The 119,907-nt window shown below is 41.0% G+C and overlaps 10 protein-coding genes across 12 annotated transcripts; 7 read left to right on the top strand and 3 right to left on the bottom strand.

Moving 5' to 3' along the window:
* Positions 1-2,577: 2,577 nt before the first annotated feature.
* Positions 2,578-7,246, top strand: tnfrsf1b (tumor necrosis factor receptor superfamily, member 1B). The gene is made up of 9 exons (XM_070903100.1): positions 2,578-2,628; positions 4,003-4,105; positions 4,682-4,807; positions 4,898-5,056; positions 5,476-5,569; positions 5,648-5,946; positions 6,068-6,154; positions 6,366-6,424; positions 6,512-7,246. The coding sequence occupies exons 1-9, from the start codon at positions 2,578-2,580 to the stop codon at positions 7,031-7,033; spliced, it is 1,500 nt and encodes a 499-aa protein (XP_070759201.1). The 3' UTR covers positions 7,034-7,246.
* A 2,979-nt stretch (positions 7,247-10,225) lies between these two features.
* On the top strand, positions 10,226-38,987 carry trim62.1 (tripartite motif containing 62, tandem duplicate 1). The gene is made up of 5 exons (XM_070903240.1): positions 10,226-10,633; positions 29,748-29,843; positions 33,129-33,385; positions 35,229-35,344; positions 38,437-38,987. The coding sequence occupies exons 1-5, from the start codon at positions 10,226-10,228 to the stop codon at positions 38,985-38,987; spliced, it is 1,428 nt and encodes a 475-aa protein (XP_070759341.1).
* Positions 38,988-45,387: 6,400 nt separating this feature from the next.
* Positions 45,388-48,249, bottom strand: LOC139283228 (uncharacterized). Its single transcript, XM_070903206.1, has 2 exons — positions 48,102-48,249; positions 45,388-46,925 (listed from the first exon to the last, which is right to left on the bottom strand). Exons 1-2 carry the CDS (start codon positions 48,247-48,249, stop codon positions 45,829-45,831), a joined length of 1,245 nt encoding a protein of 414 aa, XP_070759307.1. The 3' UTR covers positions 45,388-45,828.
* Positions 48,250-55,702: 7,453 nt separating this feature from the next.
* znf362a (zinc finger protein 362a) lies at positions 55,703-64,027 on the top strand. Its single transcript, XM_070903172.1, has 8 exons — positions 55,703-55,765; positions 56,755-56,995; positions 58,128-58,253; positions 59,415-59,742; positions 61,787-62,011; positions 63,420-63,498; positions 63,651-63,809; positions 63,908-64,027. Exons 1-8 carry the CDS (start codon positions 55,703-55,705, stop codon positions 64,025-64,027), a joined length of 1,341 nt encoding a protein of 446 aa, XP_070759273.1.
* A 7,893-nt stretch (positions 64,028-71,920) lies between these two features.
* LOC139283431 (alpha-1,3-galactosyltransferase 2-like) lies at positions 71,921-73,669 on the top strand. Its single transcript, XM_070903439.1, is given in 5 exon segments — positions 71,921-71,967; positions 72,317-72,412; positions 72,730-72,867; positions 72,987-73,514; positions 73,516-73,669. Coding segments are annotated over 4 exon segments (894 nt in total). The 5' UTR covers positions 71,921-71,967; positions 72,317-72,338.
* Positions 73,670-75,745: 2,076 nt separating this feature from the next.
* LOC139283152 (coiled-coil domain-containing protein 30) lies at positions 75,746-85,558 on the bottom strand. The gene is made up of 22 exons (XM_070903111.1): positions 85,544-85,558; positions 84,431-84,607; positions 84,195-84,315; positions 82,944-83,155; positions 82,621-82,716; positions 82,005-82,170; positions 81,569-81,640; positions 81,080-81,195; positions 80,721-80,846; positions 80,117-80,200; positions 79,707-79,805; positions 78,819-78,941; positions 78,472-78,570; positions 78,258-78,355; positions 78,096-78,136; positions 77,998-78,062; positions 77,646-77,758; positions 77,294-77,435; positions 76,909-77,045; positions 76,633-76,750; positions 76,096-76,157; positions 75,746-76,009 (listed from the first exon to the last, which is right to left on the bottom strand). The coding sequence occupies exons 1-22, from the start codon at positions 85,556-85,558 to the stop codon at positions 75,805-75,807; spliced, it is 2,487 nt and encodes an 828-aa protein (XP_070759212.1). The 3' UTR covers positions 75,746-75,804.
* A 1,660-nt stretch (positions 85,559-87,218) lies between these two features.
* On the top strand, positions 87,219-90,625 carry emp3a (epithelial membrane protein 3a (MAM blood group)). Its single transcript, XM_070902589.1, has 5 exons — positions 87,219-87,289; positions 88,739-88,843; positions 89,027-89,129; positions 89,297-89,437; positions 90,014-90,625. Exons 2-5 carry the CDS (start codon positions 88,766-88,768, stop codon positions 90,187-90,189), a joined length of 498 nt encoding a protein of 165 aa, XP_070758690.1. The 5' UTR covers positions 87,219-87,289; positions 88,739-88,765; the 3' UTR covers positions 90,190-90,625.
* A 773-nt stretch (positions 90,626-91,398) lies between these two features.
* fam83e (family with sequence similarity 83 member E) lies at positions 91,399-96,605 on the top strand. Of its 2 annotated transcripts, XM_070902828.1 has the most exons (9): positions 91,399-92,237; positions 92,600-92,746; positions 93,909-94,033; positions 94,122-94,556; positions 94,740-94,799; positions 94,896-94,946; positions 95,034-95,265; positions 95,344-95,565; positions 95,777-96,605. In XM_070902828.1, the coding sequence occupies exons 1-9, from the start codon at positions 91,770-91,772 to the stop codon at positions 95,954-95,956; spliced, it is 1,920 nt and encodes a 639-aa protein (XP_070758929.1). In that variant the 5' UTR covers positions 91,399-91,769; the 3' UTR covers positions 95,957-96,605. The 2 variants fall into 2 exon arrangements, with proteins under 2 accessions (XP_070758929.1, XP_070758930.1); XM_070902829.1 differs by lacking the exon at positions 94,740-94,799.
* A 1,099-nt stretch (positions 96,606-97,704) lies between these two features.
* On the top strand, positions 97,705-103,561 carry utp3 (UTP3 small subunit processome component). The gene is made up of 16 exons (XM_070902355.1): positions 97,705-97,867; positions 98,134-98,221; positions 99,914-99,970; positions 100,060-100,116; positions 100,193-100,307; positions 100,396-100,464; positions 100,556-100,677; positions 100,782-100,937; positions 101,039-101,110; positions 101,437-101,477; positions 101,566-101,662; positions 101,883-102,020; positions 102,158-102,294; positions 102,374-102,440; positions 103,012-103,119; positions 103,268-103,561. Exons 1-16 carry the CDS (start codon positions 97,851-97,853, stop codon positions 103,355-103,357), a joined length of 1,431 nt encoding a protein of 476 aa, XP_070758456.1. The 5' UTR covers positions 97,705-97,850; the 3' UTR covers positions 103,358-103,561.
* ppcs (phosphopantothenoylcysteine synthetase) lies at positions 103,122-106,973 on the bottom strand. Of its 2 annotated transcripts, none has more exons than XM_070902356.1 (4): positions 106,931-106,973; positions 104,869-105,406; positions 104,692-104,795; positions 103,122-104,157 (listed from the first exon to the last, which is right to left on the bottom strand). In XM_070902356.1, the coding sequence occupies exons 2-4, from the start codon at positions 105,401-105,403 to the stop codon at positions 103,831-103,833; spliced, it is 966 nt and encodes a 321-aa protein (XP_070758457.1). In that variant the 5' UTR covers positions 105,404-105,406; positions 106,931-106,973; the 3' UTR covers positions 103,122-103,830. The 2 variants fall into 2 exon arrangements, with proteins under 2 accessions (XP_070758457.1, XP_070758458.1); XM_070902357.1 differs by lacking the exon at positions 106,931-106,973 and adding an exon at positions 106,740-106,782.
* Between the last annotated feature and the right edge of the window lie 12,934 nt (positions 106,974-119,907).

Raw genomic sequence — 119,907 nt, 5'->3', positions numbered from 1 at the left:
AAATGTAATTTTATTGTTTTTTTTTGCTTTGATTCAAGTTCAACAGGACTATATCTATGATTTTTTTTTAAAGTTCCTGTTGTGTGTGAAGCTGCAATACTTTGATGTTTTGTAGAACAAACGGCTTGTTCAAAGAAAAGCGTGAGGCGTGTGCTGTTATCTGGAAGGCAGACTGTTGATCTTTTTCTTTGTCTGTGACATGAGTGAAACTTTGTGTAAGATGAGGCTTTGTGATACAGTACATTAGATTTTTTTTTTTTTTTTTTTTTTTACAACAGGGAAATTATGCGTCTGAAGCTCATTACATCATCATCATGTCTTCAAATCCTCAAATGGGTGTTTTCATGCTCTGCTCATTTCCATAGGACAGATATTATGCAAAGTTGCAGCGATGCAAGTTGACTTGAGACTATAACATCCTACTGAGAGATCTTTGTCAATAAACTGATGCAACACTCAGCAGTGATCAGATGTGGAAGTCAGATATTTTTCAGAAACATACCAGGTGACAGGACATTTATCCAAGGGAGATATCAGGTGATTTACTTCACTGGTAAATACTAGAGTCTGCAGATAATGACCATACCAGTGTCTTCTCCATGTTTTAGCCCACTTCCTTCAAATCATGAATACTACTAACCATTTTTCAAAGCATGCTGTACTGATGTAGATTAAAAGTGTATGTATTGTTCTACCTTCAGGCTGCCATTTGTTTCCGTTTCACACAGTATGGGAATAAAAACAGGATTTGAAACTTGCTTGAGACATCACTGTCAAACCTGCTCCTACTGTTTTAATTGTGCACTGTCATTGGTAGTAGTGGTATAAGCACAGACCGATTTGAAAAGAGTTTAAGAATGTGACTTCTGCAAAAAAAAAACACAGTATGTATTATGTTCACACCTGCCTAAAGCAAGTTTCAAGTCTGTCACTTTTTGAAATTACTCAGCAGTAAAGTACAATATACAAGATCAGTGCAGCAAAACATGGGAAAAAACACCAGGCTTCACTTCTACTGGTCACGTTTTATGTTTTACCAACAAAACCCAGTTAAACTCTGAATGTGTGACGTTAAACATTGCTTCAGAATTACATGTTGAAAGTAATTTACTACAATAGACAAAACATAACAAAACCACAATGGACAGCAGGGCTGCTACTGATGTATTTGGGCACCAGAGAAATGTTTAGGATGTGGGAGGGGAAACTTTACTGTGAAATGTCAACGTCTCATACAGGAACAAACAACGCGAAGCATAGGGGCATTCATCTGGGCACGACATCAGCATGTACAGTACTGCAGCTGAATTATGAGAAGACGTGACTACAGTGAGGTAGTCAGTCGAGGGTAGATTACACTAAAGTAAACCTTTGACTTTATTGCCATGTCTCCACAGGGAGGCCAAAGTGTAAAGTTGGAGATGATGTTGTATGGCTTCAGTGCCTTGCTCATTCACAGAGAGCTTAACCTGGGCCTCCGGTTCGAAAGGCAGGTTTCTGTAATCACGAATGTGGAACAACACATTTATTGCTTAACAATCAGCTACAATATCCTGCCACGACAGAAACCCAGCAGCACAGATCAGTTCTTCTTAAAAACAATTTCTATATCCGGATTCAGATTCTGCGATAACTAAATCGAAAGTTGACGCTGAATACCAAGCAGGGCTTTGTGGGACTGCACTGTATCTGGACTTGCCTGTGTATAAATACACATGAAGAGAATATCTTTTTCCACTTCCTGTTCTCGTAGTTACTTTTTTTGGGGGGTAAAAAGTCAGTGCTGCATATTTTTCACACCAGTTCATACCAATGACAGGGAGCTACACAGAAAATAAACTCATTTTCACATTTTGTCTTTCTGCACGCTTCATACTATTCAAATTAATGAACTAATGTAGGGGATTAATATTTTGACTTCCAGTTGTGGGATCAGGTGGGACCAGGTCATTGGTCTTGATGATGTATACTGTAGATTTTGCAACGATACTGACTCACCAAAAGTTGGACTTTCCAGATTGAAACCCATTGATTACACACAGGTGATCTCCATTCAATTAACTAACTATGTGACCACTTACACCAACTGGCTGCATCAGTAATGACTTACATGTTTCCTGTTAATGGGGGTAATCTGTTGTCAATGTCAAAAAAAGTCACATCAAACCTACTTTGATTAAATGTTGTAAAACAGGAAAACTTCCAAGTGGGTGTGAATACTTTTTACAGGCACCGTGTCCTTCTGCTTATGAGCTGCAGGTCAAACAAAGATGAATTCATTGCATTTCGATGCTGAATATATAGGCCAACAGATATCAACTGTCTAACCTGTGGAAGTACAGCATCAGTTTTTAACCTCATCTAAACTCTGTCTAACTTCACGATGATTATTCACATCAGATCAGTGAATGTAGGTTAGAGCCTGCCTGCTCGCTTCCTTCCTTCAAACACTTGACTCAGTTCAAGGAAATTGCTCCTGTTTGCACAGACTGCTGGCCCGCCTTTATAAAATGATCAGCACAGTGTGCACGCTGGTAGCTGTATCCTCCACAGTCTGTAATTTGCTTTTAAGAAGCAATGACGGACTTATTTTTACTGCTGCTTCTGCTGACTGCCCAAACTATCAAGGTAGGCTTTGTGTCCGTCTGTAAGTCTGACATGCATGTTTTTGCGGTGTTTATCAGGGACAGGCTGGATATCAGCCAGTGGGAATCATCCGATGACCAACATGCTGCTTAAACACAATGTGAATTGTTTAAGTTTTACTTACTTGGATTGCTTGAAGTTAAACAGGCAGTATTTTCAAAATCAGAAAAAACATGTAAAATCATTTTTGTGTCATAATTCTGAATATATATATTTTTCATCTTTTATGTTTCTAGTCCGGCTAACTTTGTCACCTGCCATGGAGCCAACTTCTAATTTCTTTTAAAGCATTTATTTTCTGTATCAATATCAGCTCTGTCCCGAGCGTGACAATGTTACATTACAGCAGAAAGTCTGACTGAGGCATAGTTGCTGTGTGCTGAGCCTGTATGAATATTTGGCTGCTTGGCATCTGATGCAGTTTCAGACTGAATGTCTCATTGTTAAGACACCCGGTTATGAAATGATACAGCAACACTCTCTATTGTTTTCCAGTATCACTGTGCACATTTCGATTGAAGAGGATGTGTTAGTTTAGGCCAGCAGCCAGGAGAAAAAGGAAAAAACAGAATGTTCTCTTCGATAAAATGTCAGTAAATGATAACGCGAAGCTTCACAGAGGTTTATCTTTGTCGTCACATCTCGTGCTTACAGTGGTTACACCACAAAAGAAGTCTGTGCTTCTGAACCAAGGGCTTCTAGGTTGCCGCCTCTGTTTCCTGTAATACGAGAAATGCACTGCTACTGTCAGCATATTCTAACTTTTGCTTGTCATTGGAGGGCACTGTGGTGAGAAGCTTTGAACTCTTAAGCACAGGACAGGTGTGTCAGCAGCTGTACAGTGTGTCATGACTTTTCAGTGCACCAATTCTGCAGTTCTAGTTGCTGTATTTATGATATTTTGGTATGTGTGAGAGAGAGGTTGTACCTGAGTTACATGTGTGATTTTGGAGGACAGTAGAGACACCGTAGAGGTGAAATGCACCTTCTACAAACAATGGCTGTCTGTTTGGCCAATGTCTGCAGCTCAGCAGCATTACCAGAAGGGAAAAGATGGGAGCAGGTGTGGGTGGTCTGGCACTACTGAAAAACTAGCCAGCCATTGGTCAATTTGTCCGTTGAAGTGTTGATTTTAAAATGACTATCTTTACTGAGTTCTTGACTAATGTTTAGGCTTACGATTTACCTCAGCGCAAGTGCATTTCAAGGAAGAATGTCTGGCTGATACAAAAGTGGATTGCAAATGTTTTCCACACATGTAATTTCAAAACTACTAAAGTTACTTTGAAGCTTGAGGCCCCCAGCAGTCGATGATTGCAATGAGTTGCTCTTAAGTTTCGTCTCTCTGTCCATTAGGTCTGCTCTCAGCCCTATAAGCCAGACTCACATGGAACCTGTCTCAAGCCAACAGAGTACCTGCCAGATGGATTAAACCTGTGCTGCAAGAAATGTCCCCCTGGTAAGTGCTGTCCTATAAACACAGCAAGACACTCTACAATCTGTAGATTGTAGTTTCTTAAACAATACACAGACTCATACCAATACTCAGGTACATACTGTACTGACAGACCAAGCTGTCTCAGTATAGAATAAAGAATAAAAGTTATTTACAGTCACAGATTGTGAAATATGTTGGTTGCAATTTGGGCGAGGAGGTGTGAAAGAAGATGAACAGCACCTACTGTAGCGAAAGACATTCATCAGTTTCCTTGTTTCATCCTGAGAGACAAGGAAGCTTATTTCATACAGTATTTGTATTTGTGTATACACGGGTAAGTAATTGCAATACAGAAATGCCAAAACAGATTTGAGGTAGTTTAGAAACAGTGTCGCCTATACATACGTTGCCAACCTAAGAGTACTCGGCGGTGGAAGAAGTAATCTTTTACTTAAGTAAAAGTGGAATGAGTATGGGGAGGAATAATGTGTAATCTTTTAATCTTTTCATCTGTTCGTGGATGTTTTGGAGTTACAATGCTCATGTGCTGCTCAAAGTGACTAACATGTGGATTAATTCATGTTTATTTTATAACAGGACGGCGAAAGAAACAAGAATGCTCTGAAACTGCTGAGACTGAGTGTGAACAATGTCCGACAGGCCAGTACTTGGAGAGCTGGAACTACTCTCCAAACTGCTTCTCCTGTGACAAATGCAAATCAAGTCAGTAGCTGTGCTGTAGATGACAATATATTTATTGATTTGTTTTATTCTTAACACAAGCAAAACTTTTTTTTTTCTACACACAACCAGATAAAGGTCTTCAGTATGGCCAGAACTGCTCCTATACACAACGGTCCAGGTGTGAGTGCCAGCCTGGGATGTATTGCATCTTGGGATTTGATGACCCGTACTGCTCAGCATGTAGAAAGTACACGCTATGCAGAGGTGGTTATGGAGTGTCTGTGCCAGGTACAGCACCTGCTATTTTTCAATCATCACTGTCAACCATACAAGTAATTCTTATACATTTTATTTTTAAATCTCTGTGTGAGATGAGCCACCTCGTTTCCATGAGGCTCCCTTATAATTATTGCTAATTGCACATGTCAAGAGGAGAATTGCAGTTTGAAGAGTATGAATGTCACAAAGGTCAATTCACAATAAGCTCTTCCCATTGAATCCACCAATGTTTTTATACATATTGTAATAAGTATAAATAATATAATGTAATATATGTAATAAAACTAATTCCATATCAACCACATATACTGCCAAACTTAATCATCAGTCTAATTCAAAGTATGACATGTTACATACTGTATGTATCATAAAGTTAAAATGAAATGTGATGTCTGACAGTTAAATGTTTGGGTGGGTGTTGTTCTCAGGGACGGCAAACTCAGATGTGAAGTGTGAACAGTGCCCCGATGGGACGTTCTCTGATACAGTCTCCCACACGGTCCCCTGTCGGCTGCACACAAAGTGAGTCAAAGATAGTCACATCTGTATGCAGCTGTTTGGAGCTCAGATCTTTGACTTCTCTCTCTGTTTCTCCTCCAGCTGTCACGGAAGGGTTGCTATTAGAAAAGGCAACGCTACCTCAGACACCGTGTGTGCACCTGAGGCTCTTATATCCAACACACAGCCTCAAACCTCAACAAAAGAGCCTCACACTGAGATTGTGTTCACAACTGCAAGTACAATGACGAGCACAGTCTCAGCAACCTCGGACTCAAAGGCTCCACGTGGACTGACAGGCCCAACGCCGTCTATCAGCCATCTGACATCTGTTTTAAAGGCCGTATTCAACCATTCAACAAAAAGCCCGCCACCAAGACTGGTATCTGACAGCAAACTGGGTACGGGAACTGATCTGGTGGTTCTAAGAAGTAATTATGAGAAAACTGTGAGGTCTAGTAAGTGTTTCAACATGTCTCTCTTTCTGCCTCTTCCTTGTGTCTGTCTTTACCTCTCTGTTAGCTGCAGTTATTGGCGGTGTCACTGGAGTAATATTTCTTATCATCGTCATCTTTCTGCTGTTCCTTTGTAAAGCAATGTGGAAGAAAGGTAACTGTATCCTGCAAAATATAAAAAGCATCAATCATGTTCTTGTTTTGTGGAAAAGCTATGATTGTATCTACATTATATTTATCTTCAGCTTGAAATACAGAATGATAATGATGTTGACAAATAAGGGTCATTATCAGGAACTGTTTGTCTCACATTTTCACAATGTTACTCACCGTTTGCTGCACGTTCACCCTTCTTTTTTGACCAGACGCTGCAAGACTTCATCCTAAAATAGATGCAAATGGAAATTGCGAGAGTGGTGTTAAAGTGAGTCTTCCTTGGCTTTTCTTCTTGAATATAGTTGTGGCCATACAGAACACTAAGAATTAACATTTCCCTGTCTTTCTACTGCAGATCAATCAGGGTTATTTGGGTGAAACCCAGTTGACATCCTTCATAGGTTCGCCAGCAGAACAACAGAATCTGCTGGAGAAAGGGGAAGCCTACAGAGACCAGTCTCAGTGTAGTAACAATACTGAAACTTTAACCAGAACACACGGCTGCAGCAACCACGAGTCCATCGGCCCTTTGCAATCCACCACAGCTCTCCACAATCCACACTCTGCTCTGCCAGAGCCCCTGACTTTACTTTCCAACACAGAGCCTGTCACCCCCCAGCCCAGCATCCCCACACAGTCCTCCTCTCAGCCCACCAGCCCACAGATCATCAGCACCGTCACCAACAGCCCCAGCGTCAACTTCAACATCACTTTCCAGATAAGTAACGGGTCTATCGGGACACCGGCCACAGACTTCATGCAGGCGGACTCCAAACTCCCCTTTGGAGAGGAAGAGGAGTCCGTCAGCATCCCACAGCAAGAAGCTGGCAAACAATCCCAGATGTCAGTGCAGGAGAGTGAAAGTTACAGTGCATGAAGAGTCCCCTGCATGTAAGACTGATAAAGCCATTTGTTTTTGCTTTTTTTTACACTGAAAGCAATCTGGCTGGCTTCAAGATGTTCTTGTAGGTAAGCTGGGTTTTCATGATCGACAACAAGACAAGCTTAAATCTTTATTTTATTTCCATATCAAAGTCATCAACTGCCACGTTTCTGTATTTATATGTATATACAATAAGCTGTAAATAAAGATGGGAATGTTGTCTTTCCTTCAGTGATGTAGTGCAAGTACAAGTAGTTGCAAATTAAAAAGGGTAAGATATAAATTATGACCTGTAGTCAAAACAAGTCAAAACTTTCATATCTTAACAAGAGTAACAGCGTCACCTCCAACTTATCCCATATGAAAATATATCCCACTCCTGTTGTAAAATGTACAATCTGTGTACTTGATTTAGAACTTACAAACATGTATACAATTAACATACAAACATGTGGATTTTGTGTGAAAGGATTATGCTTTCATTCCTTAAGATGTAATACAACATTCATACTTGTATGTGTTATATATGTTAGCATTAGTATTTAAGTTTGAGTATATATGATTGCATTAGATTACGTCAACTGATGCATGACTGTGTAAGCAGCATTTTAATGTAGTCACTGTGGAGTTAATTTAACTGCTTTAAGTATACTTTTGGGTGGTTTTATTTGTTAAAATGCATCATATTTATATAGCTCATAATTTATTTTGTACACAATATCATAATGTGCACAGTAACTACAGCTTTACAAAATTGTAGTGGCGTAAAACGTTCAATATTTCCATTTGAGACGTAATAGAGTCATAGTTTAAAGTAGCATAGTCACATTTGTACTTGGTACATGTACATGTTCCAACGCTGGTGGTAGTTTAATAATATACAAAACCTGCAGCATATGTGATACTAAACTGGTGTCATGGGCTATATGTAGACAACATGCACAAAAACAGTATTCCTACATATTTCAGAGATTTAGTACAGCACTTCCATAAAGTTGGAGGACTCAAAAGAGGCAGAACAAAAAAAAAAAGCCAAGCCAATATTGCAGATGTTACAACACATACTACCTGTGATTCTCCCATAATTGTTATAAGGGAGCCTCCCTCAGTTGGATGTGTGAGTGATGAGTTTAATGGATGGATGGATGCTCCTGACACCTGCTGGTTGAAGGCGGACACTGCAGCCCGTGGAAGCCGCTCTCGTTCGGCTCTTAAAAGCGTTTCAGAGAACAGTGGGGGGCCATTTTAATGGCAAGTCCCACACTCACTTTGTTATAAGTCACGCTGTTTCTTAAACGGATCCAGTTGCAGTTCGCGTATTTTAGTGTTTGTTTGCTAGAATCAAGGTAGCTAAGCAGCGATGCTAACCGGGGGAACGGGGAGAGAGGAAATCTGGGCCACTCCATTATTAGAGGGAGATAAAAACTTTATATTGTTATTTTTAAAGCCTCGTATCCACTCACCAAATCATTTAAATTCCTAACTTGAACATAAATGAACTCCCATTCTTTCTCGTAACGTATTTATCGACGAACTGCAGTTATCTTGTAAATATTACGTTTGATAACCCCCCCCCCCATCGTTCAGTACAGTTGGTTGCGTCTGTTGCCGCTGTGTGCTGCTCTCCTTCCTGAAAGACACTTGCACTGAGCCGCTGAAGTCGCTGCTGAGAAGCTGGTGAGTTGAGGCTGTTTTTCTCTATTCCTATCCATCCTGTCGTTTGTGAATTGTCATATCCAGATACCCTTATGTTTCATATGCTTCATCCGAATCCAACTTTTTTTAATATGTAGCTTATTAAATTAGTGTTTAGTCCCTTTTTAGTGCCTCTGCCCCCTCTCATCCTCCTGCTGTGGTTGGTGGTGTCGTGGTCCTGGTCGGTTATGTTTACAAATCCAGCTTACAAGCAAGGTGGAGCAAGCCAATTAAATAGCATGTATGCTAAGCAACAGCACAGATGTTGGCTCGACAGTTTGTGCTTGATGGTAAGAGTTAAAAAAGCTCAGTCCGGGCTGTTGAACCCCTCTTCATTAGGGAATTTAAAAGGACGCTTCTTCACACCGGGGTGGGAGGAAGACAACAGCGGAGATAATACCGCTGCAGGTGTTTCCGTGTTGGCTGGTGCAGACAGTTAGCTGTGGAAATCAACAAATCCTCCACAATGAGAGGGGGAAAGGGATGTAGCAAGGTGGAGAAGTATTTTTATAAAAACATCATCATGTTCAGGTGTATCCTCAGGTAAAGACGAAGCTAGCAGTGAGTGAAACTAGACTGCTCTCTTGTGAAAATTAAATGAAATGGAGTTTAATGTCATCGTTAAGAAAGAGGCTACAAGAGCAGCCCAGAACTTGTTGCAGGTTCTGTTCGATATCATTATTAGATTGTGCTGTTTTTTTTAAGGTGATTTAATCAACAACATTTAAGTACTCTTTGGGTATAGGTGCTTGCAAATACGGCTAAAACTAGTATTTTCATTATCCATTAATCTGCTGAATGTTCTCTCAACCAATGAAGCATTTCATCTATAAAATGTTAGAAAGTTGTGAAAAATACCCATCAAATTCTCTCAAATCCCAAGGTGACATGTTCATATTAGTTGTTTTGTACGACAACAATCAAAAACCCCAAAGTATTCAATATACTATTAGAAAGACTAAGTAAACTAGCAAATGTTAGATTTGAGAAGCTGGAACCTGTGAATTGTTGGCATTTTTGCTTAAAATGACTTACGAAATAGACAAAATTAGACTTTTAGAATTTCTGCTAACTGATTTTCTATAGATCGACGAATTGATTTAACAACTTAGCTAATTGTTAAAACTCTACTTTCAAACCCAAGTTTAGCTAATGTTAGTGGTGTGACAGCCCACTGAAATCTCTGTGCGTGAGGTTTTATGTTAAATGGTCTCTCATTGAAGTCAGTTTTGTTAATGTGTAACTAAAAGAATCTGCTCCTGTTAATGATTTATTTATTAGAAATGTCTCAGACCATGCACTAGGTGTGTAGTGTCATCTTATTGTCGTTGTTTGTCATATTTCAACAGAGGCAAAAAAGGTGAAAGATTCCTGAAGATCTTGCCAGTCAACTCCCACATGGCAGTGAACCACTCACTTGAACATTAAACCAAGTATACTCAGCTCCAGAGAAGTGCCCTCTTAGATGCCGCTCAGTCTCCGTGTTTGCAAATGGCTTGCTGTCTGAAGGACGAGCTCCTCTGTTCCATCTGCCTCAGCATCTACCAGGACCCTGTCAGCTTTGGCTGTGAGCACTACTTCTGCAGAAAGTGTATCACCGAGCACTGGAGCAGGCAGGAGCCTCACGGAACGCGGGACTGTCCTGAGTGCCGGAGGACCTTCGCTGATCCCCTCCTTTCGCCGAGTCTCAAGTTGTCCAACATTGTGGAGCGCTACTCCGCCTTCCCACTGGACGCCATCCTCAACGCCCAGAGGAGCTCCTACCCCTGCAAGGATCACGAGAAGGTCAAGCTCTTCTGCCTCACAGACAAAAGCCTGGTGTGCTTCTTCTGCGACGAGCCGGCGCTACACGAGCAGCACCAAGTAACCACTATTGACGAGGCTTACGAGGAGATACAGGTCAGTTAGAGCACACACACTCTGACAGCTCATTAGCAAAGGGTGAAGCTGACATTTCCTTAAAACCCATCAGCACTCTGCGCCACATTCAGACAGTTGCACTCATTCACCCCCTGAGAGCTGCCCAGACAGTTCAGCCTCAGTCCTCTACTGCCACAGAGCAGCTCCACTGGAGCAGTTTGGGGATTTTGTGCTTTGCTCTTGAGTACTTTGGGATGCTGAGGAATGAAACATATCTAATTAACTTTTCTCTCCGTGATGCCCACGTTACCTGGCTCATCTGTGAGTTCAGTTTTTTTTTTTTTTTTTACATAGAAATACAAATCAAACCTGCCTTTTTTTTATTGCAACGCTTATTTGAAATTACAAATTTACAAGAAGTGTTTTAGGTGCCTTTTAGATGAATTAGAAGAGGTATTTTAGGATTTTGACTCAATTGATGATGTAAAGTGTTTGTTGAAATGAAAATGAAAAAAGTTTAGATCAAGAATATTTTTCATGACAGTGACTTTGAAGATAGGAGCTTCCTTAAGCAGCTTGTGTTAATGTGTCATAAGTGTTTACACTGACTCATATTTTCCACATTAGCAGGAATGGATTGGTGTTTGCTTTCCTCCCGGTGTTTGGATAATTCCATTCCCACAGAGCCAAAATCCAATAACTGTGAAACAAATCTCCTAATCCTGTTTCTTCTTTGCTCCAGTATGCAAAGAAACACATTGCAGTCTGATTTCATATAGTGTGTCTCATTTCTTAAGTCTGCTTTTAGCGATGAAGATGTTCAGATCTGCTCTCTGTAACAGAAAAACATTTGGTTTCCAATTTTCTTGGCAGACAGCAAAGTGAACTCTCTGATAAGAAACAGACCAAAGTGTTGAAGGGTTTACACTCTCCCATTGCAGCTCAGACCAACACTCAGGCCACATTGGATGTTACACTAACATAATCTGTGCTTTTGGTTTTCAGTTTTGGTGATTCATAACTTTGAGTTTAATGTTATACTATCATCTATGTCCGCACTTTAAAAATGCCACCGACTCTGTAAGGTTGAGTTGTACTCTATTATCCAGAGTCCTTCTTTGCTGCCATATCATCAAGATTGACTATTCATTACACTGCCCCCTTACACTCCTCTGAAAGTGTATCTTTGACACTGGCAAGCTCATTTTGCCCTCACTGCTCTACATATAAACCTGCTCTCTGATTCAGACTGCAGCTGAATTATACTCTCCATCTGATGGAGAAATAGAGAGATAAAATTGATGGATGATATTTACGAATGGCTAAAATGCACTCGTATTTTATTATCAATAAATTGCCTATATCCCACATATTTAAATATCTACAACATTTATGTTGCATCTATATCTATTGTTCTAGATTTAGGGTCATATCACGTCTACTAGCCTGGTTACAGACCTCCGTAGATGACGGCATCTCAGATTTTTCTGAGATTGCAGTAGGTCTGGTGTTGTGCTGATTGACAGTTGTTGGAAAAGCAGCAGAGCCAATCAGAGCTTTGTAAACTGGATTAAGAGTTTGGACATCATACTATAGCAGAGCCAGAAGAATGGCTCTCGAAAATGGCAACAAGTGTGAATGAGATTGCGCAGCTATACAGGTTGTTGTAAGTTGACAATTTTAAGAATTTGCATATTATCGTTTGAAGCATTTTTTGCTATCTAATCTTATTTTTCTATTTTAAGGCTGTCTTATTTCTGTACTTTGCTGTTCTGACAGCTGCACCAAAACAGATTCCTTGTAAACATACTTGGTTAATAAATTAATTATCAGGCTTAGTGTCAATTGCTTTTAAATATGATTAGTTTTTAGGGAAATAAATGTTTTAATTGTATAACCAATTAACTCCTTTTTTGGTGGTTGTGAGGAGATAATTAAAAATTAAAACATGAAAGTACAATGAATTCAATTACTGAGGTGGTTAGTGAGTAGTATAGAGCTACAGTTGTCATTAAATATAATTAACAGCACTGTGAACATCAATGCTGTCCTCCTTAATTTCCAATCAGGCTCTGCGCTGGAAGCCTGAGAAAGGTCAAAACTGTGTAATCTTGGAGCAGAAGTAATTAGGCCCAGCACAAGATGTTTCTCTTTTCTTGGATACCAGCTTGTCCCTCTGCTTGGAGCTCTTTTCAAGGCGGCGATCTGGCATTTTGTATTCTGGCAGGAGCTTTGGAGGCTTCCCAGATCTACAATGCTGAAAGAGAGTATGAGTACACAGAGGCCCCATCGGAAACAACCATGTCCCATGACAAGCTGGGCATACTCTCCTTTTTAGATCTATAAGTGGGATGGTTTGTTACTTGACGTCCCATCCTTACCATACAAACACAAACATCAGAATGAGGCAGCAGATGGTGTTACAATTATTTTCTGTCATGTTCGTTGGAGATCACAAAGTACGACGTGTCTACTGTTTGGCTGTGAACTTTATTCTCTAAATTGATTTTGTTGTAGGACAGGAGCCCATGTAAGTAACACTCTGTGATATTAGTCAACTTACAAGTGTACTTTCAATTTATTTTTTCTTTCCAGTGAGCAGGCAGGAGCTGTGTGTCAGATAGAAACAAATGTGTGAGAGCTGTGCCTGCGGGCACAAACTTCACTTTTAGCATGAGGCTCAACAATGCTTAACTAAAGTGCCAAAACTACATGGTGAGGATGTGTTAAAGTGCAGCAGCAATCAACTCCGGTGTTTTGACTGTCTGGGCCAGACGGGGCACATGCCATGCCAGCTCGGTGGCCTCTTTAAAATGAACCTTAGAGTTTTTTCGCAGGGTGGGAAAGTTTGTAGGGGAGGGGAAATGGATTTGGTAGGTTGAGAGCCAAAGCTTGGCCTTTTTGTGTTGAATTGTTTGACATTTTGGCACATGGGATTCAGGATTGGCTTAAACTGTTTCTGCTGCTGTGTCTCTATATGTTGCTCTCTCCTCTGCCTCTGTTGAGTGTGATGTAACTCATCATTTGTGTGAGGAGGAGGAGGAGAACGTGTGCGGCCTGCTTAAAATTGCCAAATATTCTGTGAAGAGTTATGATTTTGTTCTGATGATGAGTAATAATGGTTCACTATTACTGTCCATTTTCCCAGCAGTGTTTGCTTTTAGGTTACGTCATCCTCTCACTTCATCACCCGCTAGAGGAGCAGGATGGCACAGACATGTCCTCCATCACATTGTGGTTGTTAACCCACCTTCTATCTTCATACAGCAGAACACTAACAATTAGTGCGTTTCACAATCAGAGCTACAGGGATGACAAAATCAAATTTCAACATCTACAGTAGACATTTGAAGCAACCCCGCCTCCTACAATGGGCCACCATGATGAAATACAGAAACATAAAGACATAGTCTGTCGTGACCCAGAACTGCTGAGCGAGATCTTTCTCAGGTATTTCTTGCCAAATATATCTGGATCTCAATGAGACTTTCTGAATAAATAAGCCCTCATTTTGGTGACGCATGTAATGATGAGCACTTGAACTGTAAATACACAATTTCACAAGATATGAATACATTCGTGGCTTATATTTTACATAAGCTTTAATCCACTGTTACAACACATTTCAGGATTCAAAGACTTTGATTTGATATTCTCAAAGAGAGTCTATTCCAAAGGGTTCAGATCTAAACAACACACTTGTGTTATGTCATGGCACCAAGGCCTTAACTCTGTGTTGACGGTGTGTTTTTGTGGGCCAGTTTCTACTGACGAGGGCAGCCTTTGGTTGGTCTGCAGCAGGCTGTAATCTCCTTAGCCTGGCATGTCACTCTGCTGACCTCAGGCCCTGAGTCTTGTTGCTGTGTTGAGAGCTTTACCTCCTGCTGATTTGCATCCTTTACCCCCTAAACGCGGCCAAATCTGTAATCCACAAACACATCCAGCACTCGACCGTTGCAGGGTGACATGCACACACACACACATCTGGCAAACGTTCACCGAACACACATAATTGCTTGCTTGCTCATATTTCTCAACATAAATGACATTGAGGTAGGATCGAGGAGGATTTGTCTGCAGCCCTGCCATTTGCTTCAGGGAGCGGAGATTTCACAGAGAACTAATGCATTCTGATTAGGGGGGTTTTATTCCACCAATCATGTTGGATGGCATTAAACACCATTTAAACGTAATGCACAAGAGCAGAAAGCACTCTTAATGCAAAATTATTGCAACTTCTCGAACTAAAACATTAAACTGATACCCAACCAGCGCTAGAAATCTCCAGATTCTTATTACACACCAAGCAGTCTCATCATTTTTAATCCTCTGTTATTTTGTTGTGAAATGTTTTGGCCTGTCAGTTTTACTTATTAAAAGAGGTTATAACGAGAAAGCCAGACATTCTTATGTACTGAGCCACATCCTTCATCATGTAAAGTGTGCGCTTTATGTTCTGGTAAAATAATGCCTCTTTTATTTTAGGCTACATGGTTAATGGTGATGAGATTATAGTTCCCTCCCTCAGTCATGCTACACTTGGAGCGCTGGCGCCATCTTAAATCGAGGTTGGCTGGATCGTTGTAACCCTGATTGGAGTTGGACGAAGCGGTGCACTTATTATCACACCGCTGTGGCCTTAAGTTGGCACTCAACTCCTGCGGAGGACAATGTGGAAGCCACAGCAGCCACTGTGCCTTAAGTGTGATGATCGAGACTGTCTGTGCAACCACAGTATTGCAGGTCTAGGGGACACTCTTCCTGCTGTCTACTTGCCCTAGGGACGTGTTTTCGCTCTAGTTGGACGCAATGTGAGACCAGATAAGAAGGGACATAAGACTGCAGCCCCTTGTTAGCCATGCATATTTGGGGACCAGACACTACTGATACTATAGATGGTATAGCAGCAGGCAGCTGTGCAGTGATGCTGGTCTGAGTTCAGCCCCCACAGCTGAAGAATTAAATGGTTACTATCGTGTTGAGTCACCCACACAGACCTGTCACTCAAAGTGTCCAGATGCACCTGTATGCTGTCCTTGATTTAATATTTTGTTATACCTAGTTATTCAGACCACAAACGCAAGGATTAATCATGAAAACGTATTAGCACGTCTGCCTCGCTGTTAACGCAGGGAAAAAAAGGGCAGAATGAGCATGCCAGCCTTTGAAGTGTTCCTCTGGTGGTTTAAAAACAGGGCTGTCTTTCACTCTCCGACTGTCAGAGCCCAGCCGAGAGCTCTCTCTGAGCCTGCCATCACCACGCATGGCCGTGCTGCTGCAGTAATGAGTCAGGCAATTTCAAGGGCACCCACGGCTGCCATCTCCCCTGTGGCTCGCCTCAGTCTGCTCTCCTTTTCTCTAGCATCTCCGTCTCTCTCTCTCTCTCTGTTTTCTCTCCTGTGTTGCCTTCTCTCTCAGTAATCTCCTCGTTTCTAAGGCATGTGCTTTATTAAATGCCACAGATCTTGGTTGGTAACCAATTCTTTAGAGGAAGCTAGTCCCCAGTCCCTGCTAATTTCCCACCACCCACCCGCCCCAAACAAATGAGTTTGTCCAGCTTGGCGGTCAATCAGGGTGGTGTGGCAGAGAGGCTGCATTCATGCAGAAATGGAGCCATGGGGAAAGACAGAACAGTCATGTTCCATTAGAGGAGTGCTGGCATAATATCCTCATCCAGAGAGAGGCAGTAGCTTGTACCGCACTTATTACTGATACCACTGATGATGCTTGAGGCAGGATAGAGCCCCTCTGCATGTTTACTTCAGCCCATGCTGTCGGTAGATTAGTAGATGAACAGCTGCGTTGATAGGAGAAAGCAGAGCCGGTGTTACGTCCATCACAAAGAACATTTTGTCTTGTTTAGATGATTACTTTGGCTCGCGCTTAAGTTAAGTGAGTCAGATGTCGGTACATCTGTTGTACATTAGAAATGTTCATGTAGGCCTTTTGCACAGAGCAGTCTGTTTTGCAATTTGCCATATGTTTTGTGTTAATTATAGAACATGGCTCACTTTAATAGAGGGCAGGAAACATGCAGGTGAAAGATGTTTTACAGCTGTATACTTTAGGTACAAAGAGACCAGAGCCCCGTTTCCCAAAAGTATCTTCAGGCTAAGATGATCGGAAAATCCATTTTACGAACCTTCTTAAGCTTAACAGGAGTTTCCCAAAAGCATAGTAACTTAATGTACTCTTAAAATGGAGTAAACTATAGCTAAAGGCATCTTAAGAAACGCCTGAACCTGCAGGAGAAACCTCAAACTACATGTTTCACTGAAGCTTTTTTGTCTATACTTTATCATGACTACTTATTCTCTTCATTAAGTTTGAAGTCAAATGAGTGAACTAAACTAATGCAAAAACATTAACAACATTTGATTTGTGCATTTCTTTCCTTCTTCTCATCTAATATATGAATCTCTTCTGGCTGAAATTCCACTTTCCAGATTTTATGTTTTCAGTTTCCTCTTTCCTTTATTCATGTTGTGTATGTTGGGGGAGAAAAGCCGTATAAAACATAGAGTCATAAAGATGTCACAGAAAGTGGACCCTCATCAACACTGACTGAAAGATTGCCAGTTTACGACACACTCTCAGCTAAAACTGACTCAGTTTAATACAGCAGTCATGCACTAAATGATGTGCGAAATGCTGAATATGTTCGGTTTCTGTTTAGTTTTAGAGAGGTGTTGATCCAACTTTATAATCATTTTGGAGGATGTAGTTTGCGGTGCTGGTGCCCTGTGTTGCATTATACTAATATCTAGTTTACCCCGAGTAGATGGGATGGACAAAATATTAGAAACACCCCTCAGTATAATACAACCTTCAAACTGCAGCTTCTGAAATGGCCATGAAGTTGAATCAACACTTCTCGAAAAGGGTTATTGCTCACTCTTATGAAGGTAGGATTTATTGGAGTGCTGTTGTATTAGACCTCATTGGTTTGACTGAAATAGTAAACTAGACATTTACAGAGTAAACTGGAAACTGAGTGTAAATTTGCTTAGAAACATTATGAATTATACACATAGCCACTTCTGAAGAGGTGTGTTCTGCTGAAGTGTAATTCGGTTTCTGTAGAAATACACAAACTCCAACACTTGACTCTATCCCGATGATTCATTACAGATGAATGCGTTATACCTGTTATATGCATGACATCAGTAGTTGGACATGTATGTGTCTGCCAGTTAAACCGGGAGGTCACACGAGTGCCGTGCATGCTTTAACTGGTCTGACGGGCCAGAGAGGGAGAGAAAGGATCACTGGAGAGGATAGATTTACTGGTCATCTTACAGTGAATGAAAGGGGAAGTGCTGTCCTTTTAAAGTTTTGCAGCTTAAAGTGAGGCTTAATGCTGAGCCCGGGCCTCCCTAATGTGAGGCAGATCAGCAGGGAGAGCAGCCCGCACACCAGTGACACCGCTATAAAGACGTCATTAAATGAAAAGGGCCAGGCGGTGGAAGGTGTTGTATAAAGGGTTACTTTTTCTCTAACTCCCTTAGAGGTAGAATAGCCTTTAAAAAGTGGTGAATAAGAAATGAGGGTTTTGGGGTAGAGACAATTTCAGATCTCGGTAAATGTTAAAAATCCATGAGTGGCGAGTGATCGCACAGCAGCTATTATTCAGGCTTCTCTGCTTTTTTTAGTTTAGTTTGTGTCAGTTTGATATTTGGGTGGATGTGAACTGCTGTACCGCTGCTGCCATGAGACTCTGAGCCCTGCGCTGCTTGATTAGCTGGGGAATTAAGGCAGATTATAGGCCATTGTTCTCAGGGGTCGGGGCAGGGCCGGACCGGACTGTAATCTCTTGTAATGCCCTGTCTCCGTGATTTGCTGCAGATGATTTAATTAGATGTGCTGCTGATAGGAGTCCTCTTGTGCAGCTTCCAATCAGCCAGACCTCCTCCCTGAGCTAAGCAGTCGCTGGGGGGGAGGGAGAGGGAGCCTGAAGATGTTTACCTATTAAATGCCTCTTTTGTCTAAATGAGGGAGTCAAGCTGTATTTCTGTTTGCCTGAGAACCTGTGGTTCTCGCCCACAGTCCAGGTGCCGAGGGACAGGAGATGATTGATAGGCAGGCAGGTGCTGGGAAACCTCTCACATGCTCAGTCTCAGTCTAGTTTTAGCTGCAGGATTTGAGGAAATGGTTCTTTGCAGTAATTATCAAAGTCGAGAGGGGAAAAAAGCTTGTTAAATAATCAGTTTTAGTGATTATGTGTGGAATGTGGAAAACACCAAATACAAGTGACCAAAAGTTTTGTATGGCTGCCCTGGTTTGGCCTGTATAATAATTGATATCCCCATTAGCTATTTTAAACACCATAACTCCTACAGTTCTTGTTATTGTGATGTAGGGCCCTTTTTCGAGTTCCTCTGGCCAGGCTTTCTCAGAGCTTGTTTATTTCCCATAATGCATTTAGCGTGCATCTGGGGTCAGGCTAATCAGTGGGGAGCAGCCAGCTGTATTGTCTGTCCTCACCCTGGTTCCTCGACTCATCATCGCTCTCTCGGTCTGCACGTTAACACAAGGTTTCCTGCTCCAGCAGCTGTTTTACAGTTTAGGCATTCAGCAGAAGCTCTCATCCACTGCGACTTACAATAACTGCAGCTGTAGAACAAGTGAGCATTCGTCAAGCTTTAAAAGTGTAAGCTGTCAGATAGTTTAGAGGGCTGTGAAAAGTGTTGCAGCTTTAATCGGGAAAAGTCGAGCAAGAGCATCCGTCTTATCGGCACTCTCATATATTGAAGTGTCGGAGAAAACTCCTCTTATACACTCATTACCTCTTTTTTTTTTTTTTTTTTTTTACCAGTCAAAAGCTCATTTCACCTCTTCTAACTTATGTCTGGTTTTAAAAAAAATGCACCTTTTCAAAGACAGGCAGTTGCGTTTGGGAATGTTTGTTTGATTGACTCAGATAAAAGCATCTTTTTCTCTTCATTTTGGCCTTTCGTTCACTGCGTTGCCGTTTTTTGACACCCGAAAACAGAGCTGTTTGAAAACAGTCTCCAGAGTGATTTTAAATCTGAATGCGTGCTTTTTAATATGAATGAGGAAAACGGAGCTTTTAAAATTACGTGAGCCTGATTGGAGGTTCTGTGGCGCTAAAGTTAAGAAGACAGCCGTCTGCTGCTTCTAAGCCACTTTTTATTTTAAATGTCAGCCAAGATGATCGCACAATACAGGTGTTCGTATTGATTTTCTCCAAATCACTGTACAGCAGCACAGGAACTAGTAGCATTTATGGCCCACTACAAAATTATAATCTTGTTCAGTTCTTTCTGACAAATGCAAAACATGTAAATGAAAACAACTAAATTGTGAATTCAGCTGCATTACAACACCGTTGGGACGATCAGAGTGCGGGAGGAGACTGAACAGAGGAGCAACTTGGCTGTCTGTTCCACCAATTTACCAAATGTTTGAAGCACAGTTTTGTTTGTTGGTTTATATGGTTTCAGCCGTGATATGTGGAAATGTGCTAAAACATAAGCGTTTTCTCAAGAGCTCGTACGGATTATGGTTAGCTTCTGTTCCACTTGCTTTTGGTTCTTCATGTGTGTCGATTTCAGTTTTGCTTATCTAACATTGTGATTTTTGGTAACTACAGCTCCCATGTGTCATCTTGGTTGAAGTGACTTTTTCTATCCTGTACAGCAGTAGATTTACATTCAGCTCAGAATATGAACAGAAACTCCTTATTCAGCTTCCTTGAGAGTCCAGTGAAAGCTATCTACAATGGAAAATTGCATTGTCTGGCTGAAGCCAGTGAAACAGACACTAGCTTTAAAAATGGTGAATTACTTTGGCTCTCTATACTGTGGTAGTTACTTAAGTGTAATTATTAATAATTTACTCTGTATTCTTTATTTTCTGTATTTTGTTTGCACAGCACACAATACTTGTATCTGGCCTCGACTTCCCTATAATTAGGAGTAAAACAGAGACGTGTGTTTTTGAGGACTGATCTTAATCATATTCAGTATATAAAGTTTTGGGAGCCTGATCAAAACCTGTGTGGGTTGAAACTGATCAAACAGAGATATATTTTTTTCCTGCTCTGTGCTCGAGCAGTGCCTGAAATTTGTTTTTTATATATATATATATATATATTTTTATGATCCAGGCTACAATATGTAGATTATTGGAAATCATCAGGGGATTTAATAACATTCAGACCTGACTGAAGGCTATACTTAAAATTCATGGAGCTGTACTGCCACACTGTTATTTTACAGTGTGACTTGACAAAAGAGGCGTACGTCCCAAATGTTTATTTGATGTCGGGGGACTGAGCGAAAGAGAGGCAGACGCATACTTTATTTGGTCAGATAGAGCTGCTGGCAAGCTGTAGCTATCACGCCTGCGTAGTGCGCACACAACAGCTCCAACAGAATAGCTTCCAGCTGCACTCATACCACAAGGCGAAGTAGAGGCAAACAAATCTGTTTGTTATCCCTGTCGTGTCGTGCTGCCTGGCATGCAACCACATTATGTCTTTTTTTTGTTGTTTGTTTTTTTTCACAAGTGATTTATGCGCCTGACACATACTACATGGTTTTATGTTCACAACATGGTGACTATTAGAGGTTTCACTAATCCTAAGAAGCTTTTTCTAAAAGATGATACAAGGTTGTATTTGGTTGTGGTGAAAATCTGCTGGCACTCAAACGTATCCAAGGGGTCAATTTCTGGGTGTGTTTACTCGGAAAAAACGATGATGGTGTTTGCAGGAAATGCAGTTATTGAGAGGCGTATTGTTATGCCTGCATTTGAGTTTGCTTTCTGTGTGTTTTGGTTTGTGCATAGCCAGGTGGAGCTTCCAAAAATAGCTGTTTGAACCAGTCTGGCTGATGACCCTTTTTTCTTTGGAGGCATGAGTCGCCAATTAACCTAACCTGCACGTCTGTCCTGCTGTTATTACTGACATGTCTAAACGCCCCTTCTGTCGAGCCATGACCTTTAACCCGTGATGGTCTTGGGTATATGGGAAATGCTGTTCCTTAAAGGCCGCTAAAAAACAGAAATATTTAATAATTAACAATGTTAGTGTCTTTTTTTTGTTGTTGTGAGAGGCTCTGTTCCAAGGTTGGGTTTTTAGTTATTTACATTATTACAATTGTCAATGGAGGTTTTCTTACTTCTTGAACAGAACCAGGAAGTTTCAGTGTCGCTTCAGCTCTCCTATACACAAAAATGTACAAATCTGAAAAGGTTTGAGTTTGACTGCTGCAACCAGGTGAATCTTCCATATATAGATGCTTAAACCAGTTTTACTAATGATGTATGTATAGCCCTCTCCAAGATTAGCTTCTTGCTCTTGACAGGGTTGATTGATAGCTCTTCAGAGATGGGTTCAAACTTGCTGCTGTAGTGAGAATATTCTGAAATTTCATATTAGGACCGAAAGCATTTAAACTGGCTGGCTGTCAAATACATTTCTTGAAAAAAACTTGAAAATGGTGTATATATATTGGACTCTTTATTTAGATGGCTATTTAGAAGCTAGTTCTAGTAACAGTCTCAGGACTGACAGTGAAGGACTGAGTGGCTTCTGTCGAGCCAGTGACTCTTTACAAACAGCAGACTCGCTCTTATCACCCGACACTTCTCAGATTTCCACTCTAGTGCCAAAGACAAACCCCCTGTTCCTCTTAAATGGCTTGTCCTGCGTTGTGTAGATTATTAAACTTAACATTGATTGCTTTGAGTCTTTCTTAAAACCCTCAGACGTCCAGCTGCGATGCCGCCCTGCTAATGCCACACATTCGGTTCTCACTGCTCCCTCATCTTAGCGTGTAGACTCTGCAGACCTTTTTCAGCAAATTCCAACATCATGAATCTTTTTCATTGTAAGGAGAAAAACATTAAAACCGACATGCAGTGTTGTGCTTTTTGTCTTTTTCTTCCTTAGCTATTCATGTTTGGGGTGATACATTTGCATACCCTGTGCCCTTCCTCGCTCCAGGAAGTGGAGCAGCAGCCTCTGAGCATTCATCATTTACATGACATGCCCTATATTCAGAGGACTGGAGGAGGCCGCCAGCATCAGCGCTTCCACTCATCCCCACTGCTTTCACCAAACATTTCCTGTAAAATTTGTGATCTGATGCTCAGACCCTGGATCAGTTGCAGCAGACCTGTTTCATCTATGAAAGAATGATTCTTATGTAGATGTTTCGGTCAAATATTGGACAGTTGTGCTGAAATTGTAGCAGTAGTAGTAGATTAGAGTCCTCAGTAATGAGGCTAGATGATGAATTTACCTTTTGTGTTAACATTGAGTTAAGTTAAGTTGTCAGTGAATGGGAATTGAACAATTTAGTAATCAAACTAATTGTGCATAAAGATTATTGCTGAAACATTTAGAAAATCAACAAAAATGTTGCCAGATAATTGACATCAATTTTGATTAGTTTTATCAAGCAAAAATGCATTTCAACATGAGGATCTGCTGCTTTTTTTGCTTTGTTTTATTATTGGAAATTGAAAATGGTTGGTTTGGTTTTGGACTTTTTGTCAGTCAAATAAAACAAACAATCTCGTCTTGGGGTCTGAGAAATTGTGATTGTGTAGCTTTTTTTTTTTTTTTTTTTTACTATTTTCTATTTTTTTGACTTAACAATTGATTCACTTAGGGCTGAAACTGATTCTTATTTTCATTATCTGCTAATTTGTTTGATATTTTGTCAATTAATGATTCATTGTTCAGTCTACTGTATAAAATGCCAGAAAATATGCCGATCACAAGTTTCCAGAGCCCAAGGAGACGTCCTCAAATCAAATTGCTTGTTTTGTCTGATCAACAATCGCAAACCCAAACTCATTCAATTTACATTCAGACTATTTATATTTTCTATGTTTGAGAAGGTGGAGTTTGACATTTTTGCTTGACATTAAACTTGAGTATTGTCTCTGAACGAGACCTCCATTGTAACTGAGGAGTGAGTGGACGTGGACTTTGCAGGAGGTCCAGCACACAGTAGAAAACTCATAAAAAAAACATATCTTCCATCAGTGCAGAACTGAAGGTTTAGCAGCACCACAGCCTGTCCAGTGTAGTAGATGCACACATACCCACGCACTGTACAGGCTGCCTCTGTCTCACCAGGACAGATGTTGGAGGTGAATAGTGTGTCTCTGTCCTGCAGCTCTCTGAGCCAGTCCTGCGCAGTCAGCTCAGCTGGCCTCTGCCTGCTCTGCTGGCTGAGCTCAGGCTGCAGGGACGCACTCGTCCCCCTGGAGAGGCTGCAGGCTCTGCTGATGCTAGAGGAAAGGCTCCGGGATGTAAGGCGCAGCTTGAGCTCAGTTTGATGTCTTGGAACAAATACACCGGAGTTTGCAGCCTGAGACAGCATATTTGTTGTTCTGCTTTTTGTTTCTTTTCACAAGTTTTTGTTTTGGTTGGGGGGGGGGGGTCGTCACACCAGACAGACAGGTGAAACATTTTTAGGATTTCCCTCAAATCCTTTGGACCACAATTTATCATGACTTTGCACACAGCTCAAATCAGCCTCAGCCTCAATCAGCCGGTTGGCTTATCCATGAAAATGATGACTTGTGTAACGTATAAAGAAACATTTTGAAAGGCTGTGTGCTTACACAATGTGTTGTATTCCCAGAGGCTGTTGGTCTGCATTTTGATATTTCACTGAATGGCACTTCCTGTAAGAACAATGTGTCAGAGATGAGGGGAAAAAAGGGAAAATATTTAGCAAATCTTGCACCTCAGAACACAAAGCTCATATCACGGCGAGTGTTTCTGCGGCTGTGACATCAGTAGTTTCTGTTTGCTTGTCGAGGTCTGCTGTTAGCTCTTTCACTGCCGCTGACAGTGTCAGTGTCTTCAGGCTTGGCATTGAGTGCTGTGAGGACGGGACCACGCGCAGGCTAGCTTGCCATCTTGTTTCATCGGGACAACCTGCTGATGAGATGGCCGGCACAGTGCACCGTGTGTATTTTCGCCCCGAGCTTCTGTATCCCAATTAGAAAACACAGCACTTTGTAGAGTTCCACTTGCTTTTGGTCCACTAGCACACTATTTATCTTGGCTCTCTCTCCTCTGTTTGCTGTTTTTGTTTCTTTGCATTTCTATGTTTGTGTGTATGTTTACTTCCAGCTGAATCTAGTAATGACATGTGTGTTGACGTTTCAAATTTCTTCTTGCAGTTTTACTAATTTATTGTTTTCTTCCTGCAGGCAAGAATCACACAATGGGGCTGAGCAGGATTGAATATTAGAAAATTATACACTCAAGCCGCTTTGGCACTTGTAGTTCAAGCCATTTAGTTCATGTTCACACTCACTTATTACAAACAAAACAGGTGCTGTAAGCACAAAGTCACATGGACTGACAGGTAACTCACTGATTGGACTGTTTTGGTGATGTCATCCTGCATCATCAGCACATCGACCAATGTGGGGAAATCAAATTTCTCTGCAGCACTTAACTGAACCAAACATGTTTGTTTATGTTCTCTGGTGTCAAAAAGAGCTCATGAAGACACGAGTATGAGCATTATATCTTCTGTACATAGATATTGATGAACAGGTAGAAACAGGCATTGTTACAATGGTTACCAAATGCTCTTGCATACATAAAGGCTAGGCACCGTTTATCGCCTACACATAGTGAGAACTATATCTGAAAAGTTTCAATTAGCAGACGGATTTAATAGTCGTTTAGCTTTGAATTCATGCTAGAATAATATCTGCTGTGGTTGGTCTGTTTTCAACTGGCCTGAGACCCTCCTTTTCAGGCGGTCTCGGCATGGTTTTTAAGACCTCATCAGAGTTGGCCTGAGGCTTTAACACGAGCCCAAACGAACCAAATCCAAAGTTTAAATGCACCAGAGTTTGATTTAGCTGAACTGAAAGCATCCTCAGTGTGCCCTGTCTACAGATACTTAATGGTAAGGTAAACTAGTGGAGTTAATGTGTGTGGGTGGATAATGTGTGTTGCTTCCCTTGACATATCCAAGCCGATAGCCTTGAACTCGCAGTATGTTGCCCCTGTGACTCTGTACGTGGGTGTGGACGACATATTTCAGACCCGGTCGGTGTTGAATTAGAACAAACTCATAAAGCTTTACTCCCTGACTGTCACTCCTGCAGCTTGTTCACTGCTTTGTTATTGGCTGGGGTCCTATTTACCCACTCTGTCTGCTACCTGACAGAATTACACCCTCAGCTCGATGAAGGTTATGCCCAACTGTCCTTGTGAAAATCACTTGCAGGACATTGAGTTCTTGTGGTCTCCGCTGGGGTTTGCCTTCTCTGTCCAATGATAAACAGATGACAGAGATCCCACTGTAATATTATAAGTCTAAGTAGCACATAGGCTCTGTGTTCTGTATGTCTTCCAGTAAGGAGATGAGTTGCAAGTTTTTTCCCTGTTTTTTTTCCTGTGATCCACGCATGTGAATGAAATCACTGGAAGCTGGTCTTGTCTGTGTGTGTGTATGAGAGGAAGTTCTCCATCCTGTAGGCTTTTTATTATTCATGCTGGGACACTGCATGTTGTTTTGTTCGCCTCTTCATCGGGGCTGGCAGTTTGAAGCCAATAACGGTCTTTGAATCCCGTACAAGCTGAAGAATAAAGAATCAAGCTCGCAGCTGTACAGTAAAGAAAGTAATTTTAAGCCCCACGCGTCTGTTATTTTATTCATTTATTTACTGGTAAATATCCACCAGAGCTGCTAACGTGACAGGAGAGGAAGAGGAAGAAGAAGAAGGGAATGACAGCAGGATGAAATGAGTTTTAGATTTATAATCCCCCAGCCATGACCCCCATTTCCTGCATCTTGACGTCCTGGGGAAATGTCATGTCAGACTTGTGTTGGCCAGATGAGATGGACAGGAGAGAGACGCCTCCACACAAAAACACACACACTTGCACATCGCGTGCACACACAAACTTCCCTGTCAGAGTCTCTGCTGATACCAGCGTTCATTCACCTGCATTTGTTTTGCTCTCATTTGGTCACATAATAAATGGTTTGCTTGCCGTCATGCACACTTTTCCTCTAGATAGCAGTGAATCGCATCCATTTCAGATCTAATTCCTTGTCCATGTGTAGTGATGGACACAACTGTAGCTTTTTCTCTGTTTCTGCTAGAAATGTCATCACAGAAAATGTCTGTCTGTAGGATACTCAAAGGACGGTTTTTGCTTCCAGGAAGATTAAAGAGGATTATTTATTTGCACGTTATGGAGGAGGTTTTAAGGCCTTGGAAGTGTGTGAAGATGATTTCACCAAGGTTGATTTCTAAAATGCGGCTTTGGCTGCTTAAATTCAGCTTTGGTACTGTACTCTATTCTCCAGTGCATTTTAATTTTAGCAACAAGTTCTATTCAGTCACGGGAACAGAGTGCATATATCAATATTTTTTTTTTTGCACACTGTTGTGCAGAGGATAATGCAAAACTTTTGTTCATTTTTTTTATTTTCAGAGATGTGTGGGTTCTTGTTGAGGCATCCATCTATTAGCGTGATGGCAGTTTAAGTTGCCCTTCCCTGACCAGTCAGTCGGAGGATGTGCAGCAGGAGACTGAAGGACCATGTTTTCTCTGCCAGTCTGTCAGTGTTGGTCTATCTCAGTGTGTGGGAGCGGCCTTTGACCCGCTGCAGACAAGCGCGTAGCAATGAGGCGGAAAGCCTGCTGAGCCTGCCGCACTCCTATCATTAGCATGGAGAGTCACGCTCCCCCTCTGCACCAACCATTGTTTTCCACCGTTTCCGTCCTTGAGAAGAAACATGCTTCATCTTCAACAGCCCACATTTGCGCCTTTTGTAATTTAGTAGCTAATGATTGAGGTCAAGGATTTCCTAATACATCACAAATTGATGTGTGGGTTATTTTTGTTCCTCTCTGCTGGTACCTTTTTAACCTTTTTTTTCCTTGTAGACTAGATTGTTGAATTATTATTATGTATTTTTCGGTAGCTGAGTGATGGTTGTTTTCTTAGCCCCGCTAAGCTGACAGTTCCATTTGGTGGATTTTTGCAGCAGTTGGTGTTCAGGGGAGGCGACAGTCGTCTGTGGATCACAGAGAAAGTGACACACAGGTTACAGTAGCAAACAGACCAGCAGGCTTAATGGGGGGCTTTGAAATAAATATGTGCCAGGTTGTTTCCTTTTTTGATTCAGTTTTTCGTTTCCCCTTGAATCAGAGCAAATGAAATGATGCCATTTTTACAGCCACACATTTTATGTCATTCTATGTATGAGGCTTTTGTCCAAAGTGCACAGTTTCTGTTTAATTTGTAGCTGTGTTGTCTATAATTGTTTTGTACTTTAGGCCCATTTGTTTGTTTACATTTGAATGTAATGGCATACTTCTCTCCTCTTTTGTTTTTTGTTTCATAAAATTGAGTTTGTCAACTCTCTGGATACCAGAATGATGTTTTACCGCCAAAAAGACTTTCAGGTTTTAATATTCTGCCAACTCATTAAATGCTGCAGTGGTTCAGGCTCGGAGCGGGTTGATCCAGAATCCACGTCACGTAGACAAGGGCCAGGTCCAATTTTTTGAGGTCAGGTCCACGATGCAACGTATCTTTGAATCCTTTTGATTTAAAATGTCTTTTGTATGTGTAATGTTGTCGCAGGTTAGTCCCCAACAAAACAAGTCCCCCAACTAATGCGAACGCCCGGATTTGGTTTCTCAGCAGGCGTAGTTTATTCATATCACAACCTAAAATGCATGCATTGTTCATTGTAGTAACAGAAGTTAGTACTCTATAAAAGGAGGGGGATACCACTCATGCAGTGCTCTGTTGAAGGCTTGTTTACCATTTTGTTTCTTATGCTGACCCGTTTTGGCAAAGTGAGGCCATAGTATTGACATTTTTGTGTATGTTCGGGGTGCTGCTATTTTGGTTCATAAGTCAGGTCAGAGTTTCTGTTGTATCGAGGAAAACGTCAATACACCATGCTTTAAGTTTTTTCATTTGGTCTGCTGTGATCCGTTTGTCTCCAGTGTTGTTATCCTGCAATCAGTTAAAATTAGAATATTCAACCATGTCCAACAATATCGGCTTCAAATATCTGTCAAATACTTGCAGAACTAATGACTCAACTGTGCTGTACTGTTTTGTGCTAATTAATAAAGTTAGCATGCTAAAATGCTAAACTAAGATGGTGAACATGATAAACGTACCTGCTAAATATCACCATGGTAGGATTGCATGTTAGAATGTGACGTTAGCATTTAGCTCAAAGCTCAAGTACAGCCTCACAGAGCTGCCAGTGTGGCTGTAGACTCTCATTATAGTTTCAGTAAAAAATGTCAGATTCCGTCCTCTTTCAACCTCATTTTATACCACTTTATGTACCTCAATGAAAACTCAAGCAAGACTGTCGTGTAACCCAAAAAGTCATTTCATTTTCACAAGAGCTTGCAAGAGATTTCAAACTCTCTACCATGTCATTCCTCGTTATTTACTCCATCTGAAAACACCAGCCAAGTACTTAACAAAGTGCAGCGCTGTACCTTGAGCCTTTCAGTTCTTTGCACATTTATATAAACAAGTCTCTACTTAAGGAGGGCGTCTTCTAAACCACTTCTGTCCTAATACCTAAATCTGAGTGCACCGGTGTTGTTTGCACATGGGACCTGCATAAAAACTCTGCACCATTCGTGACAGCAGCCGTCCCAGCCAGCTCCCGCAGAGCCTCTTTCCTGCCGTGGGGAGACTTGGAGGTGGCTGAGCGGTGCAGGTTCTGCCAGCGTGTGCCTGACTAGAGATGAGACCCAGTTTTCTCTGACACAGCCCAACATCTCCAGAGATTTCAGTTTATCTCTTTCATATCTCGCTCTCCATCTGCCTTGCTTGTTTTGTAGCTGAGGCTTAAATCTTTGCTGCCTCGTACCCGAGCAAAGAGAGCTGTTACACAAATAATACAATTTAAATAAATAGAATAGAATTTGGACCTGCAAAAATATCTGTCTGCCAAATATATTGGCATTATTTTTTATGTAACCGACACTGTTTCTGAGACATTGAGAAAAGAAGAAGTGGAGCTTCATCATCAACATTTAATGAAATCCTCCAAATACACTGAATGTATTCTGCTGTTCTGCTATGTTGAGTTCCAATCACATCAGCTATTGACCTGTTGTTTGTTGTTGTTTTGTTGTGTTGCAGAGGGAGATGAAGGAGCAGCTGGCCACCCTGCAGGACAGTGAGAAGGGACACACTGAGGCCCTGCAGCTCTTGCAAAGACAACTTACTGAGACCAAGGTACTGAAACATTTCTCCTTTTTAAAACGGAACTATTCTCATATATAAAGCTGCACCAGCAGCAATCATTCAGCTGCATACAGCTGCAACTAAAAAAAACTATATTTCATTATCTATGTAGTTTATGAAAATATCACAAAACAGAAAAAAAAAATGGTCATCACAATTTCCCAGAGCCTAAGCCAGAGTACAGCCGTGCTTTATCCCACTAGTAGAACAAAAATAATTAGTTTACAATGATATAAAACAGAAAAGCAGCAAATCTTTTCATCTGAGGAGCTGGAACCAGGAATTATTTGGCATTTTTGCTGGAAAAACCGTCAATCAATCAACATGAAGACTATGAACATTTGCTGCTTTTTTGTCTTATTGGATAGTAAACTGAGTATCTTTGGTAGGGCTGCATCTAACGATTATTTTCACTATTCATCAACCTTTTTTTTTTCTCAATTAATAATTTAGTCTATACAAAGTCAGGAAATAAAAAATAAATAAAGCCCGAAGTGACGTCTTCAAATTTCTTGTTTTGTCTGATGAACAGTTTGAAATCCAAATATTCTCTTTTTAATATCATAGAATATTCATCAGCAAACGTTCACGTTTGAAGAGGCCAGAACCTTTTCGCTTCAAAAAGCTTTTAATTTCATTTTCCTTCAGTAAACTAATCACTATATCATCTAATTGTTTTCAGCTCTAATCTGTTAGACAAAACAAACAAGATGTTTTACGACGTCATCTTGGGCAAAAGGAAACTGTGACGACCATTATTCATTATTTTCTGACATTTTACCGACAGAACGATCAACCGAGAAACAAGAAAACACTTGTTAGAATTTTGATTTTGATTTAAGTAATTAATTATCCACCAACTAATGGCATTGGAAGTCAGTGTGGAGAAACAAGACATCCTTGTTTGCATCTTAGACATCCAAATGGAGACAGTAATACTCACTAAGTAAAACGAGTTCCTATGAAAAACGTCAGGAAATAAAGGACGGTCTGTTTAACATGTGCAGTCAGTCAGTCACTGATTATCGGTCTTTTCTTCCAAAGTGATTTGGACTGACAGTTAAATTCCGACACGTAAATTGGTTTATTGAGCGACTGTTTAATCTTGACACCTTGTTTTAATCAGCGAACCATGAGCATCCGCTCAATATGTCAGTCCCTCAGCCCCCCCACAAACACGCACGTCTCCTCTCTCTGCTGTAGTGACATTGAAGCTATTGACCAGGGAAGGGTCTCTGGCAGAGACGATGTCGCAGCCATCAGCGTTATTTGTCATTTAGGGAGCGCCTTCCTCTTTCTCTTGTTTTTGTACCTGCTGTCCGATTGTTACGGCATCGCTCATCTTTCTTTCCGAGTTCTGCACTGCAGGAGCGTCCGCTGCCAGAGAGAGCGAGGCCCCTGTCCCTTTCAGCCCCTCCATCGAATCGCTCTGACTGCTGGATGTAGGCCTTTCAGCCGCCCCCACTCCTCATTGGAACTGAGCTGATCTCATTAGATTTACATCCATTTGCACAGAGTGCTCGGCCTGGAAGAGAGCCACACTGTGATTTCATTGATCTCTGATGCATTTAGGTAGCTGACAATGAAATGTCTCCCTGCGTTTCATCATCTTGCTAAATTTGAGGTTGCTGAAGTTATATTTCTTCTTCGTTTCTACTTTTTTGTTGTTAAAAGAATAACATTGTCGGCCACCAACCGACACTGACTCAAGTGACATCACTTGAGGCAATCACGTAGATGCCTCTGGAGCCCCAAACTGCTTTATATGTCTTTTTTCACATAGGCACTCACTCCCCAAGACCAAGTTCCGCTTTAATGTTACATGAGTTGCATCTCAGTTCTTGTACTAAGATTGTGAAGGAATCACTGCAGCAGCCCGGCTCTCATTTTCACTGAATGTGCCTGCCGTGCACTCCAGTCCTCGTGTGTGTGTCTCCGTCTGAAGGATAGACATTCTGTCCTATTCACATGCCCACCAGGGATTCGCTTGATTATCACATGCTTCCCTGAAAGGTAGCCAGCCTCCTGTCTCCAAGGGCTGCAGACTCCCTCTCAGTGCCATCACATCAGAGAGACCGATGGGTGGGCTTCTGCAGTCCTCCACCTCCTCCATACCATCAGTTTTCAATTCTTAACTAAGTAGGAGGGCTGGGATACAGCCCACCTTAATGTCATAGCTCTCATGCTTGCTTGAAATAGTCTTCTGAATAGGTTCCCACCGGCAGAGTGAGAATACCTCCCTCTGGTCTCTGAAAGAACAAGAGGAAAAGTCCTGCTGTGTAATTAAAAACTCAGATCACAGTTCCTAAATCTAGCTCCTCCTGCAAAGATCAGAGGAGTGGTTGAATTCCCGACAGATAAGATAAACAGGTTTCATCTGAAATTCTTGTTTAGATCAATTTCACTGTGAATCAGTAGTCATTAATTTCCTCTTGTTCTGAGCTGCTTTTTGATGAACAAACGCTTGGATTCATTTTGAAACTGTGTACAAAAAGTTAAACTTTTTGAGTAAAATGATGACAGTTAAGGACACACTGGGAAACTTGTCTGAATGAAGTCCAGTTGCTTTACTCGGAAGCTTCAAATTGAAAGGCTCCCGCTCCTCTCTGTGCGATTTCTTTTTTCAGGGTTTCCACGTCACACACCCTTTGTTCTGTCTCTCTGACGCTCTGCTAACACTCGGATGATTAATTCTCTTTGATGTCCAGCTTCCCCATTTTTTTCTCTTCAGCTACAAATCAGTGTCTTCAACTCTTGAGCTCCCAGTCTGCGGTCCCCTGCAAACTGCTCAGCTCTGTCTGTAAAGGCTTCAGCTTCTCTGCCTGTCTCGTAATCAGCCATCTTCACACAGGGTGTCCTTTGCGACCTCCTCTTCGTCCTCTTTTATTTTATTTTTTGGGGGGGGGGTGCTATTTCTGTCACAGTGTATTCTCATTTGTTTCTCAAAACTGGAACAATATAAAAGCTACTGGAAGATTGTGCACACACGTTGTTCTCAGAGAGCCATTTAAAATCAATACATTTACAAGTTGAATCAATGAATGAATGTTAATGTAATATTAACACAATTTAGAGCACTTTGTAAGCTCTTGAATTGCTGACCCGTGTCTAATTAAGAGTCGGGCTATTGTGACTGAAACACTCTACAAACCCAGATAACTACAGTACAAAGTCTATTTCACAGTCCTGTAATAGCAGTTATAAATAAACCAGCTGAGGGTGGTTTTGCTTTTTTAAGTAAATCACCTTTTGCCTCTTTTTTTTTTTTCTCCTCAGTCCTCAGCCAAGAGTCTGCGCGCAACCATCGGTGACGCATTCGAGCGCCTTCACCGCTTCCTGCGCGAGCGTCAGAAGAGCATGCTGGAGGAGCTGGAAATGGACACAGCCCGCAAGCTGTCCGACATTGAGCACAAGATCCAGCGCTACAGCCAGCAGCTGCGCGACGTCAAGGAGGGCATCCAGATCCTGCAGGAGCGCCTCAACGAGTCAGGACGGCACGACTTCCTGGAGGGAGTAGCCGTCACGTCTGAGAGGTGCTTCACCTGCCCTGAGTTTGATGAAACAGTCCCTGTATCATCACTGCCGTCCAATAAGAAAAATGATGTGGTTCTAAACACATTTGCTGCAAGGAGGATCAGGTTTCAACACTTTATCTAACCGTAAAATATTTGCAGTTGTAATTGTTATGTACCTATAATGATACCTCACAACATGCCAAATGTGTGTTCTGCGCGTGCTTAAACGTAAGGTTGCTTACATTTTGGAGAATGTACAGATTTGAGCAACAGCATCAACTAATCCCTGAACAGATGGTGTATTAGGCCTGAAATAAAGCAGCTGTAATGTTTAATCTGGGAGGGGTACTTGAGGACGATTTTAATTGAACAGTTTAATACTTTGGAGCAGATTAATGAGGTTGAAATGAAGAGCTAGCAAGAGTGACAGAATCCAACATGTTATCTTTTACAAAACACCACAATATCTATTTAAAGTCACAATATTAAATTTGTTTTTGGGTACAAGTATTATTTAATCGAAACTGGAGGTGGATGATATCTTGTCTGAGAAGCAGGTCTGAAATCTCACTCAGCTAGAGGCTGTAAGAGAGAAGTAGGGCTCCGTTAAAAACCCCAAATACTTTCTGAATACTAAAATGTTGCGTCTGTAGCATGAGATATCGGAAAACTGTCAACTATCAAATGCTTGGTCAGATTGTTAGTCTTGTTTACTTCTACTTCTTTCATCAGGGAATCAGCTAATTTTGCTTTTTTTTTTTTTTTTTTTTAATTAAATTAACACAAAGTTGTATGGCAGCTTCGGTTGAGATTTACATTAAACCGGTGCGCCCTGGTAGCTCACCGGTCTTTACCGCTGGTTCGATTCGGCCCGGGCCCTTTGCTGCATGTCAACTCCCCTCTCTCTCTCCCATATTTCCTATCACTCTCCAAGCTATCACTATCCAAAAAAATATTTAATAAAAAGTTTACTTTAAATTAACATTGAATACTAGTAGATTTTTTTTAATATTCCTTAAACCTGAAATAAATTTTATTTGGCCACTTGCCACTGTATCACTCTGCCAGCTATTATAACCCACAAGCTAATGATCAAGTTTTATATGATGGGAGGGGTTAGCGAGTTAATCCTAAATCTCCTTTTGATTGGATACATTTATGTTTATGCCTTTTGAGTTCAAGATGAGTCATCAAAAATATGTTTTACAGAAAGAGAAAATAGAGGTATTTTGATGTAAGTGTACTCAAAAAAATTATTTTTATTTGATATCCAACAAGATATTAACTGAAGAATTTACACAGGGACACAGGAAGTTGGAAAATGTCTTTGTATTTCACTGTGTCCTTAATTCAAACTTTGGCAAAAGAAAACCTCAAATAATTGCTACACAAGAACTCTGTCATCCAGAAACATTGTAATAGGCATTTACTTTCATTCCTTCTTGTCAGACAATAAACCACAAACAACATTTTCTGCGCAAATGTAAAAAGTCTCTTACAGCATACTGTGCTGTTATTATCAAGACCTCAGTGTGGTAAGCAACCCACGCAATGTCTTGCCTGACCTCTGGACTACATGTAGGAGTTCACTGAGTGATTCATGTGGAGGTTTTATATTGAATCATATTGTAATGGTGTTAGAGCTGAACGCCCCCCCCTCTCACTGATACATTCATCTCTGCTGCAGGAGATTCATGAAGCAGTTTGTCAGCTGTTGAATGTCAATAATGGCACATTTCAGAGACACAAACCAGAGTAATTACTTGAAGCATCGACATTGTGGGTTGAACAAGAGGCAGTATTATTTGGGAAAAGCAGCAAATTGGATTTAGACCTTTATTGATCTGTTTTTCTGTCTCAGGATTAAAGGGAAGATACATGAGACCAATCTGACGTATGAAGACTTCCCCACATCCAAGTACATGGGGCCCTTGCAGTACACAATATGGAAGTTGCTCTTCCAGGATGTCTCACCAGGTATGTGAACATGGCTGCAACATGAGATGTATGTAACTCAAACAGGCTGGTTAGTAAATATACAGCGTTTAATCGAGCGTAAAGCACTCTAGGTGTTAAAGGAATGGTTGAACAAATAGGCTTATCTGCTTCGTTTGCAGAGAGTTAGATGAAGAGATCAATACCACTCTCATGTCTGTCTGTTAAATGTAGGACTACAGCCCGCAACTGGTTAGCTTAGCTTATCATGAAGGCTGGAAACAGGGGGAAACGGCTAGCCTAGCTCCGTCCAAAGGTAACTAAATTGAATTAGTTTTTGTGTGGTTTCACCTGATGCGATTGTTCCCTCTGGGAATGTAAGCTGTTTTCCCCTGTTTCCAGTCTTTATGCTAAGCTAAGCTAACTGTCCTCTGGCTGTAGAATTATATTTACTGGACAGACAGGAGAGAGATATCAATCTTCTCATCTAACTGTCAGCAAGAGAGCAAGTAACCATATTTTCCAAAATGTGTCACTGCTCCTTTAAAAACAGGTTGATGATCTAATTTTTCTTCAGTAGCTGAATGTATGACTCAGAAACACGCCATCAGGAACTAGTCCTGCCCTGTATTAGGATTTTTTGGATACTTTCAGCTTTTTTTTTTTTCCCTCCTCGGATGAGAAAATGGTGGTCGGACCTGGAGGCCGGCGATGCCCTTCTTTGTTTGACAGTGCCAAGAGGGCCTCTACTCCCTCTGCCCTACAGCCATCACTCACCCACAGGAGATTATTTAAAATAATGTGGTGAGGAATTTTTTACTCCTTCAATCAATTCTCCCATTTCAGCCCGCTGCCGGCTGAGGGGAGGCCAGGCAGTTTTTCTGGCCTCCCTTGACTGGTTGCCAAATGGAACAATTGGTTATGATCCATCACCAGCGGTTGCCAGAGATGAAATAAAGACATTCCTCCCATCATCCCTCGCTGCCATCGATGGGTTAGCGGGAATAACCACCAGACACTGTGCACCGCGTCTGGTGGAAGGGGGGGGGGCCTTCTTATCTTCTGTAGGAAAAATGGTTTCTCTGCTGATGTGCGTATGCTTGCAGGTTCCTCTGTATGACACAAAGAGGCACTCACGTCATGAAATTTTAATGACTTGATTGTAACAAACACTGGAGATGTCTTTGACTGGAGAAGGCATTGTCCTGTCCGGTGGCCGGGCGCCAGGCATTTCACCTCCATTTATCCCAGCAGATATAAATACAGAGGAACTGGAAAAATGCCTTTCCCACTCTTTCCTGAGTCTGCTTTATGTGAAAGAGAGCAAAGAGAACAAGCTGCTATTGTTCTGCCTGATATGGCTCCCTAATAAGCAGACATGGGTGCAGATTCTCCCTCCCTAAAACCACATAACAGCACAGAGAAACTGCCTCCTACCGGCCTGGAGCCTGTGGAGCGAGCTGGAGCGACTCCTCCCGTCGCTGTAATTACTGCTTCACTGTATTGTTTGCACTCTTCGCGTGGCCTGATACTGCTAAAATTGAGCTTCCCTATCAGGCTCTGGAGAGCACTTGACTTTGGAGACTCTGGTTTATGCATGAAGGTAAAAACAGATTATAAAAAATGCATCGTGGTGTAGTCACAGTCACACTCGTCGCACGACTCCATGTTTGATTTTCCTGAAATAAGAGTCGAGCAGCAGTTGGGTGCGCCGTATAATAACAAGCCATCAGTCATCTTTTACCACAGGGCATGGCTTTGATCACCTCCTGTAACGCTGGCTGTAGTGGTTTATGTCCTATAATATCTCCAGCAGGTTATTGTTCTTAAAGGGTCAGTTCACCCAAATTACAAAGAAACATATTTTCTCACTTACTTCTGGTGGCATCTTGGCATTGAGATGATTTGGGGGGGGGTTTGTCCAGGTTTAGAGATATTTGTCTTTTCTCTTTTAAACTCCAAAGTAATGGAGGTAAATGGAATTCATGAACATTTCTTTTCATTAACAATGTCTTTACTCTGGATAATACAGTCTTTACTCTGGATAATACACACAAGGATTATTTCCTTGATTTTTTCCAATGAAAGCTGTCCTCAGTGAGACGGATCATCCGGAGTAACCTGGACATTGTTTCTGAAAAGATGGGTATAGTTTTTTAAAATGTAATAGCGTCCTGTGGCCGACTGGTCTAAGGTGCATATCATGTAATCCTAACGTCCCTGGTTCAATTCTTGCCTCTTCTCTCTCTCCTGGCTGTCTGTAATGTCAAAACTATCGATAAAGGCAAAATTTCAACACAAAAAATGTTTGTTTTTTTTCTCAATGCTTTGACACCACAAATAAACGTTTATTCACCTCCAGTGATTTACTGGGATTCCAGCTTTCAAGAGCTGGACTTGAGCTAAGTGTTGCTGACGCGGACAGGACAGCTGACTGACGGCACAATTTACTAGTCTGCAGGTAGGCTCCATGAGGAGTAAACAGGAAGAAAGCAGCGTTATTTTTATTCATTTGATTCTTATTTCCCACTGTAGTCGGTGTGGATTGATGTGTTTGATAAAATGGAAGGGTATCTGTTTCGTGAGTCAAACAAATGATGGACGTCAAAGGCTTTCTGTGTGGTTTGCCCTTTGAGTGGAGGCAGAAACCTCAGAGACATGAAGTATATATCAAAACCTGGGAAAATAAAACCAAAACCATTTTCAGTGACCTCTTGGTCAAAACATCAAATCTTCAGTATATATTTTCCAACCAGACGGTGTCCTTTGGCCTGAGATGAAATCCTCTCACTGGGTGCATTTCAGAGATCAGTTCATAACCTTGACCTAACCTTTTCTGTAAAGTGCCCGAGCAGCCTGGATGTATTTACTCACTGCCTCAGCATAACAATGTTCACACAGCATTTCTGCAACAATAAAGAAAAATGAGGTCGCTGAGAGTGACACTGCAGTCCTCGCTTTTCTGTTTGTCTAAGCTGAGTCATAACATATTGATGTTTGTTTTTCTACTTACTTATATCCATGACTGGCCTGTTTATCTAGAGTGTTTTCTCTACACAGTGTTGAATTTAAATGTGAAATATATGCTGACTCTTTATGCTCCTCCTTCATCTCCCTTTTCTTGTCTTCCTCAGTGCCAGCAGCGTTGACCCTCGACCCCATCACAGCCCACCAAAGACTGATCCTCTCAGACGACTGCACCATAGTGGCCTACGGGAATCTCCATCCGCAGCCCCTGCAGGACTCCCCGCGCCGCTTTGACGTAGAGGTGTCCGTTCTGGGCGCAGAGGGCTTTGCGTCAGGCGTCCATTACTGGGAGGTGATGGTGTCGGAGAAGACCCAGTGGATGATCGGCGTGGCCAATGAGACAGTCAGCCGCAAGGGCAGCATCCAGATCCAGCCCAGCCGCGGCTTCTACTGCATAGTCATGCACGACGGGAACCAGTACAGCGCCTGCACCGAGCCCTGGACCCGCCTCAACGTAAAGAGCAAGCTGGAGAAGGTGGGGGTGTACCTGGACTACCCCAAAGGCCTGCTCATCTTCTACAACGCAGACGACATGTCCTGGCTCTACACCTACCGGGAGAAATTCCCAGCCAAGGTCTTCCCTTACTTCAGCCCGGGGCAGAGCCACGCCAACGGCAAGAACGTGCAGCCGCTGCGCATCAACACTGTACGCCTTTAAGAGCTACACGCATCTATGGTCGCGATTGTCCTGACAGATGAATCCATTATAGGTGAATTCACAGGACGTGTGTAGGTTTCAAAAGATGTTCAAGAAATCAGTTAAAAAATGTTTAATAGGGTGTTTGAAATGTTTTATTTCCTTCAGTTCAGTTAAGAATTGTGCTTGATGTTGCTCTTAAAAACCGCCGTCTTTTGTGACTTGAAACAACCATACGGTAATGGCCTGCACTTGAGCCTCATTCCACATCTTTAATTGATAAGATGACACTAAATGGAGACAGAGGGACCCCTGGGCTCCTCTGAGGTCTGTGGCAGTGATGTGAAAAAAAAAAAAAGTGATTTCCCCTCTTAAAGTGACTGTCCCAGGCCCAACTTGCACACTCCCAGGGGGCACCGCTCTCCTCATCAAGCCCCAGGCTTGTCAGACTTGACACCCCCTCTCTGTCCAGGCAAGCGGACACTGAAGACTGGTCACTTGTCTTCTCTGTGCTGTACAGTTGGCTTAGCTTTGTGTGTGGAATGTGATTGACAGCACTCGGCTCCTTTTTTTTTTTGTTTGGGCAGCAATCCACCCTGAACTTGTCAAGTCTGTTTTACTTCTGTGTGAGACCATGATCTTGGTCCCTCCTGCGGGCCACATGCACATGTGTCTGTTCAGTCTTTGTCACTGCATCGAATGCTCTTGTTCTATGTGCACCAGCGATTATCCATGTCACTTAAAACAGAGTAAATGAGTCAAAAAGTAGTTCATCGGCTGCCCAGTCCTACCCACATGAGGTGGGAAAGTCTGTTTGGAGGTGGAGGTTGTCCAGAAATATGCTGCTATTGATGGAGTAAGAACTTGCATGTATTGTATATAGAGTATCAAGGGTTAAAAGGAATAAGTCTCTCACCATGCTGGCTCATGTTTAAGTTTCCACTCTTTCCCCTTCAGCATACGCTATACCTGTGGGGTTTTCTGTCCACTACAGTGTTGAACTCAATTGCATTTCTGCTTCCAGTCATGATGTTTGATCGTTTTGTCTTAAAATCAAAAGCATATTAAATCATGCTGTCTGAGTAGATGTCGAGTTACAAATGCTACTCGGATGTAAAAATCTGACAGGTTTAAGATGAATTATTGCTCAAAATTGCTACAGAGACCAACTGTTCTCTCTTATTATAAATCATATCATTTATGAAATTGGAGCTGTATGTTTTGGGAAATGGCCACTGTCAAGAGAAAATGATGATGGATGGAAGGACTTCAGCACTAATATACTATTCCTGTGTGACTGGCATTTCCAAGGCTGCTGCTGTGTTACACAATGACAAAATCACTGATAATTCCATGGAGGCTCATGTTTATTTCTTCGCCCCACGTGCCTCAACCCGTTTATCAGTCATTGTACACAAGTCCTGCAGAATCTGCTCGAAGAGGCTCCGGTCCCTCAGCCGAGTCCAGCATACTGTGTGAGTGAGTGTGTGTGTGTGTGTGTGAGTGTGAGAGAGGGCGGACGGACGGGCGGGCGGGCGGGCATGTTCACGGGTGCAGCGGCCAAAAATGTTATTATTACAAAACACTTTCAGGTAGAACCTAACAGATTTTTCTTTGCCACTGTACATCTTTGCATTTGTGTGTGTTGTCTGTGTTGTCCACTTTAAAAGAAAATTGGGGCAGCGCCCTTGTTTTTGTAGGATGTGAGTCCGGTATTTGCAGTATGAAGCGAACAAGGGTCAACTTGTGAGCATCTGCACCTTTTGTTTTAACTTGCGCAGATCTGCAGGGGCCTGTTTCAAGGAGCGGATCTACAGAGTTGTCTGAATAACGTTGAATAAAACCTATAACATCATTTTTTTTACATCACGTCTTTTTTTCTGGGATTTACTCAGCAAATGCATCCAGATAACTCTGTAAACCTGCTTTGTGAAACAGGATTTATATAATTATGTGTGAAGATAATAATTACCAGAGGGTTTAGACAATCAGGACAGTATTTAGTCATTTCACTTCTCTCTGATTGACACTCTATGAGAAGTAGATCCCAACCAGCAGGTACTTCATGCAGGTTAAAACAAATGCTTACGTTTGACCCCAGTTTGCCGTGTTGCAGACTTCAGTGACCTCTGCTTCATTAAAAACTTTCTGTTTTGAATATTAAGAAGGAGATTATTGTGATGTGGTGTTGGGTTACTGGTGGTGGTGGTGGTGGTGGTGACGCTAATGGTTAAAATTATTATGATAACTGACACTTTTAATGATTATAATGATGATTGTGTCTTTTTGATGATGGCAGCTGTGCACCCATCATTAGTGTGAACACACTCTAGTGTGCTTTTGCTGCTGGAGATTTGTGGGAAATGTTTTAATGTACAATAAATTCCTGCTAAAATCAACCAGTCTCTTTAACTTTGTCCTGGTTTTCAGAATGCATCAACACAGAGGCTGTAGAGCATCAATAAGGAGGAGTAGTAGCCATGACTGAATGAATGTAACTGATAGCAGAAACACTGATTTGTACTGTATTCAATGTGGATGAGGTCATGTCGTGGCCGATGACCACTTGATAAGGTCCGTAATGGGACTGATACTGATCCGACATATCAGATTGATGCATCCTTAATTTCCAACCTGGGGGATCGTAACCTCTGAGGGGTCACAAGATGATAAACAATTTAAGAAAGATGAAAAAATCATTTCTCTGCTACAACAAAATGTGTTTATTTTTTCAGACATATCTCATATCTTTGCTTTCATGTGAAATACTGGATGTTTTACCTCCTCAGGCCTAAAACTCTGTTAGGCTGTAATTAGGCATTGTGATGCTTTGAGCTAAATGCTAATGTCAGCGCGCTTAAAAAGGTTACAATGACAATGTGGACGTGCTGATGTTAAGCAGGTATAATGTTTACCATGTTAGCCATCTCATCTTGGCGTGTTAGCATGCTAACATTTGCTAATTAGCACGAAACACAAAGGACAGCTGAGGCCGATGAGAGTGAATTTGCTTCAACACTGACACCGGTTTAATGTTTTAGTCTAGTCAGAGAGTGAACATGATCTACCACATCACATTGAGAGCAAGAATATCAACATAGCTGAAATTGAAACTCTCAAAATGAAACATATCAGGGAGACAGAAGAATCTTCTTTGAAAAGCCTCTGCTTGTCAATACCTGCTCCAGTTCAGTAAGAGTTTCATGCCAGACATTTTAGTTGAGATGTGCCAAACTCTCAGCCCTGCTAAGCCATCCAGCAGGGAGGTGGGAGGTTGTGTGCTCTTTTTTTTTTAATAAGTGTTCCCTATTTTGGCATAGGCTGAGGGCCAGGCGTGTGATATGATGAACAAAAAAAGATGTCTGCATGGGTTCAGTGTTCCCACACTGCGGGTGAGCTTCAGCTTTCAATAGCTCCCCCTCATTAGCCATCTGTGACGCCTTTTAATGACTGGTCGTTAAACTGGAGGAATAAAGTGTCATACAGTTTGAAGTCATGATAGAAAGTTCAGAGTCATAAACTGCGTCAGAAATCCAGAAAGTTGTGTTATTTGTGTAACTTTGTACCCCGCTGCTTTATTCTTCCACACTCCAAAGCAATTGAGCCTTGTTGCATCATGATTACAGCTGTTCCATAACAAACTGTAGTTTGAAGCAGAGCGCCATCTATTCACAGCAGGCCCTCAGGACAAGTGGTTTCATATCCTCAGCTTTGATTTGGAGTACTTTTCTCCCCTCACTCCTGTGATAGAGACATTTCTGTCCGAGGAGAAGGTGTCCATCCTGTAATAGACATTTTTACCTGAGGGGAAAGTGTCCATTAAAAAGTCACTGAGCTCTCCTTTGAGAGACCCGTATCTGATTCCAGTCTGATGTGGCCCTCCTGAGGCGGGAGTGGAAGGTTTTTAATCTTCTAAGTGATGGAAAAAGCAGAAATGAAGGCTCACATTTGCCATCACTTACAGTTAAAGAACAAGAGCTGCAACTACAGTATGATGCCGGTGGCAAGAACAGATCTTTCGTCCCTATTATTAAACATGTTTTTGTACATATTGCTTGATGATTGTATTGTAACAATAAAGACAAAAATATCGATATAAACATTTCCGGGTTACAGTTTATCCTCACTGAGAGGATTTTCTGCATTTCTCTTTTATATTTATGTACATTTGGCTTTTGGACTGTTGGTCGGACAAAACAAGCAACTTGAAGATTTCACGCTGGACTCTGGAAACTTGACGATATTTTGTTAGAAAGAAAAATAAGAAGAATAAAGGCATTCATTAGTTGCACCCTACACTCTGTAGTCTCCTGGAGGATGTACAGTATTAAACTTTGGAAGAATTCCTTTTAGAGAGTTGTTTTTGTTTGAATGAATGTAACCTCTAAAAACCTGCGCTGAGCAACTTGAGTTTCCAAAACCTTGAATGTGGGACTCATCCCGCCTCAGAAAGCAGGAAAGAAAGAAGTCACATGAAGGTGAATCAGGAGATTACTCATCTGGCTTGGGAGCAGTTAAATCACCTGTGGGTGTTCTGTTGAAGCAATAAAATGAAACACCATTAGGAAGCACATTATCTCATCTCTTGTATTACCATACTACCATCTTGATGTTTCTCATGCCATCCTCCCACAGCACAGTTCCTGCACTGAATACTAACAACTTCATGACTGAGGAAATTTACAGCAGCTAAGACATTTCCTCTTAATGTCGTCATGCCCTAATTAAAACAAAAACAAAACTCCTCAAAGACACAACCTTTATCAACCTTTTTGTTATGTGGTCTTACAGTTATGAAGCAATAATTTGCCTCTGGATACATCAGGACATTAACAGTATCTCCTTCTGTCCTAAAATAGCAAAGTCAGAGTGAGCAGTTTGAACATGTGTCTGCACAGGTTTCTGCACTTTGAAAGAAGAGGTGAGCAGGCCGTTCACCCTCCGGCTCCATCAAAGGTAAGACAACCTAAAAACGCCTTCCTTTGTTTCCTTCATCCCCTTCATCCCTCTCCTGTTACTTCCTAAAGCTCATCTATCAAACATTTAGATTTGAGCTTCAAGGTCTCAGGTATCAGTCGCTCTGAGTTGTTGTTGTTGTACCAGAGTGCCCTCTGGTGTTGACATCTGTGCCCCTGCTCACCTTTGGATTACCCACACTCGATGCTTGAGGCGTGATGGGTTTCTACATGTGAGTACAAGACAGTCGTCTGTGTGCTTTGCAACGTTCAGGTTCTCCAGTCACACAATGCATCTCTTTGTGTCATTTTACAGGAGCAGTACGCCTTTCATTCTGTGATTTAAAGGAATAGTGAGACGTTTTGGGGAAATGCGCTTATTTTCTTGTTGAGAGTTAAATGAGAAGATTTATACCACTCATGTCTGTCCATTAAAGACTACAGCTATCATATACAGCTATAGCAGCTGGTTAGCTTAGCTTAGCATAAAGACTGTAAAAGGCTCTGTCCAAATGTAAGAACATCCACCTACCAGCACCTCCATGGTTCACCAATTAATCAGTGAGCTTTAGAGGTGCGGGTAGGCTGTTTTTTTTGTTAGCTACTGAGAGAGCCAGGCTAGCTGTACCCCCTGTTTCCAGTTTTTATGCTAAGCTAAGCTAACCGGCTGCTGACTGTGGCTTTGCATTTAGTTGTATCAAAAGTACCTGTTATACAGAAAAAAGCCTCTTGGGACTAATATATTAAATATTACAATATTAGTCTGTAATACTGATGCACCAATATGTAAATAACTAGCATTTTACTGTTGTAGCAGTTCAAGATGGCGCTACCTCATATACATGTTTAGTCCAGTGGTTCTCAACCTACAGTATGTAGATGTGAGTTCGGGCCCCCTAAAGGCTCTCAAGATACATTTTGAGGGGGTTGTGAGATCATTAGTTCACAATTTTATATGAATTTTTTAGATAATTTATCTTTTGGCCTCGACCTGGTATTTAAATAAAACTGTCTCAGAGGTTCAGAGGAGAAATCTCTCTTTGGTGGAACTCTTGACAACTCATCTGAAACGGTGCCCCAACAAGACATTGCTGTTTTTGTCCCAGACTAAACCGGTTGGAAACCAGTGGTTTAATATTCAACAATGCTTTGTATTTCATAAGCGCATCATATGTTTTTTTCATGTAAAATTGTGAGCTTAAAAGTAACTAGTAACTACAGCTGTCAAATACATGTAGTGGAGTAAAAAGCAGAACATTTTCATCTGAAATATAGTTGAGTAGAAATAGAAAGTAGCATAAAATGGAAAAAGTCAAGTTAAGTACAGTTCCCCTCAAAATTGCACAGAAATACAGTACTTGACTTAATGAATTTAGTTTTCATCTCTGAGGAGAAGTAAAATCCTTTGAAACCAGCTGATTTAAGATCTGAGACAGAACTGCAAAGAAGAAAAACAAAATCTGTGCTACACCCTCAAGTCACTCACTATTTATTTACACATTGCTTCATGCAGGGTTAATGCGATGTAGCATCAGCACACTTCATATTACTACTTTCAAAACACTGTTTGCCGCTGGATTAGTCTTATTCAAACTGGAGGGGCTCATTCTGTAACCCATCGTGTAATGACAAATCACTGCAGATCTTAAGGCTCTGAACAATAAAAGCAGGCCTTCCAGCCGTCTGTTTCAGTCAGGTTTAGTGTCTTTCTGCCGAGCACGCCTCAACCTGCCTCCTCAGCACCTTTCAGCGGTTTCCACATATTGTTCCTGAGCAATAGCTGCTCAGAAATGGTTATTTACACTCTATTCAAACCGTTGACAGGTAGACCTGCTGTCTGCACACATGCAATATTAATCTGGTGATCCGGTTGCAAAGAGCCTCCAATCAGCGTCCACTTTTGCTTCTCACCGCTCTGTTTCATTGTGAGAGGTAGATGTGTTGCTTGTGTTTGCTGCTGTGGACAAAACTAAAGATTTGATACACCGCTCCAGCAGAGTCTCTATAGTCCTGATCAGAAGAACGTTCACACTGAGGTTTAGAGGAAGCACAAAGATGGAGAGCACACCCACGAACCCTATCATTACATTAACCCCTGGGCAGGGAAAACCCCACCGTTGCCACCCACAATGGCTCCCGTGTTGTGAGTCCACGTGGTCGTCCGTGATAAATGTCAGAGGTATACCTGTCTTCGTCCATTCGTGCTCCTGTCCTCCCCTCTCTGCAGACAAACACTCGGGGGAGATGAGGACAAAGTCTCCATGGTGACGCGCCGACATCTGCACACTGTTCCAGGAACACGCTCTGTGAACAGTGCAGCTGCTCTCTGTTTTCTCTGGGTCAACACACTGTGCTGGCTCCGATACCGACATCCCAGGGTTCACAGATAGCTCTGGAACGAGGTCTTGCCAGCAACTGTCGCCATTATTGACTCCACGTTTCTCTCCGTGTGTCCTTGCCATCTGTGCAGGGGCCCGGAGTCGTCTCTGCAGGCCTTTGCTCGTGGTCAGGAGGAGCAGGAGGAGGGAGAGGAAGGCCATGCCCCAGCAGGGATTTAAAGTGCTGGAGACAGGGCTGAACAGGTTGGGCAAACACCTGATGAGTGAGTTGGTTGTGTGCAAACAGGCAGCAGCCCACACTTCCTCCAGCTTCCATCGCCACCTGACATTGAGGGCGACGGCGACCCACACCGACAGGCAGCAGAGGTAGCTGACAACATGAGACAACCCCTTTTCTTTGTCTGGGTTGTCGCTGTCCTCCTCCTCTTCCACAGTTATCTCTCCGACGTAACAGCGTTGTCCATCAGAGCCCGCTGTTTGACTCCTGTGAGCGACAGGCCACAGCAGTCTGGTCACAGTCTCCACAGCAATCAGAGGTGTGGTCAGGAGCAACACCACGCCATATGTGTGGCTGAGAAAGAGCAGGAAGCGCAGGGCAATGACATCTCCGAGTCGGGTCAGATCAGACAGCCAAGACTCAAAGATGCAAAGGAAGCTCAGAAAAACTGTGGGAGAAAAAAGACAGCAAAGTGTCGGCGAGTTAGTATGTGGAAAAGATTGTGGAGTAGCTCAGCTCATTTGAAAGCAGTTCTCCTCCAGACATGTTTGCAGACACAAATAATTTGTATCTGATATGTGCCAGTTAGAAATTCATTCAATTGCGTCTACTCCTTGTCCATCATTAAAAAAATCAAGACTCCATGAATATGCAAATAGACACAAGACGTCTCCTACTTCACTGAAAAGTCCATTCACAGCGTTAGTGTACTGTAATCTTCAAGTTTCCACATCACACTTGTGTAAGTTGGATATTGGCAAAAATCACAACTATGATGCCACAAAATCCTGCTTGTACGTTCATGCACGTCTTAACCTGAGACTTAAGGTGAGGACAGAAAAACTTTCCTCCATCAGCAGATGAATGTAAAAACAGTCTTATTGTGTTTTCTTGTGTCAAACTCTGCACATACATCATTCTGCACAGTGAAGGTCAGACAACAAGAGACGTAACAATATGCAAAACATTGGATTTGGTTAAACAAAAGCAAAGAAAAAAACATATGTATATACCAACATCTACATATTTATGTTTGTGAAAAACAATAAGTGGATGAAAAGCCAATCTTCTGCAACTCCAAGCAATAGAGTGGTACTGATGCTTAGATAGAAATAAAGACCAAGCTGAAACAAGACAATTCCAGTATCACTGTGTCTGTGTCAATTATTTTCTTTATCTCTGTCTTTAAAATGTCAGAAAATGGTGAAAGATGCCCATCACAATTCACTTAGATGAAAAGTGACACCTTCAAATTACTTGTTTTGTCCAGCAAACACTAAAAAACACAAAGATATTCAGTTTACTATCAAATAAAGCAACAAAAACACAACAAAAACTACCAAATCCATATGTTTGAGAAGCTGAAGCTCGGAAATGTTAAAAATGTCATTTTGTTGCTGTTGTTTGACTAATCAGTTAAACAACTAATTTGTCTAAATGTCTAACGTCTTCAATGAAAGAAATATTGTAACAGTGTCCACTTTGATATAATTAATAGTGTAAAATAACATCCTATTTATTTAGAACATTAATTACAGGTGGTGTTGAAGCTCTTGAGCCCATCTGAGACGTCCGACAATAAAAGTGTGGTGACCAGTACACCTGATCATGTCCTGACACTCACCTGTGACCAGGAAGTCGGTGAAGATCAGAAGGCAGCAGCAGCAGAAGCTGACCGGACTGTGGGAGGCAGCCAGCGAGGGCAGGAAGAGGAGACTACAGACCAGTTTACATAAACACAACACCGCTGCTCCTTCCAACACACCATCCATGGCTACAACAAAACAGCACACACATGCAGGTCAACATTTCGAAAAACTGGTTTCCTTTTTGCCTCTGGGCGGAGGAGCAGCTCAGGAATGCTTGGCACTCTGCTGACAGTAAAACCCCAGCATTGTTAAATATTTCTGTATAGCTTCTGTAAAAATTTCATAAGCTCACATTAATGTTTGACGCGATCATCCCACTGTCAGTCAGTGTTTCTGCACCGCGGTTGCAGATCAATATTTACTTTGTTTACATTAGAAGTGAACCCTGGACCAGACAGTTGTTGACAGTTGATCAAAAATGAGGAAACTCAGAAGTACAACCGTCTACAACTGTCTTCTGCTGTCAACATGCATATTTAAATTCATAAAAATAAAAAAAAACTGGTTAAGCTGGTTTAGCACCAGCAATGAATAAACACATGCCATGACACTCATTGATGTGAACATAGATGCACATTTGCAGCACACTCTGTCGCTATGACCTGACTGTAAATACTTCCAGCTCCTGACCTTACTGTACAATCAATACTGGTTCAACCTGTAAGAAAATATTCCATTATCTCTGTCACATGACTGCAGCATGAACATTCAAACTACATGTAACAGAAAAATATGAATCTAGATCGAAAACCTGCTGCCAACTTCGTTATAGTTCTCACCTGGACTCACAGGAGCCTTCAGAGCAGCATGTCCATATGAGCTTCAAATGTTTCATCCGTTCTCTTCACCTCCCCCCTTATGCTCCACCCTCATGGGGATAATGACCCCCCCCCCCCCCCCCCCGCCTCCTGTGCTCCCTGCACCTGGCCTGTGTGGAGGTGAGAGAACATGTGCGTCTCAGAGGGTGTGGCGCTGTTTGTACAGACAAGAAAACCCGTCTGACAACTAACCAACTAACTAACAGTGAGAGATGCAGAGTGCATGTGTGTCCAAATGAACTTGTTGACATCAGTAAAGGATTTACTTGGCAGAAGATGTTTCATTTTTGCTGCAATTGTACAAACATTCCCGTGTTACACCCACCTTGTTCACACTACAGTATGTTATTTCAAAGGTTACAGCAAATACACACTTGCAGGGAGTTTCATAAAGTGGGATTAGACTGTAGACCACATAACTGTGAAGAGGACGATGTCATTTCTTTTAAAACTAAAAGAACAAAAGTTTAATATTAGGTTTAGCAATATGATTCATTAATTTTAACCTGAGACCCCATTAATATGTTGTTCCCCGTTATTTGAATGATTCCACTTTTGTTTCTGGTCAATAGCCACTATACATTGTTTGGACAGGTGGGATGGTCCTATTTAATCAACAGAGGGCAGCTGCATTGTACATTATGCATCTATAAGGCTCTACTATTCTCCGATTACTTGTAAATAGATAGATATTTTGTACTTTAGTTGTTCAAACCGAGGCTGGAAAAAAGTTTTTAAACACGATGCTCCAAACACATGGAATGAGATGCAGAAGACATTCAAGTTAAAATCAAGTTAAAACACTGAACACAGAATGAAACTCATTCTTCACCTTGGAAACAGCACAAGTCGACACCACGAAGCCAGTTTAATAGCTGGCGTGGAGCTTTTGATCTTCTTCTTCTTCTTCTTTGATCTTCCGATGGAGTTTTCCACATTGTCATGAAATTGTAAATGTTTAAATATCTATTTTTCTGAGACCTTCAAGGACTTCTCCTCTGTGTTGACTTAAAAGCGGATATTCAGAAGTTCAATCTTGATAAGTGTGTGATACGATCGATCAAAAGCTCCAGAATAGCCACTAAGTGGACCTTGTGGTGAGATCGTTTTTTCACTGCAGCTTCCAAGGTGAAGAATAAACTCTGAAACTTTTAAGCCAACGTGGACGAGAGGTCCTAAAAGTGCCCCGAAAAAAAAAAAATCCATGACTTCATAAACTTCATCTGCTGAGGAAGATCATGTGATGCGATCAAAACCTCTAGAAAAGCTATTAAATGGACCTGGTCATGAGATTGTTTTGTCAAGTTATACTTAGGAATTCTGAATGTCACTTGTAATTGTTTTCTTTAATGAGAAGTTTGTCTATGTTTTTATATTTAAATTTCTTCTTGGTTTTAAATAAAGTATTAACTAACTATGTTGCAGCTTTCATGGATTTAAACACAGTCCAGTGAGGCATCTTGTGAGACCAGCATAAATCAGCTTTTTGTAAACAGGAGGCTCACAGACGTGTCTATATGCTCAACTGATACAAAGAAGAGGTTTGCAAACCACATTTTCTTATCAGGTTTTCTTTTCTCTTCGCTCCATGTGCAGCAGGAAGCAGGAGGTTGTGCAAAGTATAGTCAAATAAAGCTCATAGAAAGCGACAATTTGTCACCTTTTTTGTTGGCAAACACGATTTGTTAGTTTTCAGGTTTTTGAAGGCCTAAAGAATTGTTTCATCTGATCATGTTTCAGCTCAGCTACAGCAGAGAGGTTAGTTTCTTTAGTGTTCGTGTGAATGTAAACTACTTGTATTCAGTGTTAGCCTGAGTAATATCCACAGAGAGTGCTACTCTCAAGTTCTACCATTCTAGTTTCTTGTGCCCGAATCATGTCAAAGATATGAGGTGGAGTTTTGCATTTGCTATGTTAGCATACATTTGAATGTGTGTGTGTTAGTTTGTATGTGATGATGCAGGTAAGAAAGCATCTGTGTGTGCAGGGTTGAACAGTGACAAAATGTGGCCTGCTCAGAGGGGTAAAGTTGTGATGGTTGTGACTAATGCAGTCTAGCCTTCATGAAGGTTTTAACGTTTGTTGAAACAGAGGTGTTGATTCACCTTTGTGCATCATTTCGGAGGCTAGTGTTGTCGAGGTGTTCAATTGTTTAGTGTTTCCAATGAACATTAAGCTTGAAAAAGATGCAGGAGCACTTTAGAGCGATGCAGTGCTGTTAGTGTCACCTCTCTGAAGGTCTGAGCATGAAAGCAATGAGGTGTTTCTAATATTTTGTGCATCCTTATTGATATAAATGGTGTGGACAAAATCTTATATGCAATAACATTTAAACTGCAGCCTCCAAAATGACCCTCTAAACACAAACACCCCTCTGTAACTGTTTCAACCTAATAATTAAATTGGCACTTGAGTGTATAATCCTATTATTTTGAATACAAGATCATCTACAAAGTGTCTGCCTAAATAATAAGATTTATTTTTTATAATCTGAGCACCATGTGTGGTTAGTAGTGTCATGTTATATATCTCCTCCTCTGAGGCAACATGCCGGCCACCAGCTGAACCTCTCTAGCTGTGGCAGCAGTGCCATCTCCTGCTGAGCTCAGCACAGAGCATATTAGCAGCCTGTCATGCTGCTGCTGAGAGGATTACACTTAATATTTACAGTACATGACCGTCGTGACCTGGGACAGCTTCTGCGAAGCTGGAAAAAAAGATGACACCTGCATGCAACAAATTATTCTCACTAGATATTTAACACTGGAGCTCAGGTGACAAGTATAACCGCCTTGTCTGTGTTTATTTGAGACTAATGCTGGTGATGCACGTTAAGAGAGAGTCAGCCTCACACATGCAATAATATATATTAATACCACAACTGTCGCTGTGCAGGAAAACCATGTTAAATATGAACATCCCACGCATATGTGCGTGTTTTATCTAACGCTGCAGCGCACAGGCGGCCAGAGCACGTGCAGCAGGAAAATAGCCAGGGTTTAAACTGGAAACCCGAAAAATGGGTTAAAAATCAGTTTCAGCTCAGTGTTTAGACGCCTGCAGCACCCAGAAGTGAACAGCAGGCGACCCGGAAGGTTTGAAGTCCGACTGAGAGCGAGCAGAAAGAAGAGTCCAATCCTTTATAAAACCTTTCCTCCCTCGCTGGTTCAGGTAGGTTTGGCCGCTCGATGCAAATTCTCTGCCTCTCTTTCTTTTTTTTTTCTTTTCTTTTTTTTTTTGTTGTTGCTCTTTTCTCTCACGCACGCAGCTCTCCTGTGTCGCTTCGTCACCCTTTCTGTGTAAGTCATGCAAAAGTTGCATTTAAAAAAAGAGCATTTGCAGCGCAGAGGTGATAAAGACGGATTTCTTTTCCTCTGTCGTGCAAATAAAAGCTCTCAGTCCGCGGCAGCATTAACGTCGACGTGTGGATTTATGGCTGAGCGGCTGCAGAGCAGTCAGCAGAGGCATGATGATTGTTGTAGGAAGTGTCAGGCTTTTTTTCCCCTCTCCTCTCCTCAAGCCGGGCTATTCAAACCTGCAAATCAAAGTAAACAATCGTTCGTACGCTTAATGCAAATATGTCACATCCCGACGGCTCGCGAGGCGTTTGATTACACCTGGAGAATCATCTCCTTATAATATTCGGATCTGCAGAATATGGCGTCCAGTGCTTATAAAAATAAGACAGGGCTGCCATTTTTGTTTTCCTTTTGTCTGAAATTTTTTAATAAACTGTCTGAGAATGTGGGAGAGGCGGCGGACAGAGCGAGGCGCTGCGGAGGATCGCTCCTCTCCGGAGGAGATGCTCGCATTTAAAGCCGAGAGGGTTCACATTTAAACATCAGCTGCTGATTCTTTTTGGGGGGTTTTGAACGGAGGAACAATTCAGCACAGCAGGTACAAAAGAAAAGGGGGGAAAGTTAACCCTAACTTTAGTTTCAGAGGTGGACTGTATTTGTTTCTACAGGTGATCTCATCTGTTTTCTGTTTTATTACACTGATGCTGTTTTTCTGTGCTACAGCATTGTGGTAACACTTGACTACTGACCATCTGTAGGATTATCATAGCACTAAAGAGAGCATCCTTATTGCTTCCTGTACTCACCTCCCGTAATAACAATAATAATAAGAACAGTTATTAGGCTACAGAATTAACAGCTTGGTTATATTACTTATATTACTTCAGTACTGCTTTCTAGTATCCTTCATAAGGGTTTATAAGTCATAACAAATTGCTTTATTAAGGAGTTAATAATGTACTAATTCTTTATATATCTGTTATAAGCCATTAACAAGATGTTTTGGGTTTGTGAGGTTGTGACGGGTATTTATCTTTTCTGTTTGGTAATAATGCAGTTATGCATGTTGGTAATCTATTCATGAATGCTCATGGCGTTTGCGCTTTATAAAAGGCCACCATGCCTCCAGTTATTAATGTTAATAAGTCATTAATAAACCTCTGCAATCGCTTATAAGTGAATGGATTTTGGGCCAACTAAGCAGTCAAAGCAGTTTTTAAGAGATCTTTCACAACACAGAAGTTCTAAATGGCTTAGTTGATCTATAAAGCATTAGTAAATGATTTATTAAATAAAGCCATTAGTTACAACTTACAACCCTTTATAAAGGCTGGCTTATTACTTCTAGAGCGCACTTTGTAGTGATTCACACTTTTGTAAAAAGGGACCAAAACTTTGCTCGATGTACTGATTCAGTAAATGCTTTGAATGAGAGATTCATAGAAAATCAATTGGTAACTATTTTGATGATTAATTAATAGTTTCAGTCATAAGTACAAATGCCAAACATTATTTTCTTCCAGCGTCTTAAATGTGAAATTATGTTGCTTGTTTTTGTCGTATATTACAGTAAACTGAAAATCGTTGGGTTTTAGACTGTTGGTCGGACAAAACAATAACTTTGAATACATCACCTCGGGCCTTGGAAATTACAACATTTTTCACTATTTTCTTACATTATATTGACATAATCAAGAAAGTAATCTACAGATTAATCAGCAATGAGCAGGGTGTAGGTTGTTTTTGTTTGTTTTTTACGAGATATTGAGCTCCTCTCTGATGCATCAGAAATACTGGATGTACAAATCTTTTTACTACCTGCTGGAAATACTTCAAACCCTATTACTTGCAATACTTAAGCCCTACAGAAACTCAGCTGTGCAAAAAACAAAACTATTTTGGCAAAAGTGGCACAAGGAGTCCAAAAGTAAGTCCAAAAGCAATGCAGTCTGGTGACATGATATACATACAGTATTCTCTGTGAGGCGTGTCATTTCAAGAAGTGACACAAAGATGTCCAGCAGCAGTCAAACTCCTGAGCCTGCTCCCTCGAGGCAGAAAGCCTCCAGGAAGTGAAACTGATCCCCACTGGCATCATTAGAGAAATATTTTGTGGGGTTTACTGTACGCTCGTACCCCTGGACGTATCGTTTTTGTTTCTCTTGGCTTGCAGATGTGGACTGTGTTATGCCTCTGCTAAGCCAAACAGACTTAGGAATGGTGAAGTGTGCCAAAGCACGCAATGCAAAATGTTTCTTGAAAAAAAAGAACTTCATACGAGGTCGAGAGGAGAAGCCATGGAAAGAAATGCCTTTCAGATCTTAACTTCAACAGCAATCTTAACTTCTCCCTGTCGCAGTGAAAATGAGAAGGTTTCTGTCCAAACACAGTGTGGAAAAGCAGCCTGATATATTCATTTAAAAGAGAATATGCCAAAAAGTTAACTGCTGTGCCACTTACAAATCAGTGTGGTTTCTGTGCAGAATCCTCACTTTAGTTATTCCACGACTTCTTGCTGCACTCTGAGGTGAGACTGTTTAACGTTTCTCCTGTTTCCCACCGGACTCTGAACCAGTCGGGGCCCCCATGTGTCAAGGAGGAGACTGACAGCGACAGATTAGGATCTGAGCCAGATCCCTTTTAACATTTCTGTTTTCTCTGATAAGCGTTTTGGAGAGTTCCCTAACTAGCTGTTGTAATCACGTGAGAGCCTATCTCTCAGGCAGCATGCCCATCACAAAGTCTTGTGGTTAGAAATCCTCAGAAAAAGCTGCCGGACTCTGCGTCACTCAATTAAACGTCCTCCTTCTTGATGATTTCACTCGCTGCAGCAACTCAGAAACATCCTCTCTGTTGTCTCTGACAAAGAAAGCTTAAGACACAAGACTTCTCCTCTTGCTCTTTTGGGAAAAGGAGGAGAACTTAAACAGAATGTCTTTGAAAATACGCGATCACAAGACTGGGGACAAGTTATCTTAAATTATCACATCAAACAGTCAGCTGCTGCTTGGGTGGCGAGCTTTTTAATTGCTGTTTCGTACACTAACAATAGATCCTCACATGAATTTACAGGAGGCAGTTTTAAGGATATAACTTATCAACAGTGGTTCCCAACCTGCGATAAACAAAATAAACCTGAGGGGTCGCAACATGATTAACAGGAAAAAAAAAAGAATTCTGCTGCACAAAGTCATACTTATTTGTTTCAAGTTCTCCTCTAAACTTTGCCTTTTTGTGTGTAAATTACGACTCCGAACATTACAGATTAAAGCAAGAGAAAAAAAAACACTCACCTGTTCCACCAGTGATGAGTAAACATGTCAAAAAGGTTGGGATCCGCTGTCTTACAAGTTTGACTACAAACATACACTCGCTACTTGTACTTACCAGTGTTACACTGATGGAAAGATGGAGGAGCTGTCCTCGTCTCGTTTATGACAGTTGTGTGTTTATTTCAGGATGGCTGAACCTCGCTTTAACAATCCCTACTTTTGGCCTCCACCTCCTGCTATGCCCGGCCAGGTGAGTGACTCTGGTATTCACACAACCTCAGGCAGCAAAGTCATTGTATTGTCATTTTTTCTGTGTAAAGGTTTTTACTGATTTTAAATAATGCATTATTTAAAGGAACAGTTTGACATATTGGGAAATCCCCTTTTTCACTTCCTTTCCGAGAGTTGAAGATTGATACCTTGTGTTTGTTCATTGTTCAAAATCTGCTGACCATAAAGCTGGTGTTATATATGTTATATCTGGTTTGTTCATTCCGTACAAGACTTGAAGCGAAAAACTACAATTTGCCTTTTTACTTTATATATTTATTGTCATGATTTAATTAATGGTAAATTTTACACTTCTGTTTGTGTACTGATGAAACTAACAAAGTATAACATCTAAGATTAGTGAGCTTTAGAGGTCGGTGGATTTTTACCTTTGGACAGAGGCTATCTATTTCCCCCTGTTTCCAGTCTTTGTGCTAAGCTAAGCTAACTGGCTTGTGGCTCTGGCATGAAAGTGGTATCAATCTTCTCAGTTTCAGCAGAACGTGAACAAGCATATTTGTCAAAATATCAAACTATTCCTTTAATACAGTGGTTCCCAACCTGAGGTTCAGGCCCCCACAAGGGGGCCCAAGATGAATCTGAGGGGTCACCAGATGATTTAAGAGAACGAAATAATCTGTCACAGAAAATGTTCTGTCTTACTTTTCTCAAATTTGAGCTTTTTCCCTCTTGTGAAATACTGGATACGATCTATTATGGCCTCTATTAAGTCCATAACTTGTGATGAGGGGCCACAAGCAGACTTTATTTTAAGGGGTCACAAGTCCAAAATGGTCGGGAACCACTGGTTTAATAAAGGAATTAGCTGTTGATCCTCAGAGACGTTTACAGTAAGTTTTGGGTACAATGTCACGTATCAGCCATTAGAGGGAACCATCGCCTCATTAAGTGACACTGACTGAACTGATGGCTGTTCTCTTGTCACAAATGTTGTTTCCTGGCTGTCAGCTGGATAACCTAGTCTTGATCAATAAAATCAAGGAGCAGCTGATGGCAGAGAAGATCAGACCGCAACATCTGCCCGCTGCCTCAGCCCCATCCCAACAGCCTTTACTGGCTCCCCCCAGCCACGTGGACGGCGGCCAGCATGGGATGTCCAAAGCCCAGCAGATGCCGGTCCTCCACAGTCACAGCCCGTCTCAGCCTGACATCGCACTGCACGCCCGCCCCGCCTCCAGCTCAGTCACAGGTACTCTGACTCCTCACCTGCCTCCTCACTTTTTACTGATATCATCTTGCATCATCAGAGTTGGCTCAGCTTCCTCTCAGTACCATTGTGGTACTTTATTTTTGTTTGTTGTTTGTGGTTCTGGAGACTCCTTTCCCTCTTTAACAGCTAAGAAAACACACTTAACATTGTTTTATCATCTTGATAGTTCATGACTCTTAATGATTTTGTTGCTTATAAACGTGATTTTAACACATGACATGTTTCAGAAGGCCGCTACAGAAAACTACACATTAGTTGTGTACGGGGTCTCTAAATCATGGTTAAATACAAAGAGCTCCTGGGCACTGTGGTGTCTGAGGGGTTTAGGTACTGACCATGAACCACAACGTCCGGCTGAAGACCCTTATTGCATTTAATTTCCCATCTCTCTTTCCCTCATTTCCTGTCATCTCTGCACTCTCGGCTATCTAATGAAGGCAATAAGTACTCCAAAAGATAATTTCAAAAAGGACAATGGATTTTCAAATGCTTTATATCTGTCATTGGTGTTGACAGTACTTTTAACACTGCACTACCCCACCCAAATCCCGTCGAGTCCCCATCCAGGAGCTTGTGAGGACCCACAGGAAACTCTTTCTCCTGTAGGCTCGCAGATGCGAGGGTCTGCTTCTGACAGAATAACTATTCCAACCAAAGGGAAGATATATATTTGTTCACGGATATTACAATTATTTCCTTATATGGTGTAATAACAATGCGTTGTGGTCATTTACGTATTTTCTGACCTTCATCAAATGTGCAAACTCAGTTTGTGGTTACCGCTTCAGTCTTTTCTACAGATTGGGTTTAAATAAGGTCAGAAGAACAGAGAGAAGAGATTAATTTTGCAATTATTATTATTATTATTATTAGTTTTACACACCCAGCAGTGGGTTCTGTGGGACCCCAAACAATAAGGATGTAAAGCTAACGTCAACAAAACACAAAGGTTAAGACTGCTTATTTTGCCATATCACGAATTAATGACAAAATATATGGTTGAGTGTCTTTATACCAACTGTAAAATGTCGGTATTAAGACACTGGAGCTGATCAGGGTGATGAAAGATGTATGTCTTTTGTAAGTGTGAATTTCCTGCATATTTTACCAGGTCGTATTCTGGGGGATGTAAATTTGAATCTGGACGATAAGGCAGCTATAAAGGCCCGAGGATTGTGGGAAGACTGGCATCTGCGTCAACTTATAGACCATCCCTCCAGGACGAACCACGTATCAGGTAACAGTTTGTACTGACAGCTCTCAGCGTGGCTCTCCCTGCTGTTATAGGTCTGCTGTGCGTGGGTTTCATTCATCATCAGTACTGGAAATAACATACTGTACTATTTCTCTGTGCTGTGTGTATGTATGTGTAGGAGGTAGACAGAATAATTTAAACACTTAACCTCCTAGGACCTGGCATCCACATGCGTGGACATCACATTTTGGGTTATACCATAATACTTAATTCTGCTTATATGGAAATTCAAAATTGTCCCCGTATACGGAACCACATCATGTCAACAGATGATGCTTAGTTTTTATACTTATCAGGTCCCAATAAGCCCAAATAGCAAAGAGAAATTAAGATAGAGCTTGGGTCTTAGGAGGTTAAATTAATTAAATGGTTTGCAAACACAAAGGAGAGTCATATTACAACAACCTGCATCCTACCATATGCCCATTATATCTCTGTGTTGGTTCATGTTGTCATAGTTTGACTGTGTTTGGCGCACAAGGTTATTGTTTTTTGAGATTTTTTGCAGTGTTTGCAGTTTGCAATTTGCTGATAACTTGCATTCATACTTTTTGTACTAGTCAGTGTATATATGCACTTAGACTGGGTCGCAATCTCTGAATTGCTGCCCATACCTCTGATTTGTTCACAGTGATTCAAATAGAATGAATCAATGAAGTGAAATCAAATGAACAGGTAATTCAATGTAGTTATCAGGCCAATAAAAAATGTTTATACACACATGAAAACCCACACATATGTTTACACGTGTATGTATGTATATCTGAGAGTCAGCTACAAAATGCGTTCACAAGCTGACTTACAATTGGAAAATTCAGTTTTCCATCAATATACATATACAGTTCAGTCCAATCCACACAGAACTTTGAAAGCAAGATATTATAAGAAATAAAAAAAATATACAGAAACTCTGTATATATATATATATATATACACACACACACACACACACACAATATATATATACAATATATATAGTATTATCCTCTCTGTGATGTTATTTCTAGGTATGTCCTTAAATTTCATACTTAAAGTATTTATTTCAAATTGTTCTGCTGTATTTTAAGGGGAATTTTGAGCCTTTTAAAAGTGTAACTGCTCGATGATAACTTATTGCATGTTCTTCACTTTTGCACCCACCAGGTGTGGCGCTGGCATCCAGAACAGGCAACCTCAACACCTCAGAGATCATCACCCCCACTACACCCACCTCAAGCAGCCACAGCCGGATGGGTGGAGCCCCCACACCTCACCTCATCTCAGGGTTGGCCTGCAGCCACGGGATGGAGCCTGGGAAAAACAACGGGGGCCTCGTGGGACTCCTCGGCCCTCCTCCAAGGGAGGAGCGAGGGCGTAAGAAGATCAAAGCAGAGAATGGGTCCTCTCTTTTGGTGGTGCCCTACCCGATCCTAGCCTCAGGCAATGACCAGTCCTGTGTCACCATCACTGCCAAAGCGGGAAAAACCTACAGGTAAAAAAAAATAATGCAGCGGCTCTCACTTGATAGTGTCACATTTCTTCTTAAATCATAATGGTGCTAACCAGTATTATTTATAGATAGATGCAATAACCAAGGTACAGTGTTTTGCAGTTCAGTAGGTACAGCAGGTGTGAAATATCCCTCTCTAAAAGAGGAGGAAATACTGTGATTTTCAGGACCACTGGTTAAATTTACAAAACAGAATAAAATAAAATGTCCTTCAGATTGGAAAATTGTCTTTTGCTCACCAAAACATAAAAGCAGCCCAAAAACATGTAACATATATGACACGTATGGAGTATAAAGCACAGTACATTAGTGAAAAATATGAATAACATTCTTTAAACAAAGCATAAAATATTAAAACAAAAAATAAAACACTGTGGGGAAATATATTTGGTTGCCAAAGGCATATTGCACCTCCCAGAGGTCAGAGACTCAAACTGAGGAAATAAATGATGAGAGCTGATGAGAGTCAGGATGTTCATGGCTTTATTTCTTGTCACTTCATCGGGGGTCAAGTCATGACAAGATATTTACCAAACGCAGACTCTCGTGGGAGAAGAAGGACTCAAGATTCAAGTAGAAATGCAAGAAAACAATGCAAAAATGTTTCATAAGAAGTAAAACTTTTGTATTCAAAATGTTACTTAAAAGTGTCTTTAATCAATAATTTTATAATTAATATTAATATAATAACAATGGATCAAATGACAAGGTCTAATGTAAAAGGAGTCCTTTCTCATAGAGAATTAGTCCCCCTCAGTTCCTCTTAACTTCTTTCAGTTTGATGTTTTGTTTCGCTATCTCCATTCTTGCTTCCAGTCACAGCAGGCAGCTAATTTCAGTGTAAAAGCTCTAAAAACACTGTACGCTACCTGCCCAGCTCCAAACAGCAGACAGACACAGTTAGAGGCCAGCTGGTGAACATAGTGGCAGCTGAAGAGCCAGATATTTCCCTCAGGAGTTGGTAGAGACGAAAAACAGAGCGAAAGAAAAATAAACAAATACTGGACTTTGTCAGGTGGCCACAAACACGACTCCAAATGAATGATAATGTTGCTCTGTATTAGCTGGATGTGTAAATAGGCAACAGTTTGCTAACAAGTTCACCTTATCAACCTAAAAAGAGATGCTATGTAAGCTTACCGCTTATTTCTGCTGCTCTGCTGGCCCCCCAAAAAATCTGTTATTGCAGGTTTAAGTAAAAATAGAAAGTATTAGCAGTTAGCTAAAGGCTAACTACACCCTCAAATTCTGCTAGAAGCCTCTCCCCCAGCATATTTAAAATATTATATTTAAAACATGCTGGGGCATATCTTCAATATATTTAAAATAAATATATATAATATAAATATATTTAAAATATGCTGGGGTTCCGGACTGATTTAAAACAGTAGACGACATGTTGAGCCATTTTCAACCCATGAAATGCAGATTTCTAGAAATTTGGTATCAATAGTAACACCAGCATTGATGTGTTTCATCACAGTACAGTAAGTAATATCATTTAGTTTACAGCTCAAATTGTGCAGTACCTCTTTAAATATATAAATATCAAAGTATCACTGATCATGTGTTTTGTGTATTTTTGTGTAAATATATTTAACTGCAGAGTGACTAGTGACTATATAAATGTAATGGAGTAAAAATGTAAAGTTAAAGTAACAAAGTTTACAAATATCTCAAGAAATAAAACTTTATTAATACTGCTTATAGGCATGCACCCTTAAATGACCCACCTTTCTGTTTAATTTAGTGACTTTAATGTTAAAGTTCTCTTCATGAATTGATCATGTTAATATTGAACTGTGACATCTCACAGGTTTTCCAGTGTTTCAACGTCGTTACGCACAATTTTAAAATTCTGACAGCAAACAGGAAGCAAACCTTTTCAAACTCACAAGCTACACATGGTCTTGCTCAATAATGCTGCTGGGAGGACACATCTCAGCAGCATGCAATATATACAGTAGGCACCATGTGTCCTGTCCGTCTTCTTCATGTGTGTCTTCTGTCTGTGCTCTTGATGCAGGTGTAAAGTTTGTCCGCTGACCTTCTTCTCCAAGTCAGACATGCAGATCCACTCCAAAACGCACACAGAGGCAAAGGCTCACAAGTGTCCCCACTGCACTAAGTCCTTCGCGAACGCATCATACCTGGCCCAGCACCTGCGCATACACCTGGGCGTCAAACCTTACCGCTGCTCCTACTGTGAGAAATGTTTCCGCCAGCTCTCACATCTGCAGCAGCACACCAGGTCTGATCTCTACACTCACCGCATCGTGTTCACCACAGTTGTATATTCTGTTGTGCAGCATCAGTGATTCAATAACATACTTTATATTCTCAGCTGGAGCAGCCCACTATGATGTACAGTTTCCTAATGAGCATAGAAATAGTAAGCTGTGGCGGAATATGACTGTAGTCTCAATGATTCATGTAACACACTCATTTTTTTTTGTTCATTTAAAAACTTCCCCTGCAGAGTCCAGCACGGTAAAAAATATGATAATTTGTGTGTATACTATATAGTATATAGTTCCCTTGAATTAATAATTTGTGCCCTCAAATTACTTAATTCTGTCCCCCGTATTAAAGGATCGGTTCACCCAAATTACAGAAAAAACCCAACTTTTTTCCCGCTTCACTTCCCCCTAGTGGTATCTGCTGTGGCCAGAGAGATAGTTTTGGTTGTATGTAATAATCCACAGACTTTGAATAGTTTTCCTAGAAACTCCCTTGTTGTGAAGAAATAGTCAATATGAAACTACTGACAGTGTGATCTGTGAATTGTATAACACAAGACAATGTCACGTGTACCCTTCTAATGAGCTTCTTAGTAAAAGGTTCAATATAAAACAAACATTTTACTGTTTGCTATACCACATTTTATTTGACTGTGTATATTCAAATGTATTTTGGAAAGACATGTTTGTTTGGTCACAGTCAAAAACATCATTGCTCCATTTAACAGGGACGATGTTGTCTTTAGTGTCTGTACAATAAACTGAAGAATTAACTATATATTAAACAACTTATTATTATTAGGGAAATTCTTTATTCTTAAAGTACTCTTAGAACCACAAACAAAATGGTAGAAACCTCAGAAATTATATCTCAAAACCTGGTCAAATAAATCTTACTTACCTGCATCACTCAACACTACTAGAGGGGAGAAATTGTAAACTTGAACTTTTTTCCTTTTTTTTGTTGCAATAATTTGGGTGAACTGACCCTTTTAAAATAGCGTTAACTTGGTGCAGCAGTAGGAACTGACATTTCAGGATGTTGTGTCCAGTCTGGTTTGTTAGAGAGGAGCATGCAGAGTGCTTTGGTGTCGAGGTGTCCTAGTTAGTAACTCCCTTGGACCTTTTCAGGACTCCTTGTTTTTCTCTCCGCTGGCCAGCTTTTGTTGCTTTGCACACGTGCCGCTGAGACACCAAAGACAAGATATCATCTTAAAAAGTGTTAAAAACCTCCTGTATGTTAAGACCTCAAAACAGGAAATTTGAATTTAAGGAAGAGATGAATTTAGTTTGAGTTCTTCTGAAAATTCTCTCTTGTCACTTGAGTAGTTATATTATTTCATTTTTTTGAGCTTCCTCTCTGACCTGTTTGAAAAGAGTTTCGGTTGTCTAATGTTTGCGTCATTTGTCCTGTTTCAGAATCCACACGGGCGATCGGCCGTATAAATGTGCCCACCCAGGCTGTGAAAAAGCTTTTACTCAGCTATCCAATCTGCAGGTAAACATTAACTGCTCTCCTCCTCCACCTGTTTAACCGCCCTGATCCTCCACAGGTCGGATGGATTTGTGACAAGTCTGTGAGGAAATACCTTTCGCAATGCTTCATAAAAGGGAACTCAGTTTGCATGTTTTCTTTTCCCCCTGCTGAAGTCTCACCAGAGGCAGCACAACAAAGACAAGCCCTTCAAATGTTCCAACTGTTATCGTGCCTATTCGGACTCTGCCTCGCTGCAGATCCACCTGTCTGCACACGCCATCAAAAACGCCAAGGCCTACTGCTGCAGCATGTGCGGCAGGGCGTACACCTCGGTGAGTTGGAAACCCAAGTAAAAAAATTTAAATCTGAATCAACTGCAGCGGGAGATGTCTAAAAGCGTTGTTTTCTTCTTGGGTTTTTTTTTTTCCAGGAGACGTACCTCATGAAGCACATGTCTAAACACACAATGGTGGAACATGTGTTGTCCCATCACTCCCCTCAGCACAGGACAGAGTCTCCCGCCATCCCTATACGGATCTCCCTCATCTGAGCTCCACACCCGTCTCCCATCAGCGCTCCTCTGATAGACTTTGAACCCTCAAACGGGCTCCAGAAATGTGCCAGACTGTACAGGTACCTTGTGAAGAGGTGCTCTTTTAATGAGTATATCCACTTTTCCTTTCTTGCTGACCAGATAGTATTATCGGGGACATCCAAAGATGACTTCTCAGCACTTTCAGGCCTGGAAATGACAGGCCTAAACATTTCTTTTTGTATGTGACTTCAGAGAAGAAAAAAAAAGTATTGCTCCAGGGCAGCTACATGGAAAATCTTTTTAAACTTTTGTTGTTATAACAGATTACATTTGTCTTTTTTATATGGTCCTTTACTTTCTTTACTCAAGTCTTTGCAACAAAAAAAAAGAAGAATATATTTGCATCAGAAATAGTCTTCCGTTAGCTGGGTTGCCAAGTGAGCATAAAGGTGAATGCTTATATAAAGTGTATTCATGTATATCGTACCACTTTTTATGTCAGTGTTTGCAATGTTTCACCCATCACATGGTCATAATGCACACATAAATGACATTTTTATTACAGTCATTTTTCACCCTGTTGCCAACATCACCCTGACCTGGATGAGTAACTCATAATTAGCCCAAGGGATATATTTTCTTTTACATTTATTTTTTGATGTTATAAAATATGCTCAAGGTAGTCCTTGAGCTTAACCTGGACAAAGTTTAAAAAGTGCTTTGGGACTCCTAAAACACAATAACGGTTATAAAACCATTAATAAAAAGACACAAACCACTCAAAAACAGAATTGAAACTTTAATTGATGCAATGAATGTGAGACGTTCTGCTTAGTACAGAAAGTGAATCAAAAATGTGTCAAATTCAGTCAAAACCCAATGTCACTACAATAATTCATATGCATTTATTGTGCAACAATAAATACAAACATTCACCACAACATGTAGGATTATTGTGTCAATATTAGACAGTGCTTTTTTTTGTCCGCTTTGTATTTGATTGGGTGTGCAAATACATAAACGTGGCCTGAAATGTTACACCACCACTCTGCTGCAGCCGCACAGACAGATGTGTTGCTTTCCTGGAAAACATGAATGGCTTCTGGGTTTTCAGCTGTAATGTGTAACTGAGGCGTCACACTCGTTTTATGAATGAACACCATTTTATATGCATTTAAGCCTTAACTTTGTTACAACTCCACACTGTTGTTTTATCACTTTACATTAGCCTTTTATGTCATCGCATGATATAAACTGTAAATAAACTATATTAACTGTCAACCTGTTTTATAATAAATAATTCTATAATTACAAGTAATGTTTCTTTTCATTTGTTTTCCTGGCTGCACATAAACAAGTCAAAGCATACAAGGTAAATAATCCTAGTGAATGCTTTCACATATGTGATGACTCTGATGCTTGTTACTGAGTGGAGGAAACTATTCCTCAAAAATGTTGAGTCACTCCTGACACTTTCACACTTTCTGTAAGCGAGATGACTGTACAGCAAAACAATGTGACAAGATAAAGGACACTCTTTGAGCAACCTTATTACTGATAAATAAAATGCCACATACTACTTTCTTAGACGCCATGGTGCCACAGGTTTTGGGTTACTTTTTTCACACAACACAAAAGTGTACAGTTACCCAGGAAGATGTGTTCGTAGGGGAAATGGGTCTCAAAGCTGTGGACTCGACACAACTCTCATTATTTCTCACCTTACTGTCGACCGTTGAGCAGGAGACAAGGATAATGTTTCAGTTGGCATCAGTGAAGAACGAGATGGTTACGTGCCAGTGAAAGTGCCAGCTGGACTGTGAACAACAGAGATAAACAAACTTCAATTTACATGATGCCAATGATGTGAGATAAAACATATTCTGGTACACATAAAGGAGGTTATGTTTGATGACAGTTGAGCAGGAAGTGAAAAGAAAAATGGATATTAAAAATGGATGTGTGTGTGTGTGTGTGTGTGTGTGTGTGTGTGTGTGTGAGAGAGAGAGAGAGAGAGAGAGAAAGTGAGAGAGACAAGCAAACACTTGCATTGTGTGTGCAATTGTGTGACAATCGTGGCTGACATGGACTCATTGCATCATCTTTAATATTTTTTAAGTGACAAAAATACTAAAAATGTCTGAGGGGTGAGCAATCCACTGAGGTGAGATTCTGACCACCTGAGGAGTGAAACTCTAATATGCCAAGTTGTTTTCAAAACGCCTCACTGACAGGCAACTCAGCCCAACAGATCATCTCCCATCCAAAAAGCACTTCTGCAACTAAAACACTTCATACACACATCAGGATCAGCTCGTGCTCCCGAACACTGACATTTGTCAGTGAAAATGCCAATGAAAAAGCTGTGTCACTCATTATAGACTGACCATAGAAATCACTAACAACAGGTAGCATTGCAGTTAGTGTCTTTGTAAAAGTATATTTTATTTACTTATTTAAATGTATTTATGTAGCATAAACTTTCCACCTCCATGAGGAAAAGACTTTTTGGGGTTGAGGGATGGAGTGGAAGATGGAAGGAAAAGTGACACCATCCTGGGAGGGGCTGCAAACCACTCTGTGACTAGAAGAGATGGTGAACATCGGGCAACATCGTCCCAAACATTTACAAAACGTTATAGCTATTCAGTGCATTTTGTGTGAAAGCAATGAAACATTGACATTGCTGTTGTGCTGACTGTGTAAAGAGTTTTGAAAGAGTGACCTCGGAGAACCTGAAACAGATCAACAGCTCAGCATAGTTATCCAGGAATTTACAAACTCCATGTTGGAACAGGCCCAGGTATTGTCAGCTGGTTGACTCCTCTCTATATGCACGCCCAGAAGTAAGACAATGAGATTAAATTGGCAACCAGAGAGAAGGGAGATGCCTGACTCAGAACAGATAGGAATAAAGGTGAAAGATGGAATGTAATGGTGTTTGTTTGGCTTGTTAGTCAATCGTTCCCACTGATTGTGTTTGTGTTTGTGTGATGTTGAATGAATGATGATTCAGGCGCCACAAATAGCCACACCCGTGCGTAATGACAGCTTTTAAGTCCTTTGCTGTTGTTTTCTCGGACTGAGGAAGAGGAGGAGGCGGATGTAGCCTTTTGTTCGTCAATTAGAGGATTAAGTGCGTGTTCACCTCCAACTGTGGGTGTGAAGAAGAAGAACCATCCGTACGCACAGCTTTAGCAATCTGACGAAAACAATGTATGTATGTTTCCGTCTTTGTGCGCACGCAGAGATGTAGTCGAGCATCTTTAACACACTTTAACGCATCTTGCACCTCCAGTGTGTCGACAGCCAAGCACCCTCTGCACTGGATGGCTTGTGTGTCAGCTGGAATGCGATTGTTTCCCTTTTTGGTGTCTTCTTCTGGCACTGACACACCTGCAGCGGGCACTTCCCGTGGACACGTGGGAAGGCCTCTGTAACTGGTAACCATCAGGTCGGTAGTTTACCAGAGACCTCCGGTTTCTGCTGTAGCCCCGTATGTTGTGCAGCAGCCAGCCTACTTCTGTACTGGAACAGTAGGTGACCACCTTTCTCCTCAGCTGGGAAGCAGAGCAGAGGGAACCGTGCCTGCTTTACCTGGAGACTGAAGCTGAGAAGTCCTTCTTGAAGGGCCCCTCCCTGAAACCACTTTAACCTGAGGAGAGACCTCATACAATAAATCCAGGTTTATTGGCCTGTGGATATTTTGGACGAGTTATCGATGTGTACGGGTGACAGCGACTCACAGGTAGCCATCAACACCTTTTTAATGTCAGTTTTTAACACTTTGTAGGCTTAATTTGTTCAGACCTGTTTGTTCACCTGAGCCTTTATGCGACACCGCCAGCGAAGAGAAAAGCCAAGAAAACATTGAAAAAAGTTATTGTTTTCCTCTTTTCTCAGGTTTACCAAAATACAATGTGTGTGGTTTTGACGCCACAATGCGCAAACCATATTTCAGTCAGAACATGTGGTGTGCAAATGATCAGTGATGGCCGCTTTTATTTTTGTTTCAATGTGATCAGAGATTAAATGATAGGAACCCTTCTTCTATACAAGAGACTAACATGATCATTTGATGAAATGGAGAAACATAAATATTGAAATACTATAAAAAATGTTCCTCATCTTAAATTTGAACTGGTTGAACAGGTATAGGCCTCTAACCTAAACACTCTCTGGCCCAGACCAAAATGTGAACATAACGTCAAACTGTCAAACACTCTCTGGTCTGATTCATTCTTTGATCAGAAAGTTTCTGATTTGCTGATTTTTTTTTTTTTTTGGATTGCTTTGGCTCATTTCTCACAACAGAGTTTCAATCTGCAAAACTCTTCATCCAAACAGGCAAAATGACTAAATTCTTACCTGTAAACACAAAATGCTGAACTTGCAACAGTCCTCAGAATACAGACACCTCTTATTGGCTCATTGAATCATTGCAACACGTGATTGCAAACGTTTCTGCCTATTTTGACATCATTATCTTTTGTGAGCAGTATTGCAACAAAACTGCTAATTACGTCACCACCACTGCCATACATCTGAAAAGTTTTGATTACTGTAATGTTGCAATGTAGTAGTGTAAATTGTCATTTACAGTAATGCTATATGTTGTCCACCATATCAGCTCACTGTATTTTAGATGATTAAACTTAACAAGGTTTGATGCGGTGAAGTACAGTCTCAACTGTCATTAATTATAAGAATGTAAGATTTACTGCAGTGTAAAGTCAGACTCTAGACTACCTCATCTATATTAACCGTGAGACAGCATATTGACTTCTGCATAAATCATTTTTTTCTCATTGCTATTTGTCTGAAATTCAATTCAATTTTATTTATATAGTGCCAAATCATAAGAGGTTATTTCGGGGCACTTTTCATAGAGCAGCTCTAGAGAGTACTCTTTTTAATTATTTACAGAGACCCAGCAATTCCCACCATGAGCAAGCACTTGACGACAGCCTCGTCCAGTTCAGATGCAGTAAAAGCCTATGCAAAATATCCAGTTACAGACCTAGAGTAGATCCAGGCTTTGGGAGAGTGGTCCTGTGCCTACTGGTTAGAGAGAGAGAGCGATATAGAGATGTGAAGTAATAGTAATGGTAGGTGGTGATATTAAGGATGTGCCTGATTTTTGCAATGTTATATAGGTGGAAAAAAAGGGAGTCCTTGAAGTTTGTTTTATGTGGGAGTTAAAGGACATGTCCTGGTCAAAGATAACTCAGATAGAGAGGTTCAGAGATTCCTTATGATGGCGCTGGAGGCCAGGCCAATGCCATCTAGAGTAACTATATCTTCAGATAATGTGTTTGGGAGGTGTTCTGGGCTAAATACAATAACAGTTTTGTCTGAGTTTAACATTAGGTAATTGGAACTCATTCATTTTTTTATGTCCTTAAGGCATGCTTGAAGTGTAGCTAACTGGTTTCATCTGGCTTGATTGATAGATATAATTGGGTAACATCTGCATAACAATGAAAGTTTATGGAGTGTTTCCTAATAATATTGCCTAAAGGAAGCATATATAAGGTGAATAGTATTGGTCCAAGCACAGAACCAGTCTCTGTTATAGGATGTAGGATGAAATGACCATCACATGAGAATTAGTTACTGTTTGACAGCATTATTTGATAAAGCCCATTTTATTTTAAAATACAAGAATGATAAAATTCAACGGTGAACATAAACAATGTTGTGATGCTCTAATAAACTTACTGTGCAATGTATTTCCTAACTTGATCAAGATGGTTTCAAAATTAAAGAGTGTTCTAGTTTGTGTTTTGATTTTTGTTGTGAAATCTGAGCCAAAGCAATTGTAAAATACTGTAAATGAGTGTATTTTATTTAGGCAAAGTTCTTGTATGGCTGCTTGTGTTTAACATTCAAGAAGTTTGACATATACAGTGCATCCGGAAAGTATTCACGGCGCTTCACTTTTTCCACATTTTGTTATGTTACACCCTTATTCCAAAATGGATTAAATTAATTTTTTTCCTCAAAATTCTACACACAACACCCCATAATGACAATGTGAAAAAAGTTTTTTTGAAATTTTTGCAAATCTATTAAAAATAAAAAACTAAGAAATCACATGTACATAAGTATTCACAGCCTTTGCCATGAAGCTCAAAATTGACCTCAGGTGCATCCTGTTTCCACTGATCATCCTTGAGATGTTTCTGCAGCTTAATTGGAGTCCACCTGTGGTAAATTCAGTTGATTGGACATGATTTGGAAAGGCACACACCTTTCTATATAAGGTCCCACAGTTGACAGTGCATGTCAGAGCACAAACCAAGCATGAAGTCAAAGGAATTGTCTGTAGACCTCTGAGACAGGATTGTCTCGAGGCACAAATCTGGGGAAGGTTACAGAAAAATTTCTGCTGCTTTGAAGGTCCCAATGAGCACAGTGGCCTCCATCATCCGTAAGTGGAAGAAGTTCGGAACCACCAGGACTCTTCCTAGAGCTGGCCGGCCATCTAAACTGAGTAATCGGGGGAGAAGGGCCTTAGTCAGGGAGGTGACCAAGAACCCGATGGTCACTCTGTCAGAGCTCCAGAGTTCCTCTGTGGAGAGAGGAGAACCTTCCAGAAGGACAACCATCTCTGCAGCAATCCACCAATCAGGCCTGTATGGTAGAGTGGCCAGACAGAAGCCACTCCTTAGTAAAAGGCACATAGCAGCCCGCCTGGAGTTTGCCAAAAGGCACCTGAAGGACTCTCAGACCATGAGAAACAAAATTCTCTGGTCTGATGAGACAAAGATTGAACTCTTTGGTGTGAATGCCAGGCGTCACGTTTGGAGGAAACCAGGCACCGCTCATCACCAGGCCAATACCATCCCTACAGTGAAGCATGGTGGTGGCAGCATCATGCTGTGGGGATGTTTTTCAGCGGCAGGAACTGGGAGACTAGTCAGGATAGAGGGAAAGATGAATGCAGCAAAGTACAGAGACATCCTGGATGAAAACCTGCTCCAGAGCGCTCTTGACCTCAGACTGGGGCGACGGTTTATCTTTCAGCAGGACAACGACCCTAAGCACACAGCCAAGATATCAAAGGAGTGGCTTCAGGACAACTCTGTGAATGTCCTTGAGTGGCCCAGCCAGAGCCCAGACTTGAATCCGATTGAACATCTCTGGAGAGATCTGAAAATGGCTGTGCACCGACGCTTCCCATCCAACCTGATGGAGCTTGAGAGGTGCTGCAAAGAGGAATGGGTGAAACCAAAGATAGGTGTGCCAAGCTTGTGGCATCATATTCAAAAAGACTTGAGGCTGTAATTGCTGCCAAAGGTGCATCAACAAAGTATTGAGCAAAGGCTGTGAATACTTATGTACATGTGATTTCTCAGGTTTTTTATTTTTAATAAATTTGCAAAAATCTCAAACTTTTTTCACGTTGTCATTATGGGGTGTTGTGTGTAGAATTTTGAGGAAAAAAATGAATTTAATCCATTTTGGTATAAGGCTGCAACATAACAAAATGTGGAAAAAGTGAAGCGCTGTGAATACTTTCCGGATGCACTGTATTAAATGGTTAATTTTTGTAGGAAAACATGTTTTAAGGTAACGAGGTAAAAAGTATCATTTTGGAATCCAAATCTAAAAATGTCAAACAATAGCCCGACTTTAGACAAGCTTGCACATAGAATCATTCTAAAATGTTCAAATCTTCCTTATCTCTTCTAGTTGCCATTTTATCCATGAATCTACAGCTGCAGCCTTCATTTTCTTTGACAAGAGAGTTCAGTCTGATGAACTTGGATGCCAACAATGGGGTATTTTACATCTTTAAAAAAAACAGCTTTATTGTTCACACTGTTGTGCCAGTTTTACTTTTTAATCTGACTGTCTTATTCCTGACGCAGATATGTTCAGAAGACGAAATGTGTGCTTTGCTTTCCTGTTGTGCTCTGTGTTCTCTACTTCACATCCCCATCTTTGAGGTAAGAACAGAAACAAGTCTGTATTTAAAATTTAAACAACATGCACTCAGTTGCCCAGTTTATTATTATGTACATACAATAAAAACACTAAATAATGCAGTCTAATGAAACAGTCCTGCAATAAACCCAAATGATCCGGTTTTGTTGCTCACTATAACACAATACAGTTCAACTGTAACACATACTACATACAGTTGAAACAACACAACCTCTAAAACTGTTTAAACAAAAGCTGAACATTGTAACTTTCAGGAAGGGAGGATTTTTTGCAAGACTGTGTTCTATTAATAAGCCTAATTATTTAAGGTTGTAATTTTTTTTAAGAACTGTAACATGTTTGTGATATCAGACTTTTAATAGGCCTCCTGCCAATGGACAAATGCCCTTTGGAAAGTGGAAAGATGCTGTCTCTGGACAACAGTGTGGATGCCAGCCTTGACCTCGGGTAAGACATTTAAGAACTTTTGTTTTGTTTTGGCTGCATCACAAGGCTCAACACTCAAACCATGAGAACCACAATCCCAATTCTATGGTGTTTCCAGCTTGAGGTAAGATTTATGTAAGTATGTACAAAATGAACAACCTGTGGTCCTCTGTATTTTCCCTCCTTTAAGTGGGTCAAACCTAAGTGCTAAGAGGATGATGAAAATAAAAGCTACTTCAGAGACATTAGTGAAACATATTGTAATGCTGCCGGTTGTTACTGTTTGTTTTTGGTTGTTTAACCCCAGTTAAACTTTAAACAATCTTGCTCCATTTCAGGTCCAGACGTGATGTGCAAACATGTACCTCTTGGAAAGCTCCCATCATCTGGGACGGGATGTTTGACCCTGATCTTTACGACCAGACGCACAAGATGGAAGGATCCTGTGTGGCTCTAACTGTGTTTGCTGTGGGCAGGTTTGTTTTCTCACTATTAGGAATAACTATTTGGATAAATTGTTGACACACCTGAATACTTTCTGCTCTGCCATTCTGCTCAACTGTGGAAACTATTAAGATGTCCACTTCCACCAAAGGTACCTGGATGCTTACCTCAAGACCTTCCTGAACTCATCAGAGCATCACTTCATGTTGGGTTTGCCCGTCACATATTATGTGTTTACAGACATGCCAGAGAAGGTGCCAGACATCAAGCTTGCTCCTCAGCGAAGCATAAAGGTCATGAAAGTGGAGAGGCACTCCAGGTGGCAGGACGTCTCCATGATGCGAATGAAGACCATATCAGATGTGATAGATTCGGATATTCGCCACCGCAGCACGTACGTCTTCTGCTTCGACGTGGATCAGGTGTTTACTGGGAGATTTGGCTCAGAGGCTCTGGGAGACTCTGTGGCTCTGCTCCACGCCTACTACTACCACCTTCCAAGGAAGTTGTTTACCTGCGACCACAACCCAAGGTCCTCCGCGTACCTGGAAACTGGGGATTTCTACTACCACGCTGCTGTCTTTGGAGGCTCGTGGAAGAGTGTAAAAGCGTTGACTGAGGCCTGCTATCAGAGCATCATGGAGGATAAACTGAATGATGTGGAGGCTCTGTGGCACGATAAGTCATCTCAACAAGTACCTGTGGATTCACAAACCCAGCAGGGTGCTCTCTCCGGAGTACTGCTGGGACACCAGTATCGGCTACAGGAGCGACATACGAGTCACCCGACTACTGTGGGCCCCAAAACATTATGATACACTGCGCACACCTTAGTGTGTTTTGAATTAAATTACATTAATGCAATGCCTAACCCTAATCCTTCTCTCACGACATTCATTTTACACATCACCTAGTGTGGATTTTCCTATTGGAGTGATAACATCTGTCGCTGCCCTTGGGCCCTAGATTAGGTCTCAGATAAATCTATGTGAACGCTGTCTTTGCTTCACTGTCAATGTACGAGTGCAATGATGTGTTAAAACAGAAACATATTTAGGTGTGCAAAAAGTAGCAAAAAAGCAAGTACTTGAAGAGCAATAACTATCTTTTAGATCTAAAGATAAATTATTTTTAATGTAAAAATTATTGATTGTTTGACTGTACTGGTTTAGTTTAGGTTCAGTTTATCAGATTTCCCTCTTTCCCAATTCCTTCTTTTTTTGATGGACAATATTTACTGACCCTGAAGTTGCAGTGCCATGAATTTCAACAGTTGTTTCCTATCAATTAGTGATGTGTCAAAAGCCCATCCCTCTTTGCTACTCAGGAAAGCAATTTGCTGCTCATTGTTGTCTGTATCAACAGTAATGATGTCAAACTCACATTAATATGTCTTTAAGAATTTCGGATTGGATATGTAGTATCCTGGATGTCATTAATATGATGTGTTTCAATATTAAAATGGGGGTTGTTGACATGTGTCTGTAGTGTAACAATAGAGCAGCTTTATGTTGATGACTTACCTTTAGTTTAAGCAGAAATCATGACTAAATGGACTAAACAAAATATACACATTTATTTATTTCATAAGTACCGTCTAGACACTGGCTTCCTTTTTTTTTGCTCGTGCAGGACGTAGAGTTTCATATCGTCTCATCAGTGTGTGAAGAAGATGGCACGAAAGGAGAAACCACTTGTGTGTTGAGATGGAGGACCAGATACGGGACCAGCTGCCCCAATTTATTTTCATGTCTCACTTTCTTTCATTTTGAACTCTGTAAAATTGCAAAGACAAATCCTTAGAGCTTGATTAAAAGTGAAAGTTACATTTCTGTTAACTTTGCATTTTACACTGCTGAACAGCGTGTAATTCCAGTTTTCACTTTGCAGCATGTTTGGAATTATTGTTCATTTGCTGACTGCTTCTGTCCTTTTAGAGTTTCAAACATTTGTCAGCTGCTTTTGATCTTCTGTTCATTTATAAAAAAATATTTTTTTCTTCTGAAATCCTGTTCTAAATAGCATTTCCTAAGTTTTACTTTGAAAGCTTTAAATGAATTAGTGATGTTGATAATGACTGACCTCTATGTACATTTATATTGTTGTATGATGAAGTACAAATGCAATGTTTTTTGTAACTTTTTAAGCAGAGGTGGGTGGCATTCTTCCAAGCGTTTGCTTTTCTGCAGGGACAACACCTTTGTTGTGGTGAAAGATGTGGGAATAACAAACATCTGTACGACTCTTTCAAGGAAAATAATAATGCCTTGTCTCAGAGATGTCATCAGTTCTTAAAAATGTCCAAGTTGTAGAGTAGCAGTGTTGGATATACTGTATGTTTGAGTACCCTAATCTTGGTCTATCATAAAAAATGTAATATTGTCTATGCATGATAGTTTGAAATGGAGGTAAAGTGTAAAGCTATCATGTATTGCTTAATTTGGTTAATGGACTTTTGTTGGAAATCAACTGAGATGTAGCAGCTGTTTATTCAGATGCCTTTCATGTTTTCGTTAAAAGCCAATTCAGGATCAACAGTTGCAGTTAAAGTAAATACTGTAGTTCCACCATCAGCACTGGCTCCAGAGTGATGAGCAAAACAACTCGTTTTAGTCTGGTGGAAACTGTGACAGTTAAGCTGCGTGTGGGTTTGCCTACTGAGGGAAAATTATAAATGTATTAGGTCAGGTTTTAAGGCCTTAAGACAAGTTTCAAGTCTGGATTTGGAACCGTTAAAATATGTGGCTATATTTTCGATAGACATATTCCAAATATTTCACGAGTAAGTAAAATATCAAATATTTTATGAGGAGACTGTTCCGGGAAGTTCCAGATTTTTGTTTTGCTCGATATATTGAAAATGAAATCGAAAGAAAGGAACTACTTGTGTTATTTTGTTTATTAATTTAATTTACTTACAAATAAAATAGTTCCTGTACAGTATATTCTTGTTGCAGAGACAGAAAACCTCAACAACATGTACTGTCTGAGCTGCTGAGGGTGGCCGGGGGAGCCAAGCGGTCTGAGCGGCTCTGAGTGGAGGTCAGATTCAGGTAGCCCATCTCTGCTGATCGAGACAGGGGCCCAGAGATGAAAGAGGGAGGGGAAGAAGTCACGTCTGTCTGAGTATTGTCCAATAAGACCTGAATTTCAGATGGCTCAGGCATCATCACACTAGGGAAGCAATCAAAGTTCAGTAACATTTCATGGTGTCTTATTTAGCAGGTTCTGCTGAAGTTCTGAATCGAGATCAGACCTACCTTGAAGTTTGCGAAGCGAGAGACGTAAAAACCTGCGTAGGATAAGGTATTTTCTTCAGTTCCTAATACAACAAAAAAATATGTTAGATTAATATATCACAAAATTGGTCTTCCTCTATTAGACTGTGTTGGGTTTTGCAAAACCAATAACATTCCCATCAGCCTCAGCTGTACTTTGTGTTCGGTGCTAATTAGCAAATGTTAGCATGCTAAACTGCTAAACTAAGATGGTGACCATGGTAAACGTTATACCTGCTAAACATCAGCACGTTAGCATTATCATTGTGAGCATGTTGATGTTAGCATTAAGCTCAATGCACTGCTGTGCCAAAGTACAGCCTCCGAGCTGCTAGCATGGCTGTAGTCTTGTTAATCCATCCAACAATTTTGTTTTCTGGTGTCTGTGAGGGACTACATTCATTCAGGGTTGCTAGGATGGCTACAGACTTTGTCGTTTTACAATGGCCAAATAACAATAACAGCATCAACTCCATAGGCTGTGTGTAAAGATGGAGTAGACTTAACTGTGCCCGATACCTCAGCAAAGTGAAGTGACTGCAGGTTTTGCAGGCTGCGTTCAAGGACAGCTAGCTGATTGGACATGTGGAGTATTTTGTTTCCTAGTTTCTTGTTTTCCATCTCTAGAAAATCCACCCTTGAGATCAAAACAAATTCATCTTTGTCAGTGAACACAAGTTAGCTAAACAAACAGCAATTTAGTGATTAGCTATAGAAATTACTTTTGCTATTTCCTTTGAACATAATGTGTGGACTGTTTCATGCAGGTAAGTGTTACCCGTGTGAGTTCAGTACCTGCATTTGGACAAAGAAGCTGTTAGATTACTGTCTTTCTTGTGGTGCTCTTCCTCATTTAGTTGTTGTAGTAGTCTTCTCCTCACGGCAAGCAGTTTATCATTTTCCTCAGTTATACTTATGTTAAGCTCTTTTTCCTGGGAGAGAAAAAAACAATTTAAATTCCTTCATCATTCAATATTCCATAATCTCGTGAAAACAGTATAGAGTGAGACGTGTCAATACGGGAATTACACATTGCCCATCTCCATTCCTTATTGCGGTAATCCTTTTTTTCACTGAGCAAACATAATACAATTAAACAACTAATCATAAATAAATTTGATTTTAAACAAGATACACCTCGAAAATCCTGGTTTCTTGTAAAGTAAAGCTGCATATTAACCTTTGCTAATGAATGGGAACACAAGGACAGTTCTCGCTCCAGATTTTTTATCTTCTCATCACGCCATGTTGTTTCATCGTCACATTTCTGTTTGGCTCGACACAGTTTCGCCTTATGTTTTTCCTTCATCTCATGGTATTTACTGTAAGAAGATGAACAAAAATAACACATTCACTTATATAATCGATTCAGAATATACAATTCAGATTTAACTGTGGAAAAAGGAAGCTACACGTGATACACCATATATTATTATGACAGATACTATTATACTACGAAGGGACATGTTGTCAATGTTCTCTACGGGAGAATAAATAAAAAATGTATTGGCTAAAATACAAAGGTCTGTTACCTCCGCTCTTTGTCAAGGCATTTAAGGGTTTCACAGATCTCCTTCTTGAGTGTCTTGCACTCGTCCTGGGTGGCCAACAGAGTCTTTACTGCTTCTTGATAATCAGGACACTCCTGCGGTTAATACAAGTACAAAGTACAAACATCAGCAGTGACAGGAATGGATGGTTTCAGCGCATACAGTACATGAAGACGAAAATGCATTTCTTTGTTTCTTTGAGCTGAAGACATGAGTGTCGACAGTTTCTGCCCTTTGGTCGTACAAACAGTCATACAATGAATGGAAGTTATAATATGTAACCAGATAAGGAAATTACCTATTTTCCAGTATATTCAAATATAAAAGATATTACCTTACGCAGTATGTTTATCTTGTTCTGCAGCAGCTGTAGTTGTGTCTGTAGCTCTTTATCCTCTGCTGCAGAAGAGTCTTTCAGCTGACAGCGAGCGCTTTCATGATTTTGTGAATCTGCCCCTTTTTGCCTTTTTTGCCTTCAAAAACACACATGAACACACGCAGAAACCTTCATGTACCTATTTATTCCTGCAACATTGAGAGCTGACATGCATGTGCAGTAGTTGCTGGATGGTGTAAGGAGGTAGAATATCCTACTTTTCATCCTGAAGATTGTTTTCTTTGCTGCAGATGGAAGCTATCAGGTTATCCAGGTCATTATGAGAATTATCCAGCTGCTGCTTAATGGAATGTATCTGAAAGGATAAGAAAATGTTTAGACATCATTTAATAGAAAACAAAGGCCATTGTTGTCTTCAATGTAATCATATAAAACCTCTTGATAATCATCATAATATATTGAATCGCTCACTTCTGACTCCTTCTCCAAAAGGCATCTCGACTGAGCGCTGAGTTTATTTTGTAAATCTCTGCAGATGTCATTGCTCTGAATCAATTCAGTTGCCTGGGACTGGAAACACAGCAAGAGCAACATTCAGGCATGTACTGACTGCAACTTCATGTCACGAGTCACATTTGCTGATACTGAGGTGTCTGCTGATTCTTGGAGGGTTACATTGACATGAAGATTTATCAAACTTGTGTCGAACCTTTGATGTTTGATATAAAATTCGGTTCTGCTCTGTTTGATAGGGATAGCAGTTAAAGCGGATACAATCTTCTCACGTAATGATCAAGGGTTTGTACTGTGAGACTTACTTTAGCGAACTCATTAGCTTGGTTGACCTGAACCTGCGAGTTCATGAGCTGCTGCTCAGCCCGCCGCTGCAGCTCCTGCAGGGCTGACTCCAGCTGCTCCACCTTCCTCTCCAGAGACACAACCTGAGGAACATTACACACAGATCAATGTAGTTACCGTATGTCTGTCCCAGCACAGGGTCCACATTCACTGTAGAGGTTTGACTGATGGGGGTGTTTACGTTTGAATAATAATACACGCACCAGAGCTTTCAATAGGTGATTTTTTTTGCAAATAACTTTCTCAAGATTTTTACACACACGTTTTTAATACACAGTAGAGAACAAACACCACTGCAGACACACATCAGCCACCAAACACACAGTGATTTATTTAGTCTGTACAATTCAATCTCACATTCTATGTGCCATCTGGTCTTTGGAGTGCATGATGCTGTATACCCATCCAATATTTCAAAACAATACACATATTATTTCCAAGCAATTTCAAATCCAACAGGATACAGTATTTAACAAGGGATTTTCTTTTATTTACAGTGACTCACTGTCATTTCAGACAAATTACTGATGGCTTAAACAGATATACAGCGTGGCAAATTGGCAAGTTAAACTGCAAATTAAAAAGGTGTGTCGATGACATAAATAGAAGAGATAATTAGGTAGATTTTCTGAGCTTACTGCAAGGGGTTGGATTCACAAACACTTGGAGGATGCTTCATAATCATTAAGACACATCTGATGGTTGATCTGTCACACTTTATCAGTGTATTTGTTTCAAAGAGAGCTGAAATGAAGCAGTCAGGGCCACGCTGTTGTGTGTTTGACAGCCAAACTATCCACGATAACTTGCATTAGTTTGCTATCTGTTCCTATTTTTGATGTACTTACAGTTTCCTCTTTTTCCAAAAGGCATCTTGTCAGAGAAGTGAGATCCTCCTGTAAAGTTCTGCAGGTCTGGTTGCTCTGTGCCAGCTCTGCTGCTTGCGACTAAACAAAAAAGAAACAAGATGGTACTTTTTCAAACGCGTACATGCACAAGCATCTATCGGGTGTGCCATTTGGAAGGATTTCAAGAACAAGAGGGTTTTATTGGTGATTAAGTAGAAAAGCTCAGACTTTCCAACCAGTCGCCACTGTGTACTACCTTAAATTGGCATCTCTGCTGTAAAATACATGCAGATAATGGCAATAAAGGTGGCAATATGTTGCTGTTTGATACTGAGTTACATTCTGCTCAGAGTTAAAAGACTGACTGTAGGATGGGCAGACTGTTCGGGGATGTGTGCAGTGGGACTTACTTTAGCTAACTCATGGTTGGCCTGAACCTGCTCAGTCTGCTGCTGCAGCTCCTGCAGGGCTGACTCCAGCCGCTCCACCTCCCTCTGCAGAGATACAACCTACATAAAAACACACATGATCAGGTGTAATTTATGAGACATCTTACAAGACTGTTAAATCTAAAGTATTGTTGCCCTGTAAAATCTGCATATGTTTATAACAGTAGATTATTACTAGATTAGACTGAGTGGACAGATGTTAGAAACAACCATTTACTGTCACTTTTTATGTGATTGCAAGCCGTTTTGTATAAATCACTGTATCACATGATTTGGTAATTATACAGAGAGGGAAAGCTTTCAGTGTGAGCAATGTGCTTCTTCTCTTCTGTACTTACAGAATAATTCAGCCAGACTTTGATTTAAAAACGTTTGACGGTTAATGCCAATATGTGTTGTACTGACAGCATGAAAATAAAAAGAAGACTTTTTATGTGATTTCAATCAGTACTTGACTTTGAACAGACTGTACTGTGGATCTTGAACACTGGGCTAGTATTCTGAATGACAGAGCGAAAACAGCAATTCACTTTCACAGTTAATGAGTTTAAGCAGTGAGGCTTACTTCAGCCAGTTCTGCAGCCTGGTTGGCCTGGGCCTGTACAGGGAGGAGCTGCTGCACAGCCTGCTGTTGCTGCTGCTCCTGCAGGGCTGACTTCAGCCGCTCCACCTTCTCCTGCAGAGACACCACCTGAGACAAACACACATGCAGTATGGTCCGGCTGCAACTCATTTTCATGACTGATTAATCTGCTGATTATTTTCTCGACATACCATAACATATCAGAAAGTAGTGACATCTGTTACTGAAACGTTGAAATACTTTGCTGCCAAGAGAAAGAAAATGTAAATTCTTGTTATCTCACCATAATGTTCTGGTTCTATAAGGACAGTTAAAATACCTTTTTCCAGCAGGTATCTCACCTTCTGCTGCAGAGAGCTTTTCTCAGCATCCAGGGAGCGTACCCTGCTCCTCAAGGCTCTGATCTCAAGGTCCAGACGATCGTTCAGCTCTTTGGCCTTTCGCAGCTCCACCATTTCTTTAGGAATAAAGTCAGATAATGCACTCATCAAATTATAAATAATACATGTTGAAAGACCTTCCTGTCTGTGAAATGCTGGTCGACTATGAGTCTTCTAACATGAAGCATATTGAAAATACAAATACAAAAAAAGTTTTTTCATTTTAGATACTTTTTCGGATTATTTTTTATAGAATTTTACCAAAGGTTTTGTTGTGAGGATCAGATCTAGGGGTGGCTCAGTGAGTGGCACCATAGCTTCTCTGCTGCTTTTGATTTGAACCTCACCAAGCCAGTGTGCACTTTCTCCCTTTTACATTGAATAACATATGGTAATTATTTTAAAACAGCTTAAAGAATACACAAGAAAAAATAATAAATAATAACTCACCATATTTCTTCAGTTTTTCTACTTCCAGTCTGAGTTGCTCTACCTCCTGCTGTGCTGCCTGCAGCTCAGGCTCTAAAAAAAAACATGTTTGAATAAACACTGATGTTATCACAATACTCTTCACAAAGTTGCTGGCAGGGTCTCTTCTTCAATTTAGAGCAGGGGAAGTTGGTTGTTTACCTCAGAGTCTGTTTGGATATTGTATGATGGTAACATAACTTCTGAATGCTAGTCATATACAGTATTTTCTAAGGGTTCTGCTGAAAGTTTGTGATGTTTTCTTGTCCAGCAGTGGTGGCCACCTTGATTTAATGATAAATGAAAATAAAGGAAACACTGAGATAGTGGTGACATCAGGCTACTGTATTATCACCATGAGAAATCTCTTTGAGAATGACACAGTCTGCACAGTAAGTAGCAGATTAATATCTCTCACCATAAGCTCTTTGGGTCAAATGAGCAGACTCCAGCTCATCAGTCAAACGCCGAATCTCATTGTGGGCCATGGCCAGCCGGCGGGAGCCCTCCTCCAGGTCCCGCTCCAGCCGGGAACATTCCCTCTCCACTCTGCTTGCCTGGCCAGCCAAATGCCTGGTCTCAGCCTGGAGAGAGAGCAAAAGAGCAACTGACCAAATGACCGAGATTAAAATGATTCCTGTGCTATGAAGAGAGCCGGTGAATACAAACAAGAATGTTCATTAATGCATGCAAGAACAGACAAGAGACCTTGAGAAGTGCATTGGATCAAGATGAATCAGTGGTGTAGTATCCTGAATTTCTTCTGCCATGCAAAGTTCCCTATCGTGTGCTGGTAACAGAGCTTAATAACACTGGAACAAAAAAAGAGGTTGCAGTTACCTTGGATGCTGCTGAACAGAAGTTCTGAATGGAAAACATGCAAAAAGATCCTCACATTGAAACGTGTAACCTTGGGATACACAAAATCAAGTCAGAGTGGCTGATTGTCTCTGATTTTCCAACAGACCTGAGTGCAGTTTTTAGTGTTTGTTAGTACAGGATGCAGTAATATTACTGTAGATAAAAGGACATACAGGAATAAAAGTATGTTTGCTCTGTGAAGCTTTGTGGAGTCCAAAGAGTCTCTTCCATGGGCTCTGGCCATGATGTGGTGCCCCCTTGTGGCAAGACTGTGGAATAACATTAGATCACAGAATCACAAAATAAGTCACTTGAGCGCAGAGAAATGTATACGGCATGCCCCTCTAAAAAAGGGTAAAACTTAAAGGGGGAAGAAGGCATCATATCTATCACAAACGTCTCTGGTGTACTATTAATGGTCAAATAAAGGTGAGCACGGCAGAAACTAGGACTGATTCAAGGATTGAACCTCTGTCTAGGATGTTCTCCCTCTAACCTGGTGTGCATTGGTGTTCAGTGCTTGGGCTTCGTTCCCCAGCTGGCTGGCTGTGTTTCCATCACCCTTCAGGTTGTCAGGAACGTCACTCGTCTCAAGGAAGGAGGCTCTCTCCACCAGGAGGTAGGCCACCTGCTCACTGGGGCTGCTGTGAATCAACTCTGTGAGACCCTGCTGGTACAGCATTTTAGCCACTTCGCTTATCTGGGCATCTATCACAACAGAGAATGGTGAAAGAATAGGATTTATAATGCTTTAAAATCTGAAAATCTGTGGACTAAGGGTGTCTCTCGGTCTTGTCCCAAGAAAGCAATCAGTTTAAGTGAGCTTTGCCTGTAAAAGTACCACTACCCCAAGATAGCCCTGTCCATCTCATCCACTGTCCACAGTGGTTCTATGGAAAAGGTCAGGGAAGCGGCTGTGCGCTGCTCTTTAATGGCAGTGGGGAAGTTAACCAGACGTACATTTGACAAACCAACCAGTTAGTCTTCATCCTTGAAGTCTTCTCTCTTGTAAAGTTGAAACATTTGAAACATCTGAAAACCTAAATTTCACCTCTGTGTCTCTTGCTGAGGTTTGTTTTCAAGTGTGGAATGAGCTCATTGCTGCCCCTTATGGCCATTGAGGGGGAAAAATAATATCATAATAATATTTTGCCCAAAGTACCAGTGTGTTTCACCCTATAGCCTCAGGGGGCAGTAATGAGTCCATTACATCTTAGCGCACCACAATGAGACAAAGAAGATGCTGCACTAGAAAACTTCACACAATCTGAAGTGTTTTCAAACAGTATTTTTCGGAGAAAACACCTAAGGGATAAAGACTAATTGGTTGGTTTAGCAAATGTACGTCTGGCTAACCGGCCCACCTTCACCTTACATGGCAGTGCACAGCCACTTCCCTGGGCTTTTCTATGGGACCATCCGGGATGAGACAGTCCCAAACTGGGCTAACTCCAAGAATGACTCTACGTTTTAATTCACATATCTTAGCAAACTGTCTGACAAGACAGGACATCTAAGAAGGCTTGCTGAAAGAATTTGTGAATGATAACATAAAAAGAGATGAGTAAAAAGCCTTCAGTGTATGAGACAAAAATACCTGCAGTATATTCTCATAATCTGTACTATGAATGTATTGGAAAATAAATACCAATAGGCTTTCTCATAGTGCAGACAAAGAAGTTTGAGTTTTGTCACTACTGCTCTTGCTGTCTTATTTGTAGTTGGTGTACAGGTAAAAATGTCCCACCCTGAAGGGATATTAGGCGTCGCAGCTGGTCCTTGAGCTGATCGTTTTCGTCTTGTATCTCCTGAGCCAAAACGTCTTTGTGCTGTGTAAAGATTCGGATCTGCTCCAAGGACTTGCGTACCTTACAGACAGACAGAAAGCCAATGTCTTAGTCACTAACAGACACAGACCATCACTTATTCTTGCTCTTCTTGACAATTTCTGGTGTCATTGGTAATTTGACAATGATAACTTACCTCTGCCATCTCTGCTAAGTGTTGTGAGCGCTGGGTGTCCAGGTCCCATGTCACGCTGCTCAGATGGCTTCTTGTGCGCTGGAGGCCACGCCATAGCAAACACAGCTCAGCCTCCTTAGGGGAGTCAGGAGCAAGTCCCTCCTCACTAAACCATGTGGCAATCTGCTTCAGCTCCTCCTAGAGACAGCATGGGTGACATGTGGACATGGTCACAGACAAACCACCTTATCTCAGACTTTGAAAGGGCTTACTGTCTCTGACTACTTGCATTATTGGAGGATACATTTAATTACAACTTTCCAATCAGTCTTTAAGTGAATATTGTGTACTTTTACCTGTGTGGATACGATACCATTATTAGAAGATTTTTTTTCAAATGCTCACGTTACATCTCAACGTGGCCAGATGCTTGTCAAAATAATCTTTACTAATGAACTCTGAACTAGAGTGAGATAACTGACACTTCCTTTGGCTGTGGCTACAGTTGTTTGCACATTTTGGGGACCAGCTGTTTCTTAGAGACAGCTGGCTTTGCCAATGTGTTTCTGTTGAACTGCCTCTTCCTTGTGTATCCGTGGTTGCCTAAAACCGTTAATAACTGAATAACAACACAAAATAATAACTGATCACACTTTATCTTGTGTGTTGAGTCATTATACTCACGTGCTCTGCATACACACTTGCTGAAACCGATAGAATTTATTTTGAATGCTAGTGGAGATCCAAAAGGTCAGGACGAATTTTAGTAGGAAAGTGTGTATTTAAATGATGCACAAGACATCTACGACATTTCCACTTGATGGAATAAAAAAAACACAACATAGTTCACTCAGTGTTCGTTACACATCATAGCTTGTAGCTGGAACAAGCTACAGTGCGGACTAAGATTATATTTTTAGCTAAATTACTTAAGGGGGAACAAAAGGGAGCAACTACATGTTAAGAGGTTCAATTGATTAAATTCCATCACTAAATGACAATTCCATCATTTGCAGCGGTAAACGTCACATCTGGTGCACAACGTTACGATTTGGAATGTCGCAGGTTTTAGCTTAACTTTAGGTTTTAGCTAGCTGTTAACTAAAAGAAGAAACAACAGGACGTGTTCGGTACCTCTGTTTGATCCATCTGTTCTGCGGTGAGAAACAACTTTCGACCGTGGTTAACAATCACACTTTTGCCTTCAATTCTGTCGTTTTCCGGAAAAGTCCGATGTCTATTCCGAGCACCGAAACTCAACTCTCACTGGCTTTTCTGAGACAGAATGTAGCCTCGCTTTCCAGAACACCGCGATGTAAACACGCGAGTCGCCTGTTGTTGTGTTTCCGTTGCTCAACGGTTATAACGGTGCGTAACAAACAGGAACGCACGCACTCAATTCCCCACAAACTTTGGGATTTAATGAACTCGATACTCGAAACTTTCGCTCCAAAACCAGCGACAGAGAGTGAAAACACAATGTGGGCTGAGGCTGACGGAATGTACAGTAACACATCAGTCTGTCTGTCGCTTGAATAAGTGAGTGGTGCGAGGTGCTGTTATTTCTTGTAAAGACTCACAGCTCCTACGCACTGTGATCGTGGGCTGTCCATGGATCCTGAAGTAGTCCTACGGGACTCTTAACAGTGTGGATAGTTTAAATTCGCTGGTAAACATCAGTAACTTTATGTAAGAATCCATTTTGTTTAATCTATTTATCTAATTTGTTGGAGTGAAATGATGGGATACTTCTATTACTGGCAGTGGTGGAATGCAACTAATTGCTTTTAGTCAAGTCCTATTAGTACACATTTACTTTACTTGAGTAGTTCCATTTATACTTTATACCTCTACTCCACTTCAATTGAGAGAGATGGTCCTTTTAGTCCACTACCTTCACCTGACAGTTATAGTTACAGTTACTTTAAAAGTTAAGTTTTTACATACAAAACGTATGATGAGTTTACAACATACAATGTGTTGTTATTATAGTTTACACGACCCAACATATATAGAATAGTTAGTATTAGCACCACCTCTATCTACAACAACAATAAAATGTTACTTACTCATTTATGCAACATTCATGGTATAATATGATAAAATTTCACTCATAGTGGCCACTTCTTTCCTGCATTGACTACTTTTACTTTTGACACTTCAAGTACATCTTGTTAATAAAACTTCCACTTCTGATTATTGCTTGATTATGAATGAAATTAACTAATTTGGGTCAATAAAGTTTATTTTTACCGTAACTAGTGTGATTTAATGAAACAGAATTTCTATGGAAATTTCTTTCTGAGGATGGAATTAAGGATTACATGCTGTGTGTTGTGTCTTGGGTGGTCTGAGAGTTCCTGTATATTTACAATGAAAAGTGGGCAGTAATCAGCCCTTATTTCCTGCCTTTCAATCACCTCACTCTAGAAATACAGTGGTGCTCTTCATGCCAAGCTGCACAGCTGGATGAACAGCTTAAGTACATGTTCAGCACTGACACAAAAGTGTGGCTTTAATATACAAATACCAACATGTTTCAACCTTCAGTAGAGTGTGAATTATGGAGTACACTGCCTCATCATATTTTGTTCCAAATTGCAATGCAGATTGGATGTTGGCCATACAGCTTTTGACAAAATGCTCTGTGTTTGTGGCGGTCCAGAGGAATGTTATTTTTGGTGTTGAGTTGGTCCAGAACACAGATTTGAGGGGGAGGGCAGGAAAGTTTAGAGGAAATGGGTGTTGAGAACTCCTCCTATATCTAACTCCACATTCCTCATTTGTACCCTTTTCTTCTGGTTTTGGAGCTAAAACGTCTGCGAGGGCAGAAAGAGAGCAGAGGGAGGATAGCAGCAACTGGGAAGAAATCACTGAAGGGTAAGAACTTCCTCGAAACATCTTGGTTATGTTGGATTAGACAGAAATGAACTTAGCATGATGAAACTATTGCCTAATGAGATGCAGGTCACACCCAAATGTGCTCAAATGCTAACAAGAGTCCTTAAACATATCGTTTGAACGTTTATAATGATTATCTATTCTTCCGCTGCGATACGCTTGCAATTTTTGTGGTCATTACTTTCCTTCTGTCTGTGCCAGGTACCTCACACTGTTACGTAAACCAGATGTAGCAGTATGTAATCAAACACATGCCTCTCTGAATTGTCCACAATCGAATGGCAACAGTGATTTCCCTCTATGGGCAAAGCTGGGTGGGAAAGACAAACATGTGCAAGGCGCAGAATACCCACTCCTAAAAGTCTAAGTGTACTGTGCAGTTGAGGGTTGGTAATTTAGGAAAAGTCTACATCTAGCACATGTATTTAAAAAATGATTCAATGATTTGTGAAACCAGGCAACACCTTGTCTTTCTGGCCACAGAAATAAATGTACCAAACGCACAGATATTTTAGACTCAACATTTGATTAGAAAAATGAAATGCATTTAGTGTGTGCATTACACCCTTTCTAATTTAGCTACCTATAACGTAGTAGAAAAACAGCAGACAACACTATGCGCATGTTTTAAGAGAATTCCTTATTTAGGACATAATATATACATCATAATGTCTTTACTTATTTTAACAGCTATATTTGGGGAAATGAAACCAAAAAGAAAGAAGTCTTACTGAATGTGACTTCCCCTTTTTCTTGTGTCCTCACAAAAGTTTCTGATGGAAAAAGTTTTTTTCAATAAAATCAGTGAGTCATTCATCGCCTTTGACTTAAAAGCCTTTTCACAATAGCTTTCTATGGTGTGGATCATTTGGGGAAAGTGTTTGAAAAGATTAAGAAAAGTTTGTAGTTTTTTTTCTTATTGAACCTCAAGTGTAATGCCAGGTTGTCATTTTTATACTGTAGGTATAAAGTCAAGTACATAACAGCATGTCAGGCATGGTAGATAGGGTTTCAGACTACCAGTTTGTTTACAACGGTTACAGGGAGGCGATGTTTTGATGTATTCCTCAGAGACTGGATGGGCTCTGAGGACAGAGAGAAATCCCCTCTGTCTGGCATGCTTGCGGCTTGATAAATAGGCAGTGATTGTCAGTGCAGATGTTGAGATGCATGATGAAAGTGCTCAGAGTTTCCTGGGGAAGCAGAGAGTGAGTCCACTGTTTTGGGCCACTGCTTTGAGAAATCTGCTGGCCGTTTTAAATGACATGGACAGAAGGGGACGGTGCCTAGCAGTGACAAATGGTGTTTCTTTGACTGCAGAGCTGTTCTATGTAGAACCACCAATCTTCACACCAATGGATGTTAGATGCTTACTGCCCTTGTAAAGACATATAATCATAATAACATGGCAGGGTTGTTTGTACACAGGTTATCAGACTCCATCTCCAAGCAGCCATGGTCTTCCTGCTCATATCCCTAATCGTGTTGCATCTGCTCACCTTGGCCATGCTCCTCATCGCCACCCTGGAGAAGGTGAAACACATGCCACCTGATGCTTTAGCTTATGTTGTCTCTTATCTTACAGTAGATGTCACTGTTAATCCCTGTATGGGATGTGCCCTTCTGAGAGACTGTGTTTGAAATCTAATCTATCATTACTTCTAAACAATATCAATTTACCTTTGTTAAGCACAAGGCCTTTCTTTCTTTCTGCAGTCCTGGTGGGTATGGACAGATTCAGAAATCACAGACCTCTGGTACAACTGCTTCCATGATAATGCCACAAAGACCTGGTTGTGTGCCACTACCAACGAAAGCGGTAAATTAAAAAAAAAGTATTTACCCGCATACATGCTCTTGCTGGTTTGTTTATTTACCGGTCATATTTTGAATTTTTGCATGATTTTATATTTCATAACTGCCTGAAGCTTTTAGTTTTGCTTGTGAGTCAGTGTCTTACACTCATTCTCCGACCTGCTCTCCCAGACTGGCTGCAGTCTGTCCAGGCCCTCATGGTCCTCTCTGTGGTCTTCTCCTCCATCTCCTTCCTGGTGTTTCTGGGTCAGCTGTTCACCATGTCCAAAGGAGGACTCTTCTACTTCACAGGCCTCTGTCAGGCCTTTGCAGGTGTTTGAAAGCTTATTCCATTTGCCACATAAAACATTGTGTCCGGATACAGATCGCATTTTAACACCAGGTGTAGATGGGGTGTTAGTAGTCCAAAAAACACATCAATGAACCACAATGCTGCTCAGGGTGACATGTCCCTTCATTACTATACGAATGGACAGTCAACCCCACCGTCCTACTGCTGAAATCCACAGCTGAAAGAAGTCCCCAACAAATGCACTATTTACTCCTGTTAACTAACATTTGCTAAAAACCTACGGTGGCCATCTGCTTTGGAAAATTACATAGCCTTCTTAAAAACTTAAACTATGTATTTGTGATTTACATCCTCAGTAGGAACCAATGGGCTTGAGGCTGAGTGCCACAAACAGTTTAGGGAAGTCGGAGGATTGGTTTTGGTCTTTTTGTGGTATTTATTGACCAAGAAAATGTAGAACAATGCCATTCTTTTTTTAACTAAATATTTAAGAAGGCATTCTCATTAATCCCTAACTTGTAGTTAAATTCCATGAAAACGTATGACTGTGATAAGAGAATTTGAACTAAAACGTTTTCAATGTGTTACTCTTGCAGGTTTCACAGCCTTTGCTGCTTGCCTCATCTTCACCTTCCACAGAAAGGAGATCTTAAATGACTCCAGAGATCTGAGCAAAGGACGCTTTGGCTACTGCTTCATCCTGGCATGGCTGTGTGTCCCTCTCCTCCTCGTCAGTGGAGTTCTATATGTCCACCTGCGCAAGAGGCAGTGAGCCAAAAAACAGGAAGGATGAAAGACCTCTTATTAAGAGTGTGATGCTCGTCACTCACAGTCGCTTTCCAGTTAACAGTAAGCACACATGATGAACTAAGATGACTGAGAATGAAATAATACAATTCTGTTTTCTTTGGGACTTAGTATCCACCCTACTGTGCTGCATGGTATGCGGGACATTATGTCATCATGTCTGTGTGTGAGGCACATGGTTGTCAAAAACTAAAAGTCATTCAAACTCAGTCATGCTGTAAGATACATATCTCATAAGATACATGAAGGATTATGACATAGAAATATTAAGTAATGAATGCTTAACTTGTTGTGCTTAACGTATGATTGTGATTATGGAAGGACTATATGGAGCTCAACTAACTTTTTCTTTTGTATTTTGTATATATTTGTGTGTACTGATTAAAAAAGCAATAAACTGATTGTTGTCACTTTGTAAGAAATGTTGCAAGCCATGTATTAGTTTCATAGAATGGCTAACACCTGTTTTGTTTTGTCTGAAGTGCTTTTTATGGATAACACAGCGCAGGTACAATCCTCTGACATAACACTGTGGTTGCAAAAGGGTGCGCCTTCTTAGTCATTTAATCACTCATTGTTTGGTGGCATTCATTGTTTACTTTTTTAGTAAGTACGCTCACACTATTTTCTACAGAGTAGTAGAGGAACATAATAATCAACTTACAACAAACTGGCCAGCGACGCTATTGTCAGGGAACACATTTTCCAATGGTAAAGAAATAAAAAATGAAACAGCTGTGATTGCACCTTTAGATAGAAGGGCTTGTTGCACAAACCTACCTGTCAGGCTGGACCAGTTCAAAAAGAAAGCTGTGAGGTAAATGGCAGCCTCTTAGATAAAGTACACATGTCAATATTATTCACCACACAACTTGCACACATTTAAGACGTGTATGAACTGACACCAGAATATCAGAGGCCTTGATTTAATTTAAATACAGCGGCTGTGAAAGTCAGAGAGAGGGACGGCAGGATCGTGACGATAGCTAACCGATCTGTTAACTGCACAGAATTTCTGGAATCTGTCAGCAACAAGGAGTGGAAGGGTTAAGATCAGTGAGGTGGCATGCAGGGGAGGGAACACATGAAGAGCTACAGCTCTTGAGAGCTTATGAGTAATACTTGAGCTTGAGAGGTGAGACCAGGAGGTGAGTTTGATTTTTGTGTGTTCAAACTGATTTTTTTTAAGCTGGCAGACACATTGATCACTTCTACTTATTGTAAAAAGTATGCTTAAATCTTGTGTCAACATGAGCTGGGGGACAAGGCTTCTACAGAACATAAAATGTGCTCAGGACTGAACTTGTGAACCTTGAACAGACTTTATCTCAGTTAGGAGCGAAGTGAAACTCATCATCAAGATCGTCGGCAACAGCAAGCTCAAGAAGATACTTTTTTCAAGAGGGATGAATAAAATGATCATTTTAACTAGATTGAAGGGTGACATGATCTGGCCTGGGATAGTCTTGCCGTCACACAACTGGAGTCAGTAGTGGGAACTTTGATAAGAAGCACTTATTACCAGAGACACACCAGGCTGCGGTCATGTCGAACTCCCAAGAGCAGAGCCTTGATGAGGATGCAGTGTTCCTGCCGGTGAATGAGTCCTCCCCAGGTTTCCTCCATTGTGAGAGGGAGCGTCAAGCAGTGGAGACACTCATAAACGCAGGACCAGAGGCCTTCTACAGCTCCATCGGTAAAGAGCGCTCCGGGTGCTTCCTTAACTCTGAGGAGGTCAGCCAGATAACCAGCTGGGCTCAGGACTATCGCTTCAGCCCCCTACACGTACAAAGAGTGGTGAATGGAGAGGAAGGCAGCTCAGAGATTGAGGACGTCTGTTCCACCTACTTCCCTACCTACTCAGACATACCAACCCCAGACCTGGAGCTGGGCTGGCCTGAAAAATGCCCCTGGGTGCCCAAGGGAAGCGTTACAGTCCACACCAGTCCTCCTGCTGAGGGAGAACCTCCCGTCAGAGAGATCATCAGACGGCACTTGCAAAAGGCCAGCCAAGTATGCAAATATAATGTGGATTTATTCTTTATGGATGAACACAACACATTTTTTCTTATGGGTAGAGGTGGAGTACATCAGTACAAATTTGAGGATCAATATATTCAATACATTTTAACACAAATGTGAATATGAAAGAAATCACTCCTTAGAACGAGTCCTTTAACCTCACTACATTTTACTGTTAACACTTCACTCCACCTCATGGCTTCTTGCCTTGCTGCATCAAGATAAATGATACGGTTATTTTCATCTTATCATCAGACAGCAATAAGAAGGAAAGGAAGGGTTTCATTGTGTGTAAGCCACTTTCTGAATAATCCCCTCAATGACAGGCTAGTGACATTTTTTGTACTGTCCAGGTAATTGCCATTGTGACAGACAGATTGACAGATGTCGCAATAATTGGCGATTTACACGATGCTGCCTCTCGGGGTGTCCCTGTCTACATCATCCTGAACCAAAGGTCCATTCAGGAGAACTTCACGCTCAACAGGCTCAGGCATCCGGTGAGTCTCCTCCTACAAATCAGCACACACCTAGCCAGCCATCCTCTCGTGCCTGTTTGACATGGCAATGGACACACCAGAAATTTGATTTGACCAAAATCAAGCAACACCAGTTCAACAGATCAACACATTATGTTATGTACCACATCTGAAAGCAAGCATACATAATTGTTGTTCCAAACTTGACACTCTGTGTAGTACTCTTGGGAGGTATCTAATAAATTGTAAGTGTGTCTTTTTACTTTGGCATGCTTATGTTAGGAATGTAACATGTGCTCTTAGCAACGGATAGCAAAACTGGTTGGACAGCATTCAGTGTGGTCTGTGTGTTTTTCAAGTGGTGAAAATCCCGCCTGCTGTTGAGAATAAAATGAAATAATCCCATTAAAGTTCTCTGTTTATAATTGGGGAACAGACAATGCAGAATGATCGGAGGATCTAAGATGTTTTCTTAATTATACTGGTATACAGTTCTTTGCCATGCTTGTGGTAAAGCTCTATGGATGGCAGAGGACGAACCCTAAAGACTTTGGTGATCCTCTCAATTGTCATCTAGTGCCACCAGCAGGTCAACATTTTTCACTTACATAGTGAAGTACATCTACAAGATGGATTGGCACAACATTTGGTACAGACATTCATGGTTCCCGGAGAATGTCCCCTAATGACCTTTTCCTCTGGTGCCACCATGAGGTTGATATTTGTGCTTTTTGTGAAATGCATTGACTATTGGATGGATTATATTTGGTACAAACATTCAAGACCCACTCAGTACGAATAGAATAACTTAACTTTTCCTCCAGCACACCATCAGGTCAAATAAAAAGAAAACTCCCATCAGCCTCAGCTGTACTTTGTGTATAGTGCTAATTAGCCAATGTCAGCATGCTAAACCAAGGTGGTGAATATGGTAAACATCATACCTGCTAATCAAGTGGGCATGTTAGCATGCTGACATTAGCATTTAGCTCGAAGCATTTGTATGCCTTGAAGTACAGCCTCACAGAGCTGCTAGCATGAATGTAGACTCTTGTTTACAAACATACTTTGTGTATGATACAAGATATTACACATAGTTGACCATTCACATTCCTTCACAGATAAACACCAAGTTTCAATGTAATTCCATCTTGAGTTTCAATTTAAGCTTGTCATCTGGCAGAACATGCTGGTCCGCGTTCTTGGAGGGAAAACCTTCAGTTCGAGGGTGGGAAGAATGGTGGTTGGGGAAATGAAAGACAAGTTCCTTCTGGTGGATTTAGAGACAGTGATTCATGGCAGCTACAGGTGAGCAGTTATGTCTTTAAACGCATTCCTTTTGTATGTATTATGCTCACTTGAGAGCGACGTAACAAGTTGTCTTTGCGCTCTGCAGCCTCACATGGACAGACGCCCACCTGCACCGACAGCTGATCACCGTTATAAATGGCCCAGTTGTTGCCTCATTTGACAGGGAGTTCAGGATCCTTTTTGCTGCTTCGCTCCCCGTCCCAGACACATGGAGAGTTGCAGGTACTCATGTAGATGTGACTCATCTACTGAAAGACCTCTCAGATCTCAGGTTTCAGAAACATCTCCCTTTGGAGCCTGAGATTACCAGCCCTCCATCCCCACCTGCTGATTCCCTCCTGGACTGGGAAGCCATGGGGGTTGTGAAGAGAGACCCCTGCTTCTCGGACAGTCCTCTTGATCAACATGAGGAAGTCGTGGCAAAGGAAATGCCACTGCAGAACAACATGCTGTTTGATAAAAACACAGCCACTATGGACGGTTTTAGTAACAATGGAAACCAATTTCTGGAAAAGAAAAGGTACATGGATCATCTTGACTTTGCCAATCTTAGACACCATTAGTGAGTCTTACAGTTGTCTTTGGACCAAACATATCGTGCATATATTTAAAATTCACTTTTCCATTTACACAAATGTGCCTTTTGTATAAACTTACACCATAATATTGCAGAACTTAACTGATGTCTTTTTGTATGTGACAGGGTATTTGAAAACGCCTCTCCAGTGACAATTAATTTGCCAGATAAATCAACAACTTTCAAATGAGTCTTGTACATCATACTGATTAAGAGTATTGGCTCTCTATGTGCTTTTCTTTTCACACAAATCTTTCCTTTGGACCTTGATTATTTTCATAGCAACGCACAGCATTCGCCAACAGACCCAACAACTCCAGAAAGAAGGAAAAGGTAACAACCAAAAGATAAAGGAAACACATTGAGTACATTGTTATTGAAATGTCATATCCCAAAGAACATTTATTTTTTCTTCTGCAGGGTGGAACGCACAGAGAAAGACCTTTCCAGGCAACTCTCTATAGAGAAGAGCACCAATTTAGATGGCAGACCAACAACAAGACTTGGTGATAAAGCAACAGAGCCAACACACAATATGATCCCACTTTCCTCTACTAGGAGAAGAGAGGATTCGAGGAGGGAGTCCATTTTGGAAGAGGAGAGGAGCATAAATGAAACTAGCTCCAAAGTGGAGAACACACCATCTTCTAGAGTGAGTAGGCCTTTGCTGTCAAAACACTTGAGTTAACCTTTATACAAAAACTGAGTTGCATTTCTCTCCCCCGGACAGAAACCTTTAATCCTGAGGGTGCCGCAGTCTGAGAGCTTCAGCTCTCTGAGTGACATTATGAAGAGGCTTCAGTCTCAGCAGAGCACTTCAGGACTGCTCAGGAGAGGATCAAAGGCTACTGTGTCAGAAATGAGCCAGTCCATGATGAACCTGAGCACACACAACACAGAAGACACAAATCAGGATGAGAGCGGAGTCCCGGCGCCAAGGTCTAAGGCCAGTGTAAGTGTGCAGATGTGTCGTATTTCTCTATGCATGCTTGTGAAGAGTGACGGAGAGATACTTTTTACAAAAAGACAGAGATTTAATTTAAAAGCTTAAATTCACTGAAGTAGAAGAAATGTTCAAATAAAGGGCCATTGCTTCAAAATTGAACTCAAGCACAGTGTGATTTTAATCTTCTTGCTACTGTCAACCTCTGTTTCCTTGGCAGTGCTTTGACCCAGATCATTTAACGCCTGCTTTTGCCCTGATGAAGAAGAGGAACGATGCCTCAAAATCTGTGTTGTACAGAACTCCAAAAACCTTCATACCCAGAGAGAGGCCTCGCAGCTCCAGTTATGCCCTCAGTACGGACTGGAGGAGGTCTCTGGCAGAGAAGGAAGGAGAATGAGGAGCGAGGAAGAAAATACATGAGCCGTATGTTCTGTAACAACATCCTCTGTCACTGAGGACAGGCAGCTGCCAGCAGTGGATAGTCATGACCTCTGCAGTGTTAATTACCCAAACTAAGCCCAAAACAGGCTGTGACTCTGAAAGTAAAACTGTTGTAAATATGTATTACGTAATGTACTGTATATCAGTTCTATCTGTTGATTTGATGTCCCACTGAATTTGATGATGTTTCACTGTATGCTATATATAAATATATATATATCTATATATTTATATATAGATATATATATATTACTGTGTTTGATGCAATGCTTTGCTTTACAACATGTTTAAAAAAAAATAACTGTTCTGTTAATACTGACCTTTTTAATGACTTTTTTAATAGCTATGTTATATTAAACTTTCAGCACAATTCAACTATAGATGTGCATTTGTGTTGGATACTGGCACATGCATGAGAGAGTAAAAGGAAATCAGAATCAAGTTTATTGCCACATAGGTTTTCACAAGCAATGAATTTGCCTCGTTATATTAGTGCATAACAATAAAAATAGTGGTGGAAAATATAAACAAACATAAAGAAAGCACTGCAAGTAACAAAGCATAAATATAGAAATATAAAATTGACAATAAAATCTGAAAAAATGTGTACAATATGACCGTTATTTAAATGAAAGAGCTGTACCGTTTTGTGCAGGGAATGTGCAAAAGTTCACAGTATGAAGTACACAGAATATGGCAATGTGAATGATTGTGCTGATAAATCTGCAAAATAAGCAAAAGTGATAGATAAAGTAATTGATAAATTATGATGGCTTGGCAGAAAATACGGACTAGAGACAGTACAGGTGGAGATCATCATAGAATACAAAGGTCTGTCAGAGTTAGAAGGTAGATGTCACAAAGAAGATGTTATTTCTTCAGTATTAAGGTTAGGACATCCTGGACTTAATGCAAATGGGAAATGTTGAATGTGCTGATAAGAACCAAATGTTTCAGTGTAGAAAGAGATAACAGGCCTGTAGCTAACACTGAAGACACATACATCATGTCAGTGTTTTTCAGGGATTTGGGGGACTTGAAGTGCAGTTTACATTTTATGATTTAAAAGTGACCAATACTTTTTAGACTCACAGCCTGTAAATAAATTCCCCAACAGAAGTTAATTGACATAGTGGAGAGAACTCTTTTAAAGCATAATGTAGAGAAAATCTGGGACATTCACCTGTTGTGAAATGAACACCAATGAGACATGCAGCAACTGAATTAATCAAATATCAAAAAATAGCCAAATAAACGAAAAAATGTTTTTCAGTTTTCAATGTCTCTTTAAAATTAGCTGCAGGGTTTAATTTCAGATCAGAGGTCCTAATTTATGAAACTTTTTTCCCCGTTTGGTTAAAATAGCATTCTACGGAGCATTTTCCTTTTTAAAAGGAAAGACTTTAATCTCTGTTTTATAATCTTGTTTTTTATGACTTTGTTTTATATTATTTGGGCAGAGGTCATGAATAAGCCCGTAGAGGATTTTTCCCCTCTCTGCACATTCATTTTTTATTGTTGTTTGCATGTGATATTATTTTTTATTTTATTTTAACCTATAAACAAATAATTTAAAAAACGCTACTAAATAAAATGACGCTATACACTCCAGTACAGTAGGGGGCGGTATGCACCTTTTACATTGCTTTGTAGACTGTCAATAAAAAAAAGAAGAAGAAGAAGAAATCCGGAAGCACATGGTAATCGGTGTGGAAATGCGTTCAACTGGATATTTACAGTTTTCTTTTGTTTTAATCTCCACACATAAGCACTGGCGTTGAAACGTCTGGTTATCATCGTAGCTGTTTTGTTTGCTAACGTGTAGCAGGCAAGTTTAATTCATTTCCATCATGGTTCGAGCAAAACGGTGAGTTTGGCTAAAGTTGGCTAAAATCAGAGTCTGCACGTTTGCATGTGACTGTTGTGCTAACGTTAAACATGGCCTCCCCACACTGTTTTCTTTGTTTTCCTTTAGCAATTATAAGTCTAATAAGTTCGTAGCACTGACCAGGGACCCTCACATTTCCCACCAGGATCTACAGGAACTTGATGATATGTGATGATATAAACATCCTCTGAATCCTGCAGAGAAAAGATTAAAGCACATCTGTCTCCTTTTCTTTTACTGCTCAGGGTACAGAAGGTACAAAGGCCCAAAAAGACAGGGCCATATGATGAAGATGACCCTGAAGCCTACAAGAACATGCCTGTCCCTGATAAGGTAAGAGGACCTCTCCCTGTTCTCTGCAGTGTTGTTGTCTGCCTGAACTGGTGTGGTTTCAAACACTGATGGAAAAGCCAATTTTTAGCCTGTGTGTGTGTTGTTCTACAGACAGTATATGCACCTTAGGCTTCCAATTGGACAGAGTTGCATTACATAATTGTGACAATGGGTTTTATTTCATCAGAATCAGAATCAGAAACTGTTTATTGCCAAGTAACATACATTACAAGGAATTTGCCGTGGTCTGATGGTGCTATTGTTTCGATAACAATAAGTAGAATATAAAAGGTAAAATAAGAATAAAAATAAGATAAATAACAAACAGTGCAGTGACCAGAATAAAGTAAAGTGTCCAGATGAAGTGTCCAGTAGGGGGTGGGGGCGTTAATGTAACGCAGGGGGGACAGGGGTGATGTACGTTAATAACGTATAAGTTATAACGTATAACTTGTGTTTGTGTTCTGGGGGGGGGGGGGACTGCAGAGGGGAAGAAACTGTTTTTGTGGCGGGAGGTTTTGGTCCTGATGGACCGCAGCCTCCTGCCAGAGGGGAGGGGGTCGAACAAATGGTGTCCGGGGTGGGAGGGGTCGGCAGCGATCTTCCCTGCTCTCCTCAGGGTCCTGGAGGAGTACAGGTCCTGAAGAGATGGAAGGTTGCAGCCGATCACCCTCTCTGCAGAGCGGATGATACGCTGCAGTCTGCTCCTGTCCTTGGATTCATTACTACAATATTACATAATAGGAAAGCCCAGGGAAAACAAGTAATAACAGAGGTTCAGCATACTGACAGAAAAATAAATAATATATGTTGATTATATTAATTGTTACCCAAAGAAAACTTACGATATATCAATATCTGTGGATGCGGGGCTCCTTAAAAATGTAAATGTAACTTAATCCAGAGCTCAGTAGTATTGGCACATTTAAGTGTCTCCAAGAAAGGAAATTGATTTCCCTAAATTCAAGGCCCACTGCTCGTAAATGGTTAAACGTTTAAAACAGGGGTGTCAAACATATGGCCCGCGGGCCGGAACCGGCCCGCAAGGAGGTTCTATCAGGCCCGCAGGATGAATTTGAAAGTGAAAAAATCCATAAAAGACTTGGATTTGATTTTTTAAATTAAATGCTTTTCAAGAATTATCCGCTAGGGGCGCACTGTTTTGGTCAGAGTAGAAGACACGCCGCATCAGTTGGGATCAGTTGCAATGCATACATGTGAATGATAAAAGTAAATTGCACGTTTCTCTAAAGAAATCTGAGGTGTTTCATGAAATGTTTTGTAAAAGAATAGTTCATTAAATATCAAGTTTTTCCTAATGTTCTTGTACTTCTTTACACTAAAACAAAGGAAAGACATGACATTTTTGTTATTTATAGCTGAGTATGCTACAATTTTAATGGTCCGGCCCACTTGACATCTTCCTAGGCCGTATGCGGCCCGCGATGTGAAATGAGTTTGACACCCCTGGTTTAAAAGGTTTTATTGTGTACCACTTTACTCTAATACTGTTACTTTCTTGTAATAACCACAATCTGATGATTACTAGTCTCATGTTGCGGTATTGATATGATTTATCCCACAAGCCGCTCTCAACCCTCAACAAACTGTCACCAAATCAGCTCTGCTTTGGTGTTGTGGTTGTTATTTTCAACGGTGCTGACAGTCGGATGTTTCCTCTCTTCTCTTCAGAGATCGTCACAGTACACAAAGGACAAAATCGACGAGTTTCACGATGAGAAGATTGCAGTAAGTTTGATCCATTAGTAGTAGTTCTGCATTAAGTGTATGATGCTGTTTTTATGTTTATCTAACTTTTTTTGGTGTCTTTGCTGCAGAAACTTCTCGCCAGTGGTGTTCAAATGGAGAGCGACCCGGAGGAACTGGATGATGAGGTAGTGGTTTGTTTGGATTTACCTTCAGAAATGAATGTAATTCAAGAACGAATTCAAGCTCATCTGAATTTCGCAGGAGGAAGTGATGGCCCTGGACGACTCTGAGTCGGAGGAGGGGGAGGAGGATGAAGAAGAAGAAGAGGAGGAGGGGACAGACATGGAGAGTGATCTAGAGGAGAAAAAAGAAGAAGGTAATCATAAAGTCATCAGTTTATGTCCAGGATTTGGTGTACTGTCATACTAGCACACATTTAACTGTAATTTTGTTGTCTTCCTCAGATCTTCCTAATGAAATGGCATGGGGCACCAAGAAGAAGATGTTCTATGACACTGACTATGTGACCACCAGTAAGTATCTTTAATCTCCAGCAGTATTTCTGAGGCATGATCATTTTGTTGTCTGTGTGGCTAATGCAACATTTTAATTGTGTTATTACAGAAGGGAAATTGCAAGAAGAGTTGGAAGCTGAGGAACAAGAGGAAGAAGAAGAGGCTAAAAATATCCAAAAACGTTTAGCTGCAAATCTGAGCGAGGAGGATTATGATTTAAACTTTTTTCAGGTTGTTTTTTTTAATTATGAATCTCTCCTGCACACCTTCAGTTAATTCCACGTGTGGTGATAAAAAGTGTTGACTTTGGTTATTTTATGTGGCTGTAAATGAAGGAATTTGCTGTTGAGGAGAAGGATGAAAACAAGACTGTAGAAAAGGAGGAGAGGATTGTGAAAGACCTGAAGCAGATGTCCCAGAAGGAAAAAATGAAACTTCTGAAGAAGGAGTCACCGGAGCTGCTTGAACTTATTCAGGACTTCAAGGCAAAGGTAAAATAACAATAAGCTAAAATGTTGGCTTAGTTACCACAGATCAACATGTAATTGATGTGTGTGATTATTTTTTTTTTTTATTGTTGTGATGTGTGCAGCTCACTGAACTGAAGGATGAGCTGCAGCCCCTCGTACAGATGGTCGAGGACAGAAAGATCCCACCAGGAAAGGTGAGTGCATTTAGCTTAATTTCTTGCTGTGAATTTTAAAGCGGCTATAGTCTATATTTTTATAATATCAAGGTATCAAATGAAAATGTGAAAACAATGTGACTTTGTGAAAGAGGTTGTGATGAATCTACAGAGAATAATCGCCTGAATCTGCCCTCGGCTTCATGTTTTCTCTGTGTAGCTGCAGAGTTCATGAGGAGAAATGTGATGTTTGGTGCTTGTAGTGTGGATATGTGTTGGGAGTACCAAAAAACATATTAATAATGTCATGTAGCTATGGCAATCAAGTATGTGAATCTGAATCTTTTCCGTCCTGTTTTCCAAAGGGTGCTGACTATCTGAAGACAAAACAGCAACTTTATCTCAAGTGAGTTGTTATTAAATTGTAATTGTCATTTTGCAAAATCACAGTCACAGTCGTCCATTGAATGACCAATGATTCTCTCCTGCCACAGTTACTGCACAAACATCAGTTTCTACTTGGTGCTGAAAGCGAAACGAATCCCGGCTCATAACCATCCTGTGATTGAACGACTGCTCACCTACAGAAATGTAAGCATGTATTTTCCTCCTGTATGTCAAGAAAACCGCACATACACTCTTATATTTAGGACAGAATTTTTTTATATCCTACTCCCCTTCGACTATGGCCGCAATAACTATTTGGGTGAGGACATCAGGTACACCGGGGATCATGAAATGTCTCCTTTACTCTCACATCCACATAAGTTACAACCCTCTGTCTTACTGACTCTTCGATACCTGCCTGCAGCTCATCAATGAACTGGGTCCAGTAGATGATCGGCTTGCACCACAGCTTTGCGGGCTGCTTGCTGGTGAGGAGAATGATAAGGCCGCCAGCAGACCAGCAGAGGGCAAGAAGACCAGAGTCTCCAGAAAGAAGGAAAAGGTGAGATTTTTGTGTCTTTTCAGGGTACCTCTATTCACACACCTAAAGGGCGTCCCCATTTTGAATCTGCTGATATTAATTAATAAATAATTAATTAATGTGGAACCTGAGTGGTAACGAGTGCACATTGTTTGCAGGATTCTGGAGAAACTACGCCTGAGGTTGAGGAGGACTCAGACTCTGACCTGGATGAGGAAGCAGCTTTGCGTTTCTACAAAGACATGGAGATGCGGGTGAAATTGAAGAGGAAGAGCAGCAACCCAGAAGCTGAAGAGTAAGTATGAGCTAAGTCTACAAATGGCAGTTGGGACAAAATCAACTGGGGGATCTGACAAATTGTCAACTTGTTGCAGGTTGAAGGAGAATGAACATGAGGAGGAAGAGCTGGATCCAGATGTTAAGAGAGGAATCACTTACCAGGTACTGAGTAACTGCCACTCGCACACTGAAATATTAGTGTTTGCAGTCAGATGATAGACATTTACCAGCAACTGACTGGATCCTCTGTGGTTTGTTGGCCTTAAGTGAAATATGTACTACAGAGAGTTGGACAGCAGCATAGGTCTTCTCTGTATGTGGACTGTCCTCTCACATTTGGGAAGACAAATCTCAGAGAGGGTAGAATGTATACGTTATAGTTTTTGGTCATTTGAGGGTCAGGCCTGCTCAGGTTCTCAGTTGTATGTGTGACTCATTTTGATCATCTGTGTATTACATGAATAAGGATTACAGTGGATGTACAGTTGTTTCAACACTGCAACTTCAAACAAATTTGCTAATGTCTTCGATGTACTTAGAAGCTACAAGTACATCAGAGAAAGCCTACAAAGAGTTTCTCTCTCTGTCGCTCATAAAGATAAAGATACATTTTCTTCTTAAATGTTTTGAATACATTTTAAATATACATATTGTATTCACTTCATGCATTCCATGTTAGTCTTTGCCACTTGTGAACAGTTATTCTAATTATGTGCCTCTACCAATTCCACAGATGGCCAAGAACAAGGGACTCACACCAAAGAGGAAGAAAATTGACCGTAATCCCAGGGTCAAGCACAGAGAGAAGTTCAGACGGGCCAACATCCGCAGAAAGGGCCAGGTTTGTATTCCACACATTGATAAGAGCATTTTTATTACATGCTTCTAGAGGACTGTCTGCAGGCTCATCAGTTTGAATCAAGAGTGTATGTTGATATGTTAAATACATTCCCAATGTCGATATTGAGACCGTTGTTCATATTCGCCAGGTCCGTGAGGTTCGTCGGGAGGACACAAGATACAGCGGAGAGCGGTCTGGTATTCGTGCTGGTGTCAAGAAGAGCGTCAAACTTAAGTAACCAAGAGAGAATACAAAATATGCTGTCGAGTGTAGCCGTGGGATTGAAAAACTACCAATGGACAGCACTTGTAAATGTTTATTATAGGTGACCCTTGTAGTAAAGCACATCACTGAATTATTCAACTGTCAATCGTTTTTGTAGAAAAGACATCAAAATGTTTTTCTGTTCTAGATCATTATGCAATGTGAATAAACATTTTATAAACGTTCAATAAGTTGTATATCGTCCCTGTACAGAGATGGCATTATAAGCTCAGGGGCTCGTTTGAAGAGCATGTTAAAAGGGCGAGGGAAGGTATAATGTTACAATTATTACTACGGTTATGCAACCATACAATATACTGAATATACAGTAACTTGTCAGCAGGACAGGCAAGTATGAATTTAAGCCAAGCTCAGGATCAGGTCAGCACAGTCACGACAACTCATAGCTGCTTCATTGACTCAGACGTGCAGTGTAGGTGATTACTGTCAACCCCCTTGTTGAGTTATGAACTTGTTGTGTGCTGAAGTCAGGTTGCTCACTATCCTCTCCTCTATCTCCACCTCATTCCTCTCATCATCTTCTGTGAGGATCAGTTCAGCCTGACTCTCAGGGGTCACCACCATCACATAACCCCGTCTAGAGTCCAGCACGTTGGCTACTACCGCCTGGTGCCTGTAGGTGTCCAGAGCCCGTCTAGCCCTGTCCAGCAGGATGGTGGCATCTGTCTCCAGCTTGAAAGATATGACAAATGCCTGAGGTGCCCAGTCCTTCACCAGTGGGGACAGTATTTTGGGAACCATGTTCATACTGAGCTGAGGGGGGGGAAGAAAAAGTATATTATTAATAAAGCGAAGAGTCTACAGCCGGCTGGGCTTAAGAAGTGTGGTGCTTACAGCTAAATGCTAACGTCAGCATGCTTACCATGACAATACTAACATGCTGATGCTAAGCTGGTAGGCTTACCATGTACACCATCTCAGTTTAGCATGCATACATTTGCTAATTAGTACAAAATATAGCTGATGGGAATGTAATTAGTTTTGCAGATATTTATATTCATAAATGTGGGCGAAATAAAAAGTGGCGCTAGATAAAAAAAAAAAAAATGATGGGATCACCAAAGTGATAATTCATTGTGAGGGGGGCATGAAAATGGGTATTCATTAGTTCATCCAGTAGTTGCTAGATATTTCAATTAAAAACAAAAATCTCTACCTCACTGTGGTGCTAAAGGAAAAGTTAGGGGATCATCAATGTAATTGGGATTTATCCCCTGGGGACCATAAAATGTCTGTACAAAGTTCTTGACTATCCATCCATTGGTTGTTGACACATTTCATACTCACTTGAAGAGGTCCGTTGGAAGACTGGATTTTGTGTTCAGGCATCTCAGACGCTGGAATATAGAAATCAGACACAGCTGCAGCCAAGTAAAACATGGCCTTGGATCCTAAATGCAGAATAAACATTTGAGGACATAATATGAACAATATGCTAGATAAGAGCCACAACTTAATCTGTACCTATCATGCCGAGTGCCTGTGCTGCTGCTTTGAGTAGATGCAGATACTCTGACAGAGTGTTGAACTCAACGGGCAGAAGAAGGCTGCCTTCTTTCACTTCCTGGTATCGCTTCAGCACTTTACCAATGTTCGGAAGCACCTGCTGGTTAACCACCACTTCACCAGAGTTACTGGATGCTCCTTCTCCACTTCTGAACTTCAGGGCATCCAGCACGTTCATGGTTGAGAACATGCGTGTGTAGGGGTAGAGGGAGCGATGCCTGTGCAGGAAGATGACGGCGTAGCCTGAGTCCATGAAATACTCTGCCGAGGAGGCTCCTCGTCGGCCGCTGCTGAAGTTATCGAGGAAGCGAACCGTGCGGGACTCTAGGGGAACTTTGGTGCCTCCTGACGTTATAAGAACCACCCTGCGACCTGCAGCCGCATGATGCCTGGCAAAAGCAACCATCTTCTCTTTCAGCTCCTCGACCTGGGAGGGAACAGCAAATTCTTCGTCTAACTTCCCATCAATTGAAGATAATCTGGGTTCAGCCATCACCTGAGGAAAGAGAGAGGAAAGAAGATTAGGTAGTCGACATCAACAGTCAGAGTATAAGACCTGTGTTTGAAGATCAGTTTAGCCTGCCTGTAAAACCAGATGTATAAGGTCTTTTGTAGGTCTGGAGGGAGCTTTCTAAAGTTTGAGAAAATAACCTCTTATGATGTGATGAGTGATATAAAGTAGAAATCAGACACAGCAGCAGCCAAGTAAAACATGACATTGATTCCTACGTGCAAAATAAACATTAAAATATGGTTTATGAGCCATATGCTCAGCTCAGGCTTGGAGACCACACATTTTTAACAGAAAGTGCAAGAAACAAACGGGGGGCATGGAAAGACACGGGCATTTACCGGGCAAGAAGTGTCTAATAAAAGACTATTTGGTTGCATTAACGGAAATGTAGGCGGTTTTGGAGCTTGACTAAAAACCTGGATCAAATTTGAACATTCTGTATCTCACATTAGAGTACTACTTTAATAAAGTCAACTGGAACGAGATTAACATTATGTAGATATCAAGGTATCTGACATTATCTGAAATTGCAGCACAGAATTGCAGAAAGTACTGTAGATAGTTCTTTCAAAAGTTATGGGGCATATTTGTGTTTAAAAAATTACTATTGGCTTATATAACTCCCAAATATTAATATTGCTATCTGCCTCAAAAATCCAGTAACGAGACAAACCGCAGCCACAGTGTGCAGAAAACTTATAATAAACCTTATAATATATTGATATACCTTACACTGCAGCACATACACGGTTGCCAATTTGTACACCGAGCTAAAAGTAATGCAGTCTAATACAACAATAATGATGAATGTTATAATGTTTAGTTAACTGCTTCAGAGAGGTGTTGATATTTTTGAGGCTGTAGTTTGTGGTGAGGGTGTTGAACTGTATTGCTTCATACTGTGAGGTGTTTCTAATATTGTTTCCACCCTATTTGAGCTATATTGACGATAGTGGCGATAGACTTTATATTGGAAACAAAACAATTCGGGAGCAACAGCGAGACAAACTGCAACCTCCAAACTGGCCATACAATTAAATCAACACCTCTCTCAAGCAGTTTGAACTATGACTGAACATTATGAACATAGGGTTTCAAATCACAGTGCGTTACTAGACTTTACAGGATCTTACTAATCCTTACAGTAATGTTACACTAAGCCTCGCGGTACGCACGAACCTCACATAGAGTGAGCCTTGACCTTAACATCTTGCGTAATAAAAGTCTCTTTGCTGGCGACCGACTCGCAACAGGAAACAGTCTCTTTAGTTAATTTTGTCATGGACTAAATAAGGTGGTTATTTACTGAATTTACCTGCAAATGTTCAGTAATATAACAGGTGAGAAGAACAGGGCAGTTGAGTCCTCTTACACACTCTTTTGTAAAAACAAAAAACGCACCACGTAACGTTACCTGCTATTTGACAATAATTTACCACCGTGACAATACCATGAATGGAACAAAAACGACGTTTGTTTTAAAGACAAAACTGCAAAATGTCCTACTTTTGATTCCGAGGTTGTTCTCAGAGGCAGCTTCACAACAACTTCTGCACTTCCTGAAACCAGTGAGCTGAAATTTCTTTGGTCTTTATAAACACTCAAGAAAACCGTCAGCGCCCCCAGCGGCCGTAAGCGGTACTACCACCGTCTGGTGAAATAAAATGAAGCAGATGTGCGTCAATTACTTTCTCACTTTCATAAGAGGTGTCAGACTTTACGAACATAAGCATCATCAGTGGCGCACAGAGACGCCAAGGCTGCACAGGGGGAAATATGTCTAAAAGGGGATCTTTTGGACCGGACTGTCCCACTGACTCAGCAAGTTTCATGACAAAGACACATATTCAAGTGTTCATCTGGTGCTCATCAGATCTTCTCTTTAGTCTCTGGGTGCACGATGGACATCACAACAATTTCTGGTGAGTTTTATACAGTTGTTTCCATAATTTATGAAGGGAGAAAGTTCAATTTATTAGATTCAAATCTGAAAATGCAGGTACATAAATGAATTGCAGTACGGGACTGAATAACTTGGATAGTGTATGGTTTATTATTATACACCATACACTCGTTTAACACGACATAATTAAAGGCCTCGTTGGTCATCAAATTTCGATTTGCATTCACAAAGACGAACTTGGAAATCAAAATAATTTATTTTGGTTATGATTTGATAATATGGCCTAAAACAAATTACATTTCCCCCTGCAGAGGCTGCAAGGAAGGACTATACATTTTACTGTAATTTAATGGGAAAAAATAAATGTTGCATTGCCAAACTTTTGTAGAGAAATTATAGTCTGGTTTGAAGACTTATAGTCATTTCTGTAGTTTAAATAAGTTCCCAACTGATTTTATAAATGTTTTTACCTTTTAGTGTCTCAGATAATCAGCAATAATGATGTCTGTATAGAAAGTCAAATTCTGTGTTTCAGTCATTTTTGCTGTAAATGTTTTAATCTGAAATGATTCATCATTTTACTGCACGTTCAAGGTTTATTAACAGCAACCCCAGTAGTCTACCCATAAGAGGCGCTGTTGTCTTGCTGAAGAGACATGTATCAAAGAAAGAGGCTGCTTTCTTTGATACATGTTTAATCGTGTTGATTGACCTGATTAGTTTCCGCACATTTTGTTTATATGTATGTTCACTTTTACTGAGACACCACCCTTTAAATAGATACATTAAGAGTTTTAAGATGATAAAAATGATAAAACAAATGGTTCTTTTCAGGCCCATTGTTTTCCACTACAGACGCTGATGCTGACATTTTTCTGACTGCATACATTACTGGCCTAAACAAGGACGCCTGAGCCCTTTAAGTGGACTGAAAGGACTTACAGTTATTTGTAAAACCATGAAGTAATCTTTTAAGACCTCAGCAATAACATCTTGTCATAAGAACTCATAAATCCCTTATAGCAATGCCTATATTATATATGATAGTAATAATAAAACAGGATATAGCTACTATAACTCTAATATACCACATAAAAACCTGCACCTATAAAATGAAGACAAGGTCAACGTGGACTCACTTGACTACTGAGTACCAGGGCGGTAGTTACCATTGAGGTCATGTCCTTGGTAATTTTCTCTCTGGGAATTTAGAAGTTTATTAAGTAACCTTAAGTACAGTTTACACTGCACAATGGAGAGTTAGACATGGTGGGATTTTAGAAGGGGATACAATTTTTTTTTTAACTCACTATATGTAAATGAGATTATTTATGAGCCAAGAAAAAAATGAATGAAGGAGTTCAGTATCTTACCACTAGAATTGTGCAACGTTATTTAAACCATGATGTAGGGAACTCTCGGATATATGCTACTGCATTGAAAGTGAATTGATAAATTTTCAACAATTGTCTGCAACTAGAATTGTGCAGTAACCTTGTATGTAGTAGCCTATGTGTTCTGTCTCTATAGGAGTCAAAAGTAGTACACTTCTAGTTATACATATACAGAATATAAAACTAAACTGTGAGTCCACTGCACGTTCTTTTGGGGGACAAAACTCCTAGCTACACCCCTGTAGGCCTATACGCTGTCCATATCCACCCTTTTCTATCAAATAATTTATTTCTCTAAAACATATACTCCCAAAAGATACATGTTTTAATCATGGACTACAATCTTTGATGTGTTTTCATCAGCTTCTGTGTTATTTATTTTCTTGTCAGCACCACTTTCAGATAAGGTTTGTAAATTTGAAACTAATGACTTAATAGCCTAAATCATTAACTAATGGAAAATAAGATTAGTTATCATTTATTAATAAGAACAAAACTTTTTAGGTTGCCAGGTTGTAAAAAAGAAAAGAAAAAGGCGTTTATATGATGCCAGCAGGGCTTGTTTTAGCCCTTTTATTCACCAGGAAGGATGGATGACTTCCACCTCTGGAAAAACCAGCAGCAAATCTGGACCAAAATATTTATTAATAGATTAATATAATCAACATCAGATCATCATATATATAAATACAAAGGATACAAGTATTTTTCACAACCTGGCAATCCCAAAAGTTCTCCTTATTAATGACATGTAACCGATCAATAAAGCATTATTTATTACCCTTTGATAAAGTCAGTAATCAAACGTTATAACCCATTTATCAGACAGTGGACTATCTACTGCTTTTATTCCGTGATCCTGATCCTATGTGTTATTACTCGTGTCTTTTCAGTTCATTATTTAATGTCTTACGCTAGAAGGCACTCTGGGTTGTATTCACTTACAATGCTCTCTAAATAAAGCTGATTTGTTGGTCAATTGATTGACAGACAAGTTCATGTGTGGGTGCACCCGCTGCTGTTTCCACTGCGGGCTTGTGCGTTTGACCGCGCGCTAGTTTCTGTGGCGGCAGGGGTGGTGAGAGAGAGAGAGAGAGAGAGAGAAAAAAAACCTTCATGTGCGTCGTCGTATGTGAAAGTAGTTCCGGGCACTTAACCCAAACGGGGGAGAGTCCCGGATGTTGGCTCGGCCGCCGAGAGAAAGGCGAACGGGAGAAGGCGGAGAGAAGCTGAGGAGGAACGCCACGGCACCGCGGGCACACCGGCGAAGCTACGACTACGGCGGCTCTTTGCACAGGACGATAACGTCAAGAGCACAGGACACCCCTGGGGAGCCCCTGCTAGCTGAAGAAGAGGAGGTGGAAGGAAGGGGAGGGGGCAGTTACTCAGAAACTACCGTCAGGATTACAGAGAGCCACCGTCACAGCAGCTTTCACCCAGAGTAAGTGAGCTACACGGGCATGGAAGTTGAACTAAGGCCCACGAAATGGACGACTTTAACGGGGAAGTGCGCTGCACTGAAGTTCTGGGGATTGAGCCCGGTGAACAGGCCCTGACACACAGCTTTCCGCTCGCTGTGGCGGGGCGTGCGGGGACACCTTTTTCTCAGAGAGCCTGTCTGTGTTTCCCTGTGGTCAGTGTTAGTACACCCCGGCCGTTTTGCTGTAGTAACTCTCCCAAGTTGACAGCTCCTGCGTTAGCCTGCTAGCACCGCCGTGCAACCGGTGACAACTGACAGGGCAACTTTGACAGCTAGCTAGCCAGTTTTGGTAGCCTGCTAACTTTAGCTGAGCGTTGTCGGTGCTTTCTCCTGGGCCAGGACTAGGTGTGAGTGAGTGTGTGTGTGTGTGTGTGTGTGTGTGTGTGTGTGTGTGTGTGTGTGTGTGTGTGTTTTCCTCGCATTAGGTGGATATAATGACCTATTCCAGCCCTCTAACAGCTATCGTTAGCTAGCTGTTTGGTATGTGAGACGTTGTGAGTCCAGCATGAAGTGCATGTGTGTGTGTATGAACCCAGTGTCATTTGGCTTTCCTGCGTGCTGTTGGTATTTGACTCACAGCTGTTGCAGTGTGTTTTCTAGTCTGTCAATCGTCTGTTTCTCTGGCGGTTAATACATTCCTCATGAAAATAATGATCCTCGTATGTAAAACTAGTCGACCTGTATGAGAAGGCGTACGGTTGTCATGTGGCTGGACAATCAACAAGTGCAAAGCATGTTTCAGGTGAATTTTATGCTGCTGAATTTGATCTCGGGACCGTGTCTTGCCTCTGGTGGTGGTATACCCTTGTGGGTTGCCCTGAGATGGCACAGGCGGTGTTGCAGTTAAATATTTGCTCCTGTGTGCAAGACATTTTCTCAGGGCATGCTTCTCTTTGCTTTGATGTTTCACCAGTTGGTATGTGTGATCGCACAGGACAGACACTGATTAGTTAATGCTACGACTTTAAACTAAACAGCTGTGGCATTTGCGTGCAGCTGTATACAAAACAGTGCCCTTCCTTTATCCTGACGGCCTTTATTAGAGGATGGATGACTGAACTCTTAATTTGCCCGCTGTCAACTTGTGCAAGTTTTGTCAATGAAGTCATGTTGTTATTTTAATGATTGAGGTGCAATGAGGTGCAAATTATTAGCTCATCATCCTATACTCTGATGCTTTAGTTTATTCTGTCGTAAAGCCAGCATAAAGAGATTGAATTTATGACTAAAACAAAACATTATAAATTCCCCCTGAACATCCCAACCCTGCCAGACCTTCTGCTTCAACTAACATAATGCCCATAGCGTTAGTCAGCACCCGCAATCAAAGGTCAGACCTGGTTTGCTTCTTAATCACCCATCCTTTAAATAGCAGGCCTACGGAGCTGTCTGGGTCAAGGCTATCTGTGCATGCAGATTTAGAAGACACATGGTGTTTAAGTTTTGATGTTACCCCATCCAGGTTAGCAGAGCCAGAGCAGTTTTAATTTATCACATTGTCTAGAAATGAGTATGAACATTAGTCACCCTGTCTTATTCTGTACTTTCTGTTGCTCTCCGAGTTTTCAAGAAACTATACAAAAGAGGCTCCATGTGCAGTTTATGTTAATTGACATTTTGTTGCAGTGTCCCTAGCACCTTGGTCTAACACTGATCTTCACTACTTCATGAGAAATACTTTGCTCCTTGATGCCGTTCATGAAATTCAGCTTTTTATTTTTAGAAAAAGTGTTGTTCTTACAAGCAATAACTTATCTCAGTTGAAACAACTATGTGAAATACAGCAGCGGAATAATTGGCATAGACAGCGGTGTGACAAGTGACATTTTGCTGTTGTTTGCAGGCTGTGCTGTTAAAGAATAGACCTAGAGTGCAGCTGAAGCGTGCTTTTTACAGATTGCGTGCAGAAATATGAATTAAAAAAAAAAATTGTTCCTTAGAGTGCTATCATAGCATCCATCAAATTCTGTTAGTTTATAAGCAATGTTGTTATTCAGTTTTGCTCATGACTGAAGGCACCTGTTTTTGCTAGCTTTTGATGATTTTAAGCGTTCTTAATAGGACAACTCTCTTTGTGACTTTTTATTGATCCTTTTTTAAAACGACCTCAAGGTTTTGATGAATGGACTGAATAGTTGCAAAGAAAGTATTGAGGAGATTACGCATCTGTTTATTCCCACAGTAACCATTTAAAATGTGAATGGGAGGATGTTATACAGCTTCTCTTTAGTGATGGTTTCAGCCTGCAGTGGTCTATCGCCTAATGGTTTGAAAACATGACACCTACTTCTCCAAGGTCTTCCTGTGTTTTGTGCGTGTGTGGCACGCACATTCATCTATCATCTCTAAAGTAACATTACTTTGTCATCATCTGTAAGAGACGAAGAATATAGAAGAACTACGTGTAAATGAATATTGACATTTCATCATTGTGTCACAGGTAATGTTCACCTTGGGGGTGAATGGATTAAATTGAATAAGGACATGATATAGGGCTAATTTGGATAGATGTCAAAGGTCATTAAGTCCATATAGTAAAGTGAATTTACAATCAGGTTTCTACTTTTTGAGTACGAGCTCCTGATTTAGAATTCAGGATGTGGCCCTGTGCCTAGCCCCGTCTCACTGAGAGGCTTTTTAATTTCTCCCCTTGTTGAAGTGATTATTCAAATGGCCATCCGTGAGATGCAGTTATCAGACTCCTGGTGGTAGTTGAGCCTGTGGCAACATGAATGCCCATCACAGCCCCCCTCCTCACCACCCTGTGTAGTTGGACAGCACCCAACAGGTACCCTCTGTAGCAACCCCTATTAGACTGCCACATCTTACCCCTCAGGCTGAAAACCTATTGTGTTATGCGATTGGCAGATGGCAATTTATTCATGAGGACGGCTGATATATTTTTTTGGCATGGTGTAGTGGTGATGCCGTTGGTCAAAGGCCTCTGTTTAGTATTTTTATGATTACTTATTTTTGGTCCAAATCCAAAGTGGGCTTGTTTCAATTCCTCTCTGCTCTGAAACGTGAAGTTATTTTAGGTTGGAGTTTCTTTCTCTTCACTTCATCGCCCATCATTTTGTCCTTCAGCACATTTTTCACCTTGGATTGAGCAAAAAAAAACAGGATCTTCCTTTTCTTTTCAACAGCTGTTTACTCTGCGTGGAGGCTAGGCCGTCATCTAATGTGGCTCAGGCCAAATGACTGGGCATTTCTCCCCGTACTCTGCTTGTATCCAGTGTGAAGTTTTGCTCTCATGGAAGCCGTGGTGGTGAGAAGGGACTGGCTCAGTCTTCATTAGCAACGCCGTGCATCACTAGAATGCAGATGAGCTATGAAGCCATTCATCTGCTGGAAATGCCTCCCTGATTCCAATTTGAATCTTGTTTGCAGTCACATTGTGTGAACCCACTTCTCCATGTTAAAGAAGTCTCTTTATGTGAGAGATCAGAGGGGGATAATTGCACTTAAGTGAACCTCATTTAGTGCTGGCCAGAGCAATTACTGTAACTGCAGTTCTAGGCGTTTTTTGGAGGCCTGGAGCAGCTGTCATTGAGTCTCTATAGCTGAGATATCAAATGGTGAATAGAATGACATTGGCATAGCATCATGGGATTGACAGATCCTTGGATGGATTTTAATTAGTTTATGCAGGTTTTTGCTCAGCTCTTTTTTTTTTTTTCATCCGAAGAAAAGCGTAATTAAAAATGACAATTAGAAATGCATTATTTTAGTAATGATTGAAAATAAATTATTCTCAAGGTGTTGTAAGGTGAAAAAAGCCAGCACTCTTTCTTCAGGCAAAACCCCCTGAGCTTGAGGGAGATGTTTTATCATTAATGTTATTCAGGAGCCAAATTTTGAGTTTTGCTCAGCTGGGTGCTTTAATCTATTTTTGCTGTAAATTAATGAATTTTTAAAGAGCCCCTCGCTGGATACGGGTGGATGTGGGAATGCAGCACTGGTTCAGTTTTCAAACGAGCCTCTACTCCACCGTCACCCCCACCCCTTCACCACCCACCCTCCTCACGGGATGGAGAGAGCGAATTTACTGAAGCACTACACTTTCATTTTTTATTCATCCAGCAATACACTGCCTAGTTCTCCTCATTCCACCGCCTCCCAGTCTATTGAGTTGAATCTGTCAGTGAACTAGTCCTATATGCTCCAATTCACGTCCTGGTTTGGAGTTGGATGTGGACATGAATCAGTGAGGAGTATGTGATGTTTAATTCAACTTGGTTCGTTGCCAAATATTATCGGCACATTTGCTCAGATACATGTTTTATCTGAAAGTGTTTAGCCATTTATTTCCCCAGTCTGACTAATCAGGGCCCTTCTCTCTACAGGGGGAACTACTGTAACTAGCCACAGCAGAGCTTGCTGGGTAAGTTCATAAAGTGTAGGAGAAAATGGTGCAGTGGGGGTTGGTGGGGGGTTGGCGGCTCCTAGTGCATGGTGGTTTCTGTGACTCATTCAAGCCTTGTGGTAGCAAAAAGACTAATAAATTTTGTGGCAAGTCTATTATGAATGTTCGGGTTTGATCTTTGCATTAAGTTTAAGTCTGGATGAGGTACGTGAAGAGATGTGTTTATATAAAAATAGAATATGTGTGAGGTGGTTGAAGTGCACTAAATATGCAAACGAAATCAGGGCCCTCAAATCCCCTCAATTTAAGGGGAGTTAATGTGGTGCTTAACAAAATGTAAAACAAAAGTTTTCAGAGTAAATGCAATGTACGTAGCTGTGTCATTTGAGATTTTAGTTACTCAGGTGCCATTGAATAACCAAGCCCTAACTGAAGACTGGCTTGACTCTTAAATGCCTTGAAGGATTTAATAATTCATCATATTGTGTGCTTTGTCCTTGAGTTGTGATAGGTCCACAGTATCAGCGTATTTCTCTTAAGCTTTTTTGTTCTTTACTCAGTAGAAGCAATTGATATGCTTATATGATTCACACGCATAGGAGACTTTCGAGCTGTGTGCAGGAAGAGAAGCTCGCTAAGCTGACACAGCTTAAGTAATAAGAACGGGGCTTTCATCATAGTATTTGGTATCTATTTTAATCATTACAGTGGCTCCTGTGGCAGATACAAAATTCACTTCCAGGTAAAATGGCAGAATACCCAGAGACACGTTTTAATATAGAAGAGATGGGGCCTTCTGTCAGTTTTGAACAGGGAAAACTTGAAACTAAAACGGTAGCACCAACAACTGGCTAAACTGCGCAGCGCTGTGTGCAGATCAGCAGCCACAGAGATGTTATTTATAACAGATCATACAAATTGGGGCAGCAGCTCCTGTACTGAAATCTCGTTGAGAAATGACAATTCGATAACATTATATTCCCAAATGTTACCTTCAGCTCCCTTCTGTGGACTGCAGGCATTTCATGGTAATTTAGAGGTGATACTATGACAGTGACAAGTGTAGAGTCTGCTATAAACCAGACTTGATTGAATGTGATAATCTCACGGCTCTGAGAGGCGGTGGTTGTTGCATGCGTACGAGCATACGTAAACACTGGATATTGTGTGTACAGTTCACCAGACTTTTAGATATACTGACGGGTGTCTTGTCAGCCACAGATTTACAGCCAAAGAGCATCACCAAACTGGAGCCAAAGTGAATCAAGTTTACAGAGACTTTAATTCACCTGCTGAAGATGGTCAGTGATGTTTGGTGGGATAATCTCTTCTAGGAAGTGTGCAATTATGTCAGCCCTCATAGCTTTATTGGCTTATTGCTGTGTACTGTGTGTGTTCACTATGCAGCAATGTAGTTGCAGTGAAGCATTTCTCACATGTTTGAATGTCAATCTGCAGACTCGGAGAGGAAAGTCAGAGAGGGTCAGTTTTAATTAAGTCCATAGTCTTAAGCCTGCTTAGTAAGGTTAAATAGTGGAGTCTTGAGGATGTGGATGTGCCACATCACTCAAGTTCATTCTCTGCTGATAGTAAACTGGTGGGAGTAGACTGATCATTTATCATGAAATCACAAGACAGGGCACATTTCAACAGCCTTGTGTCAGTTGATCAGATCTGAAGGCCATGTGTAGCGCCCTCATTTGTTTTGTGATTTCAGACAATGTTGGCTGGTCCAGAAATAGCTTCATGTAGAAGTTGGAGACTGTGTGTGATGTGGTGTGTGAGGCTCATGATCTGTAGGAGCGAGTGCCAAGTTGTGTGCAGATGTGGTGTTGGTTGGGAAGGAGCTGTGGTGGATCTGTTAGACCTGTTGATTTAACACTTTTGTTTCATTACTTATTTCTTATGCCTCATTGTCTTATTGCAGAATCGCATGTCAAAAACCTCTCTGTTGTCGTCATTAGTTGTTTGTTTTTTTGTGTGAAACCTGATGGATTAGTTTTAGATGTAGTACTTGGAGTCTCCATCTGTGATTCAGAAAACCCCGAACAGAAGCCAAGGATTCTCTCCGTGGAGTTGGAGGAAATGTTGATCTGTGTGGACCAGGGAACCCACACAAATGATGACTCGCTCTTGCCCCATCATTCCCACCCCATCTCTCTTTCTTCCTCTCACACGTAGTCTGTCTCTTGATTATTATTTTGTTTTGTGTGTCTCTCTCTCTGCACCACACTCTCCTGTGCTCTTCACTTAGCAAACAACACGTCTGTAGAGAATTCAGAAGAATGCATCTTGTTACTCAGATGACTCATACTTCCTCTGGCCTGCATGCCTCTCCCTCAGGGTGGATGAATGAGAGGGCGGAGAGGTTAGCTGGAGGAGGGGCTCAGTGGCTGAGGGGACGTGGTCTGTGCCAGTTGCTCAATGTAATTAAGAAAGTATCGGTGTGTGTGTGTGTCACAGGGCCTGAGATGTGCACATCGGCTCAAAATGTGGTTGTCCCTAGGAGGCTGTGTGACTGACGGCTTTGACCAGGCTGAGTCACCGCCTGCAAAAAGGGACTGTTTGGAAATCTCAGGCCCCGCTCTGACCCCACAAGTCAGCCACTGTGGCCCTGGGAGGGAAGCCCGGGGCCTCGGCTCTGGAGAGGAGCGAGACTGCACCTGCAATCTGAGAAATCTGTCTGCCTTAGAGAGGGAAGTTTATATGGTGGGATGAAAAGACTGTAGAGGAGATTGTATGCAGTTACTAGGTTTAAATGTTCCTCAGGAGGCCTGACTATAATATAAATGTGAGTGTGTAAATTTATGATCCAGTTTTCTGGTTTTAATTCCCTAAACTTCTGCATCCAATTTTGCTTAATATCACATTGTACCACAAAATGCACAGGGTTGTAAGTAAACTTGTCTGTCTTTATAACACTGATGAAATGGTATCAGTATACTATTTGGCCCCTCTCGGCTCTAGCTCTGTCTCTCCCATACCTGCTCTGCTTGGTCCCCTGCCAAAATCTATGACTCACAGGAGACTGAGTGACCTACTTTTTAAGTCTTTGAGGAGTGCCAGAAGATCTTTTATATTTGCAAGACAATACAGTGGGTAAATATAAGTCAATTAAAATGCACTTAATGCACCCATTTTTGGATTTAAGCACCTAAAGGCTGTGTCAGCATGGCAGCCACCTCAGAGGATTCCCTTCATTATCACAAGGAAAGAAGATACATAGTAAACAGTTGAGCTTTGATATCTCATTAGAAGCAAACTTAGTTTAAGGCCACACTGGCTCTCATCAAGCCAATTTAAAAATATAACTCATTTAAGTGCCCTCATAATCCTGCAATATCTGTGTACGTTTTATATTCCACATTGTCAGTTTGTTCAGGTTGTCAGAGATTATGGTTTCTACATGTAGACAAAGCATTCATCTACATGAATCAGTGAAAGTCGCCTCAAGGCCTAGTCAGTTTGTTTTAGTAATGATAGAGTTTTGGCTGTACTGTCAAGGTAAAGTTTGAACAGTTGCTCTTAAATATTATATGGATTAGGATGGGAGATAAAAATGTTTGGGTACAGAAGCAGTCTCCCAAATGCCTGGTTTACAATTTGTAAGAAAACAAGAATGGGATCAAAGGCCATAGGATCACACAGATGGTTTGATGGATTTAGTATGTTTTTGATTGGAAAAAGATGCCGCTTTGCAGGGGATGGAATTTCCACTTTAATCGCTAATTGCCGTTTTTTGGTTGTGTTGTCTCTCATTGAAGCAGAAACAAGCTGTGCAGTTAAATGTGGTGTCTTGGCTGCTCTTTTCCCTTCTACAAGGCTTGGTTGCTTTGATATGTCAGTTTTGTTTTAGTCTGCCGCCTTCGTCTTGACACGATTGGCCCCGCTCGCTCCGACCTCCTGGAAACCCCCCGGCATGCCCGCCCCAGGGTGTGTGTTCAGTCATTTATTCGGCTTCCTCTAAAAGACTGCCATGCCTTCACTTCCCTTCTAGTTTCCCTCCTCTTATTAAGATGCAGAAGGCAGAGCAGCGTTTGGTCTGAAAGGCTTAGTGCTGGGGGGTTACTGGTGTGTACAGTGGGGGGTTAGGGAGGGACTGTGAACATGGGGACTTTAATGACTTAATGTGCACTGAACAGCCAAGCCACACTCCAGCTAAGTTCTGCATGCAGCTCACAGTGCTCCGATTTCTGCCTTTTTGTGCGAGTCCAGTCAAAGAAAGTCAAAATGATGTTCTGACAAAAGTGACTATAATTGGAGAGGAACAAATTATTAAGTCTTTGGTTAATGCTGATTGCTGCTTGGGTTTATGCCTGATAATCCCTATTTAGTCATCCGAAATGACTGCCTCTTTGAAACCTCTTTTTTTTTTTTTTTTATCTTGTCTGTTCTCTGATGAAATTTGTCATGTTTTTTTTCGACTTTTTAAGAAGTACCAATGGTGAACCACTTTGACCATCACTCTGGCACTTTTGATTTTCCTTTTTGTTTTATCAAACAATTTGCTCTCAGCGAAATCCTCCTGGTGCCTTTTTGTAAACCCCAAGCATGAAATTTCTCAGTCCAATGGCACACCTACAGTGCCGCCTATATACTATATGCTCAGTCTGCTACAAAAGCATGTCCTTGTATTTGCTGGTTGTGTGGTTTGCTAGAATATTGCTACTAAACCAAGAAGCATGGCTACATATCAACATTAGTGGTAATGGTGCTAGTTTAATCTTTCTATTACTGGCTCCAGCACAAAATCTGGTCACACCCGAAAATGGCACCACACATTTCTGACCACAGAACCACACATATGTTTTTCAGTCACAGGACATGCAAATCAACTTTCAAGCTGGAACAAGCTGCTTATTTTTAAAAATGCACTTCAAGTAGAGGTCACACACAGTGCTGCATAATGAACACAAAGTGACATTAAATGTCCCATTGTATTTCACAAACAAAACTGCTTATAATTTAATATGACTTAACTTAATGTAATATAGTTGCAAATGGCTATGACTGCTTTTTTACTTCTTAACTGAAATCACCTCTGTTGCCATCTGATTTTGGGTCCAGTTTTATTTCAGGCTTTGGAGGTAGCTATATTTGGAGGACGCACCATAGTCCTGATGTCAGTAAGTTTCTATGGGTCGCTTCATTTTATGATCTGCCACGATTATTGTAGAGTGTGCGGCATACTCTGACTGGTTTTAACACAGGGGGTGTTGTCCTGTGCATCACTACAGAAGGTTGCCAGTTTATTAGGTACACTAGCTGGACTAATGCAGTCAAAAACAACAGTCCTGCAATAAATCCTCCCTTCACGAAGGTTATACTGTTCAGTTTTTG

The sequence above is a fragment of the Enoplosus armatus genome, chromosome 3 (genome assembly GCF_043641665.1).
Source record: "Enoplosus armatus isolate fEnoArm2 chromosome 3, fEnoArm2.hap1, whole genome shotgun sequence".
Taxonomy (NCBI): domain Eukaryota; kingdom Metazoa; phylum Chordata; class Actinopteri; order Centrarchiformes; family Enoplosidae; genus Enoplosus; species Enoplosus armatus.
The sequence above is the reverse complement of the archived record's forward strand: the minus strand, read 5'-3'. Positions and strand labels throughout refer to the sequence as shown.

What these genes read in the sequence shown, in the direction of transcription:
- LOC139283228 (XM_070903206.1), bottom strand. Translation starts at nt 48,249, where the DNA reads ATGGATGGTGTGTTGGAAGGAGCAGCGGTGTTGTGTTTATGTAAACTG. An exon ending in CACCGACTTCCTGGTCACAG is followed by an intron (nt 46,926 to 48,101) that starts GTGAGTGTCAGG and finishes TTTCTCCCACAG; the next exon opens with TTTTTCTGAGCTTCCTTTGC.
- LOC139283152 (XM_070903111.1), bottom strand. An exon ending in ACGCCTAATATCCCTTCAGG is followed by an intron (nt 83,156 to 84,194) that starts GTGGGACATTTT and finishes CTGTTGTGATAG; the next exon opens with ATGCCCAGATAAGCGAAGTG. An exon ending in TTTTGGAAAAAGAGGAAACT is followed by an intron (nt 78,942 to 79,706) that starts GTAAGTACATCA and finishes AATGTTCCTCAG; the next exon opens with GTTGTGTCTCTGGAGAGGAA.
- fam83e (XM_070902828.1), top strand. Translation starts at nt 91,770, where the DNA reads ATGTCGAACTCCCAAGAGCAGAGCCTTGATGAGGATGCAGTGTTCCTG. An exon ending in ACTTGCAAAAGGCCAGCCAA is followed by an intron (nt 92,238 to 92,599) that starts GTATGCAAATAT and finishes TGTACTGTCCAG; the next exon opens with GTAATTGCCATTGTGACAGA. An exon ending in GATAAATCAACAACTTTCAA is followed by an intron (nt 94,800 to 94,895) that starts ATGAGTCTTGTA and finishes TTATTTTCATAG; the next exon opens with CAACGCACAGCATTCGCCAA.
- znf362a (XM_070903172.1), top strand. Translation starts at nt 55,703, where the DNA reads ATGGCTGAACCTCGCTTTAACAATCCCTACTTTTGGCCTCCACCTCCT. An exon ending in CTCCTGCTATGCCCGGCCAG is followed by an intron (nt 55,766 to 56,754) that starts GTGAGTGACTCT and finishes CCTGGCTGTCAG; the next exon opens with CTGGATAACCTAGTCTTGAT. An exon ending in CTCAGCTATCCAATCTGCAG is followed by an intron (nt 63,499 to 63,650) that starts GTAAACATTAAC and finishes CCCCTGCTGAAG; the next exon opens with TCTCACCAGAGGCAGCACAA.
- ppcs (XM_070902356.1), bottom strand. Translation starts at nt 105,403, where the DNA reads ATGGCTGAACCCAGATTATCTTCAATTGATGGGAAGTTAGACGAAGAA. An exon ending in ACAGGCACTCGGCATGATAG is followed by an intron (nt 104,796 to 104,868) that starts GTACAGATTAAG and finishes TTCTGCATTTAG; the next exon opens with GATCCAAGGCCATGTTTTAC. An exon ending in CTTCCAACGGACCTCTTCAA is followed by an intron (nt 104,158 to 104,691) that starts GTGAGTATGAAA and finishes CCCCCCCCTCAG; the next exon opens with CTCAGTATGAACATGGTTCC.
- trim62.1 (XM_070903240.1), top strand. Translation starts at nt 10,226, where the DNA reads ATGGCTTGCTGTCTGAAGGACGAGCTCCTCTGTTCCATCTGCCTCAGC. An exon ending in AGGCTTACGAGGAGATACAG is followed by an intron (nt 10,634 to 29,747) that starts GTCAGTTAGAGC and finishes GTTGTGTTGCAG; the next exon opens with AGGGAGATGAAGGAGCAGCT. An exon ending in GTAGCCGTCACGTCTGAGAG is followed by an intron (nt 33,386 to 35,228) that starts GTGCTTCACCTG and finishes TTTCTGTCTCAG; the next exon opens with GATTAAAGGGAAGATACATG.
- tnfrsf1b (XM_070903100.1), top strand. Translation starts at nt 2,578, where the DNA reads ATGACGGACTTATTTTTACTGCTGCTTCTGCTGACTGCCCAAACTATC. An exon ending in TTATGGAGTGTCTGTGCCAG is followed by an intron (nt 5,057 to 5,475) that starts GTACAGCACCTG and finishes TGTTGTTCTCAG; the next exon opens with GGACGGCAAACTCAGATGTG. An exon ending in ATTGCGAGAGTGGTGTTAAA is followed by an intron (nt 6,425 to 6,511) that starts GTGAGTCTTCCT and finishes TTTCTACTGCAG; the next exon opens with ATCAATCAGGGTTATTTGGG.
- utp3 (XM_070902355.1), top strand. An exon ending in GACTGCTCACCTACAGAAAT is followed by an intron (nt 101,663 to 101,882) that starts GTAAGCATGTAT and finishes ACCTGCCTGCAG; the next exon opens with CTCATCAATGAACTGGGTCC. An exon ending in AGCAACCCAGAAGCTGAAGA is followed by an intron (nt 102,295 to 102,373) that starts GTAAGTATGAGC and finishes AACTTGTTGCAG; the next exon opens with GTTGAAGGAGAATGAACATG.
- emp3a (XM_070902589.1), top strand. Translation starts at nt 88,766, where the DNA reads ATGGTCTTCCTGCTCATATCCCTAATCGTGTTGCATCTGCTCACCTTG. An exon ending in TGCCACTACCAACGAAAGCG is followed by an intron (nt 89,130 to 89,296) that starts GTAAATTAAAAA and finishes CTGCTCTCCCAG; the next exon opens with ACTGGCTGCAGTCTGTCCAG. An exon ending in CCTCTGTCAGGCCTTTGCAG is followed by an intron (nt 89,438 to 90,013) that starts GTGTTTGAAAGC and finishes TTACTCTTGCAG; the next exon opens with GTTTCACAGCCTTTGCTGCT.